At 41.4% G+C, this 144,179-nt stretch overlaps 1 protein-coding gene across 1 annotated transcript; it reads right to left on the bottom strand.

The window, feature by feature from the left end:
- Positions 1-34,695: 34,695 nt before the first annotated feature.
- Tet2 (tet methylcytosine dioxygenase 2) lies at positions 34,696-117,219 on the bottom strand. Its single transcript, XM_041650368.1, has 11 exons — positions 117,112-117,219; positions 89,531-89,675; positions 60,036-63,334; positions 58,036-58,126; positions 56,741-56,834; positions 55,748-55,956; positions 52,099-52,249; positions 49,298-49,387; positions 47,475-47,612; positions 40,626-40,977; positions 34,696-39,251 (listed from the first exon to the last, which is right to left on the bottom strand). Exons 3-11 carry the CDS (start codon positions 63,286-63,288, stop codon positions 37,792-37,794), a joined length of 5,838 nt encoding a protein of 1,945 aa, XP_041506302.1. The 5' UTR covers positions 63,289-63,334; positions 89,531-89,675; positions 117,112-117,219; the 3' UTR covers positions 34,696-37,791.
- Positions 117,220-144,179: the final 26,960 nt, after the last annotated feature.

Genomic DNA, 144,179 nt, shown 5'->3' with positions numbered 1-144,179 from the left:
ACTCAGTGAGAGAAAAATAAGGGGAAAAAATCACCCACAATAGTTTTTTTTAATATATGGAAATAAACCTAATCAAATAGGTGAGTGACCTCTACGAAAAAAAAAGCAACTTTAAGACTCTGAAGAAGATACTAGAAGATGGGAAGAACTTCAATGTTTGAGGACTGGCAGAATTAATATTGTAAATATCATTGTCTTGTCAAAAGCTTTCTAAAAATTTAAGGCCATTTTCGTCAAAATTGCAAGTACACTCATCACAGAATTAGAAAAGGCAATCCTAAAATTTACATGGAAGCACAAAAGTCCCTAAATAGCCAGTGCAATCCTAAAAAGAAAGACTGCTGGGGGATTATAATACTCTGTCTCAAACTACACTTATAGAGCCATGGTAATACAAACAGCATAACACTGGCACAAAAACAGACATATAGACCAACAGCAAAGAAAACCCAGAAGCAATCTCACAAAGCAACAGCTGCCTAAGTTTTAAAAACTAATATTTTATTGTCTGAGAATGTCACGTGGTATATTTTTATCATATAATTCTATTTTACCCAACTCCTTTCATATCCAACTTCTCTACACTTTCCTCTCCACTTGCCTGAGTTTTCTCCTTTCTGATCCCCCCCATCAAGTCCAGTTTGTTTTCCCAAACTACTCCTAGAAGTGGAGTGTGGTCAACCCACCAGGGGTCACATCATTAAAGAAAATTGACTCTCCCTATCCCAGCAGCTATCTAATCTGCTAATAGCCCCACCACTAGTGGCAGGATTTCATACCCACCTTCGCCCCTCCATGCTGGGATTTTGTCTGGTTTGAGCTTGCACAGGTCTTGCTGTTGCAAGAACTGTGAATTCATATTTGTAAATGTCCTGTCATATCTGGAAAATGTTTTCCTTGATGTTATGCATCCTTTCTGGCTCTTATAATCTTTCTTTTTCCCCTCTCAAGAAGATTCCTGAGCCATTGCTGGAGGGGCATAATTTGTACATCCTATTTAGAACTGAGCATTCTGCCATCTCCTATTGTTGCATATTAACCTAGTTGAGGGTCTCTGCGTTAATTGTTATCTACTGCAGGGAGAGGTTATCCTAATGAGAGTGGAGAGATGCACTGATACATGAGTATAGCAGGCATTTATTAACCCTAGTCTACAGATCGAATTCCAGGACAACCAAGGCTATACAGAGAACCCCTATCTTGAAACCCCAAAAAGAAAAAAAAGAGATAATTTTAATCATATATCCATTTCATCAGAATAATAGTGTTGGGTTCTATCCTAAGGCTATCTAGCCACAGGTTCTTGGCTCCATTAAGAATGCCATGATGTGGGATTCCCCTCTGTATGCTGTGAATACCATTGGTTAATAAAGAAACTCTCTTGGGCCTGGCAGGGCAGAATAGAGGTAGGCGTGGAAAACTAAACTGAATGCTGGAAAAAAGAAGACAGAGTCAGAGAGAAGCCATGGAGCCACCAGAAGGGAAAGATGTGAGCTACTAGCTGGAACCTTGCCAGTAGGCCACGAACCTCATGGTAAAACATAAAATAATAGAAACGGGTCAACCAAAGATATACGAGCTAGCTAATAAGAAGCTAGAGCTACTAGGCTAAGCAAGGATTTAATTAATACAGTTTCTGTGTGATTATTTTGGGACTGAGCAGCTGGGATTGGACAAACAAGTGGCCTCCATCAACAGTGCCAAGCATGGGTTCTATTTCATGGATTAGGCCTTGAATTTAATCAAGAAGTGATTGTTTATTCCTATAACACTGTGCCACTGCTGCCCCAATGGACATATCTTTGCAGACGATGAGAGTCATCATTACAATTTTAGGGTTTACAACTGTGTGAGATTGATGATTCCTTTTCTTCTCCAGTCAGATTCATAACACGTTTTCAGTACTGTAAATGTTAGCTGGTAGGATGCAATTTCCTCATGTTTTGTGAAACAAATACATGGTATATTCACCAATAATCATCTGTCAAATTCTTGATGGTATCCAAGAATGTTGGTAATAAAGTTTAATGCTTGAGTAATCTATGGGAATCAATTGGCCAACAACTCCAAAAAGGTAATTCATTCTTAGTACTGAGGTTTTATTTGCTAGCATGAGTTACCTAGTGTGGTGGTGTTTCCATGTAGAATGACAACTCCATTAAACACTTTTTTAAAACTGTGTGTGTGCATATACTTTAGGAAGCTTCTGTTGCAGTAGATTTACACTTGGCTTTGTCAAAAAGCTTTTAGTGTTACCCCTCCCTGCTGTTTCTTCCTCTACTTTGCTCTCCCACCCTCCACACCATAATCCATGCTGTTCTGTCATTCCCCTTATTCTTTTAAAGTAATTGTGTTTGGTTTCCTCTTCTTGAAAACCCCATTTCCTTTGGCCCCTTTCTAAATTACAGATTTCCATGAGCATTCCAGAAATACACATATCTGAAAATTTAAAGCTCACTTCCAGAAATGAGAGAAAACATGCACTTTGTCCTTATGTTTCTGGGTGGTGTTTTAAGCCTTATCCATTTACCTATTGTGTATAGTGTTTTATCATGCATTCAGTAATTGGTGGAAATCAAGGATGTTTCTACTTCCTGGCCATTGTGAATGAAGCAGCAATGAACACGGACGAGCAAGTATTTCTATGGTAAGATGTAGCGTCCTTTGGGTATGTGTTCAAGAGAGGTATAGCGGATCATGTGTTAGATCTATTTTTCCATCTTTTTGAGGAACCTTCACACAGATTTCCCTAGTACTTATTCTAGTTTGCGCTCTTACTGGCAGTAAATAAGTTAAGTGATCCCTTTTTTGCAACCTCAGGAGCATCGTCTGTCTTTTTTTTTTTTTTTTTTTTTTTTTTTTTAAATCTTGACCATTCTGGCTGGAGTAAGATGAAATCACCAAGTAGTTTCAATTTCCCTTATGACTAAAGATGTTAAATATTTTGAAAAATGTCTCTCAGTTATTTGTAGTTCATCTTTTGAGAAATCTGTTTTAGCTCCATTTTTTAGTTCTTTGTATATTCGAGATTCTAGTTCTGTTAGATGCATAGCTGGTAAAGACTTTTTCCTCCAGTTCCGTGGTCAGCCTTTTTACCCAAATGATGGTGTTCTATGCCAGACAGTAGCTTTTCAGCTTCATGAGGTCCCAGTTATTAGCTGTTGGTCTTAGTGCCTGTGCTATCAGTTCAGAAAGCCCTTTCCTGTGACAATGAGTTAATACTGTTCCTTACTTTATCTTCAGTCAGATTCAAGGAATCTGGCCTTTTGTTGAGGTTCTTGACCCATTCGTAGTTGAGTTTGAGCAGTTTAATATTCATATCTCTACATGCAGCCAATCCAGTTTGACACGTGATTTACTGAAGATGTTGTCTTTTCTCTAGTTGTATTTTTGGCTTCTTTGAAAAAAACTCAAGTGCCTGTAGGTGTGTGGCCTTATATCTATTGTATCCATGCATATACCAAATCTATGCTGATTTTATTACTATTTTTCTATAGTATTATTTAAAATCAGGTATGGTGATACTGGTAACAGTTCTTTTATTGTTTGGGCTGTCTTGGGTAGTTTGTGTTCCCAAATGAAATAATTTTTCCTTCTTTAAAAATTTGTTGCCGGGCGATGGTGGCGCACGCCTTTAATCCCAGCACTCGGGAGGCAGAGGTAGGCGGATCTCTGTGAGTTCGAGACCAGCCTGGTCTATAAAGCTAGTTCCAGGACAGGCTCCAAAGCCACAGAGAAACCCTATCTCGAAAAACCAAAAAAAAAAAAAATTGTTATTTTATGCACATGAATGATTTGCTTATATATACCACCCTTGCCTGGTGCCCACAGAAGTCAGAAGAACATCAGATCTCCCGGAACTAGAGTTATAGGTGATTGTGAGCTGCCATGTGGATTCTGAAAATTGGACCGAGGGCCTCTGAAAGAGCAATGAGTGATCTTAACTACTTGAACCATCTTTCCAGCTCTTCACTTTTTTTAAAAAAAAAATTCTCTGTAGAATTGCAAATTTGATGCGAATTGTGTTAAATTTTCAAACTGCTTTTGATTAGATGGCTAACCAAATAAATCAATAATTTGTACAATATTGTTCTATCAATCCATGAACATGAGAGATCTTTTCCATCTGCAGGTATCTCCTTCAATTTCTTCCATTAATGTCTAAGCATTTTTAATATGTAAGTCTTACTTTTTATTTATTTTCCAGTCTATTATGAATGGGATTGTTTTCCTATTTTTTCTAAACATGCTTATCATTTGTGTATTGTAAGGCTACTAATTTTTTGTGGGTTCATTTTGTGTTCTGATACTTTGCTGAATAGATCAACTGTAGGAATTTTCTGGTGGTGTCTTTAGGATCTATTATCATCTACAAATAAAGACAATTTGACTTCTTGTCCTATTTGTGTTTCCGTTACTTATCTTATTGCCTTAGCACTCTATTATATTTAAGAGGAATGGAGGGAGTAAACATCCTTGTCTTGTTCCTTTTAGATATATTAATTCCATTTGATTTATGATGTCATTTAGCTCTGAAGTTTCTCTGTTCAATTTTTGTCTGGATGACCTGTCTATTGGTGAGAGTTGAGTATTGAAGTCACGCACTCATACTTGTATTGGGGCGAATCTATGATTCTATATTTATTTCAAGACAGAGTCACATCATGTATCCCTGGCTGCTCTGGAACTCACCATCTAGAACAGGCTGACTTTGAACTCACAAATATCCACCTGGTTCTGCCTCTCAAGTGCTGGTATTAAAGGCATGCATTACAGCTAACTCAATATATGACTTTGGATCCAATAATGTTTATTTTATGAAAATGGGTGCCCCCCTGCGTAGGTGTGTAAATATTAATGTAATATCCACTCAATGGATTTTCCCTTTAATGAACATGAAATGTCTGTCCTTCCCTTTCTCTTCTGACTAGTTTTGGTCTATTGTGCCAGATATTAGAATAGCTACACATACTTTATTTCTCTCTCATTTCCTTGTATCTTATGATTACTATTACTGTGATCAAATACTATGACCAGGGCAACCTTTATAAAGAAAGCATTTAGTAGAAGACTTACTCACAGTTTCGGAAGGTTAGTCAGTGATCAACATGGCAGGAAGCAAGGCAGCATGGAAGCAGGCGCTGATGCTGGAGAAGAAGCTGAGAGCTTTACATTCTGATCCACAGGCAGCAGAGAGAGTGACAGTGGGCTTGGTGTGGAGTTTTGAAATCTCAGAACACGCTGGTTAACACATCTCCAACAAGGCTACACCTCCTAGTCCTTTCCAAAAAAATTCATCAACTGGAGACAAAGCATGCAGGTATGAGTCTAGGAGGGTCATTTTCATGCAAGCCACCATGCCTTGGAATACCTTTTTCCGTCCTCTTACTCTAAGGTGATGCCTATTATTTATGGTGAGGAAGCAGCATAATGATGAAATCTGTTTTCTAAACCAGCCTGGTAGTTTGTATCTTTTAACTGGGGGAAATGAGGCCAGTAATTTTAATATTGAGAGTTACAATTGAGTATTATTTATTCCTGCTATTTTGTGGTTGTGGTGGTGTTTCTTTGACTTCTTTTTACCTGTTCTGAGACTATATATTCCTGAGTTCTCTTGGATAAGTTTAATGTTCTCTGTAGACCTAATTTTTTTTCTTTTAATATCCTCCTTGGAACTGGATATTTTAGACATTAATTCCTTAAATCTATTTTGATTATGAGTAGTTTCTCTTTCTCCTTTAATTATAACATAGTTTTATTGGGTATAGTAGTTTGAGCTGGCATCTGTGGTCTATCAGAACTTGTAAAACATCATCCTGTTCAGCTTCCAAAATTTCCATTAAAAGTTAGGTGTTATTCTGATGAGCCTGTTTTTGTGTGTGACTTGGTCTTTCTCACTGTCAACGTCCTTTCAAAAACTAAAAATAGAACTGTCATATGATCCAGGTATACCACTCCTCAGTACATAACACAAGGATTCCATCTCAACACAGAGATAGATACGTGTATATCCATGTTTACTAAGGCACTCAGTAGCTTAGTGATTCATAATAACTAAGAAATAGAACCATCTTCATGCCCATAAAAAGATGAATGGGGAAATAAAATTCAGTACATATACACAAAGATATTTTCTTCCATCATAAAGAAAAATGAAACCATGAGATTCTTCAGGACAATAGATGGAACTGGGATTGTTATGTTAGATGAAATAAGTCAAACTCAGAAAAATACTCAATATTTCTTCTCATTCATACAATCTCTCTCTCTCTCTCTCTCTCTCTCTCTCTCTCTCTCTCTCTCTCTGTGTGTGTGTGTGTGTGTGTGTGTGTGTAGAAAGGGGAGCATGAGGCTATGAAGGGATCTTAAAGGAGGATGGAGGACAATAAAGATAAAGTAATGGGATTCGTGTGACATGAGGGTGAGGGGATACTGCCTAGGAGAAAAAAGGAGACCAGCCAGAGGGGGAATGGAGGTGGGTGAGAGCAGTGAGTGAGAAATCAAGACAAAAATAAAACGACTCACAGGACTGAAAATGTTGAAATGAGACTCATTACTTTGTATACTAGCTTATTTAAAGAATTAGATGAAAGTTTCCCATGACCCTGCAACCAACATCAAATACACATGGGACCTGTCCTTTAAGATTATTCCGTATTTTTACATTAAAGCAAACCATCACAGAATTTCCTAAGCGCATAAGCAAAACAATATACCCTGAAAGGAAAGTGGTACATGAAAGAAAGCTATGAAGTTATTTATTTTATAAGTTATTTATTTTATATCAGAAGTTTTCCTTTTTTTTTTTTTTTAGCAATATTGTAGAACATAGTTTGGGGAGAAAGTCAGTTATCTTAAAAGTAGGGAAACCTTTGACCTGTAGTAGCTGTGACAGGTTTCAGTGATGACTGGTTCCAATACTGTTGGCTTTGTTTCCTCTAAGAATTGCCAGTCCACAGCATGGATGATAAAATTATTGGTTATGTGTCTCAATAAGCCAAATTATTAGCTGTGTTTCTGGAAGGTGAAAGCCCAATGAATAAGAGCAAGTTTCAGATACACATTTCCAAGACAGAATTGTTAGCAAACCTTTAACATCTGTTAAAGAATCATGAACTGCTATTTTACTGCTGACCTGTAGAATTTACTGTGTCTGTCTCCATTGCCATTCGAATTGATGAGAAGCCCTCCACCCACACTTAAATGTGTATTTGTGGATAAATGTTCTATGTGTGATGGCTGCAAAGATAAGATGCACAGAGGTAACCAACCAGAGAGCACAGGGTAGAAAGAGCCCTCTTTGATCCCTTAATGAAGGCTTCAATTCAAAAGAAAAGGAAGCCAGGGCAGTGGGAGGTAAGACAGAGGGCAAAAAGCAAGGCTGACATGGCTAGAGGCCTGTGTTTAATAACATGGCTGGTGACAGGTTTGCACTAAGTCAATTTTTCACCCTGAGTCATGCATGTTGTTAGATGCTGTGTGTGTGTGTGTGTGTGTGTGTGTGTGTATGTGTGTGTGTGCATGCATGTGTGTTAAAAGAGGGAGATTAGACGTGTCTATGCTGACTCCAATTTAACTGGCAGTGTGTTCTTGAGGGAAGAAATTAGCCTCAAAAAGCAAAGAGGGAAATAGAAAAAACCACCTTGTGTTCACCTATTTAACAAGAGTTTTTGGATCCATATTTGAGAACAGCACTGCTACCATGAGACACATCAGACGTCATTACCGAAAGCACCTAAATCCCCTCCCAATTATTGAGATGCTCACACCATATGCTTTTTTTTCCTTGAGATCAAGATGTTACACTTCAACTTCCTTGGGATCTCTGGGGCATCTGTATAAATTAATTGTCTCTTCTGATTGGATCCTTTGAGTTTGTCATTGTGGTTTTGGAAGGCAGACACAACAGTGAGTCTCAATTAAGGATATATTTGCTGCCAATGCATAGATAGCTTCAGGGTTATCTGTTTGTTCTTTGGGAAGACAAATCCAGCTAGAGTCTTGGGTTTTGCTCTGATCAACTCATTATAGATTGTAGATATTGTAAGAAAGTGCATTTTATTTTAGCAACATACTGTACTCCAGAATGTCACCTACTTTGTCATCATCAAAAACTGAACTCCTGAGCACCTTGAGAGAATATTGTGTCACAGATTGCAAGCCTGGGAAAGTTAAAAGTTTTATTTTTAACTGAAATCTTATCACTTAGCATCTCTGTGAATAGCTGAATACTTGTAAAGTCATGATGCATTAGGTTGTTTTCTATACTAGAAAATGTCTCACACAGTGTTAATGGCTTACTGAGATTTGCAAGACAAGCAAATATGAGCCAGACAGTGGTGATGAAAGCCTTTAATTCCAGCCCTCAGGAGGCAGAAACAGGCAGATCTCTGAGTTTAGAGTCAGCCTGGTCTACAGAGTTGATGTTGGATTCCATGAACACCATTGGTTAGTAAACAAGCTGCATTGGGCCTATTGCAGCACAAAATTGGGGCAAGACAGGAATTCCAAGCAGATAGAGAAGGGGAGAATAGGTAGAGTCATAGAGAAGCTATGTAGCTGCTGCAGGAGACAAATGCTGAATGTTGGACAGAACCTTACTGGTAGGCTACAACCATGTAGTGATACACAGATTAATAGAAATGTATTAATTTAAGATATAAGAGCTAGCCAATAAGAAGCATGAGCTAATAGGCTAAGCAATGCTGTAATAATACAGTTTCTGTGTGATTATTTCAGATCTGGGCTGCCAGGAAAATGAATGAGCAGCCTCTGTCAACATAGAGTGAGTTCTAGGACAAATAGGGCTACACCAAGGGACCTGGATTAAGATCCAAGAGCTTCTGGAAATGGGGCCCTAAAAGTTTTTTTATTTTTACTCTGAATGCTTACAATTTGTAGGAAAATTTTAACCCGAACTATGATCTAGAGAACAGTTACTACCTTTTTTCACGGGCCTTTCTCTCTAGTCCCGACTTAGCACTGATCATATGGTTTCTCTTATTATCCATGCATTTAATATTTTATATACCATCTACCCATATCTTATATGCATGCATCCTGTATATGATGTAATGGTATGCAAAATAAATATTTGCTTGGACATTGTAGTTCTGTCAGGGTTTAGAGAAGAAAACTGGGTAGGTTGTAATGAGCTGTAACTACCATGAGGTGAAGGCCAATGCAAACAGAAAGAGGACTTCTGTCCTACTAGAAGTTACAAAATCATCAATACTTCCCTAAATTTATTACAACTGGCCTTCAGACTAAAGGATAAAGTATTGCGTGAATTTGATCCTGTGCATATATCTTAAGCAGAGAAGAAATTCAAACAAGAATACGGAATATAATATCCTTCTTGACACTATACATTGTCTTTTCTAGTTGTGTTTTATATTATTCTAAGTTAAAAAATAAACACTTTAAATCATGAGCATGAACTGAAACGTTCACCTTGTGCTGTGCTCTGACTCACAAGCAGTAGCAGTTGAATTACTCACTTTGAATGTTGTGGCCCATCCCTTTCAACAAGGGCCTCCCACCAGCCAGAAAACATCATAGGATGGTTAGAAGAGACAGATACCATCTCTGTGAGCATCTAGGCATAATGACATGGGGCCTCGGAGAGACAGATGCAAACTCCGTGTACTTATACTGAGAGTGTTTGGAGGAGAATATAGACCTTCACAGGCTGTGTCCAGGCTGCCACACAGGGAAGGTTCTGCTTTACACCAGTAGCCGAGATGCTGAATTGTGACTATGCTGGGAGTCAGATCTGGGGAAATCAAACCAGGCAGGTCTCGTTCCCATGGGATATTGTCCTATCTCAATAGACAGGAGAAACCAGGAATCTTTAAGACTCTACTTTATAGGGAGAAATGATGCCTAAATCAGAAATAGTGTTTCCCCCCCCGAAGGTGAGCACAAATGTCCCCACACAAATAAACTGAAAATGTCTGTGCCTTTCTCTATTGTGCTTGTCTAGGTGACATGGCAAGAGGAGAGAGCTTGGTGACTCTCAGACCACTTGTTGAAAATTGCAGGAAACTGGACAGGTGGTTCCTTTTATCCCAGTATTTAGAGGCCAAGGAAGAAGGCTCACCCGTGATTCAAGGTCAGCTTTGCTTACAGCTACACAGATACATAGTGAATTCAAGGCTGTCCTACACTATGGAACAGTCTCTGTCTAACAAAACTAAAAAAGTTCCAGGAGACTAGGAGTTCAGTTATGAGGTGTTCAAATCAATGTGTGTTTTCAGCCACCTCTTCCTTTTTCCCTTGTCGTAAATTATTTTCCTAATATGGAAAAACAGAAATGAGAACTCAAACATTTCAAACTATGAGTTGCTCTTGTCTAGACTAAAGCTTTGGTTTGGTTTTGGTTGTTCTTTTGTGGGGGAGGATATGGGACAGGAAGGCATAGGAGGTTTTACTTGTCCTTGGAAAAGAAATATTCTTATACTTCCTTCAGGTTTGTGTGTCATTCGATCCTGCTAATTTACCTGTAGGAGTGTCTTTATTACTGTGCCCCCCACCCCAGGGCAGAATATTGGAGTTAAGGACACTCAGATTATACCCTGACAGAGGCAGTTTGAGTCAGGTCTGCCTGTCTGCCAAGCTTCTGGTATCCTTGAAGGAAAGGATCTTGTTTCTTGTAGCAGGCTCTAGCTTTCCTCACTGGTCGTGGATCCACACTCAACGATACCTAAAGCAGTGGCTGTCAGCTTTCCCAATGCTGTGAATCTTTACTACAGTATCTCGCGCTGTGCTGACCTCGACCATAAAATTCTTTTCTTTGCCACTTCATAACTGTAACTTTGCTACTGTTCTGAATCATTGTGTAAATATCTGATAGGTTGACTATCTGATATGTGACCCACAAGTTGAGAACCACTGGCCTAAAGAGATGATTTACGCAACAGCCTGGCCACACCAGGTGTAGAAACATCTTCTACCAGTGAAGCAAGTATAAAAGAGAATACTCCTGGATAGAAGTGGGAGGACCTTGGACTTCTTGCAGGGCAGGGAATCTGGACTGCTCTTCATTCTTGAGAGGGAGGGGGAATAGAGTGGGGGGAAGGGGAGAGGGGTAGGGGAGGGGGGGAAGGGGCGTTGTGTGCGAGGAGGGGGAGGGAAATGGGAACGGGGAGGAGGCGGAATTTTTTTTTTTTTTTTGCAACAACTAAAAAAAAAAGAGAGAGAGAGAACAGAAGAGGAAGGGGACTAGAAATGACTGTCTTTCCTGTGGGGGAATCCAGGAAGTTAAAAGTTTCTTAGGTTGGGGAAGGAACTGCTGCCCTCATCTTGGCCCCTTAATTGGTACTTTGAACCCAGATGAGTGAGAAAGAAGAGGCAGAAGACAGCCCGCTTGGATTTGCTCTGCCTCGGTTTCTTATGCAGTTCTGTGCATGTTGGGTTGGGAAGGATGGTTCCTTAATTCTAGAATGAATCTCTTGAAATTCAAAGGCAGAAGGAACCCTGCCGTTCTGACTGCAGTCCTCTGAGAATGCTGGTAGTATCCCTGAGTAACTGTATCTAAGTTCGTCTTAGATGAGAGGTGCTTCTACTGTTCACTTCTTCCTTGCCCAGGCCCCCCCTGCTCCTAGTAATGAACCCATTTCCAGGATCAACCATGCTCTCTTGAGTCATTTTTTCTGTTCCGTGTGGCTAACTTAGTGACTCAGAAAAGCTGAAGAGCTCTCTTTTCTCTGAATGATCTCAAGCTGATTTTACGAAGGGCTTCTTCCTGCCCCTTTATTGGAGAGTCATTTTGGGTAGCCCTGGGTTTTCCCCCTCTTCTTGAATTCTGGTTATGAATGGTTGCCGTGAGAGCAAGTGATTTGACGGTCTCATGTATTGAGCTATGGGCAAGAAGTCATGCAGACATCAGCTGCTGCCCGATGCTTGGAACCATACACACACACACACACACACACACACACACACACACACTCCTCCTCCACCTCCACCCTTTTGCTTCTGTCATCTGTAGCATCATGGTGCAATTTTTCCACCTATGCTTTTCAGAGTCAGAGAAGCACAATTAGGGCCTTATTGATTCATGTGACACACACTCACCATCTCAGTGTCGCTGGAGCCGAGTTCATTTTAAAACACCTTTTTTTTGTGTTTGATTGACAGTTTCATACATTTATATAAGCAATGTTCCTCTCTCTCATCCCCCTCCCTCTCCCATGGGTATCCTTCTGACCAAGTCTCCCTCCTACTTTTCACATCTTCCTTTTGTGTGTGGAACACTGAGTTTGGTAAGAGTTCCTTTCCTGAGCATGGTGAAGAATTATTTAGTAAGAAGGTCAATTTATTAGTGACTATACCATTAGAGAAAGCGCCACCCCCCATGAGTTCTATTTTGGGCTTCCCTTCTTCCTAAGGCCTTATCTCTGACTCAGAACATTTTGTCAGGGGACAGAGAAATAGTGGGTAGCAAATCTTAGCTGGGTCACACATCGACCCTGAACCTGACCCACAGGACTGTGATGATGGGGTTAGATGAGAAGACTATGCACACAGCCACTAAAGGTCATTGCAAGAAATGGACAGCTAAAGGCTGGGCTGTAGCTCAGGAGTAGAGCTCGTGTGTGAGAGGTGCTGGATGCAGTCTCTAGACCGAGAAAGAAACAAAAACTAGCTGAACAGAAAACTCTTCTTCTGGGCTCTCTCTAAAAAGAAAGGAAAAGAAACTCCTGACTCCCTTAATTTCTGCCAGGTTTTGAAGTCACTTGTTATTAGTTCTTTGAGCTTTAGAAACTTATTTAAATTCCATACCTTAGTATTTTTTACGGCTATAAATTGGAGACAATAATAATAATGATTCCCCTTACTGGTAGTTAGGGAAAATTGAGAAGGTTAACACACAAACAAACACTTAGATCAGTGATTATTCCACAGTAAAACCTCTATAAATGATAGTGATTCGTAATGCCTTGACTAAACTTCTAGGTGAGACATTGATGAAATGCAGATGAACAGGTACTATCATAGCCTACCTGGGAAATGAAAACATAGCCCTGGGAAAGCCCTATGAACAGGTCAGCACTGGGCATCATGAAAACAACTATCACGAATCACCCAAACACTGCTCCACTATAATGTTCTAGAGTCATAGATGCTCCTGAAAGGACGTTTGTAGGTCTGGGATATCATCATCCTTTCTTTGGGGCCTATTTTATTCTATTACAATGTGAGTCATGGTGTAGATGCTTGATGGAGTTGGCATTGACGGTCTTCCTTTTGAATCTTTACTAAGAAAATGCCACATCAAGGGGCTGGAGAGATGGCTCAGTGGTTAAGAGCACTGACTGCTTTTACAGAGGACCCGGGTTCAATTCCTAGCACCCACATGGCAGCTCACAACTGTCTAAAGATCCAGTTGCAGGGGATCTGACACCTTCACACCAATGCACATAAAATTAAAAAAAAAGTTAAATAAACCTTTAAAAAATGCCACATCAATTTTTGAGAGGGTCTCGCTTTCTAAACTGTCCTAACTTCAAATTTATGATCTTCCTGCCTCTACTCCTAGAGTGTTGAGGTAACAGGTTTGTGCCAGCACATCTGGTTCTGGAAATGATGCTTTCTTTTGGCCATGCAGACGTGGTTTCTGTGTAGCATGGTGAGAACTTATTTCAGATATCCATAGTTCTAGTATCTCCATGCTTACCGTGATCCAAATGTCCTAGCAGGAATGAGGATTTTCATGTTTAAAGTATTTCTATTTACTGATGATGTGTGATTATTCCTGACAAGATACAGATAAACGTGTACTCACCCCAGACAGGGTAACAATGACAGACCAAAGCAATGATTCCACCATGCCAGGGGCAGGAAACATGCACTCTGGCACCTGGAAAGTTAAATGGTTTTTTTGTCATTAGTCTGTTGGTGTTATATATTATCTTTGCTGACTCTTTAGAGGTTGAATTATCCTTAGATTCTACAATTCAACCATGCTTAGTGAAGATGCATCACTGTTTTTATATGATGTTGTATTGGTTTGATAGACTCTTTGTAGAAATAGGAGCGGCGGGGCTGCATCCCCAGCACCCTGGCTGCCTGCTAGCTTATGCCCGAAATAATAGCACACAAACTGTATTCATTTAAACACTGCTTGGCCCTTTTCTATCTAGCCTCATCTAGGCTAATTCTCACATATTAATTTAGCCCATTTCTAATCATCTGTGTTGCACCCCAAGGTGCGCTTACCGGGAAGAGTCTAGCCTACGTCCATCCTGGGTCGGAGCTGAATCTTGGCTCTGCCTCAGAGCGCAGAACTATCTGCGTCTACCCGGGAGAGGGGAGCATGGTGTCTCTGTCTGAGGTGTCTTACCTCACTTCCTCTTCCTCCCAGCATTCTGTTCTGTTTACTCCACCCACCTATGTTCTAAGTTATGAGCCCAAGCAGTTTGTTTATTACTTAAGCAATGAAATCAACAGATTGATATGACACTCCCACATCAACTCTTTCTGAGGAGTTTTGCAACTACGGAATGACTGCTTTGGTGTCAGGGTAATTAATGTTGAGCACAGAGTGAGTTATATATATATTTTGAAGAATGTGAGATAAGTTGATAGCAATCTTCCAAATGTTTGGTGAAACTCTTCTTTGAAGCGATCTGATCGAAGATGTTTTTTACTTGGGGGAAGCTTTTATACTGACTCAATTTTGCTGATCCAATCTAGATAGATTGCATGTGCCTGAAAATTTATCAATCTTGTTGAATTTGCTGACATACATTTGTATAATAATACTTTCTTGTTTTTTTAAATAGACATTTTGAAGAAGACTTAGATTCACAGGAAATTTTAGTTAAATGAGACTTGGGTTTCCTGTGTGTGGTCTGCCCTCAGCCATGCATACACAGCTTTCCCTATTCCTCAAACCCCTCGGCTGTTGAAGTCCACTCATTAGGAGAACACACCTCCTAATGCTGGCTTACAGCCTTGAGTTATGGACCCAGAAGTGGATGTGCTTTCTCATTGGGAAGGACTTTTGCCTTGTGGGTATTTATCACTATTGTCAACACATTTTGTCCCCATTTCCTTCCATCAATGACTTCCTTTGTGTTTAGTAGACATTTTTTGATGAATTTTGACTCTCTTCTCATTTCCTTGTGTGTGTATTTATTTATAGTCAATTTCTTGCATTTATCTGCTTATCTGTGTTTGTGTTTGTGTATGTGTGTGGGTATGTGTACCCACAGCACACTTGTAGAAGTCAGTTCTCTTCTACCATGTAGATTCCCAGGCTCAAACTCATTTTATCAGGTTTGGTGGCAAGTACCTTTCCCCACTGAGCATCTCACCACTCCATCTGTGACTATAGTTTCTTTGTTTTTGCTGTGGATATTTCAGATAGCATAGATTCTGTTAGTCACTGTTCTATTGCTATGAAAGAGACACCGTAACTACGGCAACTCTTATAAAAGAAAGCACTTAACTGGGGCTGGCTTATAGTTTCAAAGGCTTAGCCAATTTTCATGGTTTGGAGGATGGCAGCACATAGTGCTGGAGAAGTAGCTGAGAGTTCTACATCCAGATCCAAAGCAGTAGGAGGAGAGAAAGCCATCCGGCCTGACTTGGACTTTTGAAACCTCAAAGCTAACCTGCAGTGACACACTTCTTTCAGTAAGGCCACTCCTATGCCAATAAGGCCACACTCCTAATCTCTCTCAAGTAATTGCTACTCCCTAATGATCAAGCATTCAAATATATGAGTCTATGCGGGGGTCATTCTTATTCAAACCACCAGAGCATCTTACAACTACAATGATCTATTCTAGGGTGACATCAACTCCATTTCAATCACCACTCCACTCCTATGTTGTTCTGCCCCCCTCCACTATGTTAGTATCACAGATTATCCGGCTGTGTATTATATACCTATTATTGTGAATTTATAATTAGTATCATTCCCTATTAACACATGTAAAAATTAAAAGTAAAATTACAAACTCAGATTTGCAAATACCAAGGCACTTGTTCAACTATGTTCATTGCAACTGTATTTATAATAGTCAGAATCTGGAAAAAACCTAGATGCCCTGTAACTGAAGAACAGATAAAGAAAATGTGGTACCTATACACAATGGAATATTATTCAACAATGACATCAGGAAATTTGAAAGCAAATAAATGTATGGAACTAGAAAAAAGTCATCCTTAGGGAGGTAACCCAGACCCAGAAAGGCACTCATGTATGCACTCATAAGCGGATATTAACTGTAAAATAAAGAATGCTACAATCCACAGCCCTAAAGAGGTTTAGTCAAGGCACACAGGGTATGTATGCTGTTTATTCATTTTAATTCACTTCTAGGAAGTCTTTAATTTCTTTCTTATTTCTATCTTGACCACTTTTTTCATTCAGTAGTGAGTTGTGTAGTTTCCTAGAGTTTGTAAACTTTTTACTGTTTTTGTTGCTGATGATATCCAGCTTTAATCCATGGTAGTGAGATACAATGCAGGGATTTATCTCAATAGCCTCATATTTGTTGAGACTTGCTTTTGTCCAAGTATGTAGTGGAATTCAAAGAAATTTCTATGAGGTTTAGAGAAGAAGGTATATTCTTCTGTGTTTTAGTGAAATGTTATGTGTTTTTGTGGGTGAAGTTTAGCATTCTTTGTACCTTCTGTAGAATTGGACTTGTAGATAGATATTCTTCAAATTTGACTTTGTCATGAAATAATCTTATTTTTTCCATCTATGGTTATTGAAGTTTTGCTGAATATAGTAGTCTGGGCTTGTATCTGTGGTCTATTAGAGTCTGAAAGACATTTGTTCACCCCCTTCTTGCTTTTAAAGCCTCCATTGAGAAGTCATGTATAATTCTAATAGGTCTACTTTCATATATTACTCGGATTTTCCCCTTGCAACTTTTAATATATTCTATTACTATCAGTGTGTGAGGGTCAATATGTGACTTAAACTTTTTTTAATGAGCTTTGGTGCCTTGTGCTTGGGGCCAGATGATAAGAACTACCATGTCCTCTTGGAGGATGTTTCCTTTGAGTATGTAATATCCTTTCATGTTTAGTTTTTGTTTGTAATCTATTTTTGCTAAATATTAAAATATCTACATGAGCTTTTCTTCTTTGGTTAATTTGCTTGTACTATCTTTCCCCCATCCTTTTACTCGAAGGTAAGGTCTATCTTCGATTTGTTTCTTGAATGTAGCAGAAAGATGGATCCTATTTTCCCATCCATTTTGTTAATCTATTTATTTTTACTGGGGAACTGAGACCATTGATATTGAGAGATAATCATTATCTTTCTGCTTCTATGATTCATCTCATTAAACTTACTAATTCCATCCTGCCATTATGTAAATCTATTAGTGAACCCGCATAGTTAATTCAATTCAATTGTCAATTTTTTTTCCTCTAGAATTTCTGTTTGGTACTTTTTTTTACATAATTTTCTTTCATATTCTTATTTTGTTCATATATCATTGTTCTGATTTTCTTTATTTCTTTGTCCATCTTTTGCTACCTCTTTGAACAAATTTAAGATATTTGTGTTTACTGTGGTAAAATTTGTATCACATACAACATCTATCTTTGTGTTTATGGTCCCAGAGAGATGAGGGGCCATCCTATCCTAGAGGCATGGCAGCAGCTGGCATAGTGGCTGGAACAGTAAGCTGAGAGCTCATGTTTTCATTGGCAAGCATAGAGCAGAAAGAATAGGAATGGCAGCAATCTTTAAATACCCAAAGCCTAACTGCAGCGACACACTTTCTCCAATAAGACCACATCTCCTAAACCTGCACAAGGAGTGCCACCAACTGAGAACCAAGTATTCAAATACCTGAACCCATGGGGTTATACTCACTCAAGTCACTATAGTCTGTTGTTGGCGTAGGCTGCCCAGACCCGAAATAACCACATAGAAACTACATTATTTGCAATACTTTTTGGCCAATAGCTTAAGCATATTTCTGGCTCACTCTTACATTTTAAATTAACCCATTTCTATTCATCTGTGTACCGCCATGTGGCTGTGGCTTACTGGGCAAAGTTCCCTCCAGCATCTGTCTCCAGTGGGGCTACATGGCTTCTTGTTGACTCTGCCTACTCTTTCCTCCTCTATCTGCTTGGAACTCCCATCTTGCCCTATTCTGCTAAGCCACTGGCCAAAACAGATTTATTCATTAACCAATAAAACAACACATAGACAGAAGGACTTCCCACACCACTCTGGATTTGTCTATCCCTATTGCCTTCTATAAGTGGATTCGGCTTTGGCGTGTTCTCATTCTCTCCTTCTCCCTCTCTGTCTGTGCTTCAGATTGAAGCTAAAGCCTAGTGCATGAGAGACAGGCACCCCACCACTAAACTATATCACCAGTGTTTGTCTTAATCCACTTAGGATAATATAACCAAGGCTTATCCACGTTGCAGTCAGCAATTCCTTCCTTTGGAAGCTGGATAATATTTATTATATGCATGCACAGTGGTTGGCCTATTCTTGTACATTTGGATTATGTCCACCTATTGTGAATAAATCTGCTACACATGCTCATGCATTTTCCTTGGAGTCTTTAAAAGAATACTATCTTGGAATATATGCCCCAAAGTAGATCCCATGGTAATTCTATGCTGTTGCTTTGTTTGAAGAGCTGCTCTGCTGTGCCAATTTGCAACTCTTCCAAGATGTCCAGAAGATTTCGACTTCTCCATATTCTCAACAATACACCATATTCTGGATTTTGTTTGTTGTCTGCTTATTTCGATCCTAATGGATAAAAACCACATCTAATTGTGGTTTTGCATTTCCTTAATGACTAGTAATGTTGAGCACTACTCACATACTGATTAAACATATTTGTGTATTGCCTTGGAATCCTCTGCTCATTTTTTTTTTTTTTTTTGGTCTTTCGAGACAGTTTTTTTGTAACTTTGGAACCTGTCCTGGAATTTGCTTTGTAGTCCAGGCTGACCTTGAACTCACAGAGATCCACCTTCCTCTGCCTCCTGAGTGTGAGTGCTGGGATTCAAGGCGTGCGCCACCACCGCCCACCATTCTCTGCTCATTTCTAATTGGACTGGTAGTTGAACCAGAGAATTGTTTCACACTCTGGCTCATAATGCTAATACCTGTTCTGTTTTTGTGTGTTTGTGGGATTACTGCGGACATTTTTCTTTTTTTTAAGGATACATGTATGCTGTCTTGTTCATTTGTATGAATTATGAATACCTGTTAAAATTTGGGCATATGAAAAAATAATCATTTCTCAGGTTTGACAGGCTGGTTTTGGGCTAGGAGTTTTTAAGTCTTTTCTAGGCCCGTGTGTGGCATTTAGAATATGATATTTGTATTAAGTATTAGAGAATTTCATTCATGCATACAAAGTATGTTTTACTATATTCACCCACACTTACCCCAGCTTTTCTCAGATACACTGCTTCCACCCCTTCTAAGCTTTATGTCATTTTTTTTTTATAACCCAATGAGCCTAATTTGTGCTGCCCATATATCTATGGGTATGGGGCCATAGGGTCATGGCCAACCTACCAGGGACCCCCACCTTTAAAGAAAATCAACTCTCTCTCCCTGAGAGCCATCCCTGCCAATCATTCCCCAGCTGTGGGTAGGGGCTTATGGTCCCCTCTCCCTCCATGCTAGAAGATGGATGGACTTGCTCTATTGCAGGTCTGGGTTAGCAGCCATGGCTACCATGAGTTGATGATTGCAGCAGTCCTAACATGTCCTCAGCACATTGTCCCAGTCCTCCCCAATAATATCCAGGCCCCTTTTCTATCATGTTCCCTGAGCCTTGCAAGGAAGCAGTGTGGTATAGAATGGGCATTTAGGAATATGTGCACTACAGAATTTTTTTCTGTGCCCTTTAAGCACTGTTCACTGCTGAAAGCAACTTCTCTGACAAGGCCCCAAAGCTGGTCACAGTGATATGGACTGAGAGAACAGTTTGATTAGCAAAATAACAGTAGTATGTCACCCTGGGGCCTATGAACTTCATAGCCATGGGTGCTTGGCCAGATTTACAGTATCAGACATTCATTTTTTTTTCCTGCAGAGTAGTAAGAATACAGATGTTTACCCACATAGTCATGCCATGAATACACTCATGAACAATTTTTTTTCTAAAATTGATGTTTATGCATATGAATACTTTGCCTATATGCATGGAAGTACACTAGCTGTGCTGGTGCCTGCAGAGGCTGGAAAGGAGAGCTAAAGTCCCCTGAGTTTGATCTTAGAATTGTAAGGTACCATGTGGGTGCTGAAAACTGAACCTGGGTCCTCTGCAGGGCCAGTAAATGCTCTTAACTACTGAGCCATCTCTCCAATACTATTGTTTCATCCTCTGATTTGTGTTTTTTACTTACTTTTAAAATTTAACTTATGTGTATTGGTGTTTTGCCTGCGTGTATGTCTGTGTATGATGTGCATGTCATGGGCGTATCTTCCCAAGCCAGCCATTAGTATAGTTCAAAGGGTGCACAGCTGGGTTGATGAGTTTTCATCATCAGCAACCTGCATAGCCCCTTTGTGTACTATAAAACCTAGCCAACAAGGAGGAAGTGTTGTAGGCATTCCATCAATGCTCTGAGAACTTGATATGTTTAGCCAATGACAACTGGGGTGACTAGCCCTATGGGTGTGGCTTTCTCTGGATGTGTGACCAGATAACTGAGGAGGGGGTAAGTGCCCTCTTTCTTGGGTGGTCGGAGCAGGAGCAAGCCTTGCAGCTGGTCTTCATTGCCCTTGGGCAGAATGGCAGGACAGTAGCAGCTGGATCTGTAGCTGCGTCTACCTTGTCTTGTATTCGTGAGTCTGTTTTTCCATTGCATCCCTTAATAAGTTATTGACCATACTCTGGTATATACCAATAGTACCAGGTTGACTTCTCCATGTCCTGTGACCAAAGTAATGTCTTTCAATAGAGTCTTACCATCAAGTTGGTGGTAACCAACAGCAACGACAATAATTTGTATTGTTTGCGGGATATGGGGACACCCCTGACCAAAAACTTGGGGCGGGGGGAGTATACTACACTCAACACTGAGGTTTTTACTTGGCCACCTAGGTTTCTGGGGGAGACATAATCCTCTGTGTAAGATAAATACAATTAAACTCTTTTTATGAATGTGAACATACATGCATACGTACATGGAATTTATGAAATCGGTTTCTGTGTGTTTTTTTTCCCAACATCCTTGGCGATAGTTTTCCCATATAAGATCACCCACAGGCACAGATGCACACATATACACATGAGAGAGAGAGACAGGGAAAGAGGTTGTTGAACATTTCACCTGCTCTGAAGAATCTAATCGCAGTTTCCCAGAGCCTTAACAAGCCTATTATACATTCTCCCCATCATGTCTTGCTCCAAGTTACTGTTGGTGTCACTTTTCTCTTTAACTGTCATCGATAGGACACTGCTGCTCACTCTAAGGTCTAAGTTAGGAAGAACTAAAAGCAAACCTTCAGGGCTCCTTACTGTCAGCTAGAGTGTTGCAGTCAGTAAGGCCTTCTCTCTGAGTAGGTGGGAGATGACTCAAACATTGAAATTCCCTACCATTTTGGATGTGGATTTTTCTTGATGGTGCATTTGACGAATTGCTGTTTTCCCTTGACTGGTTTTCTAGAACAAGCATAAAGTTATTTTAGGCACTCTGTTGTTGCTATTGTTTTGTGTTTCCATGGGGATGTGAGGGCTTGAAGTTTTTTTCATCTTCTATTTGTTCATCTCACTCATCAGTTCAGGTTTCAGTCCGGGGAACTTAATGGAAACTGATTTTTTATTTTATTTATTTATTTTTTTTTTTAAAAATCGCACTCTCTACTGACTTTTTAAAAAAAAGATTTATTTTGGGATTTCTGAAGTTTGAAATCATGAAAATAACAGGAAACTCTCCCTGGAAAGCAAAGAGAACTTGGATAGTTATATTTGGAATTAGGGGAAAAAAAATCATTCTTCTGTCTCCTACAAGAACATTACTCAATGGATCAATGTGTGGTCAATGAGATCCCATGGGAGTTTTTTTCCTGACAGAGTTGATCATCCATAAATACACTCTGAGAGGAAGGACATGTATCAAGCCCATTTGCTTCATGAGACAATAAATCTTAATAGATAAAAGTCTAGCTAGCATTCTTCTTCCTACTGGACCATGCCATAGCACAGCTTTTGTCCTCACTGGATATGGAAGGTGCTTTTGAAATGCAAAGCATGATTTCTTTCTTGTTTGCTACCCAGCCCTATGCTGCTAGAATACTTCCTAAACGTGGTGGGTGTTCAGTAATAGCCATAGAATGGATGGAGGAGGCTGTTGCCTATAACATGAGGTGAAAAATTCTAACAGAGTCCACAGAGTAGATTTGCTCTATCTTGATCAAAGGTCAGGGAGTTCAGACCTATTCTTGCCCCTTCAAGGTTGCAACAGGAGATTTGACACAGGGTGAGGCTACCTACAGGTTGCTTGGCCTAGGGTGCGGTTGTTTCATGTCCTACCTAAACAATAGAATATTTAACTCAGGATGTTTCAGATATTGAAGAGGTAATTGCTCTGTTTGCCCTTCATATCTTGGTAAAGCAGTCCTATGCCTCACCCATTCCCCCTTTGGAATGGGGTATATGAAACATACAGAAAATAAAGTGCAGGCGAATTCAGTATTCACTGGGTTGCCCTCCCGAGTCTATTCTGTGTCTCTGTCTTTTTCTTTTGTATCTCTGTTTTTTTTTTCTGCCTAGTATTTCTAATCCACACATTCGTTCTCTGGAATGTACAAACCCGTCAAGGCTGGACCCCGGCAAAAATGAGGACTTTGTCTTTTAAAACTCCTCAGCGAACTTTATAATGAAACACAATATGCATGAGTAAAGGAAGCTAATCATAATTATAGGTCTGCGAGTTTTGATCAAGTAAGAGTACCTATGTAACAGGATTCTACAGGCGGATGCGAGATTTTCAGGATTCTGGAAGCAGAAATCTCATTTCATGCCTTTTCAATCACTACTCACTACCAAACCTCATCCTTCCCTATAAAGGGTGAAAGGTAGCCACTGGCATGACTTCCCAAGTCTCTGGTTTTGTCTATTTCAAATTCCCCATGAGTTAAATAATACAATTTTTACTCTTATTTGTCCTTCCTGCTCAACATTTTGTGAGAAATATTCGTAAGTGGAGTTTTAAAATAAAAAAAAAATTCTCCTGACTTTAATCAATGCCTTGTAAAACTCTACATTTTAGGAATACAGCCTCCAACATATGCCATGTGTTCAGCTCCCAGTGGCAGCCATGACCCCGAGAACACAGAAGATACTTCCTCCTTTCACCGCTTTCTCGAGGAGTAGATGCTGTTGTTTCTACTTTAATTATAAACAAAAAGTACCTTGCTAATAAATAACAACTTTGAATTAATACAAAGCTCACTGGAACCCACATCCCTCTAAATAACCACTCGAATCTGCTGGCCCGTGGAGGACTCCTTTATTCTATTCTGAGTGGCCATGCATATAGATGATACAGTGAAAAGGAGGGACCCATTTAGAGATGGATATCCTGTGATCATCTGTACCGCAGGATGAGAAAGTTTCCCAGAGCTTCTTTGCTGTCTGAAGTGCATGCATAAAGACATCTCTGGACCCATTGCTCGAGGCTCCTTCAGGGCTTCTGATCCTAGGAAGAGAGGACTTGGCCTGGCTGCTGAATCGCAGATGTGGGTCTTGGGGTAAATTCAGGAAGGGCTGGCTCCAGCCATAACCTGTTTTCTCTGTGAGCGCTGACCATTCTAGGGCACAGGCCCAGCTCGGGGTCAGCTTCGCAGCAGCTGTTCTCAATTTCTTCCCTGGAGGTGGCGACCTTGCTTTGAATCACCCCCAGTTGAGGATGGATTCCTCTGGCAGACTGTGAGTTCAGTCTGTGGAAACTTTTCTCCAGAGGAGAAACTCCCAGCCTGGGATTTACTGTTCCTGGCTGTTCTTCACACACCATTTAGAGGGAAGAGGGGTTTTTATTTATACAGCTTTCTTGGAGCAGTTTTTGGGCTCCTTCACTTTTGTAGGTTTTACATATTCAAGGCTTGCATTGATTTACTCTCTCTTCCAGTTTTTACAAGAGTTACATGAGTAAGGACAGAAGCAGAGACTCCACACCAGGAACCGCTGGTCTCCCAGGAACCGCTGGTCTCCCATTGTTCCTCCCTACTCTGTAGTAGTTTTCTCTTCCCCTTAGGTCTTTCTCTTTTCTCTCTTGTTGCTGTTCTCTGAGAATGATTTTGGCTTGTTTTGGTTCAAATTCAGCCTTCTGGTACCTGGAAGAGGCAAGTTCCTTTTGTCCTGGGCTGCCTGCAGGCAGGAAATGAAGACATTGTGTCGCAGTGTATATAGCCAGGTGTGGTATATTATTCCAACTGTTCGGGAGGCTGAGTCAGAAGGATTGTGAGTTTAACTTGGGTTACAGGGTGAGAACAGGGCTAGCCTGAGCAACTTAGCAACTTAGCCTTTTCAATGTAGTCTGTATCGTGAATTCTGATTGGTCTTAATAATAGGAACCCAGAGTCAGATATTAGGGGATGAAAGCTGAAAGATCAGGGGAGCTGAGCAGCCACTTACTAGTCCTTACTAGTATGAAATCCCCAGAGCGAATGTGGTGTCCTGTCTTTACCAGCACTCAGACGGAATGCCTTGAGCTCCTGTCTCTTCCCGCCTTATGTTCCTCTCTCTGCCCAGCTATATCCCTTCCTGTCTCCACCTCCCTAGTGTTGGGATTAAAGCCGTGTGACTCCCAGATACTGGGATTAAAAATGTGAGCCACCACCACCTGGCTCTGTTTCCCTTTGAGGCTGGGTCAAACTAGTACAACCCAGGGTGATCTTGAACTCACAGGTATCTGCCTCTGCCTCCTGAGGGTGAGAATTAAGTGTGTGCCACCACTGCCTGGCCTCTATGGTTAACTAGCGACTTGCTCCACACTCTGATCCTTAGGCAAGCTTTATTTTTATAGCACAAACTAAATATCAACCACAATAGTTTTTGAAGTTTTAACCAGAGCAATAAGACAATGGAAGGAGATCAAGGGGATACAAATTGTAAAGGCAGAAATCAAAATGTAGCTATTTGCAAATGATAAGATAGTAACCATGAGTGACTCCCAAAATTCCATCAGGGAATTCCTACAGCTGATAAACACCTGTAGTCAAGTGACTAGATACAATATTAACTAAAAATATAAGCAGCCTTCTTATATACAAATGATAAAAGGACTGAGAAAGAAATCAGGGAAACAACACCCTTCATAATCATCTCAAATAATATAAAACATCTTGTTATAACTCTAACCGAGCAAGTGAAAGACCTGTATAACAAGAACGTCAATTCTTTGAAAAAAGAAACTAGAGGAGGTATCAGAAGATGGAAAGAATAGAGTTAACGCTCATGGAACGATAGAGTTAACAAAGAATGGCTCTCCTACCTAAAGCGATCCACAGATTCAATGCAGTCCCTATTAAAATCCCAGCACAAAGTAAGAAAGGCTATCCTACCTAAAGTGATCTACAGATTCAATGAAATCCATATTAAAATCCCAACACAATTCTTTACAGACCTTGAAACAACAATACTCAATTTCATGTGGAAAACCAAAACAAAACAACAACAACAACAACAACAAAAAAAAAAACCCTCAGGATAGCTAAAACAATCCTGTACAATAAGAGGTATCAGCATCCCTGATTTCAAGCTCTACTACAGACTATAGTAAGAAATAAAAACTGCATGGTATTGGCATAAGAACAGACAGGTGGATCAATGGAATCAAATCAAAGACCCAGATATAAATCCATACACTTAAGAACACCCGATTTTTAAAAAAGAAATCATAATAATACAATGGAAAAAAGAAAGCATCTTCAACAAATGGTGCTGGCATAACTAGATGTTGCCATGTAGAATGCAAATAGATCATTACCTATCACCCTGCATAAAACTCAAATACAAATGAACAGAATACCTCAACACAATCCAGTTTCACTGAACCTGACAGAAGAGCAAGTGGGGAATAGCCTTGAACACATTGGCACAGGTGGCCACTCCTGAGTAAATACAAGTAGCAGAGACACTAAGATTGACAATTAATAAACGGGACCTCATGAAACTGAAAAGCTTCTGTAAGCCAAAGGCACTGTCAAATAGGACAAAATGGCAGACAAAAGAATAGGAACAGATCTTCACCAACATCTTCACATCTGACAGAAGGCTGACCTCCAAGGTATATAAAGACCTCAAGAGGCTAGACATAAACAACAACAACAACAAATAATCCAATTAAAAATGGGGTACAGATCTAAACAGAGAATTCTCAACAGAGGAATATCAAATGGAGAGAAACACTTAAAGAAATGTCCAACATCTTTTGCCATCAGGGAAATGCAAATCAAAGTGTTTCTGAGATTCTATCTTACATCTGTCATAATGGCTAAGACCAAAACCACAAGCGACTGTTCATGCTGGAAAGTATGTGGAGCAAAGGGAACACTCCTCCACTGCTGGAGGAGTATGTCCAATTTGGAAATCCATATGGCAGTTTCTCAGAAAATTAGGTATTGATCTACCCAAAGACCCAGTTATTCAATCCCTGGCTATATACTAAAAGGATGCTCAATCATATCACAAGGACACTTGCTCAATTATGTTCATAGGAGTTCTATATGTAATAGCCAGAACCTGGAAACAACCTAGGTGCCCCTCAACCAACGAATGGCTAAAAAATGTGGTACATTTACACAATGGACTATTACTCAGATATTAAAAACAATGACATCTTGAAATTTGAAGGTAAAGGGATGGAACTAGAAAAAAAATCATCCTGATTTTTTAAATTCCCTTTTAGCTTACTTATTTTTTTGTTTTTGAGTGTATGTGTGCCATGTGCATTCATGATATTTGTGGAAGGTAGAAGAGGATGATGGATCACCTTGAGCTAGAGTTATAAATTCTTGTGAGCTGATATCTAAGTATTGAGGACCAAACTTGGGTCCTCTGTAAGAGCAGCAAGCACTCCTAACCTTTAATGCATCTCTCCAGCCCCAGCTCTGATTTTTAAACTCATTTATTTCTTCATTTGTTAATTTCTTATAACAGGTGTTGGGAACTAAACTACCAGAGCAGCAAGTATGGCCATCTCTCCACCCCTCCCCCTTTTAAATACTCACTCACTGATAGAAATTTTCTTTTTAGAAGTGTCTTAATGTATGCCGAAGGTTTTAGTAAATAATGTTCATTTCATTTAATTCTGATTCTGGGAGTTTAAAATTTCCCTCCCTGACCTATTCAGTGATATACTTATCATTCAAGAATTATTGTTCAGTTTCTAAGCATCTGTGTAGTTTCTTTCACTATCGATGTCTGGTTTTAGTCCACTGTGAGCTCATAAGATGTGAGTTTTTATTCCAACCCTTTGGTATTGAGTAAAGTTGTGTTCTGGCCTTAAATATTTCAAAAGAAGTTCCATGGGCTGCTGAGAGGCTGTGTCTCCCTGGGGTGCTGGAAGTACCACAGCATCAGTATGATCTACCCATGGGGATGATCTGTTTCCATAGCTTCACATCCCGCTAAGGGCTGATAGTAAGGCTGTCCTGGCTTCTTACTTGCACATCTGTGGACACCAAGGTCCACGAAGGTGTGAGGGTTCTCAGACTCCATAGCAAAGAATAGCAGTTCTATGGCTGCTTCAGCTGATCCACCTGCTCACCTCAGGTCACCAGACTCCAGTCACTCACGGTTGACGAAACTGGCTTCTGGTCCAAGTTCAGGGCTGCCTTTTTCTGTGTACTTCACTGTCTGGGCTGAGTCTCGTATCTGCTGTATGACTCAGCTTGTCTGTGACGAGCTCCCTGCTCTCCACAGTTGCCTCCCAGGGCTGTGCCACACCCAGGGCTACAGCAAGCAAGCTCCCTGGTTTTCCCTGTTCTCAGACCCCCAAACTAGCTCAGTTTTATATAGTAGGTCCCCCATCAGTGTAGGCACGAATAATTGCTCTCTGAGTCATACAGAATGATTCTGTCTCTCAAGAGTCATTGTCTCACAATTGGATGTGAGTGTAGCGAAGCATTATAGGTTTGTTTTGGGGGCAAAGGTGACATGTCTTTACACCAGGGCATCTGGCTTTCAACCTGGCTTTTCTTTCCTGTCCCCTGCTGGAAAGCCATGCGGCTGGAGCTGGGTTAAGCTTGCTTTGTTTTGGTGTGTCACCTCTTCTCCCCTGGACTTTCAGCTGCCTGGCCTTTGCTGCTTTGAGTTTTTATGAGTTCTAGAAGCTCTTCTTTTCCTGTTTGGAATAGTCTCTCTTATTTTCCTGTTTTCCTTCCTACAGTCACTCGGACCATGCAGTAGCTTTCAGTGTGCCATTTTACCTGGCCCCAGTTTGAACTCTATTCAAATGTAAGTCATCTGTTTCTGAATCTTCATGTATATTCGTGATAATTGCATTTCCTTTCTCGAGGGAGGGCTATCTCTGCATCTTTGTAAAACTTCCTGGTTATCATGAATTCCTTCATTTTGTTTCATGTTGTAAGGTCATTGTTTCCTCCTCATTTCTCAAGATTTACCTAGTTATAGTATTTATGGTTGTGGGTAATTTCCTACCAGGACCTAGAATGTATCATAGCATTGTGCCCTAGCTTGCAGGACTTCCTGGGTAAATCTGTAGTTGATTTAATATGAGAAACAATTAAATGTGATAGTGATTTTCTCTTGCATATTTTATTTTCTTTCTCTGGCTTGTGCTCTAGTCATTTGGGTATAATACACTTGCTAAGCATGTTTTCTGCTTACTTCTGTTTAGAGGACTCTAAGCTTTCCATGCGCATATATCTGTAGTTCCCCCAAACTTAGCACCTTTATGGTATTTTATTGAATACATACATACATTTTACATGTCCTTAAACATTTCTTGACTTTAGATCTTAAAATTTTTTTCTATTTATTTTTCATTTATGTTTCCACAAATATCTTGAATTCAATCTTCTTTCCCTTTCTTCTTCTTTTCTTGTTTTTCATATGTGTTTCTGGTTGGGCTATTTCATATGGCCTGTCTTCAAATTCTGTTTGCATGATTTAGTCTGCTATCATGACTTGTTTATTCATTTGTTACTCCCCCATCCCCTCCCCCCACCTCTGTTCATCAGGAGAGAGTTCCATGCATGCCCAACTGCCCATATAAAAGTCAGAGGACAACCTTGGGTCAGGCTCTTTACCTTCTTGCTGTGGAATATTCCTCTTGTACACTGTAAAGATTTGTCACTCAAGTTGGTTTAATAAAACATTGATTGTCTGGTAGTCAGGCAAGAAGTATAGATGGGAAGAGAAAGGGTGGAGTCAGGAGATGCTAGCCAGACCCAGAGAGAGCAAGACGGGCATGCTGTACTGAGAAAAGGTACTGCCTCATGGCAGAGCATAAATAAGGAATATGGTTAATTTAAAATGGAAAGACTAGTTAATAATAAGCCTGAGATATTGGTCAAGATTTTACAAGTAATGTTAAGCCTCTGCATGCTAATTTGGGAAGTGGCTGCTGGGTATTTGGGACCAAGTGACTCCAAGACAGTAAACTTCCAGCTAGACCTTCAACCTGTTTTTCATACAGGGTCTTTCTTGTAAATTGCTATGAAATCCCGGCTAGCTGGTCCACTAGTCTCTGCTTCCCATATCCCACGGTAGACACAAGGATTCCAGATGCTTGCATTATTGGATATGTCTTTTACCTGGGTTCTGGTGATATGAAGTCAGGTTTCTAGACTTGCATGGCAAGCAATATTACCCCCTACTTAACCACATCCTCATTCCTCCACCTTATTATTTGATTTATTGAGCTCTTTATTTCTGTTGTTTTTTCAAAATGTCCGTTTCTTTGCTGAATTTCACATTCATATCTTCCTTTGTCTTCCTAACTTATGGAAGTGTTTATCTATATTCTCTTAGATTGCATCGGAATGTTTTATAACAGTTCCTTTAAAGAAATCATTATACTTGTGCGCATGTGTGCATCTACACATATTATGGCTTGAATTTAAAGGCTAGTTCTATTCTTTCACCACAGGTTGCAGAGATTAAATTCATGGTGTATGACAAGAATTTCTACTTGCAGGCTCTTCCTAAAAATTTTTTACCAGTATTTTGTCCATTTTTTTTGTCATCCAATGCTAGATAGTTGCAGTCTTCTTCCTCTTCCTCCTCCTCCTCCTCCTTCTTCTTTTTCTTCCTCTTCTTTCTCCTCCTCCTCTTTTCCTTCTCTTCTTCTTCTTCTTCTTCTTCTTCTTCTTCTTCTTCTTCTTCTTCTTCTTCCCCTCCTCCTCCTCCTCCTCCTCCTCCTCCTCCTCCTCCTCCTCTTTTTCTTCTTCTTATCCTTCTTCTTCTTGTTTTTTTGGGACAGAGTTTTTCTATGTAGGATTGGCTATCTGGAACTCTCTCCAGGCTGGCCTTGAACTCAGAAATCTGCCTGTCTTTGCCTCCAGAGTGCTGAGGTTAAAGGCATAAGCCACCCCACCACCCAGCTGACAGCTATATCCTTAAGAAATCATATTAACTTGTTTTGCATATTTATTTTTTGCCTATGCAGATTTTTATACTTGATAGATTAGATGTTTCTATCAATTTTATCAGTTGCCTTCTTAGTTTTGGAACTTTTCACTGAAGCTGTACCTTGGCACATCACCCTCTTAGACAATATTGGCTTTGATTCTCACCAGACATATGCACTTGTCCTTTCTTTGGCTTTGAATAGTGGCTTCACAATGTTAAGCAGCATGGTAGCATAGAAGAGGACCCCTGCCTTTGCGTGATTTACAAGAGAGGAAACACTAGCAGTGCAGGCAGGTATGGCATGAACAACAGTGTGTGAGTGCACAGCATGACTACTCCCACAACGGGTGTGCTGACCTCTGTTAATGTTGGGGTTTTCCCTAGGCTCCGTTGATGGTACATCTGCTACTATCAAGGTCGTGGGTAGCAGCCTGAAGTGCCGTGTGGTTTGAAATGCTTGTTTTCTGGCCAGCCACTTATGTTACAAGAGGAGTGACTGTGGCAGGAGGGATAGCCCCCTCTGTGGCTCTCATTCTTGCTTCTGCAACAGGTGCATTCAAAACATGGGTAGGGAGGGGGTAGCAGAAACTAAGAGAGGTGGTAACAGGAACCACAGTATTTCTCACTATATTTTATTGACAATGGCCTCCTGGAAGTGGGACCATGTAGTTGCTTGTTTGTTTCCTGACTGTCCAGACTCATTTCCTGGCCATCCAGACTCCCGAAATAATCACACAGAAACTATATTATTTGCAATACTGTTTGGCCAATAGCTTAAGGGTATCATTAGCTAGCTCTTACATCTAGAATTTACCCATTTCCATTATTTTATATTTTACCCTGAGGATAGTGACCTACCAGCAAGGTTCTGGCTAGTGGCTAGCATCTATCTCCTGTGGCAACTCCATGGCTTCTCCTTGACTCTGCCTTCTTTCTCCCAACATTTAGTTTAGTTTTCCCAGGCTAGCTCTGTTCTGCCCTGCTATAGGCTCAAAGTAGTTTCTTTATTAATTAACCAATAAAAGCAACACATATACAGAAAAACTTCCCATATCAGGACCATGGCCAGAATCATACAAAGATGCCCTTCTTTGGCCATGCAAGACTCTAAAGCCTCCCCCACATAGCCCCATCTATTGGAGACCAATGGGTCAAACACAAGAACCTGTGGTGGCCACTTGTCCTTGTCACTCAAAGCACAATACTCAAGAAGGGAGTTAGGATCCTGTCCACTGGGGCATCTACTAGTGGAGCTCTGAAGCTCATCACTGAAAAGAATATTCTGGCATGAGAAAAAGGAGATGTTGACGTGCAGTATCTCCTTAAGGCTTACAAATATTCTACTTAATGTTCATATTCCTACCCGATCCTCACCATAGCTGTGATGGGTGCATTGTGCTGATCTTCTAGACATGGTTCAATGACACTATCAAGTTAACTTCAAAGCCAGACACTGTCTCCAGCATTACACTTCTTAAAGCTGCAGTCAAGAGCCCACTGTGGGTCTGAGAAGGTGTCTCGGTGGAGAAAGGCATTTGCTTCTTGCAGATGACCGCAGTTCTGTTCCACAACAGAACATCACATAGACAACTGTAAATCCAGTGCTGAGGATGACACCCTCTTCCGCCCTCTGTAGGCACCAGGCACACACCTGGCCCACACACATGCATGTAGGCGAAACATTTATACACATAAAATGTGTTTTTTAAGGAGGTTGGGCATGGTGGTATACACCTTTAATCCCAGCACCTGGGAGGCAGAGGTACGAGGATCTCTGAGATTGAGGCTAACCTGGTCTACATAGTGATCTCCAAGACATCCAGGACTACATAGATCCTGTCTCAAAGAACAGCAAATGATGACTCTGACGTGGGTTAAGGCAGTGCTTCTCAAACTTTCTAATGCTTCATCCCTTTAATATGTTCCTCATGTTATAGTGACCCCAACCATAAAATTATTTTTGTTGCTGCTTCGTAACTATAATTTTGCTGTTGTTATGAATTGTAATGTAAATATTTTTTGGAGATAGAGGTTTGCCAGCAGGGTTGTGAGCCACACATGGAGAACTACTGGATTATAACATCACATTAACACGCATTTCTCCTAAGCAAGGGATAAAAGCAAGGGGTTTTGCCTATGAATCCTCAATCCTGTGAATTCAACCCATCTCTGGATTTGCGCAGAGAGGGGAGAGGCAGCAAAGCGCTTTTCTGTAATTAGTAATTCACTCACTACCTAAGTAGAACTCTTATTTCAGCTTGAATGAAGAATTGATTAGAGAGTGAAGTGTCAAATTGAGTAGATTAAGCATCATTGAAGTCGCAGAAAAGAGAAGCTGCCAAGGGCATGTTCGTCGCCTGTGTCTGTTAGGAACAGCGGCCCCTTTAAAGAAAAAGCCTGTTGCAGACAAGCAGAGAAATCTGTGAAAAATTACCTGGTAAAGAAGGATATTTAGACAGGTGGCCTCAAATGTATCAGAACAAAAGAACCTTTGTTCTGAAGCACACTGCTAAAACCGGAATAATGTAAATTACAGTTAATTCCTTTCTAAGTATTCTTTGTGTTCACTTTCTCCTGGAGGGAGTGAGGGAGGGATGTAAGCAGAAAGAACATGCCCCCCCCTGCCCTCCCCCCCCCCCCCCCCGGCCCGATGAGTGATAAAGTCAAGAAGCAAGTGTTTCTTGGAACAGGGTCAGCCCTCTTCTTAGTTCTGGAAAGAAATGTTCCCGCACCATCCTGTTCTGACAGAATGCTCACCTCCAGATGGCTTTTAACCCAAAGCACCAAATTAGAGCTCTCGGGGACATGAGGGGCATGCGTCTTGCTGAAGCAAGTCACTTCACCTGCAGCATGATTCCCCTGAGCAGATTAGGCAGGAGTTGAAGCTAATGGAGAATAATCCAGTGTGGGAACTGTTGTGTTTTAAAGCAACTCAAGGCTCGGGGAGGCAGCAGGTTATACTCTTAAGGGCTGCAGCTTTGCACAGGTTTGTTCTTGCCCGTTCTGGGGGAGGGAATAGGGCCCATAAAGCTCGATGGTGAATGATGCCTCATCTGTCATATCCAGCTGTCTATCCATTCAAGTCCCCTGCAAGCTCAGCTGCTGGCCTGCCTGCAGCTCCTTTCCAGTGTGCTGACAGCATGCCCAGCTTTTGAAGGTTGGTGGGTTGAAGGTGCGAGGGAGCAAGCAGAAAAAGCCTTTGGGGTTTGGACTGTGTGATTGCTCCATGACCTTGCAAAGGTGGACAGTGGGAATTTGTGGAGGTTCAGGTAGATGATGGGCCACGAAAGGACTTAAGATAGAGTGTGCCTAGCGGACTGAACTTGTGAACATTGATGGGCTGTTCTTCATGGCACGCTGACTTGGGGCAGTCCTGGAGGCAGCTGTCAGTGACCTAAAAGTTACCAGGGGCCAAAGTTTGCACCATTTGCATCAAATTTGTCCCTAGGCCCATAAGAAAAAAATCTGGAAGAGGAAATTTCTTTATTATAGGCATGATGAGAATGATTACCCTCTAATTTGGGAAAAGGTAGACTACAAGACCCTTATAACTGCTAACCATGACCTGTGGATCTGGGAAGCATTGCAGCCAGAGTGCAGTGGGGTTGCAAAAGGGTCTGGTTCACATGCAGAGGACAGATGTGGCTGAGGGCAGTGTTGCTTCAAGCTTCCCAAAGCCACATGGGACAGGCCCATCTGGTACGGATCAAGCAACTTTTCCTGCAGCAGACCCTTGGAGGCCTTGATAGGCAGGAAATGAAAATGTAAGAGTGGCCATGAATAAATTGAGATTAGACTCAGACCAGGGCTTATGCTTGGGAATATGGATCAGCTGATGCCGTGAGCTAAAATGTCAACCTAGGATCAGCTGCTGGGATCATTCCATTCCTGGCTACCTGTCTATATTTGCAGAGGAAAGAGACTGAAAGTGAGTAGAAAAGGGGGTGATGGGCAGATAGCCTAACTTAAGAGCCAGCTTTGGGGTATTCATTTCGTTTTAGTTTAACATGTACTAGAACTGTGTGAAAAGTGTGAAAAGTGTCTGGAAGATGACAAAACCCAGTTCTTCCCATTTTACCTCATTCTGAACAAATGAACGAAAACTTCTGCAACAGGGTACTTCGAGTGCATTAAATAAATATAAATTTTATTAAAAACACTCACATAGCATTATCAGGAATGATATAATAATAAACAGCTTTCAAATGGCCTGCATAATATTACAATACTTACAGTATTTATAACCACCCTCAGATTTTATAAACAAACCCAACTTCTCATGAATGAAACTAAGTTAAAAAAATAAACCATAGAAAAATGCACACAGAAGATCATTATCTTAGTGTCAAACTGCAAAAGATTTTCCTAACAAGTTAACAACTACCTTGTAAAGTGAACTAGACATCACTGTGCGTCAATCAAGATGAAAAATTCATTCAAGTAATGTTGACACCATGCAGAAGCACTTTCAAGTATGGCCCTGTAGTCAGCCCATTCCTATAGAAGCAAATCTCTGATCTGCTTTCCATTTGATTTAACTGAGAGGTTGGATGTCATTTAATTGCCTCTCTTCCTACATGACCTATCCCCTCACAACCACACTTCCTGCTCCTGTTGGCCAGCAGTTTGACAAATTACAGTGGGTGACATGTAAAGCAAACATTCCTTATGGATGACTGGCTCAAGATGGCCAAACGCACCTACAAGTAGCCGATGTCGTGGATTCAACATCATGGTGTGGAAAACCATTAACTTTGTGGTTTTGTGTGCAAAGCAGACGTTCTGAAAGTTTTAATGACAAAATGTGACTAGTAAATTACAAAGGTCTCCTCCACTGATCATGGAGCCCTTTATTTGAAAAGCTGGTAAGCAACACTCTTTTTAGGCCACCGTGTAACAGAGTCCTATTGCACAGCACACCACCAGATTCCAGGACTGTTTCGAGACACTCATGGATATGAACCTGTAGTCATTACTAGATCAAAAACCTTTGAGGATTTGGCCAACAGTCATGTGATGACCTTTGACTTCACAAGTTTCCCTTTATCAGGTCAGTGCATTCTATTTTAAGCTTTTTACTTTGTTAAAAATCATCAAAACTCTCCAGACCGTTAAAAAAATGCTTTTCTTTATAATTAAAAGTTGACAAATTTACAAAATTAGTTTCAGTTATCAGTACATGTACAACCAAAATAGGAGGGATTCAAAATAAAAGAGTTAAATCCCTGAAAAAAAATATATTAACTGACAACTTTACATAAACACAGATGGCATGTTGGCATAAGGAGAACAAGCTGAAATATCCCTGAATTTTTAGAACAAAAGGTTTGAAATTCAAGTTATACTTGCTAAGAAATCAAGTATTGAAAACGGTATGTTTTAATAATAATAAAAAAAAGACTTTTAAAAAATGGTGGTATACAATGCTATAAGCTTTCGCTTAGTTTAATATCCCATTGCCAAACTAGTGTTGAGGTATATGACAAGTAGGAACATCACCCAAACTTTTAATCAATTCTTAGCTCACATTAGCATCGTTGTGTAGCAGTCTGAGTAGCACCATCGTGATGTGAATTTTGCTTCAATTTCAAATATATATATATAATATATATATATACACATATGTATATATTTAATTTTTTTACAGTACTAAAATACTAAAGCATTGCATTAAAAAAAGTTTTGTTTTACAATTTAATTTACTATACAACTCTTTCGTCTTTTTATACAAATTTATGATTTAAAATCACCACAGCAAACCAGCTGCCTATTTTGTTTAGGGTTTTTGCTTTGTTTTGTAGCCAACCGTTTCACATGGACCTAACCCTGTCTGCTCATCTTACCCAGGCATCAGTCCAATCCAGCTTCCTGGTAAGGAGGACACTTAAGCAAAGAGATGACATCGCAATGCACGAGGAACACGAAGGCAGCCTGCTGTCCTGGAGCGCCTACAGCTCCACGAGACAGCGTGGGCTGCAGTGGACAGCTCTGCTGGGTCTGTAGCATGCAGCTAGTTATTGCCTGCAGCCAACAGAGAATCAAGCAGCACACACAGAAGCCACGAGCTTGTCACACCGTTACTATAGCCAGTAAGATGAGCACCAGAAAGCACATGTTCTGTGGACTAACACATCCACTCAGCTCCGGTTTGGACTTCACAGGCCGTGTCAGCAACGAGTACTGCTCATCAGCAGATACATGGCTAAAAGCAAATGTTTTAAAAGCTTTCCTTTAAAAAAAATAAACTTTTAATCCTAAGTGAAAGTAAACTTTTTTTTTTTTTAAACGTCTCAGTACCTTAGCATTGTTCAAGTTGCCAAAGCTTAGGTAGGCAAAGTGCTTCTAAAACACCACTTAAAATATTTCAATATACATGTATTTGCACATATAAAAATGTGTGTATGTACACATTATGTTTATTGTCCTACAAGGACATCACTGGATGAGCACAATCCAGAGGCCTTTAAAATGTCCATGTTTAAAAAACTAAGCTGTATAAGAATAAGTAAGTAAGACAGAAATGTAAATGAAAGGTACCCCGGTTCTTCAAGGGCACCAGACTGCACTGACAGCATGGGAAAAAGGCATTTACTTTTCGGCTATTAAAGACACCATTTTTGTAGCACCATTTCATGTAACACCCAAACAAATTCAGTGTTTTGCCATTATTCACGTAAGCTTCCTGTAGCTTCTCTGATAAATAAGTTAATATTAAGATTACAGTAAAAAACTGCGTGTTCAAAAGCCATAATTCCAGTATTCAGCACACCTTAGATCAGCACCAGGTGATTCCTGCAACTGTCCTACTACAGTACTGTGTCCCGTGACTATGCAAACTTGGTATTAGACGTGGTCACGTGTGTGGAGTGCTGGGGAAGCACGTCTCACGCACACGACCTCAGCCAATCAGAGAACCAGTGGTTTCGAAACTATGAACTGTGGCGCACTCTCTTCCCACCTTCCCTTTGCATAGGATGCTTTGGTCTTTCTCCTGAATGCCACCAGGGACCGCTTGGGAAGTCAGTAGAGATTAAGTGCAATGGTAAAAATAATCCCTGTTTTGCTGGTGAGCTGACATCCCTCCCCCCAACAAACACACACAAACACACACACACACACACACTGCATTTGTCATGGATGCTATGACCTGTCCCTGTTGCCCGTGCCGCGAGAGCTATACCACTGACAGGTTGTTCTTGGTGTTCCGGCGTAAGGGACCGCATCATACATATCTGCTGTAAGGCCCCGTGACCTGAGTGAAGGCATATGGAGATGTAGTCACCGTAGAGTCTGTGGTCAGGGACCCTGTCTTCTCAACAAGAGACTGGATGAAGCGCAGGTAACTGGGCTCAGAAGGTTCCTGCAGCTCCATGGGCTCACGTTTTACCCTTTTGCCATGGCTTTTCTGAGACACGTGCTCTGGTCCATACTTTTCACACTCTTCCTCTTTCTCTCGGGCCTTTTCAGCCATTTTGGCTTCCCAGAGAGCCAAGCCATGCTTTGGCTCGTTCAGGTTCTTATGCTGGTAAAATACAAGGGAGATCCTGGTGGGATTGACCCGATCGGGAGTATTTATCCGTGTTGTGGCATGAAGCTCTCGCTTCGCACACTCGATGAGAAGTGAGCCATGAGTTGGAGCCACAGCCACCCCTCCAATGTCAGGGTCAAGAAAGCTGTGCTCACTGTCTGACCAGACCTCGTCATTGTCCTCCACAGAAGAAGCCACACCCTGGCCTGCTGCCCCAGGTTGTTTCTCCTGACTGCTGTCAGGCAGATGGTGTAATAGACCTGGGGTGGAAGCAGTACTCTCATGATTCAGCCCTGGAAGCACCCTTGATAGCCCATTGGCTGTGTGGGAGAGCATGTCATTCTCCTTGCTGTGGAAGGCGTGATTGGAGCTGTTCGTCATACCCGAAGCCGCTGCTGTGTAGCTGTGGATGGTCTGAGGAGGTGGATGGCGCTCGCTGTTTCCGTAGTCTGTGTGTGGATTGCTCATACTGTACGGTAATCTGGAGGCAGCTCCCATGAAACGGGCATCTATCTCGGGGGCGGGATAAGGAGAGAAGGTTGCGAGGTGATGTACATTTGGTTTTATGGTACAGTTGCTGAAGGCCTCTCTCTGCATGTTTTGGTTTCCATAACTTAAGTACTTAGAGGGACCGTCTCCAAACCTCTGTTGGTAAAATGTGTGGATGGGTGGTAGGTTCAGCTTGGTCAGATGCTCCTGGCTTGCATATCTGTACAGATCCCTGGGCTGAGACTGGGGGGAGTAAGAGCCTAAGTAAGGAGAGCAGTTGTCCACGGACACATTCCCATTGCACTGATACGCTCCGTATTGGTTATTCTGATTGAAAAGCCCAGGGTAAGGGTTCATGGGGTCAGAAGGACTCAAATACGATGCTGCAGTTTGAGATGAGGTGGGGTAACAGTTCATGTGGTTGGTATCTCCATAAATATCCGAAGTGTGTGAAGAGCCTGGATAAGGGCTAAGTGGATTGGGCCGTCTCATGTATGGGTTGGTGGGGTAAGAGCCGATGGACTCAGACTGAGAGTTACTTTGCAGGATCTGTTGCTGTGGCTGAGGTGGCTGTGCCTGTGGCTGATGTGGCCGCTGCGCTTGCTGAAGGTGCCTCTGGAGTGGCTGGGGCTGCTGGATGACAGATCCCGAAAGTCGCAGTTGTTCTAAGGAGATAGCAGGAACACTGGCTGTTATTCTAAGAACTCTAGTGGAGATTCTTAAATATATGCAACAGCATAGACAGTCTCCACGAGCAAGGGTGAAGGAAAGCCGGGGCTCTGAACATTGTCAAGCAGAACTTTTTGTGTCTGAAGTATTAGCATAAACACGCTGAGCTTTTAAAGCTACATTTTGTAAGAAAGAAAAACGTGTGTCCACCAGAGTCATTCAAAATGCCTCTGCTCACTCTACCTATCTCCCAGCCCTTCCTCAATTTAGCCCATGTCCTCACCATCTATGCAAACACAGTCTGAAAGGGAGTGACGGTACTATAATAGTGCCCCCCTTACCTCTATTGTTCCTGGAGGAGGAAATATGTTTTATTTTATTTCTCAATTGTCTGGCATGTGACAGGACTTGTTATATAATTAGAATGACAAGAAGAATTGCATTTATCAATACCTAGAAAGGATCTTATACACTTGGTGAATCCTACTTCATAAGAACATTTCCCAGAAGGAAATTTACACAACTGAAGAGAGCACCTTGTAGAAATGTTTGCCTTGTAGGCTACAAACTGTTAAATGGACCCACTGTGGTGCTATTGGGACATGAACAGTTTTCCATCACAGAAACCAGGAAGAAGGGAATTTTCATCTCTCAAAGCCAAGAGGCAGTAAGCGGAATGGCAAGAACATTCTTGTCATTGGTGGTGGAGTCAATATACATCCTAAAACCTGGATTTCTTTTTAGTAGCTCCAACTGTAGATAAGGCAAGGGGCTCTGAGGCCATTCTCTATGAGGACGACCACAGCCAGAAGCTCTTTTGATGAGTGTGCAACTTTAGCTAAACCGGACCAAACCTGTCTATGGAAAAATGTACTCAACTCACCCTCTATCCTGTAAACTGCATTTTCAACTCATTTCAATATAGGACTCTTTAATTAGCTAGGCCTAAAGGCTTGGAGCAGTCCAGTTTTCTCCCTTCCCATCTATTCTTTTGCCAGTGTGATCTGTTTTGTATTCTCAGAGGCTTTCCTTGCAGTTTCTTACATATTTAACTCAAGGTCTTGTGCTCCCCTCCTGCCCCATTGTAGGTCCTAATGCTCCCTCCTTAAACTTGGTGAAATGTCCCTGCATGATTCACATGACTTCTGACATATAAATGACCTGTTTATAAGTTTTGTTATTTATTACATTTAGGACAACTCAATGTCCCTCTAGTCAGATGTATGGTACACCAACTCTAACAATGCCAGTGAAGCCTGGACCTGGTCACTTGCGGAAGATCGTGCTATAGACTCAGACCACGACTGTTAACACTCCCCCACCCCCGTGTCACCCAGCGCCCAAGGCCACAAGGGTCACGCGGAGTTTACCTGGCAGCTGTTTCATCTGGTTTGCACTTTCCATCTGCTTTGTGCGCGAGGAAGACTTCTCCTTTTCGTTCTTAGTTGAGCCGTTCTCCAGGGAAGACAGCTTTTCAGCTGCAGCTTTCTTGGCCTCTAGTTTTCTTTGTCGGCAACTCTTGACCGGCTCTGCCAGCATCCTCACCTTCCTCCGGAAAGAGTTCAGCACCTGAATGGACCCCTTCCGAATCTTCTCCTCCTGACCTTCGGTGCTCCCAAACTCATCCACAGGAGAGATTTTGTACATAGGTAATACATGGAGCTGCTCGTCCTTAGGCTGTCCTCCAATCTCTCGATTGTCTTCTCTAGTGAGGGTGCACACCTGATGGGGAGGGGAAATGGTCCAGGCTCAGTTGCAGGTTCAAAAGCAAGTGTATACAGGCTAAAGTTTCTCCCTCCCAGTATCCACATGTGTGTTGAAACAGGGACATGCGTGGTATCAAAACCAGATCTGCCTGTTATTAATGAAGACATTGTACAGATTGAAGACAGGAAGAAAAGACAAGCTCCCTTTTATACTTTTTCAAGTCTATCAGGAAGACTGTCATGCACATCTAGCTAGATCTCAAGGAAGAAGACATACTTCTTCCAGATGAAATGATGACATCTCCTGCTTTCCACATATTAAACACACACGACAGATCATTTCCGTCAAGAAGCTATAGCATGCTTCTGACCACGTGACCATTATGCGCATGGGTGGGGAAGGGGAATACAGCTCGGCTGCCCTCAGACCTGACTCCTAACTATCCATGTTTAAAAAGTGTGCTGGAGAGATGGCTCAGTGGTTAAGAGTACTGTATATTCTTCCAGAGGACCTGGGTTCAATTCCCAGCACCCACATGACAGTTCACACCTGTCTGTAACGCCAGTTCCAGGGGAACAAGCATCCTCATATAAACATACGTGCAGGCAAAGCATCAGTGCACATACAAAAATAAGCAAATGGTTTAAAAAAATTTGCTATGTTCAAGAAAATTTACAGCTGGGTGGGTAGTGGTGGTACACTACTTTAATCCCAGAACTCAGGAGGCAGGTGGATCTTTGTGAGTTGAGACCAGCCTAATCTTCAGAGCAAGTACTAATACTGGAAAGTCTACACAGAGAAACGAAACCCTAACTTGAAGCCCTCTCCCACCACAAAAAAAAAAAAAAGGAAAAAATTAACAAGACACCAATTAAAATAAAAATGATCTGGTCACAGATACAACTCATGTATAGTTTCACATGTCCTCTTTTCCTTTAATAGTTTAAAGGTAATTTTCTCTCCTTAACTACAATTGTCATTTTGATAAAAAACTTTAATATTTACTTGATAAATGGAGAAAATAAGACCTAAAGGACAAGTAGATATAAAAATGAGTGGGAGATATTCCCTAAAAGGAATATGATCTTTCCAAATGACTAAGGAATTATGAAGAATGTTTCCCGAATTTATGTCTCTGAATACATTTCTCTTACATATTTATCACTGCTCAGTTCTCATCCAGAGTGCCTTTCCATCTTGCCCTGTAGAACCTGTGATCATTCCAAGGCAGGTACTCTCAGTTCCCACTCCATAAAGAAGCTGCTTTGGGCCTCTAGCTGGGGAGAATAGAGCAAGGTGGGAGTTCCAAGCAAAGGCAGAGGAGAAAGTAGACAGAGTCAGTGAGACGCCATGTAGCCACCAGCAAAGGAGACAGATGCCTGGGACCTTTGCTTGTTAACCACGAGCCTCATGGTGATGTACAGATGAACAGAAATCGGTTAACTTAAGGTATAAGAGCTAGTTAGAAAGACGCTTAAACTCTGGGAAAAGCAGTGATTTAATTAATAGAGTTTCTGTGCAATTATTTCGGTCCGGGCGGCCGGGAATGAGCGAGCAGTCTCCGCCAACATAATCACTTCGCAAGAATAAAGAACTGACTACATTACTAAGCTACTACGTTTTTTCCATGTTCCAGACTATAGCACGGCCACCAATAGTCAGGGCTGGCAGGGTTATGAGCAGTTTCTTTTCTTTGATCTAACTTCAACTAGGGCTGATAGCTCTGAATCAGAGCCTGTGTTATAACCAAGGATGTGTTAAACCATTGTGTCCACTGTGATATGTAGGCATAATGAGCTCCTTTGGACTCAATGTGCGTGTGTCATGAACATGACACTGGGTGTCAATTACTTCCCACCTTAGCTTTGGGGGACAGAGTCTCAAGTACACTGTTTGGCTGGGTGATTGGATAGCAAGCCTTAGCGATCCTTCTGTCTCCACTTCCCCTATGCTGGAATTAAAGATGCCTGCTATAGTACTGGCTTTTACATAGGTAGAGGGGATTCAATTCAGTTCTTCAAGCTGGAGGCAAGTACTTTCCTGGTTGAACCACTTCCTCAGCTGCTGAATGATCAAATTCTGCACATTACAAACTGTGACAGTGATAACATGTTTTTCATTTCTATTTCTCTACAAGGAGAATCAGAACCTTGTCTTGGAAATGGTAGTGTGTGTGTATGCATGTGTTTTCTTTTCCAAGCTGTGAGGTTATAATTCACTACATACCTAAAGCTGAAGTTTGATTTTTTTTTACGAGAAGATTTTCGATTGTATGTATGTATGTGTTGTTTATGAGCACATGAGTTAGCATGACTATAGAAACCAGACCAGAATAATGTACCAAATCCCTTAGACCTGGAGTTACAGGTGGTTGTCATGATATGTCATTTGTATTTTAATAAATAAAGCTTGACTGAAGACCAGAATACAAAATAGTCACAATAGTTAGTCATAGAGGCCAGGCAGTGGTGGCACACACTTTTAATCCCAGCAGCAACAGTAGTTAGCCATAGAGGTTGGGCAGTGGTGGTGCATGCCTTTAATCCCAGCATTAGAGAGGAATATAAGGTGGGATGAGACAGGAACTCATTCTCTTTCATTCTGAAGATTTAATAGATGCAAGAGCTCAATAGTGACTTGGCTGCTTTGATTTTCTAATCTTCAGGTTGAACCCTAATATCTGTCTCTGGGTTTTTATTATTCATGCTACATTTGATGCCAAATGTGGGCTTGAACCCATGACCCTGCGACTAAGAGTCCCATGCTCTACCGACTGAGGATGAAATCTGGCAGATGGATGTGTTCTATTGTGTAGAATTTAGAAAACTAAAATATGTACACCACACCATTCATACTCATTTAGGTTTTCAATGGGAAACTGCTTTGAGTTTGGAAAAGGCTGATTCAGTAATAACACATTTGATGGAGGTTATGGCAATCACGGGTATACTTGTACAAATAAAGACACACAATGCTCCAGCATATGTCTCTAAGAAAATGAAACAGTTTTTGCTTATTTTAATATAAAGCATATTACAAGTGTTCCACACTATCCTACAGGCCAGGCAGTTATAAAAAGATCAAATCAAACTCTAAAGGATAAATAAACAGAAAGGGATGATAAATACCCCCCAAAATTGATTGTATCATGCTTTATTGACTTTGAATTTTCTAAATGCTAATGAGAAAGAAACAACAGCTGTGGAGAGACATTAGATAGTAGAAAAAACTACAGAATGAAATCAGTGAATACACTTTAAAGATGTACTGACCTCAGAATGGAAAGGAGGATATGTGTTACATTAGGGAAGGGGGTGTTGCTTTTATTTCCATAGGAGAAGAAAAGCTATAGATACCATCAAATTGATAAAGATTTGATTTGAACAAAAGACAACCTCTTAATTAGAAGAGATGATAGTTCATCAAACACCATGACCATTTAATATAAACTATCCTATAAAACTATCAAATGCTTTTACTTCATCAGCTACAACTTTCCATAAGAGAATCTCCCCAAAATTCAAGTTGGGGAAGGATTTTCCATTTAATATAAACTATCATATAAAACTAACAAATGCTTTTACTTCATCAGTTATAACTTTCCATAAGAGAATCTCCCAAAAATTCGAGTTGTTTTGTTTTTTCAGGAGAATGAAGACATCCAGCTAAGAACTGGACCACTGGACAAATGAGACATCTAAAGAAAAAGTACAAATCATCTAGGAAAAATGTCTCAAGAAAAAGTAAGTTGGCCTTTTGGTATATAACATTTCTAATGTGATAAAATTTCATAAATCTTTCCAAATGCTAGTTTCTGCTGTTCTCTACAGATACATAATGCAAATGGTCTTTTTGTAGTCTCGGTGCAATTAAAAATCAAAGCTGGCTTTGGAGTTGGAGTGTGGCTCTCTCATTTTCTGAACACATGTATGTTTATTAAAGTGAAATCCAAAATTTGTCTCATGTCAGAAGAGCCACCTGATATGGGACAGAAGAAAAACAAATATTTAAAGACTATTATATTGCTACCAATCTCATGATCCTTTGGTTTATATTGACTATTTAATAACTTTTCTTGATATACAAGATTAATCTAGATATTATAAGTATATATTATATAAATATATATTAAACTTTTTGTCATGATATTAATGGTTATATAGAGTATTAACTAATTCTAGGAAAAGGTTCTACCTTCCTGTACATGATTTTGGGTTTGAGTCTCTATCAGTTTTCTGCAGTGAACCCTGGGCACACCTAACAGTAATCTTTGAAGTCTTCATAAGGATCATGGGGCCCAACAATGATGATTCCTTCATGAATATGATAACACCACCAAGTTAAAAAATATCCCCTAAAGATTGGCTTTGGACTACAAACTGCTCAGAACAATTTCAAGGTGGCTAGCTGAGATGATCCAGCCTCACAGACTGCTCTAGCCAGGACTTGAAATAAGTCCTGCACTTTCCCATTACACAGAGACTGGACAACAAATGATACAGCTACATTTCCCTGGACTTGACAATTAACCTAAAATTTTCTTTTCAGGATTCCCTAAAGATACCATCACCCCCAGAGAGCAGGAAGCACATTTAAGAATATGACTTTCACTTTCCCAAGAGGTGGGGTGGGTGGCTTTTGGTCTTTCATTGTTTAGGGAGATTGGTTACAAGCTGTTAACGGTAATGGTCAGGAAAAAAGCTAAACAAAGGAAATGAAATTCAAGGTTCTTGTTTTGAATAGAAAAAGGGGATACAGATATAATAGGATAAAATGGTAAATTATTAAATCTACTCTGAAAAAAAGAAGATATAGATATGATAATATAAAAGGTAGATTATTGAATCTACTTTTAAAAAGAAATTACTAGTTTTAAATGTTCTACATTGGATTGGACTTTTGTATATTGTATACAAATTTTATATATTGATACAAATTTGAGATTAATTGTGTTACAACATACTGTACATACATTTCTTCTTGTTTAAGGTATTGTACCTATACAATTCATTTAATGATGTAAAGCAAATTCCTAGTCCTTGAAAATTATTATTACAAAATATTTAGGATAATAAGAAATTGCAGGTTTGTAATTAGTCACCTATTATAACTGAACTTGTAGTCACATTAGGTATGGTTTCAATGTCAAACAAAGATATATTTTAGATAGATAGGTCATCTTCAAACACTTCAGAGATTTACAGAATATAGCATTTAAAGTGTCCTAGTAACATAGTTTTTTTTAAAAAAAATGACAATGAGATATTTCTGCTACTGGCAGCACTAATCTCCTTCAGAGAAGATAATGGGCATCTAAGAAACTCCACATAGAGTTTACTTTCTTTGTGGCAAAAGTAAGCCACTGGGTAAGAAAATGCCCTTGTTTCGACTGCTGACAGTACGCTGTTCTAATTGGGCAAGCAGGACACAGAAGAAAGTGACTGCCAAACATTGTTAAGACAAGAAGGGACAGCCCTTCAGAATAACCTGCTTCACAGAAAAACCTGTCAGATATGCTAGGTCTGTAGACCAGACCAAAGACGGTTGCCCCAATGTTGCAGGGGAACTTTGGGTGATTTTCCAGGTAGCCAGATGTTTCTGTCATTGCTTACATTTTTTAGAAGTCATTTGCTTACACTTCCTGCTTACTCAATTAATATTATTTCCTTCTTGTGTTTCTGAGAAAGTTGAAGATTAGATAGTTATAGTTTTCATTGTTTATCAGATGCAGAAAGCAAGTTATTATAAAAAGCAAATTAGGTACAAGATTTTGACTCATCAAGATAGGATAGAAATGGAGTTTTTCCTCTGAATTTGTCAAATGCAAATGAACTAGACATTGCTGATGCATTTATTGCTTTTATATATTGTATATAGTTATTGTACTTTTTGTATATAGTTTTTCTTATATGAGGTATAACCCTCTTTTTTATTTTAGACAAAAAGGGGAAATTTTAGTGATATTTCATTTGTATTTTAATAAATAAATCTTACCTGAAGACCAGAACACAAAACAGCCATACCAGTCAGCCATACAAGCCAGGCAGTGGTAGCATACACACCTTTTAAACTCAGCAGCTACACTAGTTAGCCATAGAGGTTGGGTGGTGGTGGTGCATGCCTTTAATTGCAGCACTATAGAGGACTACTTAAGGTAGGATGGGACAGAAACTTGCTTCTCTTTCAGTCTAAAGATTTAATAGAGGTAAGAGCTCTTTAGTAGCTTGGTTGCTTAGATTTTCTGATCTTCAGGTTGAATGGTAATACCTGTCTTTGGGTTTTTATTATTTGTGCTACAGGTGGTTGTGAGCAATGATTAAGATTAGTACTAAGAATGCCCAAATTCTCATGTGGTTTTCAACCTTTCTACTAATATGCCTCTCTGTTATAAGAGTGTTTGCCATGCCCAGGAAGGTTACTTTGGAACACAATTGACATCTGTTCTGAGCCAGCAGCATACATCCTTTGCTTTTCACTGGCAGATGCTGCTAGGATCACTTTTTGCCACTTACCAATGTGCTGCCATTTGGCATGTTGTGCAGGTCCCTGTGGGCATGAGCACAGAAGTCCACACATGCAGTGACCCCTGAGAATGGTCGGCCTTCCTTCAGACCCAAACGGCACTCTGGAGCTCTGTGTTCATATTCAATCTGAGGAAAACACATGTGTGAGTGGGGAGGTACTTCAGAATAGTTTTGAGACTATTTTGCACATATTTTGCACTTTATATCTATAAAATAATGGAATGACAAAAAAAATAGAGCACACGCTTAACATAGAAAAGTTTCATTTGACAATACTATTGAGGAAAATTTCATGTGCGTGTGTGATGCCAAGGGTCCCACTCAGGGCTTCACACATTGAAGTGGCACTCCACTCCTGACTTACCATGCCAGGTCCCAGATTTCTCCTTTCCCTCCAAATCCTCTTCGCTCTTTCAAATTCACTCTCTTGTTTCCCACTAATTGTTAGTGAAATATATACATATATGCACACAATAACTGTTATTGTAGCATATATTCCTAAATGGAACCTGCCCATGAACTTGTTAGGTGGCATTTACAGAAGGCAGTCTAACTTTGATCTATGTGTACCCACATAACCACTGCTATAAACAAAGCATCTTCATTCCTTGAAGTTTCTGCCAGTCTCCTGGGTTTTCCTACCACACGGAAAAGTGAGGTCTGCACCACATTTAAAGTCTTTTACATAGTCAAGGGAATAACCCATATTAAAAAAAAATGTGTGAGATGGAAGAAAATCTGTGCAGAAGATACTTCTGATTATAGTTACCACCCAAAATGTCTAAGATTTAATGAAAAAATGAAAATGAAAATTCAGTCACTTCATCCTTTCCTACTTCCAGTGCAAACTTGGTATATGAATGACTCCCTGTGGGCTGATACCACATCTTTATCTTGTACCAGATACTCAGGGACAAACAGCTTTTCCTCTGTGTACATCTCTTTCTAGTTTTTATTACATGACAGTTACTTTAGAATTTATTTCTAAACACATAGAAACCACAGTGCTCTCTTCATGCCTCTGTGTGGCTATAAACAGGTCTTCATTTGAGTTCATTGGATGATTCTGTTATGGGACTAAATCTGGAGAAATTTCTGAACTCATCGCTTAGCTAACTAAGGAGCCTAGTACTTGCAAAATAAGTAAACACAGAATGACTTTGTCTTTGACTTTCTTCATGGAGACAAAGTCTAACAAAACTGGACCCATGTATAATAAATGTAATAAGCAATGTATTAATTAATAAATGTATAATAAATGTAATAATCCTGTGAAAATATACTGTACAGTCAGGGTCACATGATTTAAATATATTCAACAAAATCTTCACATGAAGATAAATTAGTAGACAAAACCTAAGTTAAGACTAAAAAAATTGTTTTTAAGGCTGAAAACACCAAGAGTATGCCTTTTAAATGTCAAAACCCATACACTAGGAACAATTCTTCCAATAGTTTTAACAATTAAGAGAGAAAGGGAGGCTGTAGGGAAAACTCAGCAGTGAAGAACACTCATTGTTCTTGCAGAGACCCAGCACCCACATAGTGGCTTACAACTGTCTATGACTCTGTTCCAGGGAAGCCAAAGCCATATGTGTGTTTATTATATATACATACATACATACGTATACATATATATATACACACACATATATTATATACATACACACATACATGCAGGGTACCACTCATATACATGAAGAAAAGAAAAAATGAAACTTAAAAAAGAAGGTTAAAAAGATACTTCAGGAGTGGATAAGTTACAAATAATGAACAAATAGTTTGAAACATCAATAATCACTTAAACTTACCTGATTATTGTATGCATCAGGTGCAAATTTCTTGTATATTGGAGCAATTAGAGTAGACAAGTTTTGCAAATGAGATTCTAGTTTCTCTTCCTGTACAAAAAATGATCCAACAAATTCTAAATTAAAGATGAATATATAAGCCTGTGTATGCATTTTTAAAAGAGGCAGTCAGTTGTATTATTCCCAAGTGTATAGAGTTTTTCTTTATATATATTCTAAAATATGACTAGTTCTAGAATGAACATGGCACAATCAGGAAGCTAGTTACTTGGGCTTGGGTAAGATGGACCGAATCTCTCCCCTCTGCTGGGGGTGTGGTGCTGAGTAAGCCAGATGGGTCCCAGGAACACATTTTCTTTCATTATGCAAATGTTCATTAAGGAAGATGAACACCTATATTTTTCTAAAGACTGAGCAGTTTACTTGAAAGGGAAACATTGTTATATTCTCAATACCCTATGCTCACACAGAAAAGATTTTCAGAGAGGCTTCTAAAGTGGCATGTGGTAGTAATTTGCTTGTAAATTTCCGCGGGCATATTCTCAGGAGACAGGATATCTCTGTATAACTCTGGCTGTCCTGCCACTTACTCTGTAGGCCAGGCTGGCCTTGAATTCATAGAGATCTTTCTGCCTCTGGGGTGCTGGGATTAAAGGGGTGTACTACCACTCTCAGCCAACACATTCCCATTTTAAAATTATACTGTTAAGCGATTTTGAGGGCTGAAGCGATAATCTCAGCAGTTAAGACACTTGCTGCTCTTCTAGAGGGCCCAACTTGGTTCCTTTCCCTTATGTCAGGGCAGCTCATAGCCACCACTTATACCTCAGTTCTAGGTGATCACATGCCTTCTTCTAGCCTCTAGGGGCGCCTTCATGTATGTGGTGCACATACAAACACTCAGGCACATGCATACACATGAATAATTATGCTGCCTGCCTCATACCATGTGTGCACACACAAATGCAAGACACACACATCAGGAGATGCAAACGTAGGTAAACAGATCGCTGTGCCATATTCCTGCCTGAGAAAATATCCTTCGAGAATATTTAAATCACTGATTTTTATTTAATAGTATAGTCGCAGATAACAGTATCCTTTTAGAGGAATATATTTAAGTTAATAACTGTGTGTGTACTTTAACTACACTCAAGATTCAATGGCTAGAGTGTAGGGAGTGAGACAGTACACAAGTGCAAAGTACATTGAGGTTTTGGTCATTTGGCAAACTTCCAAGCAGACTCAAATGCTCCTCCGTCCCACAATTTACAAATATGTTTTTCAAAGAATCTGTATTTTAAGAGACAAAAAATTTGATGGCTTCAGTGAGAAATTAACGCTCATTTTACTTGAATGGGACACATACACTAAAATTGACCTGTTTTCATTGCTCAAGTACATTCAGTCCAGTAACTTAAATCTTGTGACTGACTAGAAATAGGATAAGCATGACTTTCATAATCCAGACTTGGATGAGAATGACATCAGACATCCTAATTTAGTTTTCTTTAAAATAAGTCTTTTTTTTGTTTTAAAAATAATATTTACACATTATCTACAAATCCACAATATTTTTGTCCTTGGTCGCAACATGATTCACATTGCCACAGTAAACCCCAATATCACAGACCTTCAAGCACGACCAGCTTTAGTATGCAAATAATTTTTTAGAGGGATAAGCGCAGCCCCTTAGGGGGCGTGTCCGCCTTGGGCGAATGTTTACTTATAAATCGGGTGAGCCGGAGCCCACGGGCCCCTTCTGCTTTCCTGGTCTCTGCATGAACGGTGGTTCTGTAAGTCTATTTCCCCATTAAAGCTGTATATATTTTTACAATCTGTCTGCATTCATTTACGCCGTTACAATTTTTACCTGGTCTAAGATATTATAGACTTGTTTTTGCCCAAACACTCCATGAAAAATTAATGTTAAATGTAAAATTACACTGAGAAATCAGAATGTTATTAACATTGAGTCTATTGTCTGCCAGGTGATGGTGGTGCACACCTTTAATCCCAACACTCAGGAGGCTGAAGCAGATAGATCTCTGTGAATCTGAGGTCAGCCTGGTTTAGAGTGAGTTCAAGGACAGCCAGGGATACACAGAAAAACCTGTTGCCTGTATTACCGACTTCTCTTTACACAGCCAACTCAACTCTTTAGTCCAGGCTAGCCTAACCTAATTTAGTTTTCCCATGGGTATTCTGTAAAGGCCCATGTGCTGGCTAGCTTTTGTCAACTTGACACAACGTAGAGCCATTCTGGACGAGGAACTTCAATTAAGAAAATTCCCCTATGGGCAAGCCTGTGGTGCATATTCTTGATTGATGATTGACAGGCGAGGGTCTAGCTCAATGTGGGCAATGCCATCTCTGGGCTGGTGCTCCAGGGTGCTATAAAGAAACTGACCCAATCAAGTCATAGGGAGCAATCAAAGAGCACTCATCCATGGCCTCTGCAATAGCTCTGTGCCTCCAGATTCCTGCTCTGGTCTCCTTAGTTGATGAATTACATTACAAGCTTTAAGGTGGAATAATTCTTTCATCCCCAAAGAGACATTGGTCATGGTGTTTTTAATCACAGCAGTAGAAACCTTGGCTAAGACAGCCCACAGGGAGGAATCATGTATGCTGCTATACATAATCATGTTAAATTTATAAACTACTTTGTGCTTATGATTTAGTCAGAATTTGTAGGTTCATCTGAGATGAAATTCCTTCTGTTAATGAGAGTATGACAGGTCATCCATGCTCACTAATTCTATATGAAAAATAGGTTATATATTAGGAAACAAACCAACCTCTTTTGGATCATCTCCAAGTAGCTTAAATTTCCTTGGGATCTTGCTTCTGGCATACTTACATCCATTATAGTACATGCTCCAAGAACAACCAAAAGAAAAGGAGGCACCACAGGTTTCTGGATCCAAGCCCTGACAAGCACAGGTTCTCCTGAGATCAAAGGACAAAATGCAACATTATAGATATTACACTGTCTCCTCAGTGGGGGCATCTCCTAGCACCTTAGTCTCTGACAAACTCCACCATCTCACCTTTTGTGTGACTGAGCCTTTCTCATGTTTTAAAGAGACAGATTATTTCTACCTCTAAATTTGTTTGAGTATTCTTAGATTTCATGTAATTGTATAATGTTTGTCAAAGGTAATTGTTTCCATATATTGTTTGTGACAACTTTGGTTACTTCAATTTTCTCATTTTTGTGTTCTAAACATGTTTTTTATTATTATTTGTCATGTTCAATTAAAATGCACTTGGTGCACTGTTTATAAATGTATTTTTATATACACAAATTTTGATAAGGAAGGGGAAGAAATATTACCAAATTCATCCTGCAATTTACCCTGACACCAAAAGTCAATAAAGACTCAATAAAACTATTGACCTAATTTCCCTGATGAACACAGATGGACAAATTTTGCAAAGCATATTTAAGAACACAGTAAGATCATACACCTTGGTAGAGTTGGCTTCATGGCAACAATGCATTGGTTCAACATACAAATAAATACAGATATCACATGATCTTATCAACAGACATACAAAAAGCTTTTGACAAAGTTCAACGTTCCTTCATGAGAAGTTCTTAAAAAAAAAACAAAACAGGGATAACAGGAATCTATGCCAAACACAATAAAGGGTACATGGTAAAGCCAGAGTCAACATATACTATTTTAGGATCATTTCCTCTCAAATCAGGAACCAGGCAAGATTATTCATTATCACTGCTCTTTTTTAGTTCAACGCTCTGTCTTTTCAGGAATGTAGAGAATACAAAAAACATATTAAAAAAATCAGTAAATTTTGCAAATAGCATGTACAGATTTAGTTCCTAGAATCCACATTGGGTAGCTCACTACTGCCTATAACTTTAGCTCCAACCCCTCTGGCCTCTGTGGGTTCTAGGATTTACATGAACACACCCCACAGATAATCATAATAAATAAATCAATAAATAAATGGTAGGAAAGAAATTTCCCCAGCTTTTCTATATGCCAATAATGAACTTGACAAGAAAGAAAGAAAGAAAGAAAGACTCCTATTCCAAGTTTCAAATAAAGTAAAATACAAGTGAATAAAATTAACCAAAGAGGTGAAACAAATCTATATTGAAAAGTTCAAGACAAGCAAGAAATTGGAGATATACTCATGGATTGGCATAATCAGTATTGTAAAATGATTGTATAAATGAAAATGACAATAGAGTCAAAGCTATCACCAAATCTCCAATTACATTCTTCACACCCTTAGAAAAATGATTCCCAAATCCATAGAGAAGAATGAAGTCCCAAATAGCCAAAATAATCCTAAACAGAAGAAAGCCATGCTGTAGGTATCATAATACTGGATCTCAAACTATACTACAGAGCCACAGCAACAAACTAGCATGGTACTCATAGAAAAAAAGACATTTAGACCAATGGAATAAGAAGAGAGGACCCAGAAAAGAGCTACAGCCACCTGATTTTTTTTTTTTGATAAAGGTATCAAAGTTCCAATTTGAGAAATACTGCCTGAATAAATGGTGCTGGGAAATGAATATCCACACAGTGTAGAACAAAATTCCTTTGAGTCTGGATAAAAGTTGGGCAGTGGAGAAGGAAAAATGCACCTGCAGATCATTTTCTCAGTTTTAGGGTTGGGCCCCAGCCAGGAAGGGTGTTGCCCACATTAGAATGGGTCCACCTACCTCAGTTAACCTATCTACAGAAAATCCCTCAGAACCAAGCCCAGAAACGTCTCCAAGGTGATTCCAGATCCTGTCAAACTGACAATCAATAAACCACCACCTGAGGTAATCTTAATGACAGTGAGATTATGTGGCTCAATAAAGTTTTGTGGGGCAAAAATCTTTACCAAATAAACTGATGGGGATCAAATGCAGGATATTTAAAGAACTGCAAAAATTAAATACTAAAACCAAACTCTCCAGTCAATAAGCAGACTAGTGAACTGAAGAGACAGAAATATAAATGGCCAACAAATACTGGAACCTATTAAAACACCAGGGAAATGCACGCTAAAGCTGCTCTGAGATTGTATGTCTCTCGAGGTTTTCAAGGAAACAACGTGAAACAAATGCTGACAATGTGGGAAGGTAAGAATGTGAACTTTTGTCCAAAAAGAAAAAGCAGAGCTATCATGTCATGACCATGCCTCTCTTGGTATGATGTTTTAGATTGTGGCTTAGTTTGCTTAACACAATCATCTTTAGTTCCATTCATTTTCTTGAAGATAATTTTTTCTCTATGGTTAGAAATCTATTATGTGCACGCATTACATTTTTGTTTAACCCTTTGTCAGTAGGCGGGTATCTGTGTTAGTTGTATTTCCTGGCTATTAGGCAGAAAGCAACAATAAGTGTGGATACACAAGTATCCTTCCCTAAGTCATTTCACCAAGTTCTTCAGCAATTTAAACTCTGAAGCCACTGTTCTGTTGTAAGAACAGTAGTTCCTCAGCAAAAGTGTGCCCAATGTGACTTCTCTCTTATTTATGATTAAATGTATATACACATATTTTTTTCTAAGAATGAACAAAATAATTTGATAGACAGACTGGAAAGTATTTTTCATCTAGAGCAGTTTAACAGAAATTTACAAGTCATGTGCTAGGCAGTGAACCTTTTGAGCAATCTCTAGCAAACTGAGGGCAGTCAAACAAAGACCATGAGATGTATTTTGATCAAACCTCTCAAAATCAACTCTGTTTCAAATGGGAGGAGTAACTTTCTTAAATCAGTTATGAATCAATGTATAATACAACCAAGACTGAGCAACCATAATAAACAATTTGATTAGCAATGGGATTGGTAAAACATGGGCATGTCTTTCTGCAATCCCAAATTATTTTGTGTTAGAATTGTGTGGATTTTTTTAAAGTGTAAAATTTAAATTATTTTTCAACCAACAGTGAGAAAATGTAGCAGGAGAGCCTTTCTGTATTTTAGCATCATGCAGAAATCCACAGTAGAGAAACAGAGAACACCTCTGAGTGAGTGCACTGGCTTCATGCAGCGTGGACAAGGCTAAACCAGAAGAGAGTAACAACAGAGACACAGCAGTAACGTCTGGAGCAGCACTGGGAAGGGAAGCACATTTGTGCTACAGAAGTAATGAACTAGATTAAATGGGAAAATGATTTCAATTTCTACAGGACTTTATCTTTGCTTGCTAAAGTGGTAGCCATATTGACAAGGTGTGTCAAATTATGGCATGAGAAGTAAAATAGAAATTATGGTAGAACTGAAGCCATGTGGGTGCAGATACCGAAATATTACTAGAAACTGCTGCTGAGCAATGACTTACGGTCTAAGTGGACAGGATATTCCTAAAAAGCCCCATAAATTATTCATTTTAGAAAACTATTCCCAGTCCTGCTTGAAACGAAACTATACCCCTGGAGGGTAGAAAGGGCCATAGCTCCACTTACTCTTCATTCAGGGCACAACGACGATTAGTGTGGGCACCGTATTTACTCAGGGTCTCTTTAAGATCCGAGTAGAGCTGGTCAGCCAGAGTCCTTGGGATTCCTTCCCAGATCATGATGAGAATCACAATCACCGCAACATCACAGCTGTGGCCAGCTCGCTCTCGAACCAAACACAGTAGCTTCTCCTCAAGGTTCTCTCTTCGAATCACCTGTGGGAATCAATAGCCCACCCAAACAGCCCCGCCCCACCCCAAACAGAACAAAGGTCAATTGGGTCCAGAAAATATCCACTTGCAAATGCATACTTTTTCATGTCTGGATCAAAATTATCATCGCCTGACCAGGTATACAGCAAGAACCTAATCAACTATCACAAAAGGAAATGGTGCAAAATGGCCAGCCTGGCACAGTGGGGCAGTTAAATTCTACTATTGTAGTAAGAACTACAGAAAAGACATGGAAGGTCTTGGTTGAGGTTTTCATTAAGTGGTATTATAATTAACTCGGTGCTTAAAGGGTTAAGGACTATTTCTTCACCATCTAAGGACTATGCTTTAGACCAGTGGTTCTCAATCTTCCTAAGGCTGTGTCCCTTTAATACAGTCCCTCATGTTATGATGATCCTCTCCCAATCCTAAAATTATTTTTGTTGCTACTTCATAACTGTAATTTTGCTCGTTATGAATCATACTGTAATATCTATGTTTCCCATTGGTCTTAGGTGACCCCTGTGAAAGGGTTGTTTGACCCCACCAGGGCTCTCGACCTACAAGCTGAGAACCTCTGCTCTAGACCTCTCCTACTAAACTATTTCAATTTAATGGTTTGTCCATGATTTTAGAACTACTCCACCTTCAGAATACAAGATGACACATAGGATACGTTCATTTCAACTCCCAATGCTCTGTGGCTAAAGCAAACCCATTCTTGTGGTGATGAATGAATCAAAACGATCAAGAGAGAAGATCAGGGGCACCAACAAGTCACACTTACCCACTTAGCAATAGGACATCCCTGAGAACTTTTGCCTTCTTTACCAGTATAGATGACTTTTTCAATCCTAATAGCTTTACCCTTCTCTCCAAACCTTAAAGAAACACACACACACACACAATTAGTAGACTACTTCAAGAAGCAATCAAATATTTGGACATGTAAGTGAAGTTTTGTTCTATAACCACATCTTAAGAAATTAAAGGTTTAATTTATTCTTTATAAATTGGTGTAAGCCAAGTATAATGGGTAAGTCTTATCTTTTCTTAAGCATGCAAATATACCAAGAGTTATAATGAATTATTCTGTAGTTATATGTTAAATGAGAAATACTAGGAAAGCTATCTTTATGTACAAAGTACAAAATAAGTTAGTTTGCTAAATTCATATTTTGAAACCATATACTATTTGATTATTGTCCTGTACTAAATTTATCTTCCAACTTGGAGAATTGTAAGTTTTTAGAAATCCTGGGTTTCTAAAGAAATCTGGCAAAAAGTTACTATCCAGCTATTTCGAAAAAGTCAGAACTCTAGAAATAGATTATATTCCCTGCACGCCAAATGCTGTGCACTGTGAACAAAAGAAAGTGCTTAGAGAAATTCACAGCCTCTGCCAGGGTGGGGGACAACGTGGTGAATTTCTACATAATAGATTAGAAGGTCATAATCCACAAATAAAGCGAGAATGACACCCTGCCCATATGTATGCAAATACATTTTTATGACATGGCATACAATAGCTCAGAGCTTTATCGATAGGGAAGGCCTCTGAGTCTTCAACATAAGGGAACTGAGGGTAGACACCTTGGACAGACAGTTTTGGAAAGTAAATGGAGTCTTTTAGCTAACCTTTCGCACTTGCTTTGTTCTGTAAGAGAAAGGATTCATTTGCAAAGCTAAGATCGTAAATCAATGATCTTCACTTGCACTGCTTAGCCCTTGTTATTTCTTTGACACATCACCAAACAGGAGAGAGCCAGACTGAGGCCCCTTGGCCGCCTGTGCCAGCACTCGCGTGCCCAGCAGGTTGGCTGGATGATTTTTGTTTGTGCCCGGGGTTTTCAAGCATCCATTTCCAAGTGGGCAGCCTGTGCCAACTAAGCAACTATTTGTCCTGTCAAATATTGTGACTCTGTAGTGAATAGCAGTGTGCTGGGCTGGCAACCCCGGAATAGCTAAGCCTACTGATAATTACTTGATTTACAATTGTTTACTGCTCTGTGTGGGGGAACTGGAAACACTGCTGTATACAAAGGATAATGTTAATCTGCCCTGTGCCTTTGAGTTAATTACCTTTCTTCCATGATTGTTCTAATAGCTGCCACATTAGGACCAGCTCCTAGATGGGTATAAAAAGGACCTTCATCTTTTTCAATAACTTGTTCTGTTGAGATAATAGAAGATTATTATTTTAGACCTCAATTATACTAAGAATTAAGACTATATCCAAAGATTATCCCCAGCTGCACATTAATGGCCCTAAGTAACTTCCATTCTTTATTTTTTTTTTCCCTTTAGAGTACATTGGTGGCCTCATCTATTAGAAAAAATGTGCCAAGTAATACACACACACACAATGGCTACTGGCAAATTATCACTACATTTCAGATATAGCGTAAGACATTATTTTAAATCAAGTATTATTTTAAATCAAATAAAAATGAAGGGATTAAAATGTATGTAATAAACTACAACACAGTTTTCTAAATAGAAAAAAAAATCCAACAGAATCATGCTTGTCATTTGAAACTTACGAAGTTTAAAGATTAATCTTGTCCTATTCCACTCCAGATAATTTGACTTGTGGAGTCCATTTATTCTGCTTCTATTTTCCCTTAACATTTGGTAAGAACTATTTTCACTGCACGTTGGAGTTAACTTGTGAGAGAATGCTACAAAGTCCAGGAAAGGGCCAGTTTTAGGAGTACAGGTGAGAACTTGGTGCTATCCATGATACTGGCTACACATTAGCTCTGTGCGGCATCTTGTGAGCCACACACGGAAGAAGGACCTCCTCCCACCAACCTACCAAGTGGATGACACAATGCAGTGAGCACCACCATGGGATGGGTGGGACATTAGACAGTAAGGTACCCTGTTCTCCTAATGTCTTCTGCTATACTTGTGGGGGGCAGCTACTATTGGTATCTTCCAGCTGCACATCTATTATATAACATGAGCTTAACAAAAGGCATTGATTTAAGAAATACATTTTTTTTTTTTTGGTTTTTTCGAGACAGGGTTTCTCTGTGGCTTTGGAGCCTGTCCTGGAACTAGCTCTGTAGACCAGGCTGGTCTCGAACTCACAGAGATCCGCCTGCCTCTGCCTCCCGAGTGCTGGGATTAAAGGCGTGTGCTACCATCGCCCGGCTAAGAATTAAAAAAAGGAAAACAAAAAGGAACACAAACCAATACAGAGTATCAAGTGGGAAAGGACGTACTCTCTAAGTGCTCCTAAGGGAGTTTTCGCAAGTACTCTAAGGGCTATGTTTGTAAGTACTCGGAACCTTGGAACTAAGTACTCAGTACCTTGGTCCTGCAATTTTCCAACTTGAGATTAAAGATAGGAACTCCCTCAGTTCCCAGAAATCTTCTGATCTTTAACCCCAAACTTTAAACCTGGTTTTATGACACTGTTTTGTTTAAAAAGCTACATGGAGTTGGAGGAAGTAGTTATTTTTTCACGGTAACTAATTTTCCTGCCTATATGCCTCCTCTAAGAGATAAGAGTTAAAATAAATAGATCCAGGCTGGGCATGGTGATGCACGCCTTTAATCCCAGCACTTGAGAGGCAGAGGCAGGGCAGTCCGATCTACATAGTGAGGGACAAGATGGACAGGGCTGGGAGACTCTGTCTCAAAAACCAAACCAAAGATGTAGGGCTGGAGAGATGGATCAAGCAGTTAGAAATCCCAGTACTCCCAGGGTGGCTCACAACCGTAGACCTTTGGGAGCCAATGCCTTCTTCTGGCGCGCAGACATACATGTAGACAAAATTCCAATATGTACAAGCAAAACATTAAAAATGTTATAAAATACGTTTATACTTCAAGATCTGATTAGATGGGAAAAAAAGAACACATTCAGTTGGTTTGGGGGGTGGACAGATGCAAACATAGTTTTTGCTTTTCATGGCATGAGTGTCTGTAATTTAAAGAGAAAAGCAAGTTTTTATGAGCTTTCATAGTGAGCTCCCAGACTCCAGCTTTAAGAAGGAAGAAACTCTCCAATACAAAAACAATGAGCTAATTCTGGAAAGCACCATGGGCTTCAGGATGTTCCTGGCACTCACCTACACATCTGCACGATGGGAAATCATATTGAGTCTTGATAGGAGTATCCAATAAATTTCTTACAGGAAGATTTAGTAATTTGGAAGGTGAGTCTAAAAAATTGTTGAGTGCAGAGCCAGCTGTTCTTTTGGTTGGTGTCTTTTCTGCAGCTGGGGTGTGGCTCTCCGACTCTGCACCATGGGTCTTTGTAGACACCACTGTGACAGGGCCGGATGTCTCCACTCTCATTTGCTTCTGTGACTTGGGAGTCAGAGTCAGGGACTTTTGGTTAAAGAATGAGTTGAGCTGAAACTGCTTCAGATGCTGCTCCATGGTCTCAATGATGCTCTTAGGTTGCCCATCTTCACAGCTTAGTGGGGGAATCTCTTGCTTTATCTTTTTGGCCATTTTTTCTTGGGGTGCCAACATGGAGCGTTTACAGGAAGAGGGTTTGGATCCAGGCTCTGTCTTGACTGGCCTGTGTGTCTGATTATGACAAGAGTCAGCCTGGGATTGCTGTGTTTGCTGCTGCTCTTGCTTTTGTAGGAGGAGCCACCTTAGGGCAGCATGCTTCTGAATGTCCCTCTGAGGAGGGGTCTGTGTTTGAGTTCCTCCCGGCTTGGGCACAGGGAGTGCCTTTGCCTGATTATGCACCAAGTACCTTTGCTGAGCTACTTCAGCTAGTTTTGCTGTCTGCTGCCCAGAAAATGCATCCTGGCTGCTGCTTGTGAATCCCTGCAGAGCCGGAGCTGGTTGAGGCTTCTGTTCATGTTCTGGAAAGCACCTATGATGGATGTCCTGATTTGGGGTCACATCATTTGGGAAATATTGCATGTTTTGCAGGTGTGGGGTCTTATTTCCTGCGAAGAGTTCAGGGTGTAGAGTTTGTTCTCGATTCTCGGGAATGGGGTGTGTATCATCTGAACCGGGAACCTGTAATTTGCTTGTGTTTGATTTTAACATCTTACTACTCATGTTCTGTACTTGCTCCAACCCCCCCTGGGTATTGTGAGTTTGGAAACTGCTTGATTTTGAATACTGGTTTTCACCACTATAGCATTCTTCTACCTTAATCTGGCCAGAGCAGGACCCTTCCCTCAGCTTATCATGGCTGCCTTGGAGATGAGAGAAAGTCTGAGGCATTTGTTCCTTATTTGTCCTCTGGGATTGCTGCTGCTGGCAGTTTTGAGGGAAACTTGAGTCCTGGGATGCTCGTATTTGTGCTCCCTGCTTATGAGGCTTATGCTGTAAAAACTTTGAAAACGGTTCAGTCTCTGTGGCCTGTTGATTCAAGTGCTTATTAGTGGGGGGATCCACTGTCTGCTGGAAATGAAAAAGAGGAGCACTTGGAACGTGAGCACCAGGAGCGGTGTCTGCCTTGGAGAGGCACTCCTTGTATGAAGTTTGCTGGAACTGTAGATGTTGGTCCCTCATACCAGGAGAGGGTCCTTGATTCGTCTCCGCTTGGTACATTTGTGACTTCTGCTCCAGCTGAGCTGTTTTCTGGATGTAGGGTAGCCTTTGGAATCCTCCCGGCATGTTCGTATTTCCAGTGCACTGTGTGTGGGGCATCTGATTGGAAGGGCCGCCCTGATAGCGAAGGACCGACTGAAACATCGCATCCTTACATCTTGGCTGATGCTGCGCTTCCCGGAAATGAGAGGTCTTCAGTTCAATCCATCCAGGTTTCAGATAGTGCTGGGCCGCCAGCATTGAGTCTTGTGTTTGTTCCCTGTTTTCATCCTTCATCTCTTGTTCTCTGTGTCCCATCAGATGCAGGCTGTGCACTTGTAAATCTCCACCGCAGCCATGATTTGGTGGGTAATACTTGAGATATTCTGACATGGTTCTGGTTTGTTCAGAGCGCACAGAGACGCAGTTATTCTGATGCCCTTCCGGAAGCATCAGCGAGGGGTTGGATGTATGGACAGATGGATTCAGACTCTGGCCAGATGATGCCGCCTTAGGTTGATTTTCTATTTTGCCTTCCCCTAAGAGAGATGTGTTACCTAAGTGCTGGTGTTCTTCCAAAGCCCCATCACCCAGAGTGCCTTTTTCTTCTGAGGAAGGCTGAATAACAGGAGGGGGAGAAAGAAGCAATTGTGATGGTGGAGTCATGGTAGTGGCAGAAATGGAATCTTTAGTGAACACTGAGCTTTGCCTGAAGTAAGCACCATTGATTTCCTTCTGCTTTGAATACTGTTCAGAGCTGCCATGAGAACCTTGTATGTCGCTGCTGGAACCAGAACAGGATTCTTCAGCAAAGAGCTTCACGTTTCTCCGCGGGTTTACGTTTTCTGCAGGAGATGGGCATATCTCCGAAACTGATTTTTGTTGGTGTTTCTGGAAAGGACAGGTACCTAGCACTCCAGCTGGTTTGCTGGCATTATCGGCATCACAGGCCTCAGGCACCATGGCAGCTAGCTCGGGAGGCAGCCGGGAGCTTGAGGTCTGTGGGGAACTGATCTGCTCTGAGGTATGCGATGGTTGAGTGATCTCACAAGACAACTCATTAGTAGCCCGACTGTTCAGGTCGTTCACATGAGATGTGGTATTCTGCACTGCCATGGGAACGCGATCTGGGCAGTACAGAGATGGCGTGTTTTCCAGGAGTTCACCATGCGCGTTTTCCACGGAAGGGGCAGAAACTGTAGCACCATTAGGCATTAGCACAGCCTTGTTCGTAAGTAGTAAAACGTTCCTGCCATTTTCCCCTTCCTGCTCCTTGAGAGCCCGAAACTCTCTGTTGTCCACTCCATTGCAGTTATGAGTTGGGAAACCATCAATGGCTGCACCTGCTCTATCCTGGGTCAGAGAGGACACAGCCTCTCTGTTCTCACTCCGACTGGAGACACTTGGCTGATGGCTGCTTTCACCTGGGTGTCCTTCTCGGCTTTCCCCGAAGCAATTACCTTCTCCCTCAGCTTTTTGGTCTAGTTTCGATTTCTTGTTCAGATGGAGCCCAGAGAGAGATGGTTCACTGACTGTACGTTTTATCCCTCCGTTTTGCAAGCACCCGGAATACCCTCTGCCTTCGTGTATAAAGTCTGGACTCTCATGACTGCTCTGGCTGCCTTTCCTGTGGGGTATTCCATAATAGCTTTCCAAAGACTGCCACTTGGTGTCTCCATTGACCCCTTCTGGATGAAGTCTCTCTGCTAATGGGCTTCCATTCTGGAGCTGAGGTTCTGTCGGGCAGATGGGAGAAGGCGGCGGTATCAGGAATGGACTCAGTGTGCTGCCCTCAGGATGGGTGGTTCTGTCCTGTTCCATCAGGCTTGCTTCGGGGCCATCCACGAGGCTGCCCTTTGAATGAATCCTAAAGAACACAGAAACACAAATTTTTATCGAAGCAACACTAATACCTAGGTATAGCAATCAGACACTCATTTTCATCTTTGGGCCAACAGCTACTCTTGTCTTCCTAGCATGGCGAAAAGGAACAATGGAATCCCAGCTGCTCTGAGAAGTTCATACCTCACCATCGAGTAGTAGCAGAGAAAAATCGCATTTTCTCCAGCACTTATCTGTCTAATCGCTTACCCAACTGCCATCGCCGCTTCCTGTGCACTCCTTAAATTATCCCCATTACGATTCATTCCATTCTACTTTGTCTCACAGCCCCTGTCACAGCTCTTTGACACTGGGTCCTCCCTCAAGTTCTTCAAGGCTGCCTCCAATTTGTTATCAAAGGACCCAAAAGAATGTTCTAAAATCTGATCCTGGTACCTTTCCTCCTTATCATACCTGATTAGTCCCGCCTGGCCTGTGTCAGTGGTTTTCAAACTCTTTCATTTAACAGGGACCTCACATTGTGTTTCACCGTCATCGGTACACCACGCGGTGACGTGCCAGAAGGTGAGGTTTTAAAATACCCATTTGGCTCGGGGCTCAAGTCAGCGCAAGGTGGCATGTAAAGCTTGCAGAACACTCTCCCAGGCTCGATACTCAGGTGAAACAGAAAAATACACACACAACCACTTCCAAACACGTACCACCTCCAAGCATGCTGCTTTTAGGTGATTTTTCAACAAGGGATGGATGCCCGCTTTGATGAAGATTTCCTGTCTAGGGCAGGTGAAATGACTCAGCAGGTTAAGGGCACTTGCCACCAAGCTGATGGCCAGAGTTTAATTCCCAGCACCCAGGTGAGAGGTGTGAAGGCCTACAAATTGTCCCCTGACTTCTTCCACCTGTTATGGCACATGCATACATAGACAATACATATACAGAATCACATGTAAATAAATACAGTTTTAAAAATCATAAAACAGGATCTCCTCAGTAAACTGTGAGTGTGGGGGTCACGGGAGAGGGCAGAAGGGGCGGGGAAAGAAGGGGAGTAAAGAAAAATGCATAACTCAATAAAAACAATAAAAAATGTAAATCGTGATAATTGGTGCTAATAGCTATCTTTCCTGTTCCTCGTGGCTTATAGTCTAGCAATGACAACTTTATAAAAACCAACAGTAAGTAAGCACTTTCGGCTCGAAGGGCTTTTGCTGGTGTGTGAAAGCAGCCCTCTACATCTACGCCAGCATCACCTTCTTCCCCTTCAGCTCCTTCTCCATCCTGAAGTCACCACTTTAGCTATAGTTGGCCTACTGTCTCTGTCTGCCTTATGTACCGCTTAGATATAACTTCTAACTCATTTTTGTGCTGAATCTAATTCATTTTTGTACTCATCCAGTAAACTTCACTGAGACGATTCAAATCCTAACTTCTTACCATTATCATTGATTCAAACATTTTCCAGATTTGTATAAACATTCAAAGCCCGAAGAAGAGAAAAGGGGAAGGGGAGGTGGGCATGTAAAAACCCATCTTTTCTTTTTCTTTTTTAATTGTATAAACTTTATTATTTAAAAAAACTTGCAAATGAAAGCATCAGACACCAAAATTAGCAAAAACCAATATATGAACTAGTACAGTAAAATGTTGCCTATGCATGGATCCTGGGTGGAGGTTAACAGTAGAAAACGTCTAAGACGTCTAAGGGATGGAGGACAGGGCTCAGTAGTTAAGACCTGTGTTTGGTTCCCAACTCCAGTGTTGATGGCTAATCTGGTTTTCACCTCTGAATTCAGGCTCCTGCAACACATGTATGTACACACAGACACATACACACACATATATGTATATATATATATATGTTACATTTTTTTAAAAAAATGTAAACACTTCTCTGTTCATTTAATTATCCTTTTCTATCCTCTGCATCTTTCTCATGTTTTGAAGGCTAACAGCGGAGGGGGTACTCTTTTCTGTCTGTACTAAAGCAGTATTGTATTCGATTAGTACTTATTTTTCAGACAAGACAAATGGGACAGAGGATGAAATAAGATAGAAATGTTAAATGCAGCACTAAAGTTATCATTGGACCTAGAAGGACATAGCTGTTCACACCTTTAATCCTGCATGGGTAGAGGAACGAATTTACAGGAGTTCCAGGACAGCCAGGGCTGTATACAAGACCCAGTGTCAGAAAGATAATAACACTGTAAACTCATCAGTGAAGAGAGCCAGCTAAAATGCTGCCATCATTCCTAAAGATTTAGTAAAGTAGCCCCCAAAATGCAAGTATGGCCTCAAACCATAAAAGTAATCAGAAGTTTTATGGCAATGAAATATTGCCATTGTAACAGAAGAAGTAAACTCAAAAGTTCTATGTATATGCAATGAGATTGCTACAGGGGAGAGTTGAGGAATGAAAGCCAGGTAGGGAACACAACACGCAGATAGTTGTTGTGAGAAAGGATGGCAGCCAGCCTGGCGGGCAGCGCTTCCATTTTAGGATTGATCCACGGTTTTCTCTAGTGTTCACCTGAACCCCCATCTGCAGACACAGGAAGATGCCGTATCATCTCAGCATTTATCTGGTAGGCCTCCGTGGCTGGCCCGACAACCGACATATCTTTTATTGGTGAACTTTATATGGTTTCTAACCTTGTGCTGAGAAAGAAAAACAGAATGTCCAAGCCCAGACAAAACCTGAGTCACAAACACAGAAACTGACGGAAAAGCAGCTGAAGAATAGCCATGGGAAGGGGATTCCTTTTAATTGTCTTTTTATACTTTTAAATTTGTCTTACTTATTAAAATTAAAATTGAAAAGATTCTTCTCACTGAACAAAGAAAAATGATCTTTTTTTGTGTGTCTTCAATGACAGGCAAGATTGATATCACCTGACATAGATAGGAATACATGGTCACGTTCAACTACTGCACCCTTGCAGTACGCCTACTCTAAGTTGATATGTGCTACAGGAATGGAAAGAAGCACCGGAGTTCAGGCCTGTATGAAAAGTAATGTAAAATCTCATGTTTTGAAAACATCCCTTATGGGCTAGGATTTAGCTCATCTGGTAGAGTGCTTGTCTGGCTGGCTCCAGTCCCCAGCACCACGGCACCCCGGCAGAGGGCATGTGCAAGGGAAGATGAGGGCAGGAGAATCAAGGCCAAAGTTCTTCAGTTATATAGTGAATTTAAAACCAAAATGTCTCAAAAGATAAAATAATAACTTATTCTGGGTGATAGTAAGCAAAAACATTTAATTTTCACTTTTGGGGAAATTTAAAATTCTATATCATGTATTGCATCATATTTCTTTTGGGTTGTTCTGTTTTTTTTTTCCTGGGAGGGAGGAAAGGAGGGGGAAGGGGAAGAAAAAGATGTACTCTTGGCAACTGTACAACCAATCTACACATACAACAATCAAGGGTTACTTACAGCTACATACATGTGTACATTTCTGATGTTAAGAAATTTCAGGCTCTGTATGCAGTGTTGTGCTACCAATTTTGAGTTATAACATATTATAAGCATTTTAAACACTCAACACATTATGACCCATTCCGTGTAATTTGAGGTAATTCTTTAAAATGTCAAGCTAAAAATTATAATAGATGAAGCTCAAATACCTTTTAAACATAATAGTAGCTCGTAAGAATTAGGGTAACAAAATAGAATTGATATTAATATGGAGGTTTAAAGACAATAGAACTTTTAAGCCCCAATTTAAACAGAAGTATTCTGTGGCAAGATTTCACTTCCTGGGTAAAGTCAGTAGCCGTAAAAAGGTAATAGTTCAGGGAATTTAAACACTGTCTCTCTTGAAAACAACCTCCCCTGTCAGAGGGTAAAAAAAGGAAATATTGCCCTCAGCTTTAGTACGTCCTAAGCCACATTTCTTGTAGGAGTACGCAGAATATTAGAGTCCTGTACCCATTTGTACAGTACTTTCAGTTATCCAGGTTTTGGCATTATTCACTTAGAGAGAAGGAAGAAGCTTCAGTGCTGTAAGTTTTTATTTGTTTGTTTGTTTTAAGCTGAAAAAGTCATGGTTAAAGACAGAAAGAATCTTTGGGTTGTATTTGAGATGTTTACCTAATAATCAGTTAAGACATTAGGCTTTTATTTTCAAAGTTAAATGACTGTAAAACAAGGAACCATTTTCAAAAAACTATATACTTTTGCTGGAGTTATTTTTGCATGGTTTTCCTCAGTCCACTTCCTATTTCTAATAGCTTGGGGTTGGGCAGGCTGGAGGCTTATTTTGGCTCTTCATTCTCAAGTGGAACAGCCTTCCTGCTGTTCTTGTCTGGAGCTGGTGCAGGGTATCATGGCCAAGGATACTGTGTGCTGGTCTTGCCTTCTTCATTTTAAAGGCCCTGTCCCAAAAGACCTGGGCTGGACCCTAAAGCTCACACAGTAGGCGAGAAAAAAAAAAACCCTGCCAGTTGTCATTTGACCCCCACACTCACACCATGGGACCCCACTCCATGATCCCAATTTTAATCACCTCTGAATATTCTACTTCTAAATGTACTACCTCTAAAGTTTACCCTCTCAGTTACCCAGTGAGGGTTAAATTTCAGCCATGCTTTACAGGAAAAATCATAGCATTTCCTTTCTCCATTGAAAGCAATAAGAAATACAGACTTTTTATTATCTGTTCTTATAAGTGAATGACTAGAAATAGATTTGTTTTTTAATTTATGAGATTAGATACTTCTAAAGTAATGCATTTTCTGGAAATTTATAGATGACAGTCATTTATTTATATTATACTAGTTTGCTACATGAAGAAAATTTTCATTTAGACTGAGAAGCAACACCATCATAACCATCATCCCCATTATTTTGGGACAGGGTCTCACTCTAGAGCCCATGCTGACAATCATACCCAGCCTGATCAGCAACTTTCTAAAGAGGCATTATCCAATGTCACTCAGGAGGACTTTGGCCAATCAAAATTAGGGTGCTATTTTTCAAAAGCCATGATGAAGTTTATATAAGAACATAGACCAAATATCCTTCAGGAAACCTACAAACCTGACTGGCTAAACTTCCCAGGGATGCTTTACAGGACAACTCAGCTTACACACTGTAACAGTTACACTTAAAAACACAAACCCGAATAACCAACATCCTCTGAGTTGTATTGAAGAGATAATTGCAAGCTATTGAAACCCATCACCAATTTCTGTTAGGAATTAATATCTAGGGCTTCTGAAAAATGATCAACTATACATTATTTGGAAATCAAATGCAAGTTCCCTGAGCCCAGCATAAACTTGGGTAGCCATTCTGGTTTTCAGAATTATGTTAACAGGGAACTCAGAATCACAGAATGGTGGCATTTCACCTTTGAAAGAATAACAAGACTTTAAATGACATTCAAATAGGAGGCTGGGCGCATGGTGTTAATAGTCCAAATGATTTATCAAGCATTTCAGGGTATCAGAAAGGGCTTCACTGGTTCCCCATTTACAGATGTAAATACTGAGAAGCTGCCTGGAAATAGTGACTCCTGGTGGGGCCATGCGGTAGTCCACCAGCTCTCTGAAGCCCTTCCCATCACATAACACAAACGAAAACGCATGATTTAGGGAGACTTTATTTTGGACTTAATTTGTATCTTGCTCGTATTTGAGCTTGTTTGCAGCTTAGTATTAACACTCTAAAAGACAGTTTGCTACATGTCTATAGACATGTAGTTATTAACAGAATTATGGGCATTTACTTATATTTAATAAGGGCCTCATTTCCCTATATGGCTTGAAATAAATAAAATGTAAACACTTAAAATATGAACTGTGAGAGGTTCTTGTAGTGTTTTCCTGATATTCTGTTGAACTCAAGATCCTGCTGTCTCACTGAGTGCTAGGATTACAGGTGTATCACTGCAGTGACTACTGATTCCCTAAAATATGATGGCTCAGTGGTTAAGAGCACCAATTGCTCTTCTAGAGGTCCTGGGTTCAATTCCCAGTACACTCACAACATACCGTAACACAAGTTTCAGTGGGTGCGACTCCCTCACACAGACACATATGCAGGCTAAACACAGTGTACAATGTGTGTATGTAACATCCCTCACAATGTCTGGCTGTCCGGGGAACCAAAAATAGTGGTTATATCAACTATAAATACAATAAACGCCTTTTTGTTGCTGAAAGTTTAAGGGTAAAATTATAATAACTTAACCTAAATAGGAATGTGCAATCATTTTATAGCCTTCCCATCCCCATTCATGACATTAGCTATTGGCACAGTTTGACCATTGCTGACTGTGTCAGAGGCACAGGTTTACAAAGCCTGTTTATGCTGGGCGTGGTGGCATGCCTTTAATCCTGCCATTACGTAGTGAGCTCCAGGACAGCCAGAATATGCAGAGAGACGCTTGTCTCATAAAAACAAAACAAAACAAAACAAAAACATTTCTCTCCCCTTAAAATACTGCTCTTTTGAGGAGTAGCTAGCATTTCAGTTTCTTTAAGACAAGGCAGGTTTCAGCCATTGCAGTTTTCCTACGAGCATTATTTTGTCCTTTCTCCTGCCTGTGACAATAATTAATTAAAAATTCAAGTCACATCGACAGCATCTGTGAAACAATTACTGCACGGAGGGCTGACTCTGCAGTCTAATCCATCATAATTATGACAGTCCTCTTTCAAGACACTATGATGCATGACTTAAAAATAGCACATTAGTGTGCAAATGGATCAGCATCTCATTGCACCGATGTGCATTTAGCGTTGTAATGTAGCTCAGCACCATTTGACTCTTTCTGAATCACTCAGAGGGTAGCCATATCTCTCACCAGAGAACACCGCAGATGATGCTCAAAATTTGGAGGGTTTTTTTTGTTTTTCTTTTTGGCTTTCTGGTTTTGTTGGCAATATGGATTTTCCAACTCTAAAAGTAAAAATACATTTATACAATAATGCAGTAATTTTTTCCCTACAAGTACTCCTTTCACTCGTTGCCCTATTATTGTAAACACATACACGCACGTATACGCACGCGCACACACACACACACACACAATGCCATAAACTGGTGAATCGTGTGTGTATGTGTGTGTGCGAGTTTGTGAATCTATTCAGATGAGTGGAGGTAAATACGTACGGCTGGTTATGAGCAGGGAATGCAAGTCCATGTTCTAGCCTCAGTCTTGGGGATCCCTGTTGGTCACCCTGTCACTTCCACTTCTAAACTCATTTACTAAACTCATTGTTAGGAATGATTTCTTGGCAAGGACAAACCCGAGAAAGTGATACATTTGATTATATTTCCCACATACATGGGAATAATTTCCACAACGTTATATTCTGATCATCAAAGTGGAACACAATTTAGGTTAACCACAGGTTAATTTCAAGATATGTTCAGGGAGCCCTTGTGGTGGTAAATAACCATCATCCCAGACCTTTAGACTGAGAGATAAAAAGTTCAAGGACAACCTGGATTACTTACTAAGCCCATCTCAAAGTGTACAGGACAGGACAGTGGACATCACCATGCATGTCTAGTTAGTATCCTTGAGGACCCAAATGCTGCTTTGAAACTTCATCTTATTAATCTGCCAGTTCTTTCAATTTAATTTTCTTGCTTCCCTTTTTAAAAAGATTTTTATTTATTTGTATCTCTACTTATTTATTTACTTAGTGTGTGTGTGTGTGTGTGTGTGTGTGTGTGTGTGTGTGTGGTGTATGTGTGTTGTGTGATATGTGTGTGGGGAGGGAGAACTGACACATTTTTTTATTAATAAAACTTTTCTTCTAGAGGCCAGCGATGGCTTAGTAGTTAACAGCACTTGCTGCTCCTCCCTAGGACTTGGGTGAGGTTCCCAAGACCCATATCAGACAGCTTACAACCATCTAGACTTCAAGTTCCAGAGACTCTAGTGCTTATTCCTGTCCGTCCAAGGTCTCCTTCATGCTCACGGTGTATATACATATACTCAGGCACATAGACATAAAACTTCCAGTAAATCTATGGAATTCCAGTGTAATCGCAAGGTCTCTCGCTGAAGTGTGTTTAGTTATGGAAGATAGCAGATGCACAAGAAGAGATAGTCAGAGTGAGAACTCCTCTGGCTCTACATGTGGAGTTACAACAGACCATAGAACATTCCCCATCTTCATTAAAAAAAAAAAATCAGCAATTTAGGGCCTGGAGCAACAGCACAGTGTTCAGTGGTTAAGAACCCTGGCTGCTCTTTCAAAGGAGCCAGGTCTGATTCCCAGAACCCACATGGTGGCTCACAACTGTCTGTAATTCCTGTCCCAGTATCCCCCTTCTTCTAGTCCCTAAGGGCACCACACCCAAGTGATACAGAGCTATACATTCAGGAAAAACATCCATCCATACAATAAAACAAGTGTGGGAATTAAAAATTTAAATATGATAGTTCTCTGAAATTGGTAGTGTAATTTATGTGCTGGGGAGTCACTGAAACACAGGCCATCACAGAGTGGTGACGCCCATGTCTGAAAGTAGAACTCTGCCTCATTTTGAAATGTGTGGGTTGGAATAGCTGACAAAAGAAGAGGGTGACCTCAGATGATCGGTTCAGATGATCAATTTGCTGTCCTTACTTATACTCTCCTAGGGGAAGAAATGGAATCGACCAGAGAGTGCAATCCCTAGGCAAACAGATTCTACCATGAAGCAAGGAAGTTTGCAGCCGTGTCGCTGACAGCCAATCAACTCTTCCCCAAAATTCTACCTCCCAGAAACACTGAATTCCCTTAATGTAAGTACAAGGGAAAATTAAAAAATGATATTAATGCCTTCACTAGCTGTTAAATACTTCCATTGAGTTTGATTAAAACAATTAATTTCCCTCAATCCAGACCATAATGGGATATCTGATTCTCTGGAACAGGAGTTACAGATTATAGCCACCACATGTCTTAAGAAGCAGCCAGTGAGCATTCTGAAGCATCTCTCACAGGTGGGCATCCTTTATAGAACAGTCTGCAAAACCAACATCCCATGGAACAGCATACATTATAACCCTAATTTAGATGAATAATTTATGTGGTTTTAATTAAATGCGTTTTGTGTGTGGTGATGTGTATGTGTGTGGAGTGGCAGTAGGACAGTTTCACTGTGTAGCCCTGCCTGATGTGGAATTTTCTTTCTAGACCAGATTGGCCTCAAACTAGAGACCTGCTTGCCTCAGGTCTGCTGGGATTAAAGGTTGATTCACCATAGCTCAGGATGGTTTGGAAGTCACTATATAGCCTATGCTAGCCTTGAACTGGCAAGAATTCTGCCTTAGCCTGACTGAGATGGACAGGAGCCACCATGCCTAGTTTAAATATATCACTCCTGAGGTGCTGAGAATCTATGGGCCCGAGGAACTGGTACCATGTCAAACTTAGATAGAGCGTTAATGTCACACATATGGTAGAAAGTTTGTCATGCATTTCGTTTATACTAGTGTTCTAATTTATTCAATTGTTTTGCCTTTAACTTGGAATTTCTATCTTGGTGGGATAGAAATTGGTCACAAATTTTTACACGTAAATAACTTTTGAAATAGTAACTTTTGACATAGGGCTATGTAGAAAGAGTGGTCTCTGAAAAGGCCACCACACATGAAAGTACATTTTAAGGTAATTTACTTTTAGGTTTTATTTTTTCTTTAATTTTGTTGTTGTTGTTTGAGACAGGGTTTCTCTGTATAGCCCTAGCTGTCCTTAGAAGTTCCTGTGTAGATGAGGTTGGCCTTGACCTCAGAGATCTACCAGCCTTTGCCTATACCACCAACGCGGCTTCAGCATTTTTTTTCTTCAGTAACATTAGTATAGCAGATATTTAGTTAAATGTTACTGTGATTTATCAAAAATACCTATTTGAATTTTAAAAATAAATGAGAATTTATCACTAATTTTATATACCCCAGGTTCACCGATCTAGGTGGTACTGTCCATAGTGGGTCGTCCTTCATCATTAATAAGTAAGAAAATGCCCCCATAGACTTGTCCACACATCAATCTGATGGTCTTAATTTTTCAACCTGGGTGAATCTAGCTTGTGTCAATTTGATAACACACACACACATACACACCATGACTCTAACTTCAGGTGACTGCCACATAACTACCAATTTTATAAACATTTAAAAGTACCACCACCCAGGTAATTTAAATTTTAAGTAATAGAAATTGCAATCCACTGAATTAAGAATTTGAGCTTTTCGGTAATAAACACTGGCCAAGTATCACGGTTTAAAAAGCTCTTCCATTAGTTTTCTAACATGGGCTGGCAAGTCATCAGAAAACTGTAGAGAAATGGTACCCATTTGAGGAGAGTCAGACAGCACCATGTCTCGTGGCATGCTTCATGAGCAGCAAGCATAGTATCCCATGCATCACTACACAAGGCAGATTATGGTGTATTTGACACATAGCCTCACTGGTTCAAGTTAATTGCTTATTGAACTGTTAAGTACTGTGAAAAACAGTGTGTAGCTGGGTGGTGGTGATGCATGACTTTAATCCTAGCACCTGGGAGGCAAAGGCAGATGGATCACTGAGTTTGTTCCAGGACAGCCAGGGCTACACAGAAAAATCCTGTCTCAGAAAAAAAAAAAACAAAACAAAACAAACAAAACAAAACCCCCAAATAAAAACAAAACCAAACAAACCACACCAGTGTGGACTGCTGGTGTGCACCCCCCGAGCTTTCTCCTAGCTAGAAGTAGAATTGTCGACCATGGTTAGTCATGACAACAGACCCAAACAAAAATGGGCCCACGAAGATTCACAGTAGTTATCAAGTTTCTTGGCAAGTGTTACTAGTGAATAGACAAGGAAATCATTTCAACATCTGCAATTAGCAAAAACTATTGTTCTAGCAGTTGTATTTTGCAAATAAATGTAATTTCACTAGTTTAGCATGTTTCAATGAGCAGTACACTGATATAAAGATATAGTGCAAAGATAGTTCAAAGCAAACCAAGATGAGAAGACAGTTTTCATCACGCTTATTCCAAGCATCTGTCTAGACCAGTGGTTCTCATCCTTCCTAATGCTGAGACCCTTTAATACAGTCCCTTAGGCTGCGCTGAAATTACATTGTTGCTTTAATTTTGCTACTATGATGAATCATAAATCTGATGATATGCAAAATATCTGTTGTGACCCCTGTGACAGGATCATTTGATCCTGGGGGTTGCAGCCCACAGGTCAAGGACCACTGCACTAGGGTTTCCCCTATCACTGATTCTGTTCTGTGTTGAGAAGAGCCTCCCCTGCTAGAGGCCTCAGGGTTCTGTCTTAGACCCTTTGATGGAGGAAGGTCATTGGTTAAATAAAAAGAAACTGCTTGGCCCTCATTGGTTAGAAGATAGGTGGGAGGAGTAAACAGAACAGAACGCTGGGAGGAAGAGGAAGTGAGCTCAGACTCCACAGCTCTCCTCTCGGGAGCAGACGCCTCAGAGAGATGCCATGCTCCCAGCTCCCAGGCAGACGCACGCGATGGAGCTCCGACCCAGGATGGACATAGGCTAGAATCTTCCCGGTAAGTGCACCTAGGGGCGCTACACAGATGATTAGAAATGGGCTAAATTAATATGTGAGAATTAGCCTAGAAGAGGTTAGATAGAAATGGGCCAAGCAGTGATTAAATGAATACAGTTTGTGTGTTGTTATTTCGGGCATAAGCTAGCCAGGCAGCCGGGTGCTGGGGACGCATCCCCGCCACCCATATTACTACAACCCTCACAATTGTTTCACAAAATAGGACAAAAGTAGCATTGTCCAGTTGGTTTTTATGAAGTCATGTGTTACCTTGGCACTCAAATTACATAAAGCCCAAGGAAAGAAAGAGTTAGACAGTCTTCCTCTGTGAACATGAATATTCTACTCTGTGAATATTTTACTCTTGCAGAGGAAACAACACAGAGAGAGAGACAACTGATACAAAACTTCTTAAGAAAATATTTGCAAATGGGTCCTGGTAGTGTTGGGCACATGGTTAATCCCAGCACTTGAGAGGCAGAGGCAAGTGGATCTCAGTGAGTTCAAGGCCAGACTGGTCAGCAGAGTGAGTTCTAGGACAGCCAGGGTAACACACAGAAATTCTGTCTCAAAACAATACAAAACAAAAACAAAAAGAACAACAAAGAAAGAAAGAAAAGAAAAAACTCAAGAATACAAAAGAAAAATCATCTACCATAATCAAGTAGGTGATTCAACATATATAAATTGATAAATGTAATCCACTGTATAAATAAACCTCATTGGATGCTGAAAAGGCCTTTGACATAAACCAACACTCCTATATGATAGAAGTCCTGGAGAGATTAGGGATACAAGAGACCCACCTCCATATTATAAAGGTGGTTTATAGAAAGCCCACAGTCAACAACTTAAATCAAGAGAAACTCATAGCAATTCTAAAAACCGAGAGCCCTTTTTTCATACCTATTCAACATAGTACTTGAAGTCTTATCTAGAGCAATAAGACAACTGAAGAAGATCAAGGGGATCCAATTTGGAAAGGAGAAGTCAAAGTATATTTATTTAAATGCAGATGATGAAAATATATGTAAGTAATAAAATTTTCACCCAGGGAACTCATTCCAATTGACAAATGGACCAAGAAAGAAATCAGGGAAATACCTTTCATAATAGCCTCAAATAAAATCTTGGGTCAACTCTAATCAAGAAACTGAAAGACTAGTATGATAAAAAAAAGACTTCAACTTTTTTAAGAAATTGAAGAAGATATCAGAAGATGGAAGGATCTCTGTGCTAATGGATCAGTAGAATATAATATAATAAAAATGGTCATCCTACCAAAAACAATCTACAGATTCCATGCAATCACCATCAAAATTACAACACAATTCTTCACAGATACTGAAAGGACAAATCAGCTCTATATGAAAGCACGCATGTGTGCACACATGCGCGCGCGCACGCACGCACATACACACACCAAGATAGCCTAAAAAATCCTGAATAATAAAAGAACTGATGGAAATATTACAGTGAACAGAAAGACTATATTCAAAGAATAAATATAAATTACTAAAAAACAAAACAGAAAACACAAACTACAGGGTATTTTTTTATTCTGAATTTTCTTTTTTTAATTTCATTTTACATTCCAACTACAGTTCTCCCTCCCACCCTTTCTCCTGCTCCACATTGTTTCCCCCCAGCCCATCCCCCATTTATTTCTTCCAAAAGGTAAGGCCTCCCATTGGGAGTTAGCAAAGCCTAGCACATTCAGTTTAGGCAGGACCAAGCCCCCCAGCCCTGCATCAAGGCATCCAACCTTCGGGACTGGGTTCCAAAAATGCACCAGGGATAGATGCTGGTCCCACTACCAGGGGCCCCTCAGATAGACCAAGCTATATCTACCGCATGCAGAGGGCCTAGTTTGGTCCCATGCAGGCTTCACAGCTGTTGGTTTAGAGTTCATGAGTTCCCATGAACTTGGTTCAGCTGTCTCTATAGATCTCCCTGTCATGATCTTGACCTCCCTTGCTTGTATATTCTCTCCTCCCTCCCTCTCTTCTACTGGATTTCTGGATCTTGACCTGATGCTCGGATGTGGGTCTCTACTTCTGGTTCCAACAGTTACTGGATGAAGGCTCTATGATGACAGTTGGGGTATTCACTAATCTGATTACAGGGAAAGATGGGTTTGGGCTCCCTCTTCAATATTGCTAAGAGTCTTAGTTGGAGTCATCCTTGTGGATTCCTAGCACCAGGTTTCTCCCTAACCCCTCCATCAAGGTATCTCCTTCATTGCTCTCCCACTCCATCCCTCCCCCAACTCTACCATCCCATCCCCTCATTTCTCATCCGCCATCCCTTCTCCTCTACTGCCCCCACCAGCACCCCCAGTTTACCCAGAAGATCTCACGTAATTACCCTTTTCAGGATAATCCTTGCAGCCCTTTTAGGGTCTTCCTTGTTACCTAGCTTCTCTGGAGCTGTAGATTGTAGACGGGATATACTTTACATCTAATATCCATTTATGAGTTAAGTACATACTATATTTGTTTTTCTGAGTTTGAGTTACCTCAGGATGATTTTTCTAGTTCCATCTATTTGCCTGTATATTTCATGATATCATTGTTTTTTTTATAGCTGAGTAATAATACTCCATTGTATAAATGGACTACATTTTCTTTATCCATTATTTTTTTGGTTGAGGGGCATCTAGGTTGCTTCCAGGTTCGGGCTGTTACAAAGAATGCTGCTATGAACATTGTTGAGCAAATGTCCTTGTGATATGATTGAGCATCCTTTGCATATATGCTCAAGAGTAGTATCACTGGGTCTTGAAGTAGATTGATTTCCAATTCTCTGAGAAGTTGGCATACTGATTTACAAGTTTGCACTCCCACCAGCAGTGGAGGAGTGTTCCCCTTACTTCACATCCTCTCCAACATAAACTGTCTTTAGTATTTTTGATCTAAGTCATTCTGATAGGCTACAATGTAAGAAGATTTGCATTTCTCTGATCATTAAGGATGCTGAGTATTTCCTTAAATGTCTGTTGGTCATTTGAGATTCTTCTGTTGAGAATTCTCTGTTTAGATCTGTATTCCATTTTACAATTGGAATATTTGGTATTTTGATGTCTAGCTTCTTGAATTCCTTGAATATTTTTATTTTTAGATCAGCTCTCTGTCAGATTTGGGGTTGGTGAAGATATTTTACCATTCTGTAGGCTATTGTTTTGTCTTGTTTACCAGGTCCTTTACCTTATCAAAACTTCTCAGTTTCAGGAGGTCCCATTTATTGATTGTTGTTCTCAGTGTCTGTAATACTGGGGTTATCGTTAGGAAATGGTTTCTTGTGCCAATGCATTCAAGGGAACTTCCCATTATCTCTTCTATGAGGTTCAGTGTACCTGGGGTTATGTTGAGGTCTTTGATCCACTTGGACTTGAGTTTTGTGCAGGGCGATAGATATGGATCTATTTTCATTCTTTTACATGTTGACATCCAGCACCTTTTCCCCATTGTACAGTTTTGGCTTCTTTCTCAAAAATAAGGCGTTCATAGTTGTGTAGATTAATATCAGGCTCTTCAATTCAATTCCACTGTTCCACATGTCTATTTTTATGCCAATACCAAGCTGTTTTTTATTACTATAGCCCTATAGCGGAGTTTGAAGTCAGGGATTGTGATGCCTCCGGAAGTCCACTGTGAGAACATTTGATGGGAGGGTTCTCTCATCAAAGGTCCTAATTTAGAACAATACATACAATTGTTGGAAATGACTCACATTAGCTGCAATCCAATTCATAGGGAGCAAGTATTTAGTTCGCTTGGTCTTACCATCTATCCAGCTGACTATTGGGTGCAAAGGACCAGAGACAGTGAGGACTCTGTACATTTACTTGAGTATCTCAGCCTGTCTAAAGCAAGAAACTTCCCATTTCCTTCCTGTCCACAGAATACAGGACCCTGACATTACTCTGAACAAATTCAAACTTCAACTATTGTGAATCTAAATAAATCCTGATTGTGTAACTCATATCTGAAACAAACAACCATGGTGAACTCAAAGACTTCAGACTTCACCCAAACAAGCACACTATATATGAACCATCTATTTTTATTTATTATGTGCACGTTGTGACTTCTTAAAAACAAAATTCAGAGCCAGGGGTGGTGGTGGCAAATGCCTTTAATCCCAGCATTTAGGAGGCAGCGATAGGCATCTGTTGTCTGAGTTGGTCTGAGTTGTGACCAGCAAATCTCAGGACAGCAACACAGAGAAACCTTGTTTTAAAAAAAGAAAAAACAGAACTTTGAGCTGGCACACACTTTTTTTTCCCCTAGCAGATGCTAAAATTTAACGGCTTTGTCCATTATTTCCTTCTTGATTCTAAACACTTGAATTTCAGAGTGGATTTGATAACAGTTTAGTTTTCGGTAGCTTTTGTTTTAATTGGTATCAAGTGTCCTGATGTCTTTCCTTATGGCAGGTCACCATGTCAAAAATTCAGAGCAACACCAAAGAAGAAAACTCATGCTGTGTTACCCTCCATCTTCAGGATTCATTGGAAACATTACTTGCCTGCTTGGGCCCTGGGTTCTGCCCACTGCCTCTTCACTGTTTATCTCTGCCAGGAAGAGACAGGGTATGCTCGGACACTAAGACTACAAGATGCATGCAACAAGGTGGCCAAATAAAAACACCTTAGCTTTTAAAGACTTATTTCATGGTAAAAATCAGCCTACTCTTTGTACCCTTTGTGCCTAAAGGCAAGAAAAATAACTAGAAAATTAAAAATAAGTGTGAGGAAAATCCCAGACACTCCCAATGAGTTGTTACGGAGAATTCTAACTAATGCTGTTTGCTTGAACGTCTGCTAAGGATGTTTTCCGCCACTTGCCCACATTTTCTACCATTCCTATCACAGTAATAATAATGATGCCTTTAAGAATACTACATTGAGCCTATAGTTCATGATCCTAAAGAAGCTAAGTAATAAGGTGAACCCAGCGAAAAACATATGTAGACCCACCTGGAAATTGGAAACAGACAAGACTGCCTGACAAAATTGGGAGTATGAGGGTGGGAGGTAGAAGGAAGGGAAGAAGGGGAATAGGAGGGGAGAAGGGAAGGGTTGAGGAGAACATATGGGAATGGGATAGTTGAGATGGAGGAAGAACAGATTTGAGAGCAAGGAAAGAGATATCTTGATTGTGGGAGCCCTTATGGGGTTAGCAAGAAACCTGGCTCTAGAAAAATTCCCAGGATTCCACAAGGATGACCCCAGCTAAGACCCTAAGCAATAGAGGAGAGGAGGTCCAAAATGGCCCTGCCCTGGAGTCAGACTGATGATTATCTTAAACAGCACCATAGAACCTTTGTCCAACAACAGATAGAAACAGAGGTAGAGAACCACATCGGAGTACTAGACCAAGCTCCCAAGGTCCAGTTGAAGAGTGGAAGGAATGAGAGAATATGAGCAAAGAGGTCAAGACCATGAAGGGTTCATCCGCTGAAACAGTTGACCTGAGCTAATGGGAGCTCACCAACTCCAGCTGAATTGGGAAGGAACAAGCATAGGACCAAACTAGTCCCTCTGAATATGGTTGACAGTTGTATGGCTGGGGAAGACTGAGGGGTCACTGGCAGTGGCACTGGGATTTATCTCTACTGCATGTACTGACTTTTTGGGACCCTCTTCTCTTTGAATGTATACCTTGCACAGCCTAGATATAGTAGGGAGGACCTTGGACCTTTCACAAAGCAAAGTGCCTTACCATCTCTGAGGATTAGAGGGGGTGGGAGGGCATGTGGAAAGAATGGGAGGAGGGGAGAAAGTGGGAATTTGGATTCTTATTTTTTTAATCTAATAAATAAATAAATAAATAGAATACTACTACAAGACAGACCGAGTGACTTCCCCAGAAGAAAGAAAACAGCTGGACTCTTCCAGCTGTGGAGGCACACCAGGCCTGAAGGATAAAGCCACCACCAAGGGCAGTCATTTCAGTTCCTTTGACCCCTATCCATAAAACTATTTCACTGCTATTTTATAAGTGTAATTTTGCAGCTGTTACAAATTACAAATACCTGATATGCAGGATAAGATACGCGAGCCCTGGGAAAAGGCCGCTTGACACAAAGGGGCCAAGACCTACAGTTTGAAAACCATCATATTAATGCCTAAAACCCCTTATGGTTTAGTTTTCAACTCTGCAACTCTACCTTATGAACTCAAATTGAAGCCGGGTGTGGTGGCGCGCGACTTTAATCCCTTGCTGGCCTAGAACTCATTATGTAGACCAGGCTGTCTCTAAACTCAAATCTGCCTGCCTTTCTTCTACTTAAGCAGCTGAGATTAAAGGCCAGGAGTGCTGAGATTAAGGTGTGCACCTTCCACCCCCTTAGTCCCTTACCTTGAAAGTCTGCTTTCTATTTTAAGTTTCTTTGAAGCCAGTATCCAACAATAGAACCCTTTCATGAGTTCGTTTCTACACTCATGGATAAAATTAAAGCACAGAGAAGTAGAAATAGTATAAGCAGATCCCTTAAAATGATTGAAGAAAAACAAAAATTCATAAATATGTTAGTATTAATATATTCAGTACTAGGTGATAGTAGGAGTTCAGATTCAAAGTTTTGAGAATTTTTAGAAAAATGCAGATGAATCCACACTGTTCAGAGTCCAGTCATGAGCTCTCTCCTAAACCTCTAAAGGGAAAGCTACAGAAAATAAAGCTGTGCTGTCTACTCCTTACTTGGATAACTTTTCAGTTGGAGTTTAAAAAAAAAAACCATGCCAACAGACTGTGCAGTGAAAAGCCTCCTCAGTCCCTGCACAGCAGCTGAGCGGAGCACGCAGATGCCATGTGCCAACCCTGCGTCACAGTCACATGCGGAATGCTAACCCAGACAGAGAGCGACGCTCTTTTCCCAACAAGAGGCTCAGCAGTCTACAGCAAGCAATAAAGTAAGGGATGGGGCAAGCTGGAGAAACCAATGCCTTCAAGTCCAAGTAGCCAAAGGCAGCAAGTGTCCCATCTGTCCACAACACGGCTGGAGCTACTCTGAGCGCAGTGAAAGGACTCATGGTCACACGAGTGTGCATTGTTTATACTGCTCAGGCTCACAGAAAGGGGGACCAGTGTGATGGGTCTTCCTCAGCTTGGTGGGCTGAAGGGCCAAGGGAATACCATACATAACCTGGACTAGAAACCAGGACAAGCGAAAAGGACCCAAAGTAAAGTGTGGACAGGCAGGAAACAACTCCCAAAGCGTCTTAATGAAGATTTCTAAATGCCCCCCTTTAAGTGACTCTCTCAGCTACCTAGAGTCTACTACATACAGGACAGGTAAATCCTTCTTCCTTTAGAATAAATGAAATTTTCTCCCCCTAGAAGAAAATCCAAAATACCTGTGCTGCAAAAATGGAGTCCAACTGCCTGCTTCTCCCTTGCTCTCATACCACAGCCGACACAGAAAACTTACGTGAGCCACACGGTGTGTATCTCTTCCCACTAACAAGCAACTCGGGAGGGTAGCAACTAAAAAGGGTAGTGCAACATGCCCTTTTATTTTCTTTTTGGATAGACTAGCTTTCTATGTAGAGCTCACTGGCCCAGAAAGAAGATTTGAGTTTAAGGCTTGGGCTCAAAAGCAGAGAGGGCTGGGAGTGATAACAGACAGGCAGGGAAAGGCAGAGGGGTATGAATGAATGAATGAATGAATGAATGAGCGAACAAATGACTCTCCCCAGTGCTGGGATTATAGGTATGTGCAACTACACAGCCAGCTATGCAATTTCTATTTCAAAAGAATGTGTAATGTGTCAGGTGGGCATGGTGCTGCGTGAATTTAATCTGAGAGGCGAAAGTAGGCAAATCTCTGAGTTTGAAGCCAGCCAGTGTTACATAGTAAGACCTTGTCACAAGAGAGAGAGAGAGAGAGAGAGAGAGAGAGAGAGAGAGAGAGAACAAACCAGTAAACTATCTTCATTTCTATCAGCACTAATAATTCCTGATTGGCCAATTGGCATAACTACACTCCTGTCCCTACTTGAGATTCAGAGCTACAGACATGGCTGGCATTCTCTAGAACTTGGACATGTTTTCAAAGGCTTGAATCTGTATTCCCAGATCCTGTTTAGTCCCAAGCAACTTTAATCTTTGTTTTTTTTTTTCTAAATTGACTTTATTCTAGGTCAACAACGTTAAGGAGATTTCTGTTTCCTTTTCTGAGCAACTCTTTAGTCAAAGAAGAAAGTAAAATGTTGAAATAAATACCAGAAAATGGTAATGAGCATAGCACATCTCAAAATGCATACAAAGGATGGGCTGTAGTGAGTTATAACTTGAGTCTAAAAATCCTTTGTTTCCAGAGGAACAAAAAGAAAATGTTGGTATCCAATTCAATAGTTTAAGAGAGAACTAGATGTGGTAACAAAGAACCCTGTGATCTTATCTCGTGGGAGGTACAGGCCAGGGAATCAGGAGTTGAGATATATCTTCAGAAAGAAAGGAAAGGAAATTGTGAAATTTGTGTGGACCTAGAGAGGATCACATTGAGTGAGATACACCAGATCTGGGAGCAGAAAGACAACTGTCACATGCTGTCTCTCTTAGTTCCAAATCTTCAGAGTTGAGTACATAGCCTGGAACAACTGCAGAACCCAGGAAAGCAGGAAGGAACCATCGCTGGAGTAGGGGAGCAATGGCAGGACACATGTGATCTAATCAAGGAAATGTAATCTAATTAGGGAGCTCTAATTAGAGAGGGGAAAGAGATAGATACAGAAGGCAAGAGGAAGACAAAATAACAGCAAGGATGTCTTAAAGCCTTAAGCCCTTAAGACTCATACCATCAACTATCTATTGTAGATAAATCTGCTATAAACTGAGGCTGGAGAGATGGCTAAACGTGTAAGAGCACCTTCTGCTTTTGCAGAGTACCTGGTCCAGTTTCCAGCACCCACATGGCAGCTCACAACAGTCTGTCACTCCTGTTCTAGGGGACCCAGTACTCTCTCTGCCCTTTGTAAGCATCAGGGATGCTTATGGTGCACATATGTACATGAGGGTCAAATGTTCACACATAAAAAACTGCCATAAACGTTTGTGCAGATTTTTATGTGGATACAAAAATCTTTAGTTCACTTGGGTAAATACTCAAGATAAATTCCAAGTTGTTGTTGTGTTTAAATTTAAACCCTCACCAAGATTTAAGGACAGTGCATTCTTTGGTCAAAAGTTACAAAAGTCTTAAACAAATAAAACATTCACTACAGGATCAGAAATTCTACAAGAAGAATATTATTGGCCTGATGTTAATATTAAAAAAAACTAAGATGACATTCAGCATCTTCATATTTTGATAAGGAATCTGGTAAGTTAATACCTGAAATGATGATAAACATTTCTAGAACCCTTCGCTGTTACTGTGACTTTCATTTAGACTATGAAGTACTTTCACCAAGACTCTCATTTCTGCTTAAAATATCTCATGAGATCAATAGGAGCAACTGATACTTCACTGGAAGAGGAAACTGAAACACAAGAGTGGTGAAAATGTCTTTCTCGGGGCCGCTCTATTTCAGTACAGTCTACTTGTTCTAAATGCAAAGGACACGTCACATGTGGATACGTAGTTACGCAAAACTGCTGCCCAGCTATTTATGAATTTAAGGATGGCCAAAGTCCTCAGCTGAATCCTATGGCAATGTCCATGCTCTCTCACTCAGTTCCCTATGTTTTAGTCGATCTATAACAGGGTTTTTGCTTTCACATAATTCAGCCAGTGCTCAGATCATTCTGTGACAAGGTAGAGAGAAGAAAGAAATGATACAGAGCTCTTGAAAACAGACAATCAAGTCTTCCTAATATACCTCTGCTGTTCATTTACTAAACAATTATATTCTACTTTTAAAAAATGAACTAAAAACACAGGGTCAGCAAGACAACCCAGCAGGTAAAGAAAAGCAGTTGAATTTGATAGTTCCATCCTCACCACAAACCTGGTAGACGGAGAGGTCCCACTTCAAAGGGTAGTGTACCATGGCACACTCACTCATACACACACATGCACACACACACACACATAATAAGTGCAATAAAACTTTCAAAAATTGTACAAATGGTTAAAAATAATTTGAGGACTAGAGAAGACTGTATGAGATGATCTCTTCAGTCCATTTTTTTTTTAAATCCTACAGTAGCCAAGTATGATAGTGACCTATAGTCAGGCTACCTGGGAATCTAAAGCAGGAGGATTACTTAGGTCAGACCAGGCAACATAGTATGACCTCATGTCAGTAACAGACACATAACAAACTATCCCAAGATTCGAAGGACAAACGGATGAGGTTTGTTAGACAAATGCCTACAGACTTCAGTTCACAGGGCTGAACTGGTTTGTAAGGAAGAAACCCTGAAATCTTCATTTGAACTGTAGGTGAAGATTGAAAACTGCGGAGTAGGAAGAACTGTGTCAAGAACATCAGATAGAGTTGTCTGTTTCTAGAGGGACAATGAGAAATAGGCCATTAAGAGAGCCATGCACTCCCCTAAAAACTAAACAGAAAATGAACACATCATCAAAAACAACCATTTCAGGTGGCCGTGGTGGTGCATGCCTTTAATCCCAACACTCAGGGAGGCAGAGGCAGGCGGGTCTCTTGAGTCTGAGGCAAGCCTGGACTACAAAGAGAGCTAAGGTAACACAGAGAAACCCTGTCTTGAAAATCAAATCAAAACCAACCAAATTAATAAAGCAGGAAAGATGATTTATTTAAACAAGGAAACTTTGGTAAGTGTAGATAGAGGGAAAAAACCTAGAACTTGGGTATATATTCCTGCACACAACTTTTGTACTATGCTAGCATTTACCTAAATTTTAATATATGGTTAAGAGACTTTTAGAAACTTATTTGGCTCATGTCAACTCTTATATGAACTTTGACTTCAAATATGCCCCCAATTTTTCCTTTGAAAACAATAGGGGGAAATTTTAAACTAGTCTCCTTCATCTCCTGTGTGCAACTAGTATCTGAATTTTCTTGATTATTCTCTAAATATATCAGGTCTCTTTGTCCATTTCATTCCTATCTCTTGGCATAATTCAGGTCTTCAAGGTCACCCTGAATTCCATATCTCCCCAAAAATTGCATTACTGGGGATGAGATCACTTTGCTATCCACTGTGGCATTTAAAACCAGTATTTGCAGGACAGGGTGCAGTAGTCTTTAGGTTGATCGGATCCATTCTCTCAACACCTGCCCACAGGAGCTCTATAGGGAGTGGCATCCTCATCCAACCTCAGGGCCCATGTCATCAATATTCTACACCATAGATTTTGCCCTCCACTTCTCCACTAGGATGCCACTCCTGTTACCTCCCATCCTGCAAGATCCAGAGCCTGCCCCTGACTTTCCCAGGTCCTCATCCATTGCCACTTACCTGAGGATATGGGCAAATATTTACTGATGGAACACCTGTAAGCTGTAGCACTCTGGTTCTCCTTGGCTTCCTCTGAAACTATTTTCTGAATCTTTGTGACTTTTTTCTGTTACATAGAACATTTTGCCCTAATTTAATGCCTTTATCTAATATTCTCAACATGTCTTCTCTGACTGCTGGCTCTCCAATTAACTATCTCATAATCATTCCCGATTTCCTCTTTCTTGTGTATATATCTGTGTGTTTGTTTAAGACATCGGGTCTTGCAAGAATGCCCAGGCTCTGAACCCTGGGCCCGGACAGTCCTTCCTGCCTCAGCCTCCCAAGAAACTGAAAAAGCAGGCATATAATATCACGTCCAACTTTGTTCTTTACTTTATGCTTAATAGCTCTTGCTATACAGCATACTGCCTTCTTAAAACTACCATGGTTTTCCTTTGTCTCCTTCAGACTCCTAAGGTCACCAAAGACAGAGATTTCTGTCTGTTTCCTAGTATTTGATAGGCATCCAAGAAAAACTTCACAAAAAAAAAAAAAAAAAGAAAACTTCACAACAAATTCCTATCTTAAAAGGTACAAGGGGAGATAAGTATATATAGCTTTGGTGCAAAGCCCACGCCTACCATGATCAAGGCTCTGGGTTCCATCCCCAGGACTGCATATAGTTAGAAACACTCAAGTGTGGGGCTGGAGAGATGGCTCTGCAGTCAAGCACACAGACTGCTCTTCCAGAGGACTCAGTTCCTTTCCCAGCACTCACAGCTGCTCACAGCTGTCTGTAGCTCCAACACCCTCTTTTAGTCTCCGAGGGCACCGGGCATACATGTGGTGCACAGACATGCATGCAAAACACTCGTTCGCATCGAGCATTAATTAAAGAAACACTGGAATGAAGCAAAATAGAAACCGAAGGAGCCATTAAGATCGGTGATAAATATTAAAACCGTTAACAGTGATAACAGCGAAAGACATGGTAGAATAGAACTAGGAACTCACATTGTGCCTGACCCAACACATCGTATCTTTAAATCAATGCTATTGTCATCGTCTGTTCTAGCCTAACTGCCAAGTAAAGCAGGCTTTAAACAGACCCTTCATAAAAGAACTCCAACGCGCCCTAGACTTATGCAGCATGAAAGTGAAGGCCTAGGCTGAGTTGATCCGACAGTGAGTGTGAGTGTTAACTAAGGTTGGAGGGTGTGGTTAAGGGGAAGCGCTCTGCAGACAGCCACTTCTCAAACCGTGAACATTTTCATTTCTAATCCTCTTCCGTCATTTCTCCTGCACTTTCCCATCAACTTGCACACTCCCTTCCTCACCCACCCCCCCACCTCCAAGAAGAGAATCTCTGAGTAATGCTGTGACCTCGCTAAAGAGATAAAAATTCCATCTTAAAATATATGTTCTCAGTTCTCACGTAAAGGACGAGAGAAGAATGAGTGGCCACAGTTGGCATCCACGGCGTGAAGTGAGCAACCATTCAGTGAGGAGAAAAAAAAAAATACGTCAAGAATGCTTTGTTCATAATTACCCAAGATTTTCCAACATGAGCAGAGAAAGAGGAAGTCTAAGAATATGAAGAACCAAGAGGAAAATCTTCATTCTGAGAGTTCCCTTTCAGTGACCTGAAACCCCCTGGGTAAAGAGGTAATCTAGGCAGAGATGCTAGCCTCCGAAGCCACAGGGCTTTAACTGAGGACACCGAGAAGGATTTCTCAGCATCAGATCAGCATCTCAGAAGTACCAAGCGGCAGCGTGAACGCCTACATCCTCAGGCCCAGAGAATGGGTGTGGAGATTATAGCTACCCAGCTTTCTGGGGAACTCATCACGCTGAATATACAACGACACACTGAAGCTGAACTACTGCTAAGAGTTACAGGGGAAACTGCCTAGATCTTCTTCTCACTCTGACCTTCGGGGCTCGCCCACGACAGTCACCCCTAAAACTCAGCTGCCTTCTAATACAGGCAAGCCCGTAAGCAGAATGCATTCTTGTTTTCTGTGGGGGGAAAATCCATTTGTTTGCTACTTCTATACATGCATATAAGTAAATGAACTGGTTTGATAAAGAATTCTTACTTTAGGACAAGAGAGATGGCTGACTCAGTAGGTCAATGTTGCTTCTGGCAACCCTGACAACCTGAATTCCATCCCCAAGACCCACATGGTAGAAGGAGAGAATACACACACACAGTAAATAAATTAAAATTAAAAACAAAAACAAAAGAGTAAAACTAAACTTAGTTTAGGGCTAGCAAGAAAGATAAGGATGTTGGCTGCCAGGGGTCACAACCTGGGTTCTGTCCTCAGAACCCACATGTAGAAGGACAGAACCCTCAACTTCAAGTTATCCTCTGAACTACACACACACATTAACACACACATGCACACATACACTCATACACTCACACACACATTCATTCAAACACAATATGAAATGTCTCCTTTTGAGTAAATAAATGTAACAAAATTTTACCTTTTTTTAAGAACCTTTAGTTTGGGAAACTTACTAAGAGTTTGGTGCATTAAAAGCAAATTGGTCTTTATCAAGATCAACTTTAAAGACACAAGGAATTGGGCTGGAGAGATGGCTCAGTGGTTAAGAGCATTGCCTGCTCTTCCAAATGTCCTGAGTTCAATTTCCAGCAACCACATGGTGGCTCACAACCATCTGTAATGAGGTCTGGTGCCCTCTTCTGGCCTGCAGACATACACACAGACAGAATATTGTATACACAATAAATAAATATTAAAAAAAAAGACACAAGGAATTATTTGGGTTTTCCTCCACCCACGGCCTGTGTTTTTGTACTTTCAAAGCTGTATGGGTGCCCTCTCTGATCTGCTGTGCACACCTTAGTTCTCTGCTTGTGCTCAGATGCCAACTGCTAAAGCTACCTGCTTCCCCCTGGGAGTGTTCACTTGACAGACCGATAACCAAATGCAAATATCACTGACTTAGTCTTCACAAGACAGGAATGTAGCCACAAGTGAGTAGCAAACAGAGGAGAGGGATACTGTGTCAATAATAATAATAACAAGTATTTCTCTATGCTTAGTTACATGCGAAGGCTAATTCTTTTTTAGTAACAATCAGACATTAAGAATCTGGAAGGAATTCTATAAAAATAACAACAATCCCCCAAAATACAGATAGGCATAAAAATCATACAATGTTAGAGATTGATTTTAAAATCTAATCCTTGTGTCTTAGGGAGTTAATCATCCTAATTCACAGTGTGACCTGGAGTTGCTTGGCATGTGAGTCAAACATCCACTGTGCCCCATGCCTTACCAGCAGCGCTGTCCCTCACTGCTCCTCCTGGATCATGTCCTGTTGACCGTGTGTGAGCCCATCTCCTGCTTCCAAGCACCGCAGCGGAACAGGAACAAGGGACATGGAGAGTCTTGGGAGGGTAAGCTGCTGAACGTTTACCAGCCTAGAGAAGACAAAGTTCATTTATTCTTCGTTTGCCAATACCACAAGGCATCTACGCCTATTACTAAGGTGTGATATGCTTTTTTAAAAGGTCTCAGATGCCTAGGACTGTTGTCTCAATTACACTGATTACTTATAAAAAATTAGGATTAAAAGATTTTTATCAAAGCAGTGACACTTTTAAATATCCCAACAAAATGCCCATCTGGGTAGAGCTTTGAAACTCCCAAACATCCTGGTCCTCAATCCTTGCAATGGTCAACTAGGTTTCCTGACCACTGCCTTACATTACTTCATCTGTCAGGCTCAGTGCCCCTCAGCCTGGCTGTAAAAACAGCATCTGAGTGTAAGGCTGAGCCTTCCACCTGAGAGTCTGACCTACTGGATTATGGAAGAACTTTGTCCCCAGGTAATTCTATGGGAGCCAGCTTCAGGGATCATCCATCAAAGTCCCCGCACTTACTGAGATGAAGCACTAACTCAACTTGTAGTATTTATTCTGTATACATCGTGTGAAAGAAGCTCACGCTGGGTGCTGCGGAAAGGGGAAGGCATTACAACAGGTGGTCTCTATAGTCTGGAACTTTCATTTCCTGATATGAATTTTAAAAAATGTTTCCTGAGAAGAAAAATGCTTTGAAAACATAACCTGATCCACCAGTCAAAGATACAGTAAAAGTCTTGAGTGCTACAGAACACAGAAAACTTAGAGTCCTAAGGGTAGGGTGGAGTTAACTGAGTGAAAATGGAGAGGGGCGAAGAGGAGGAGCAAGACTATATGAAACTGGCTGGGGATGGAGGTTACCCGAACAGAGCACTGGAAGAATGAAAGAAAAAATGCAAAGCAGAAGCTAAGAGTTTCAACAAAACAGCTAATGTACCACTATCCTGCACGCTGGAAATGGCCCTGGAACATCCGCAGACAGTACCCAGAGGAGCGCCAGCTGCTGACACCATGTTCCAGGGGTAACAGTGGGGTCACTGGGCACTTAGGAACTCTTGGGTCAATAGGCAGTGTCACTGCTTTGAGCAAGCTCGTTGAATCATTTCTGTTGTTCTTTAAACAGGAAATACTAAACTATCTTGCCACTGGCTGCCACCTTTTAGAGTCTCAAAAGGATGTCTGGGTGGTTCCCACTTTCCTACGACTGTAGCAACACTTATTGTTGTATGCCCTTTTATTTATATTTATCTCCATGAGTGGTAAGCGGTAGAAGGTTTAGGTGCTATAAATAAGCGTAGGTAAGATATTTAGTTCTTTAGCTATACCTGAAGTGACTGAGTCTGAAAGAAGAGCGTGGCAGAGGAAATGACCAGCCGGGAAGACACTATAAGTAAATAAACACGAAATTCAGTGACAGTCTAGATATGCAGAGGAAAAAGAACGGTGCGGTTACAGTCACAAAGCACTGGGTTTGATGGACTGTATCAATGATGATATCAACCAGATAAATGTTTCATTCCTGGAAGGAACGCTGAGATGAAACATAAATTCTTTGCGTTAAAGCACATGAGGAAATCTAGGCATTTCAAATAAAGATGAAATTTAGGGATTCTCTGTCCTTTCCTCCTCTCTCTACTTACACCCCATCCTCCCTCCATCTCTCCACGAGGAACTACTGGTTGTGTTACAAGAAGGTTGTGGCCACTGCCTGGCACACATACTTGAGGGTCCTTCAGCTGGGTTCAGCCACATAGAAACAGAACACTAAAGAAGGCAAAGGGGTTTCTGCCTTCCTGTTTTCTGTTTAAAATTTAAATTAGTAAAACAATACTAAATAGTATCCGGATCTCAGCTGCTAGCCTCTGCGATGGAATACTTTGTCTCCTCCACTCTCAGACGGGCATGAGTGTACTCAGAGAGACTTCCCTCCACAGCCTGGCATAGGTTCGGGACTCCTAGAGGACTACAATTGTGTTGCTACGGTGAGTTATCTGGGATTCCAGCTGGCAGACTGTCAAAAAGAACCCCAAGGTTCCAGTTTCCTAGGCCCCAAACAACCTCTCAGCAAAAACCCTACTACTGACAAACGATACAGACTCTATAAAAGTGTAATCTTTCTGAAATTATGTAGCTCCTAAATCAAAATCTACTCTAATTTTATCCTTATTAGTTATTCAGTGTTTTAAAATAGATTTTCTGCTATATTTTCTAGAAGGTAAAAAAAGCTATGCTCTATTAAAGGCATTTGGGTTCTTTTAGTTTTTAACATAGTGTCTACTGTATGTAGATGACAGATTCCCAGAGCCTGGACTCAACCAATCAGGCTTCAGAGTCTCAGTGGACTCAGAGAAGGCTCAAGGTAAAGACAGCTCATTTCGATAAAAGCTAACAATTCCTTGTTTAAATCATAGAAGCACACTTCCTTTCCTTCTTTCCTTTCTTTTCTTTTCTATGTATGGGAGGTATGTGTTCGCGTGTGTGTGCACATACGTGCGTGCATGCACATAGCACATTTGTGCACATGTGTGTACATACATATGTGCATGCATGCATGTGTGTTTCTGTGTGTGAATATGCAGACGTGCATGCATGTGTGGGTGTGCACATGCATACGTGCGTGCGTGCGCGTGTGTGCTGTACGTGTGTGAACATCAACCTCCATTGCTCTCCATTTAGTGGGGCAGGCGGGTGTCTCTCACTGAACCAGGAGCTCTTCTGGCTAGTCTAACTGACCAGCTTGCCTCTGATGCTGGGATTCCAGCCAGTTCCCAGGCATGCTTTTCTGTAGATTTTGGAATTCTCACACTTGTGCAGTAAGCATTTCATCCACTAAGTCACATCCTTAGTCAAAGCAGTCCTTTAACAGAAGAAAAAGAAATCTCTAAAAGCCAGTCACTCAAACCACAAATGTGCACATACATACATACAAGCTACGTAAACTGCGAAGAAGCTTTCTCTTGTCTTTTCCTTTCTTTCTTCTCTCTCTCTCTCTCTCTCTCTCTCATATTCTCTCTCTCCTTTTCTTTGGTTTTTGTTTCTTTTTTCTTTCTCTCTCTCCCTATCTCTCTCTCTCTTTCCTTTTTCCTTTCTTTCCGTTCTTTGGTTATTTTTTGTTTCTTTTCTTTTTTTAAGGCATTCTCTCATTCTATATCTCAGGCTGGACTGGAATATACTATGTATATCAGGTTTGCCCTGATCCTCCTGCCTTAGCCTCCTGAGTTCTGGGATCTCTGTCATGAGCCATCATACCTGGTATCTCAAAAGTCATTCTTTTTCAATAGTTAGGTCTTTCATTGACCAAATGCCACCAAATGCTCCATGTTTATCATATTGTGTCTGGCCCTTCTTTTCCCTTTTGTGCCCCTAGTACCCTCGATGCCTGGTCTTTGTAAATTCCTTGCAATAGCTGCTTCCTTCTTGTGGAAATACTGTCTTTGCCTGTGGTCCTCCAGGCACTAAGTGGGGTCAAAGTAGACTGCACTGCACAGCAGGTTACTGACCTCAGCAGGGTGTATCCACAAATGGATCTCCCCTTACACACACACCCAGAGCTAGGCAATGACCTCAGCTCTGCAGTCCTCAAAGGAAAAGATTATTTCAGAATAATAATCTGAACTTGGCAGCAATGGCCCTTTCCTTATTCATGTTTTAAAAAGTATTATACTGGAAACAATTGCTTTAAAGAAAAGCTATGAGAAGAAAATTAGAGATGACCTCATGGCCCTGCTCTTGTCCCTCCCAACTTATACAAAGTGTGATTCTGAAGGAAGAATTCTGCAGGAATCCGCAGGACAAACTCCAGCAAAATGAAGACAAACACACTCCACATCAGCTGTTTCTACACAAAACTTTAGAGACCAGAAACCTCAAACAAACCTAGACTCTTACCCAGAAGTTAGGAGCTCTTAATGGCAGTGCTTGCACCACGCCACGAGATTACCCACGAGCCAAGCAGAATATAAGAGCTACACATAAATTCCACACGATGAGCAGATTCTAGAGGTCGATTTACATGCGTGACAGAATCAGAAGAACGCTGTGAGGAAGGAGGAGCTACAGTGGGCATGTTTGAAAGCAAAGTCGGGACACTCACATTAGAAGAACAGGAGCGAAAATACAGGAGAAAGCCAGGTGGTGCAAGATTGTTATCTCAGCACAGGCGAAGCTGAGGCAAGAATGGTGTTTACCCCTCTCAGAAAGAGTCAACCAGACAAAACAAAAGCATCCTGACTTTGAGTATAAACGTTTCTGACACTCTGACACTTGCTGATACTTGACCTCTTTGATGGGAGTCCGGGCCAATGGCAGGTGTATCTCAAACCTTAACTCTTTCAATCCACTAAAAATAGGAAATAAAGATTCTGGCAATAGCCCTGCCATTCCAGACATCTGGGCATCTTGAGGATTCTCTCTAGAATCCCATGTAAAGAGAAGGGGATGAGAAGGAAAAGGACACACAGTTTACATGGGTTTAATGGTTCACTTGTCATTTTCTTTTTCTTCATACAAAGAGCTCTAGGCATGATGGCTGTGGTTGTTTACATGAGAACCCCCCCCCTTAGACTCAGGCACTTAAACACTCAGCCATCCAACACCCCCCCCCCCCCACCTCAGTTTGTGGTACTACTTGGAGGATGTTTAGGAGATGCAGCCTTGCTGGAGGAAGTATGTTCCTGTGGGCTTTGAAAATTGAAAACCATTTCTGGTTCACTCTGCTCTGTGAACTGTCAGTTTCCCCAACCTGCCACCAAGCTGCTGCTTGCTGCCATGCTTCCCGCCACGCCTCCTGCCATGATGGACTCTCATCCTTCTGAAACCACAAGACAAATAAACTCTTCCATACATTGCTGTTGGTCACAGCATTTGATCACAGCAACAAAAAGCAACTAATACAGTGGATGTTAATACACTTGAACATAGGGCAATAACTCTACTGGGAAGCAATTTTCTTCAGGGGGTAGGGGCTATCAGGATAAGATTTCTCTGTGTAGCCCTAGCTAAACTCTGGAACTCACTCGGTAGACCAGGCTGGCCCCAAACTCAGAGAGCATTCTGACACTGCCTCCCAGGCACTGGGAATAAAAGCATGTGCCAATTTTGAGCTGAAGCTCAGCTCAGGACCGCTGTACAACTCTAAGCTCAGAAGCAAACTAGGGAGAAAGGGTCCAGAAGGGCTGTCATATGTCTCACTTCCTAACTCCAACTCTGCTCCTCTACAACCTTATGATATCCAGCTGAGCTTTTAAGGAAACAGAGGACTAGAGACGCCTATCAGCCATTCCACTGTACTATCATGGCTCTAGCCCAGCTCTAACGCAGTGCGAGCTTATGGCTTAGAGCAGTGGTCCTCAACTTCACTAATGCTATGATGCTTTAATACACTTCCTCGTGTTGTGGTGGCCCCCAACCATAACATAATTTTTTGTTGTTACTTCATAGCTATAAGTTTGCAGTTGTTATGAATCATAATGTACATATTTGTGTAGGTGACCCCTGTGAAAGGGTCATTCAACTCCCAAATTGGTCATGACCCACAAGTTGAGGCCCACTGGCTTAGATGCTATCCAATTTGATCCTGGTGGAACAAATACATATATCAAATAAACAGTCAGATGTGGTGGTATATACCTATAATCCCAGCACTCAAGAAACAGAGGCAGGAGTATAGCCACAAGTTCAAATCCAGGCTGAGCTACATGGCAAGTTATAGGCAACCCAGTGTTATATAATGAGACCATATCTCAAAGTTGAAGCAAGAGCGGGTAATATAGAAATATCATATACATTACACGGATAGAAATATCCCGGCTTATTCCCAATTACACGACACTAAAGGAAAATGATTGTTGAGACAGAGTCTTGTGCATCCCAAGCTGGCCTTGCACTTGTTACAGAGCCAAGGCTGACCTTAAACTATGGATCCTCCTGTCCCTGCTTCTTGAGCGTTGGAATTACAGGTATTTCCCACCAAGCCTAGCTTATGTAGTACAGATGCACCAAACCCAGGGTTTTTTGTTTGTTTGTTTGCATGCTGGGCACCAGGACAGCACTAGTGGAGCTACATCTCTAGCCTTGAATGATACTGTTTTGTTTTTGTTTTTGTTTTTTAAACAAAGACTACTCCCTGAGCTGAAACGTGTAACCCCAGCTCACAGTCACAATGCTCATCACTAAGGACAAGGACATTTCATAACATAGGCTCTATTCCATGTCATAAAGTGCTGTAGGGGATCCCTGGGAGAAAAGAATCTATTACCAAGGTTCAACGAGACTGCAGCATCCATAGTGGCCACCCATTAAGGATCAATTAGTAGACCACAAGTGCTTTTGATAGCTGCCTCAAATCTGTAACGCAACCCTAGCTATTAAAAATAGTTGACTTTCCCAAAGGAAAAGTGTGAGGTTTGTATTAGCCCTCCCTTCGAGTTTCTTCAAGACAGATGAGAGGATGAATGTTAAACTACTAGTTGTCATAAACAGCTCATAGTCCAGCCTTCAAGCGTCTTCTGCTCACCGAGGGAAGAGTTAAAGTCACTGCAGAAACAGCCACAGTCCCAGCATCAATCATCAATTATTCGAACTCTAACAAGTGGTGAGATGCAGGCTTATATACGAAGGGGAATTTCCCACTCTACTACCATCCTGGAAAGCTTTGACTTGTCACCGTTTTTTTTTTTTTTTAAATAGCATTCTATGGCTGGAGAGGTGGCTTGGCAATTCAGACCACGTGCTGCTCCTGCAAAACAAGCTCATTCAATTCCTAGCACAGAGGTCAGGCAGCTGTCAACCACCTGTCACTCCAGCTCTGATGAATCCAGTGCCTGTGGGCTCCCTGAGCACCTGTACGCGCATACTACACATCCCTGTGCAGCACGTAATTAAAAACAAAAATTAAAAAAAAATTAAATAGTATCACTTCAAGAAACAACATTGTTGAATTTCAAACAAGCGGGTCTTATCAGTTCCTTCTGGTTGTTTTGAGACAGGCCCTGGCTCTGTATCCCAGGCTGCCCTCAGGCTTTCTGTAGCCCTCCTGATTTAAACCCTTGACCCTCCTTCAGCATTCCTACAATTCAGATCACAACCATGCAATACACACCTAGGTTGATGTCATTGAACCTCATTTCTGACAAAAGAGCAAACGAACGGGAGTGATAAAGACACCAAATCACACAAGAAAACTCCAGAGTTATATTTATCTGTGTTGCGAAAACAAATTTATGCATTTTGCAAACTAGAAACTTCATTTAAGATGAAATAAGAATAATTTTATCACAGTCCTGCCACGGTGGCTCATACCTGTCAGCCCAGAATTTAGGAGGTAGAGGCAGAAGGAACAGGATGTAGAAATTCAAAATTAACCCTTTGTGTGTGTATGTACACACTTCGCATTCACTGATGTATGATACAGCTCTCAAACAAAAAACAATGAAAAACTTTGATTAAAATGTAGTACTACTATTACTATCATTATTATTATTATTATTTAGACAGAGTGTCACTACATAGCCGTGGCTGGCCTGGAACTTACTATATACACCAGACTGGCTTCAGACTCACACAGATACATCTATGCCTGAATCCAAAGTGCTGGGACTAAAGGTGTATGCCGCCCACACCTAAGACAAGATTTTATAAAAAGCACTGAAGGCTCGGGGGTTTTAGGCCAGCATGGGTGGGCTATATACAAGAAAAAAAGAAAAGGAGGTGAAGTAAAGCACTCATGAACTTAAATAAACAATGTCTCTCTTGTCAGACACCAGTGATAAGCAAAATGTTTAACATCCGCATGCCAAAGCATGGGTCAAAAGATGGAGGGGGGTCCCAGCGGCCATCTACAGCCCCCTATAAGCCAGGTGTTATTGTTGCAGGGCAGCAGAGAGGCTCAGAAGTGGCAAGGACGGAGACACAGTGGCTGAGGCAGAGCACGGGCAGCCCCCTTGGAAGAACTTCAATGACCAGTGCACAGCCGTCCTCATGCACCTGCTGCACACGGGATCTGCTTCTTCACACGGATCTTAAGGGATAAAAAAAGACCGACGGTCGTTAAGTCTCTTTGAATCTAACATTTGCCGGGGGAATATACCGCTTTTCATTTCAGTGATAACTGGAGAGCAAGATGAAGAGGAGGAAACCTTAGAAGAATAACCAAATATTTAAATCTAGCAAACGATAAAAAGTACTTTCAAAATTATACAGAAGACTATATTGTCATGCTTCAGTGAAAATGGAAGCATAAGGCTAAATTTTCACATTGTGGTCAACTTGTGTGAATTTAAATGTATTTCCCTCTAAGTAAAGATGGCACATAGTACGCAGAGGAATAAACTTAGCCTGTCAAAATGGTCCACATCTGTAATCTCAACACATAATTACAAATTTGAGCACAGGCTGGATACATAGTGAGACCCTGTCTGAAAAGCAAGCAAAATAAAACAAAAAAGTCAAGAACATAAGCTCATGTCATACTTAGGGTTTGATAATCATATAAATGGATGAGAAATTCAAATGTCTATCTAATAAATTTATGACCTGTTTTAATGAAAGTAAATATTATTGTGCTATGCAAAGGTGGTATAACTATTACTACATACAAATTAAATTGTTACAAACAATTAAGAAACAGTAGCACAAATGAAAAAAAAACAAAAAAAATTGGAGGGTAATGCAGATCATAGGACATGGTCTCACAGAACTGCACTGTGAACTGAAAAAGAAGTGGGTGTATTTTATGTGTATGGTATGTGTTCCGCATGTGTGCCTGGTGCCTGTGGAGGTCAGGAAAATGGTGTTGGATCCCTGGAACCCATGTAGAGGTGGAAGGAGAAAATGGATTGCACAGAGCTGTCCTCTGATCTCTTTACACATACCATGATATACACATATTCCCAACAATCATTTTTAAATGCTCTAAATCAATTTTTATTTGCTAAATCTTCCAAGTCAGATATCAAAAACTGAAGAGACAAAGAATTCCTGGTCATTGATTGTCCTTTGTTAAAAAAGTTCAAGTCACCTGTAACTTGTATGGTGTAGAAACCATTGTAAGAGTTGTTGTCTGCAACCATGCTACAATGAAGGGCAGAGCAGGGCAGGGAAGGGGGTGGCAGGGCAAAATGAGATCTACCAGGACATTCTCAGGAGAAGAAAGTCCTCTTGAAGAATATTAATTTGATCAAATGGAGCATTTGTGAACCTCATAAAGACTGATAGGCACACACATAGTTTCTCCTAAATGCAAATAACAAAAATGTGGGCAAAGGCTAAAGATTCATGCGGCTTCTGGGCCTTTAACTAAGATCACGTGCTGAGACCATCTTAAGAGAGTGTTGCTGAGAAGCTGGGCACGGGCTGGCCTCTAATACCAACACCTGAGAAGCTGAGGCAGGAGGATTTGTACTAGTTTAATGTCAATGAAAGACACAAATCAAAACAACAAAAATGAGAAAGCAAATGGAAGGAAACTCTCCTTACTCATAGGTGAGAGTCCAGCAAACTGACTGATTCTCACCGGGAAGACTCCTGCTTTCAGGCCTCACGGCAGACAGCCTTGCAACGGAAGGTCGATCTTCCAGCAACAAGCACCGATGAAGTTACTGAGGCACTCGGTGTGTGCCAGGTCAGGGTGCACAAGTCACCTCCTCCCACTGCCATGGATGAGGTCATGTGTTATAGGGAATGCAGGTCAGAGGTGGCGTAAATCACCCACGAGTCACAGCTGTCGACAGATAACTTTCTATTACAAGAACTCACTTTCAAATGAAGAGGAGGAACGAGGCAAGGAGGAAAGCAAAGGCCAAACAGGGTGTTTTCATCATGACTATGAACTGTGCAATTAGCAGCTATGCTAATTTGCTTTGTAGCCATTGTACTGGTGCACTGAAGAAGGTAACCGAAGGACGTCCACCGTCTTTGGTAGACCCTCGCTGTCACTGCTTTTAACAAAAGATCAGTGCTAATTATTCATCATGAACAATACTATGACTCAATTAAGAAGGCCATTAGGTTACTTGCTTTAACCACAGTTGGAGATGAGGGTCTAGTGAGGTTAAGGGAGGGATGTTACCCCTCTTGGTGTTCGGTAGCTGCCTGGATCCATAATCATGTATTTGACATTAATTTAAGATTTCCCAGGTACTACTACATTTTTTCTTTCTTGGATTCCCACTTTCCAATATGAGCTTTGGAGCTGTTCTGCAGCTCTCCCATGGTCTGTTCCCACTTGCTATCCCCAGTCCTTTTTCTGTTTCAGTTTTTGAATTTTCCATTCTCGTATCTTTAAGATCAGATGTGTCCAGCTTCCTAATGAGGCCATCGAAGGCATTTTTCATCACTCCTGTTGCAGCAGGCTTGCCCTCTGACAGGTCTCTGGTTCTCCCTGAAAATGTCTATCTGTATGCTGACAATACCCACCTGGTGTTCTCACATCTGTCCACTGTTTGCGCATATCCATTGTCATATTAATCATCATTAGGAAAAAAATTCCTGGGGCCAGTGAGATGATTCAGCTGGTACAGGGCACTTCCCATTAAAACTGACACCAGGGTTTACCCCTAGACTTGTGGTGAAAGGAGAACTGACTCACACAGGCTGACACATGACCTCTAGGGCATGTGCATGCACATTCACACACAATGATTAAACACAAACGTAATAAAAGTCTTCATCCCCACATCGGTACTGTATTTGATTCTGTTTTGAATACTGGCTTCTTCAAGTTTTATGGTATACCCTGTATTTTGTGTTGAATGACACACACGCACACACACACACACAAATATTCTCAGTAAAAAGAACTGTTCTCAACAGAACTTTGATAATGCTCAACACAGACATTTTCAGAAATCTCTGCAGCAACAGGAGTGCAAGGCTCTGCCCTCCTCTGACCAGTTGGTCCTTTCGTGGGCCTGTACCTTGTAGTGTGAACCTCACCGTGTTGTTCGTGTTACCTCCTCTGCTGGGTGGGATTGGTTGTCTTGAGTGATCTGCAGTTGGGTAGCTCTTTTCTCCAGGTTAAGGTTACCTTAGAATCTTATAAAATTATAGAAATTGCTCAGGTGGTGACACCTTTAATCCCAGCACTAGACAGGGTGGAAGGGCTGCATCTTTGTGAGTTCAAGTCCAGTCCAGGACTACACAGTGGCGCCTAGCCTCAAAAAGAAAAAAAATCCAGATATTTAGGCTTTGTTAAATAGTTTCTTGAAGTCAGGCCTTGAAAACCTAGTGAAATTCTCTGGCATATTTCAAAATGACCTCTTACCCCTCCCGTAGCGATGTACAACACCATCCAGTTGGAGGGGCCGGGAGAGCTGGTGCCACAGGAGGCACAAAGGGGGTCTCCCACCAACTGGATGATCTAAGAGTCTGCATTCCTTAGCAACACTAAGCCTCCAGCAAGTCAATAACTGCCCAATTCTGACAATAGTTCCAGAGAGTTCTTCCTGTGGATTGCCCAGACAAGCTCCACTTCTCTGTATCTGCCTGCCTCTCCTGAGTACTGAGGCTATGGTTTCCTCTGATCTCCTTTCCACAGAACTGAGAACTGTTGGTTTTCATCTTATTCAATGTTTTACTTGTCATTGGGGTGGAGTAGTGACTTCTCCATTTCCTACACGACAGACTGCAAGCAGGCAGTCTTAGTCATTTTTAAAAACTAAAAAACCAAAACACCAACCCCTCCCCAACTTTGTAACTACAAATAATCATAGGGATATATAAAGTCAAGTTTTTACTGATTTTAGATTATTTTTATCTTTTAAAAATTATTTTCTCTTCCTCTCCCTAAAACTGTAGTTTCATGCCCTGGTTGACTAGAATTCTCTGTATAGACCAGGCTGGCCTGGAACTCACAGAGATCTACCCACTCTGCCTTTGTAATACTGACATTATCACCCATGGCAAAAAAAAAAAAAAGTATTTTGAATGATGTTAAAAAATGGCACACACCTTTAGTCTCACCACTAGGGAGGCAGAAGCAGGTGGATCTCTCTATGTTTGAGCACAGACTGGTCTACACAGTGAGTTCCAGGACAGCCAGGGCTATGTAGACAAAAATATGTCACACAAAATCAAACCAAACAGTATTCTGTGGCACTTTAAGAGATGTTTCAGCAATTATGAGCATTGGCTCTCATTCCTGAGTTTAATTCCCAGCACCTATATGACTACTTACAACTGTCTGTAACTCCATTTCTAAGAGATCCAGTCTCTCTTCTGGCCTCTGCTAGCCCCAGGCAGACATGTGTTGCACCTATATACATGTAGGAAAATACTCATACACGTGAGATAAAGTAATAATAAATAAGAAGAAAATATCTAAAACAAAATAAAAGGATTTTTTAGATTTATTTATTTTATTTAATATGTATGAGTGTTTTATCTTCATCAATATCTATGAGCTACGTGTGTGTGTACCCTTGGAGGCCAGAAAAATACATCTGACCCACTAGAACTGACGTTATAGATGGTTGTAAGCTGCCATGTGCCATGTGGATTCTGGGAACTGAAGCCGGGTCCTATGGAAAAGCAAATGTGCTCTTAACAGTCTCCAGATCCAGTGACTCAGTGACTGCCTCACTGGAGACAGGGGTCACACTATGTATTTCTGGCTATCCTGCAACTCACTATGAAGATCAGGCTGACCTAAAACTCAGAGATACACCTGCCTCCGCCTCCCAAGTGCTGGGATTAAAGGTGTGCACCACCACATCCAGTAAGGACTGCTTGCTAATGACAAGGACAAGCTAGCTGAAAGATACATATCTTGTCTATGAGTGGATGCCAAGAGATACCAGAGGCTGCCATCTCTCCTAGCCCCAAAATTAGCAGACACAGCCTTGGAAGGCAGGAATCAACTGGTGATCTCAGCAGTGTTCATTTTGCAAGAGACCTGACCTCCCCTCTGCTTATATAAAACTCAAACATGTGATGTTGTAAATCAGATGTATATTTTGAAGCCACTGCTAAGACCTTTTTAAGCATATGATGGAATACTGTAACAGTCTAAGGGCATCTTAAAAGAATACAGTTGCCATTGTGAAGAGTACTTTAGATACAAATGTCTCCTTTGCTCGAGCCCCTCCTGGGAAATTGTGTTGTACTGCATCCATCTGTAAACCCAATCTCACGTGCATAAGCTGCATGGATACTTTTGAAATCAGTGTACAGTGTGAAAACTTTAACAAACAGGAAGATTCAACTCGGGGGTAGGGGGTGGGGTGTTAATGCACAATTAGTAGAAGTTACAGGAAGATAAGAAAAATAGATAGGTAAAGAAAGTGATAACAGAAGAAAAATTTCTTGAAATGAGTGAAAGTTCCTGTTTTAAGATTATATAGAGCCGGGGTAATCCCAACATTTGTGGAGAGGCACAGAAAGGCAAATCTCTGTAAACTACACAGTGAGACCCTGCCTGGAAAAACAACAAGAAGACTGTACATGATCACAGCGTAAAGAGTATTTTAAGTTAGGCGTTGTCATGAGATTCTGGAGTTAAAGAGTTAAGTTTCGTAAGATGCAGTTGGATGTTTAAAATGTTGACATCAGAGATTGCATAAGCAATACCAGATGGTTAGTAGTCTACCCATGTCTCCTAAATTTGCAGTGGAAATGGTTCCAAACTTCCAGGTGTGGTAGTGCATGTCTCCAGTCCCTATTTGGCAGTCTAAGGCAGGAGGATCTCAACTGTGAGAGCAGCTTGCACTACACAGTAAGACTCTGTCTCTAAAAAATAAAATTTTAACCTACTCCAAATGAGTTTTTAAAACATGCAGGGAAATGCAAAGCACTGTCAACAGCCTATGCACTCCCAGGATCTCTTGAGCTCCCACAAGACTTAGAGGTGTAAACTAGTGTGAAAAAGTGAATATGAGAGTGAACTGTGAGTGAGCCTAAGGAGGACAATGCTGAACAGAAACTGTGTGTTACAAGAGAAGATGAGACCTATGAAAATGCACTTCCTATCTATCCAAAGCCTCTGACCCCCACGAGCACTCCAATGCGTAGACCCCCACACAGACACACACTCATAGAGACAATTATTTCAAAAAGAAGAAAAAGGCAACTAGAATTTTCAAGAAAAGAAATGAACGTTAATAGGAAAATTTGAGAAGTTTAAGGAACTTAAAGAATATAAGAAAACAAAATTTACTTAAATTGAGCTTAACACATTACACCCGAAGCAAGCGGAATTCCGTGTCAGGATTGCTTTTTCCTGCTGTGCACATTTACCACACTGTGCGCTGAGTTCTGCACATCACAACCATGGCACTAAGGGGTGTACTATTTTCAGATCGTAATGAGAAACAAACCACAAGAAAACTGGCTATAAATGCACACTGCAATATCGGTTTTTCTTCTGTGTTTCTTGGGTCAAATTGAAGCAAGTCTTGCTTATTATGCTTGCAGGTGTATGAGCTATGTCCGCCGCCCTGAAAATATAGAAGTCATGAATTTACAATAAGGAAAAATAGCTTAGAAAACAGCTGGTGACATCCTTTCCCTTACACGTTATGTAAACAAATACAGAAAGTTTTTATGGTAGAAGGGAGGGAAGAAAATAAACGGATATGAGAAATACCTAGGTTTCACATCTTACTTACTGGGGCAGGATCAGGGAGGTCAATATGGCATTGTTTAATTTTAAAAATTCAATGTTCTATGGTAAGGAAGAAGAATAAAAGTCATACTTTTTTTTTTTTCAAGATGGCTTTTTCTGCTTAGTTCTGGCTGTCCTGGAACTTGCTCTGTAGACCGGGCTGACCTCGAATTCACAGAGATCCTCCTGCCTCTGCCTCTCCAAGTGGCTAGGATTAAAGGCATGTGCCATTACCATCCAGCAAAAACATACTTCTACACTTGAAATTAAGAGTATCAGAGGTTCAAAGTCCCCCTCCAATCTCTAGCAAGTTTTAGGGTAGCCTGGGCCACATAACAAACAACAACAAACCCAGATGCTTGGTGTGTTGGTACATACCCTTAATCCTAGCACCCGAAGGACAGAGGCTGGCCTCAAATCCTCCATCAAATGACCTTGACTTTCTTGTAAATCTTCCTGACTGTACCTACCAAGTGCTGGAATACAGGTGTGAGTCGCCACCCACCCCACACACTCCTTAATGATACTGGTTTTCTCGCTATGCATGCTATCATTTAATATTTCTAAAGACAAGCTTATTTCCATGTAACCAATAAGAATAGTAGATGTCACTCACAAACAGGTAACAGTAGGAGCTAGTGTATCTGATTGCAACAGTCCTAGGGTGGAAATGGTTCTCCATCTCTTCAGACACCACTGTGTGCCTCACTGTGCATTCTTGCTCAGGTTGAATACTGAGAACGTTATGTCAAGTTCAGTTCTAAGGACCACTCAGGCAATAGAGGAATCACCCTTCTAGATAATGATTGGAAAACAGGCCAGGAAAGTCCGCGGATGCCTAGTCTATGAATCTCAATTGCTATCCAGTAACTAAGCGAGGATTCAAAACACCGATTCTTGCCCACTCCACAGAAGCAAAGAGGAAGGTCATTTTCTTCCTGATACAGATGAATGTTTCACACACACTTGAAGGGTAAAACAACATCCATTCAACCACTGAAACTTTACAAAGTAAAGTGTGGGCCGGTTCATTTGCTATCCCATCAGCTCCTCTTAGCAGCATTATTAGAATGTTAAGCTGTTCCCATCCTGCAGATGGTGAAGCAGGTCTAGAAAGGATGAAGCAGCCTGGCAAAGGCATACGTACCTGGGGACAAGGGAAGCTAGGACTTGAGATTTTTTCCTATGGCATGAGATAACTTAAATATGGAATCTGAGAAAATAGAAATCACCAGAATAGAAAATGGGTAACATGGCCTGCATTTGAAATAAATATCGCCTCTGAAGCAACTTCAGGGAAGAGACTTTCCCTTAAGTTCTTCCCCTTCCTCAGATCAATGCGACCAACAGCTTAGTGTCTCTAAAGCCTTCCCTATCTGATCACAGTGCTCAGTGCTGTATATGATATGAACTATGTTGTTCCAAATCTAATACATGATTTAAAATTAAATTGAGGTGGTTAAAGCCCAAGAGACAATTATATAAGTACTTGGAAAGACATTGAATGTACACAGTTGCACATGAACTATGAAACTGTATTTAGAACATAGGATGGGGCTCAGAGGTAAGGTGCTAGCCCTACACCTACAAAACAGTCACAACAAAAGCAAGGAAAAGCAAATCCCAAACAAACCCATGAAATTAAACCTTTTGTTTAGAAGAATTATTAAAAGTGCAAAGAAAGGAAGAAGAAAGAGTCTTTGGCGATTTTTTACAAGCAGGAATCAGTTTACAGACAATCTTGAGTTCTCATAGCGTGTGACTGTGTTTATTATTCAATGAAAACTATTAGTGTCGTTATTTCTGCATGTTTGCCTCTCACCCGGCTAAGCGCTTTCCCGTGTTCAACACTTGCTGGCATCCAGTTGAATACACACAAGCGCTTCGTTATTAAACTGCATGCAAAATTATCTCTCACTTTGCTCTCTCTCCTGTCATGAATGTAGCAGATGATTTAGGCTGGCACGGTGGCCCGTGCCTGTTATTCCAGCATGATGGAAGGTGAGGCAGGGGAACTGCCACAAGTTTGAGGCCAGCCTAATGTGTCAGATAAGAAGGGGTTTTCTCATTGTATTCATCCCACTGCTAAGCAATGCTTCCCTGTACAAATGCATTCAGTACTTCTGAGAAATATCCATGCACACACTAGGAACTGCTTATGTCGAACAGCAAGCAGAAAGATTGGGGTGAGAAATACTTTTCAAATGAGAGACAATGCAGCCCTAACTCCAAGGCAGTTTCCTTCCACTACTGCAGACAATAGTTAACTTTGTCAACTTACCTATTAAAGAGTTAACTGGCTTTAGGACTACCTCCTCTCCAGTGTTTGCATACAAAAATCCTTGTCAGAGTTAAAAGTTGCCACTATTTTTCAAATTTTTTTTCCAAAGATTTCCTTTCAGGTGGTAAGTCTATTCTAAAATAAACAAAGGGGTGAAGCTCCTTCAGGAATCTACCTCACTTCTCTTACAGCCAAGTTTACTACACATGCAGGCCTTTCTTATTTTGTACCAATTTATTCCAGGAGATTGTTAAATAAATAGTTTGTGAGGTGTAGCCATACCCCCATCATAATGCTAGTCTTCTAGCTAATTCTGGAACAGTCTATGAACATTAAATCCATGTGTGTTTGACCACATGGGATGGAGTGAGAAGAACCTAGAGCTGTCTGGATCCAGGCATCACTCTTAACACCACAGGCCTTTGCACGTGTGTGTGTGTGTTTCACATAGTGAGTTCCAGGACAACCTGAGCTACATTGTGAAAGGGTGTCTCAGAAAGCAAGCAGTCATTCAAACCTGCTGCATCTAAGCTGTTAACACAACTTCCACTTTCAGAGGATGTGACAGCAGGGAAACCAGGGATGAATAAAATATAAACACAACTGGCAACTTGCTCCCAATTTACATAGCAGAACCAGCCTGCCTACAACTATAACACAATCAAACACACACAAGAGCAGACATTTAAATTCACGATGTTTAGTTTAACTCGAGACTCTATGGATAATACAAATGTACATCCACAGAAATCAACTAGGGAAAGGAGGAACTAAGTACCCAGTGAAAGCTTAATTCCTGTTGTGTTAACCCCTGGGCGAGGAGGATGCTGGGATGTGGCAGTCATAAGGGTGGATTTCAGATCCGGGTGCCGGGGTGGGAAACATCAACTTTCTCTGGCCACACTTCCTACTTTGAGGAGTTAGATCACGGATTCACTCCTCAAGATCTCAAGTTGAATATAAACTTTTTCTAAATGATTTTTTCTTTTCTTATTTTTTAAAACTGAAAATAATTTTTTCCATACAATATATTCTGATTATGATTTCCCTTTCCTCAGCTCCTCTTAGAAACTTATTTTTTTATCATTGTTGATTATCATTTTAGAGGTATTTGGAAGAGTGGATCAAACTTTCATGCATTGGGAACTGTAAATGACAGAACCAAGGCATTGTCTAGCAAAACAAACAAACAAAAAGGCTAGCATGACCTGCTCGCTCTGGCAAGCGACCAGAGACAAAAAATGATTAACCTAACCCTGTTCACAGGCTGGGCCTGGCTCTGCTTAAGTAGACTTTGCATTGGGCAGGCCGTAGGGAAACACCTTGATCTAGGGGTCATGACCAGGTCAGAACCAGACAGGGGATTTGTGACTATTAATTAAGGGGTGGGTACTTGGCTCCAGACATACAAAGGGTCCTCCCTCCCAAGGTTGCCAAAGTGTTTGCAAATAGAGCTACCCAGAGTGCCAGACAGTCGGGCTGCTGCATGTGGAAGTGTCAGGGTCCTGTGGGAAAAATCACTTGAATGTTTCAGTTGTGCACAGAAACTTTGTCAGCCCTAAAACATGCATGTGGATGACAAGGAATCTCTCTAACAAGCATTTGGTTTAACTTTACTCTTTCCTGTGTGTTTGAATTCACTTCCAAATGAAATGATGGCTCAGCAGTGAAGAGCACTGACTGCTCTTCCAGAGGATTGGGGTTCAACCCCGCATCCACATGTCACCTCATGATTATCTGTAACTCAATTTCTAGTGGGTCTGACACCCTCTCTTGGCACCAGGCTTGCACAGGGTGCACATATATTCATGCAGGATAAACCCTGAAAACATAAAATAAAAACAAATCTTAAATTTTAATATTGGTTGTGAGCCTAACCTAATGGCCATTTCTCTAGTTCAAGTCTTAAATTTTAAAAATGATATGTCCTATCTCTCTTAACACTAGAAATATATGCCCTTTGGTAGGTTGATCTGAAATTTTATGTGGGAAAAAAAATCTAATGCAAATATTATTTTCACTTGAGAAAAGAATGGTTTAAGAAGAGAAAGAGATGACTTTGAGTTGCAGGAAGTTTAGTTCCCAAAGCTAAGGATCAATTTTCAGTAGTAATCAAACCCAAGCCACTACCACTGATTGCTAAGGGGCATCACCTGTCACGCCATTGGTAAGGGGAGCCATACACAGAAATGTTTACTGGCTTTGCTTTCTGCAAGTGTTTCCCCATGAATTAGAGATTTCTAAATTAAATAGTCTTCCTTGAATGTCAACCTAAACACAATGTAATGTCACAAGACAAAACTAACCATTTAGATGTCGAGCAGAATTTGGGCTGGAAGTTGTCTCAGTGGTTAAGGGTCTTTCTTGTTGCTGTCAAAGACCTGGGTTTGATTCCCAGCAGCCACATGGAGGTTAACTGTCTCCTCGGGCACCAAGTACACTTATGGTGCACAGATGCAGACACATGAAATAATAAAAAGAAATCTTTAGAAAATAAACTTAAAAGACAAGCAGAACTTTTTTCCTAGGCTATATACCTGTCTAAGCTTTTACTAAAAGAAAAAAATTATGTGTTACTGTTTTTTAAGTTGAGGGATTTTTTTTTCCCTCATATCTGAAAGGTATTTACTCATGGTGTTTTTCCTTTCATCAATTTTTTTTAAATAAATGAGTCACGTGCATGTTTTTTAATAGCTTATTTTATTTGCACTGGTGTTTTGCCTGCTTGTATGTGCGAGGGTGTCGTATCATGGAGTTACAGTCATGTGGGTGCTGGGAATTGAACCTAGGTCCTCTGGAAGAGCAGTCAGTGCTCTTAACTTCTGAGCCATCTCTCCAACCATCCTTTCATCAATTTTAAAATAGCAATATAAGTGACTTAACACTCACTTTAAGATTCTTACCTGAACCTGACAGGTGATTGGCCACTTTATTTGCAGAAACGGTTTCTCGTTCTAACATATGCAATAAGGCAAACAAAAGGCCAACATCCTGTACTAGTTACAGGTCAGTGAAAAGGGAGCCTTTTTAATGAAAAAGTCATGAAAGGCACAAGGAATTTGAGGTCATGCTCCAGCCATTATGAAGATTCTGAAACTTCAGGGACTTTGTGCAACAGTGGAGACATGCAGAAAGAACATACGGATGAAAAGCAAACGGGCAGGAGCAGGCCAGTGTGCAGAGGACAGAGTGCATCTATGGTGGGAATGGGGCTGAAGCAGGCCAGTGCGCTGAGGACAGAACCCAGCTGTGGCTGGCATCACTGTCTACCTTAGAGGCCTAAGGTCTTGTTCTACTGGACGACCTAATTACGGCCAGGGAAGAAAGAGAGAAGAGTAACTCAGATATCATTTCACACCCACTGGTTTCCATTATCATTAGTTAAGTCACTGTTTTTTTGTTTTGTTTTTTAGGACAAAACACAAATTTCAGGAGAAAAATACTAAAATTAAAAAAATCATTTGAGAGTTCCATGGATGGTTTCCATCCAAGTGTAGTATTTTGTAATAAAAGCAGGTGCTTTGATAAAGCATATTTTAGCAATGCCCATGAAGCCATGACAATGAGGATTCCTGTGGCTGAGGTACCCACAGAACAAACTGTGGTACCCCAGGACAGTCACAGTAGCACAATCCAATGCACTGCCTGGGATACCTCCACCTGCGCTTGGCCACAGCAGTGTTCTCTGGAGAGACTAGTACATCAGCAAAAATCATGGTGCATTGTTTTCTTTTGAATAGGTATTGTTTTTCACAGAAATGATTTATAAAAGTAAGTTTAAAATATCAACAACAGGGGCCGAAGAAATGGCTCATCAGTTAAGAACCCTTGCTTCTCTTGTAGAGGACATAGGTTCAGTACACAGCACCCACATGGTGCCTCCCAATTGTCTGGTACTCTAGTTCCAGGAGATCTGATGCCCTCTTCTGACCTCCACAGACCTCAGACACACATGGTCCTCAGACATACATGCAGGCAAAACACTCATACACATAAAATTTATCTTTTTGAAAAATCAACAACAGATGTAGTCAATCTGACAGTCAGAGTTCAAGGTGAAATAGGGCATATTGGTACATGCTTATGATCCTAGCACTTGGGCAGCTGAGGCAGGAACTTTTATTTCCAGGCTAGCATAAGTAGACACTGTCTCAAGGTGGGGGAAGAGAGAGGAATGCCAAGGCCACCTTGTGCTACGTCAAGTTTTAGGTCAACCTGGACTACACAGTAAGAAACAAAAACAACAAATCAAAAATAGTCCTACTTTGCATGGGAGAACAATAAATTTTTTGAAGTTCATAAAAGTAAAAATAGAGTAATAAAAAGTGGTGAATAGCTAAAAACTAAAATGATTGAACTATAAAAATCTACTGTCAGTAAAGTGATTCTCAAAGTCCTAAGAGAAACCGGGAGCTGGGTGCAGTGGCAATCCCTTGACTGTGCTCTAGCTCCTGAGAGGCAGAGGCATCTCAGACTCAGGATCTCTCTGAGTCTGAAGCCAGCATGGCCTACATGGTGAGATCCTGTCTTGAAAAAAAAAATCAGTCTTTAGAAACTGACTATGGTCTCTAATGTCCTTCTGTTTTCGGGTACATAAGACACAAAAATTGTCGAGCAATTTGTTACTAAAATATTCAATATAGAAATTTCATTTGGCATCTCACTATACATTCAGCGTTCATCTGTTTAAACACTGATGGCCATGTTTACACATAGTCCTTTCACTATTTCTTAGGTTCCATCTCCTTAACTAACTACAAAAGGCTATGTAACTGGATGTATTTTGCTAAACTATTGCGGTACAACACATGCACAATGCAGCAGCATGCCTAGCTTCTCTGGGCTCAGGATTATGTGATAAAATAGCATAGAACTAAGTATACACAGGGATGAATGAGGAAAACCAAACTGGAGAAAGTCAAGTAAGACAGGCAGACAAGCAGACATGCATTGCAGCACACAGCTGTAACCAAATCACACAGAAGACTGAAGTAGAAGAGAACCAAGTTCTAAGCCATTCTGGACTACTTAGTAGGACCCTGTCTCAAAAACAAACAAACAAAAAAGACAGACTTGAATGTGATAGATTATGCCTGCAATCTCAGCACTGCATAGGCTAAGGCAGGGGGATCGCCATGAGTTTGATGCCAGGTTGGGGTACGGCCCATGGCTCGATCTGGAAATCACAACAAAGCCCAAACAAGCAAACCACTATCTCTCAGTGGGAAAATGGTTACTTTGCTTGTTTGAGACCCTGAGTTTGACCCTCAAGACACACACACACACACACACACACACACACACACCCCACAACACAAGCTAGAGCTGAATCAAAACTGGCTTCCTATACAAAAGTTGTGCAAAATGTTACCACCAGAGGAGACCAGGGGGTGCGCACAGGCTCTGTCTACATAATTTCATATAACTACATCGATTGATTCCACAACTATTTGCATAAAAGTTTCAATTAAAATATGTAATTCCAGTATACATGTACTAAAAGCCACTAGATCCCATTCTGAAGATGGGTGACTTTGACAGGAGCCATTTCCATTTCCTGTAAAAATGACACTGAGGAACAATAGCATCACTAGCAACCACCATGCCCATCACCAAGGTCTCTTACATTATTTTCCTATTGTGCTTTGACTACAGGTGACACATGTTCTAGTTTTTAAAAAAATTGTTTTTACTAGCTTCTACTAGTGGATAAAAATACAGAAATCAGCAAGTTCTCAACAGACAAAAAGAAATCTAATTTAAAAGAAACATTTGCAGTATTTTTGGTACAACAACAAATTTATGCCCTAAATTATCCCTCAAAAATGCTTCAGCCCAGTTTAGTTATCTCTAATTTTAATTCTCAGACTATTTAGAGTGTGATTTCACATCGGTTTTGAGCAACAATCTTTAGTGAGCACAAAGCGCCATGTTCTAGGTTTTTAGGCATGATACGGCACCGTGTAACCTCAGCAATCAGAGACAGAGTCAAGAGTACTGCAGCAAGTCTGGGCCAGCCTGGAGTTACACAGTAATCACCAGGCCATTCAAGGCTCCATAGCAAGACCTGTCTCAAACCAGAGCCTAAGAGATGGTCCAGAAGTTAAGAGCACTGCTCTTCCAGGACCTGGACACAGTTTCCAGCATTGACTTACTGGATTAAGGACCAGTTCCAAGGGATTTGCCGATGCCCTCTTCTGGCCCCCTTCTGGCACTGCAGGGACATAGTGCAATATATGTAGACAAATACATATAAAAAATAAACAAAATAAAGGTGTGCACAACCATGTCCAATTTTACTTATTTTTTATGTGTGTGTCCAAGTGTCTGCAGAGGTTGAAGTAGGGTGTTTGAATCCTTGGGTCTGTAGGTAAAGGCGTTTGTAAGCCACCCAACATGGGGACTAAGATTCAAACTCCAGTCCTCATGATTGAGCAAAGAGTTCTCAACTGCTGAGCTATCTTTCCAACCCCTTAAATATCTTCTACAGGAAATAGGAGAAAGTCAGAAGTGAGAATTCACTACATTGGAAAGGACAATTTAGACTCATACTTTTTTTTTTTTATTTTCTTAAGCCTGGAATTTTCTGCAATGGCCATTCTATAGTCAGAATACGGTTGGGAATGAGCAAGTGTACAGTGCACACATTTCTTCCTGCTTGTGGTCATCATGATACACATGCTCTGATTGTACCTCCTCCCCTGCTAGCTCCCTACATACGCCAACAGATGTACTGCATAGCCTCATTCAATAATGTCACCATATTCACTGGGTTTGGCAGTGAAGTGTAATAGAAACCAGAGCACTAGACCCATGGAAATACTGTGTGTTTGGCAACAGACACTGTGGTTGTGTTCTTTAGCACAGTTTCCAGGATAACCACCAGCTCTGCTTGGCAACTGGACTCTCCCACAACGAAGGCTCCAACTGTAAAGTTGGCTTAGGAAACATTTCCTGCTGCTGAGTTTGGTACTGTTGCTGCCCCCAGGAATTACTAGTCAGTGGTGGCATAAGCCTCAAAAAAGTATGTTTTTAATGAATCAATGCTATCCCATTCAAGAAAACAATTTTATCGTGTCTTCTAGCACTAAGCTATATAAGATTATGAAATTTGGAGATGGAGAGATGGCTCAGTAGTTAAGAACACTCACTGTTCTTGGCAGAGGATCTGGGTTCCAAACAGCACCCACATAGCAGCTCACAACTACCTAACCCCAGAAGCCGGGAATTCGATATCCTCTTCTGGTGCCCAAAGGTACCAAGCCTACACACAGGGCACATGCATACATGCAAGGAAACACTCATACCCCCAAAACAGTAATTGCTAAAATTGAAAAGTTAGAAGCAATTATAGCATTGCTGTAATCAGATCTAATATAAAACACCAGATATTCTAAAATATTGATATTTCATATCAAATATTATCACCTTTTTTTGGAGATGTTTCATTCTATAGCCTAAACTGGTTCAAAATTTTTAGCAATCTTCCTGTTTCAGCCTGCCAAATGCTAAGATTACAGACTTGACACACCATACTCAGCTCAAACATTTTCTAAGGCTCTTTATTTGATGATTTCATAAAAGTTGACTAATTTGCTTAGGTAATGATGGAAAATGGACTTTCTTTCAGATGTGTCTATGATTCATGAGAAGGGTTTCCAAATGAAGCTGGCAAACAAAAAAATAGAGGCACTTGGCTTACAGCAGGGTCTGGGTAGAGCTCAGAGTAATTGATAGGGAATTTCTAGCTTAGACAAGTGAAACCAAGATGAAACACACATACAGCAGCCAATCAGGGCGTGGAAGTCATCATAAGAAACCCAAAGCAGGTGTGCACACTTGCTCTGGAAGTGATGGCAATGCCAGGATGCAGGGCCATATGCTGCCACCTGGAAACCATACCATCCCCCGATTCCTGGCACAGACCGAAACAACAATAAATCTATTGAAAGCCTTAAAACTATTTGACAAAGAAGTGAATTTAAGCACAGCAAAGTCTCGTTCCAAGTTATCCATTAGTTCTATATACAAATAGACAAAACAATGTATTTTGTAAAATCTACCAATCTTGTTGTTGTTTAATTTTTTTTTTCTAAAGTAAAATTAACTAAGACAACTGGCTCTTAAGACCTTTTAGAATACCTAGGTGGTACCACACATAATGTATGAAAGGTTATTGGAGACTCTTCATCCTGTGTTGGCTTGAATAGTTTCTCTAAGAAATGAGAAAGTGTTATTTTTATACAGCGCTCAATAATATACAGATTTCCACTTTTAAAATAACAATAATTAAGCAACTCTTTTCAGCATCAAACCAAGTGCACAAAATAACAAGATGCTAAATTTCATAACAGGAAAGAGAAGGCCTCTATGACAACAACAACGAAAAAGTAAGCCAACTAAAATATTTTTATTTATTAGGATGGCAAATACTCTTAAGTAGTTTGAGGACACAAAAGATCACAAATCTGAAAATTTGCCCCCAAAGAAGTCACAACACACTAGTCTACTAGTCAAACAAATTACTCTTTTGGAATTCTAGATTGCTGGCATAATTAATTGGACATAGTTTTCTCAACCAACAATAAGACAAAAAAAAAAACTCTGTGTTTTCTTTATTACTTTAGGGCAAATCAGAACCAATGAAGTGTTTCTGTTCGGGGATGAGTAATGTCTCTTCCTTCTGGTCATGTGGATGAGCCCCTAGGAGCAAGCTTAAAGCAAGCTTAGCCATGTTACTGAAAACCAAAACAGAAAGACTTGTGAAGTGAATTACTCAGGGTGAGCAGGTTTGGAGATTTGATTGGTGCAGAGAAGTGCCTTTCCCTTTCCCTTGCGGTTAAATCTATCCCCCCATCTTAAGTTTAACCCCCATCCTTTAGAAACACTCTACTGCCTAATAACATTTTTTAAAAATTAATATTTGTGTTGTAATTTGTACTGTATTCAAAATGCATTATGGCACACACAGAGAAACAGATGAATTTAATTCCCTTTCAGTATTTCAACTTACCATTAAAATGCAAATGCAACGATTTCATTAGCCAGGCAACAATACCCACAGACTTAAATCAAACCAATATATTTTCCCCATGAATCCCAACTTTCCCTAACATACAGTCTTATTCTTATGAGTATTTCTGTGTATGAATTTTGTCAGTATAATCCTTAATTAGAGCAAAAGTACTGTGTGTGACTTGTGATTGTTTTGTAAGTCCACGGAAGTATTCTGCTCCCTCTGATAGGCAAACACCAACCAAAACATTTCCCTAAATTTTAAGCAAACAACTTGGGAAAAACAAAACAAAATCCCAAACCAACCGATTTCAATTCCAAATCATTAAACGGGAGAAAGAAAAATTTCTCAAAGCACTCAAAAGTCTATCATGAAGGCATTAACCCGCTAGTAGCCTGTCTTTTTAACTCGACCTTCCCAGGAGTCTGCCCAGGCCACACTTGGTCTGGCCATAGTAGAAAACTCTCCATAGAAACCCCATTAGCTTTCTAACCGTAAGCAAGCAGTTCTGGTGGAGAGAATCAGGATGTGAGTGAGGCGTGTGGGGAGGGGAGGTGGTGAAAGACCACGAGAAAAGAGCGAGGGCCAGAGTTAAGACAATTTGGGATGGGACTGTTAGAGATCCTCGCCGGGATTGGGTTTCATTTCTTTGGGCGCCCCTGACCTTGCCTTCTCCAACTCGGAACGCTTCTCCCGCCCCCTCCCTCGGCCTGCGCCTGCCTTTGTGTGTGCCTGTCACTTACCGGGGAACAGAACGAAGCTGATTCGGGGGCAGCACAAAGCCAACACACAGATTTGCACAGATTCTCTTACACACATTTCTTAAACTGGGAGGTACAGCCCACGCAGGGCTTGTGAACCTTGAGAAAAGTGGGTTCTGGTCTTCTTTGGGGGCGCGGAGAAACTATTCTTTCCTCTCTCACTCAGCGCCACTAACAAAACGCGCGGACTCAGGAGGGGGAAAAAAAGAAAGGAAAAGAAAAAGAAAAAAAAACTCCACGTAGTGGATCCCGAATCCACTCACGGTGACATTTGTCTAGTGTAGTCGTCCACGGGGGGACAAACGTGCTGGAAACCGGAGATACAAACCCAGAACAGGACCCAAACAAACACTACCGGAGAGAAAAGAGTCAAAAACACCGGGTCAGTGTTCTTTCCGGGGTGTCTGAGGGTAAACGAGGGACTCGACTGACTTATACTAAGGTCAGGGGGGACGAGGATCAAAAAGAAAAGTGGTGATCCCCAAAGATGAGCTCTTTCAAAAAGGCAGCCCCAAGAAAATACTCACTTTCCTGAGACTCAAAGGCCGGCGGCTGGGTAAGGAGGGGGGCACACATTAGTAGGAAGAAGGGACCCCAGAAGTGCAGGTTGCAGGAGAGAGGGGGGTGCTAAATTAAAACTATATTTGTCAGCCATGTTGAAGAAGCTCCAGTAATTTGTGAGGCTTCCCTCTTCCCTCTTGGTATTTGTGGGTGACATGACAGTCCCCGCAAGGCCGAGAGAAAGCGAGGAAGGTTGGAAAGGGACAGTTCCGCTGCCGAAAAGAGCGAGGAGAGAAAGAGAGCGAGAGAGAGACAGGCGCGGCCAGCAGCGCTCTGACCTGGTTCTGGTCCCTCAGCCTCGCAGTCCGCCGCCGTCGCAGCCGGGTCTCCTTTCTAACAAATCCTACAGGGCAGCCATCTTGCTTCCTTCTGCTCCTCTACGAAAGCAGCCTCGCCTCCGCATCAATATTCATAAGGCAGTTTGACGTCTGTTCTCCCGGCTCGCCGGGGCCGGCTCTCGGGCAGCCGCCGAGGGGGCGGACGTGACTGGCATGCGAGCGGCGCGGGCGCGGGCGCGGGCTGTGCGCTCGCTCGTTCGCGGGGGCGGGCGCGGCAGGGTCCGGGCTGTGCGCTCGCTCGTTCGCGGGGACGCGGGACCGGGGCTAGACGCTCGCTCCCTCCCGGGGGCTCGGGGCCTCCTCTTTTCCGCTCCGCCCCCGGGCTCCCCGCGGCCCCCAGCTCGCTGGCTGCACACCCGCGCCTCTGTCCCCGGCGCCCCTGTCCCCCGCGCCCCTGTCCCCCGCGGGCCCGGTGCGCACTTGGAAACTCTTGCTCTCTCCCGCGCGCTCCGGGGAGGCCCCTGACCCCGGGCTCTCGCTCCCAGCACGGCACCGGACCGCTTCCCACTCTCCCCCACGCCCTGCCACCCTCCCTTCCCTGTCGCCCAGCCAAGCCGCTCCCCATTTCTCCAAGACCATGCCCAGAAAGCTCGAGGGGCCCGTGCTTTAAAGACTCCAAAGGCTGCAAATCGGCGGCGCAGGGGTTCTCCCCGCCCAGGCCCACCTTCTGTTTACTTTGGCCACGTGGGCCGTGCAGAGGGGGCAGTCTTGCCGAGCCAAGAGGAGTTGTGTCTCTGAGCCCCTACTTGTCACTCAAATGAAATTAGCCTGCAGTTTCTCATGCTCAAGTCGCCCCTGTAAGTTCCTCTATTTTGCACAAATTTCCACTCGTAGAGTTAAGTCATGAAGAAACCGCCTGTGGGAAGCTGAATTCCGAACACGCAGTGCTCAGTTTTCCCTGAAGTTCTAGGCTTGTGCACCCTAGCTCTTCTCTGGACAGTTTTCTCTTCTCTTGCTGAGTCCTTTTACTTACCTTTTAAATACTCCTTTGGGTAACCATTAACTTTTGAAGGTGAGCGCAAGACAAATTCATAAAAGTCATGAGACAGTAGTTTAGAGAACACACACACACACACACCCTCACATCTATTAAGTTTTCACATCACTGAAATTAAAGTTTTAAGTAGATAATTTGGAAACATTTTCTATAGGAACAGTTGCGATCACAACAATCTTAAGTCAACCTTAACATCATTATATTGCCCATAGTGTGTGTGTGTGTGTTTGTGTGTGATTTCTTCAGAAAAGAGCCTACCTGTAGTCACAGTTACTCCTGAGGCTGATGAGAGTAGAATCATTTGAGCCAGGGAGTCCTGGGTCAGCCTTGGCACACAGTCAGTCAGTCAACTCAAAAGGAAGAGTAATGGGAACTTACCTACAGGGCAAAGGCGCTTGCATTGCAGGCCTATAGACATTAGCTGAATTCCCACGACCTGTGTAAAGGTAACAGAAATTACAAAATGTAGTCCTCTGACCTACCAAAACACAGGTGCTGTGGTGGTGTGCACCCATAAATACACAACTCTCTCTCTCTCTCTCTCTCTCTCTCTCTCTCTCTCTCTCTCTCTCTCACACACACACACACACACACACACACACACACACACATTTTGAAAAGAAAACGATCAGACCTGTACTCATAGCCCTTGGAAGTCTGGGGCTATAAGATGGCTGGGACTTTGAATCCAGTTAGGCCTTGTAGTGAGGCTGTCTCAAAAAAAATAAGAAAAAGCTGTGACTCCTTCCCTAAACTTTATTGAACTAGAAACACTTCCTCTTTGTAAAATGGCCTCACATATGTGTACACACACAGTCAAAGCCGGGAACTCCATGCGTCACATTGTTACCCAGAAGAATGCTAAAGTAAGTTCTAAGGAAACAATATTTCTGCCATTTAGAAACAATCTCCAAGTCATGGATCTCACAAGTTAGTAATCAGCATTTAGCTGGGTTCCATCTTATTTCTAAATTTATTATTATTACTATTTATTATTGTGGTTATTGTTATTGTTATTATTGTTGTTGTTGTTGTTGTCTGGGCCTCATTGTGTAGTTCTGTCTCATTTGGAACTATCTATGTAAAACAGGCTGGCTTAGAACTCATAGATATCAGATGCTTGCCTCTGTCTCCCAATTGCTAGGGTTAAAGGTATGTACCAGTCATGCCCCACCTCCCAAACAGGTTTTCTCTGTGTAGTTCTGGCTCTCCTGGAACTCCCTATGCAGACCAGGTTGACCTCGAACTCTGAGACCCTCCTGCTTCTGCCTCCAGAGTAAGTTTTATTTATTTGTATGAGTGTTTTGCTGGCATGTAAGTCTCTGCAACATGTATGTGCCTGGTGCCCCAAGAAGAGGGGGGCCAGATCCCAAGGAAATGGAGTTACAGATGGTTATGAGCTGCCATGTCACTGCTGGGAACTGAGCCTAGGTCCTCTATAAGAAGAAGTACTCTTAAACACTGAGCCATCTCTCCAGACCCCTTTCTTGTTTATTTGTTTACCAAGAGTTTGTTGTATCAATGTGGAAATCCAAAACATCCTACTAGTGACCAGGACTGAAATAGCCTAGCTATTCCCGTAGACACTCCCTCCAAACCAGAGTCTTTCTCAGATCTAAGGTTTGGCCTCAGAAACCTTGGTGGGTGTCTACAGTGCCCTTGGGAGCCAGTTTTGGAACCTGCTGTTCTGTCTGGACCTTTCCTGTATTCTGCCTTCTCTGCTCAGAGAAGTTCAAGCCTGGGTGTGAGGACACTCCTGTGATGTAGCATCCAGAAGCTGGGGACCAAAAAATGATTTGCCCAAGTCACACTTGCCTGGTTATACTGAATTCTGGGCCAGTATGGGATACATGAGACACTATCTCAAAACAAAACCCTGAGTCAGAAACCTGAAATTCCCATTGCAGTTCAGGGAGTCTTGTCCAGCATTTAATGTCTAATGCTCCGACAGTAAGAGCACACTCAGGACTACCCCAGGAGCAGGATGGAATAGCATCTCCCTAAGGCCACAGCCTGGCCCATATAGGAGAGGGCAGTAGATACCGTAACTCATATTTCTGGCCTTCACCTTGAATTATTTTCAAGGCCAAGCTCTCCGGGAGTTTTTGGAAGGCTGGCAGGAGGTGTTAGAAATCATGTAAAGGTATTTGTCACGCAAGTTGTACAACCTGGGTTCGATTTCCAGAGCCCTTATTGAGGTAGAGGGCGAGAACTGACTTACTAAGTTGTCATATGACCTCTTCAGTTGCACGCATGCACATATGCATGCACACACACACACACACACACACACACACATAAGAAACCTTATTTTAAAAATATTGCATGTAGGTATCTGAGTGTTGAGGTTACACACACATGTGCCAGAAAGCATGGACTTCCCTACCCTCACTTCCTACTTCCTATTCATGTTCCTGTACCTCATCTTAGTTCAGTCATTACTAGCCCTTGGTGCTGGGGGTGGCCTCCAGTTAGTCTTTTTTTTTTTTTTAACAGGGTTTCTCTGTGTAACAGCCCTGGCTGTCTTGGAACTAGCTCTCATACACCAGGCTGGCCTTGAACTCACAGAGATCCACCTATCTCTGTCTCCCAAGTGCTGGGATTAAAGGCATGCTTTTCACAGACAGTCATCCATTCCATTTCTCAGTGGGAACCTGGCTTTTAGCAGGACGAGCTGCACAGTGGCATTGCATTTTAAGGGGCAGAAAACTATGAATGGTGCCCATAATAATTACTTAATTTAGTCAGAAGAAAGGAAAGAAGAGAAAAAAAAACCCAATCATGTTTCTGACTTTGTATTGACAAAGCAAAATTGTTTGTGTTCTTCTAGGCATGTCGTGTAGATTAAATTTCTATCTTTTCTGTCTGTCCACAAGTGTGTCCTTGGAATCTTCACAATTATCAATGAATTTTAAAACCCAGGAAGATTCCCTGTAATTTGTTTTCGTCTTGTTGTGGAGGTGAAGTTCTACACTGACCATGTCATACATTTATGTAGTGCCTAGTATTACAGAGCGGCTGGGAGTGTGGTCTTCGGAGTTGGGCAGATTTGAGGCAGTTCTGTCTGGATGTCTTGTTGTATGAACCCAGATATGTTCCTTAACTCTGTGAATTAGATTTTTTTCAGCCCTTAGGCAGCATAAAGCAGAGCACGGTTATAGAGATTAACTAAGACTCCAAGTATGTGTGTGGGTACTTATTACTCTTATCAGGAGTAAGCCATCTCCTTCCACAGGTGTTTCTTGACTAACTGTAGGAATATATACATAATTATATATCTTTCTATGCTTAATAATAGATGGGAAATCTAATGCTGACGTGTCCTTTTTTATGTGTATGTGTGTGGGCCAGAGTGTATATGTCTACCTATGTACATGCAGGTACTTTCAGAGTCCACAAGTGGCATCAGATCCCCTGAAACTGGAGTCACAGGTTGTTGAGGGCTGGTCACTGTGGGTGCTAGCTAGAAGAACTCAGGTCCTGTTCAAGAGGAGGAACAGCAAATGTTCTTAACTTCCTGGCCATCTCTTCAGCACCCTCCCCTAAGATATTCAAATACCCCAACCTCCCTTTTCCTAGACTCCAGAGTTTCACTGTATGAACTTGGCTAGGCTGGAACTCACCATGTAGACCTGGCTGGCCTCAAAGATGTGCTTGTTCTGCTTCTAAAGTGCTGGGATTAAAAACAAGGTATATATTGGATATGTCTGTAAGTTCCTTTATTTATATTAAAATTGATAGAAACAACTTTCAGGCCATCTCCCTGGTTCATCTTTTAGACCCTCTCTGTTATAGCAGGTGGTTCTTGTCTATCTGGAAGTATGTTTGGGTTGCAGTTGCTTTTGCAAGAGGCTCTGCACATTTTCGTGCCAAGTTCTTTCTCTGCGTCCGCACCCACCCTTAACCACCATGACATTTGTTAATTTCAAAGAAAATATATTATTCCTATTGGCTACTGTGACATTTCACCAGCAAAAGAAAGGAAAACTATGAAAGTCTGTAGGTCTGCAGTTTTGCTTTTTCAGTTTTTGTTTTTGTTGATTTAAAGAAAGCCTCCTTCCCTAGCTTTTTCTGGGAGAGGAAGGCTCTAGTGTGCATAATCCCTTGTTTCTTGGCATCAGGGTCCATCTGCGGGAGTAATTCAGAGCCTGCTTTTATGAATACAATGCATTCTTGAGATTCCCCCCCATAGGTGTGGCTAATCTGGTTTTTAGAAGATAATTTACTATTTTAACAACAGCTGATTGTAATCAAATCCTTTGCTGTTTCTCTAAAGCTAGAAACCAAGACTGCTTGCTTCTACCACACCACCAACTCCTTGCTTCCTGATGGGAGAAGGGGTAGAGACTGCCAATAGAACACGCTCCATGCCATGCTGTTCCGTGTCAGAGTTGACTTGATTGGCCTGAATATCCGCTGTCTCAGTCAGTTTTGCCATCCCTAAGCCTCCTGGAGATGAGGCCATTTCCTGTCTGCTTCTGTCCACCAAAGAACTGTCTCAGAGTGCAGTGGGTTTTCATATTGACAACACATCAACCAAAGCTAGGTTTCCTCTTGGCGTTCTCCCTGCCTGCAGTGTAGGACATTTTTTTTTTTTTTACAGACTTGATATTTTTTTCTCTTTAAAGATTGTGCTTCCTACAGCTTTGAAAGAATTACAGAGATGTCACGGTAACATTAAATCTTCCCGTCATTTCCTATCTCTGAAACATTTTCTAAAGGATAACATGGTGGAGATTTTCTGCATTCTTAAAAGACAATTGACCTTCAGAGGGCACAGCACTGTTGCTAGGAAGAAGCTTTGCTGTCCTTCCCATCATAAGGGGTACCTAATCAAATCAACACAGATAGAATGCTAACTAGAAGATATTGTCAATAGATAAAACATTTGTGCATTGCCCCTTAGCGCAGAAATATGTATTATATGATAAAACTATTGTTTTCTAAAGCCAGAGATCATAATGTTATAAGGCCTAGATAGTTTATTTTCTTACTGTGACTAGGATTTATTTTTTCCCAACCTTGTTTGACATGGTTTATATCTGCAGCAGTGAGTTATTCCCCTACCCCAATTCTATTAAAATACCACCAGGGGTATTATAAAGAGACTATTAAGGTTATTATAGGGATAAATATCATGGGAATTTTTCAGAAATATTGTAAATATGTTGCTAATATCAATCTCTCATAATTTTCAGAACTTAAAAAAATGATTCTATATAACCCAAATGGCTTTGGACTTTCCATGTAGCCCTGGCTGGCTTCAAACTTCTGAGTCCTTCTTCTTCCTCCCAAGTGCTGAGATTACAGTCACGTGTTTTTATTTGTTTTTGTTTTTGAGACAGGGTTTCTCTATGTAGCTCTGGCTGTCCTGAAGCTCTCTCTATAGGTCTATAGGCTGTCCTCAAACTCCTCAAACTCACAGAGATCATCTGTTTCTGCCTCCCAGGTTTTGGGATCAAGGGCATGTGTCATTACACCCAGCTTTGCTTTCTTTTGGGATAAGGTGCCACCATGCAGCCCAGGTTGACTCTGAACTTACTATGTAGACCAGGCTGGGGTTAACTTTGTGAATCTGTGGCTATTCTTCTGCCTCTGCCCCCTGAGTACTGGGGTAAAGCTATGCATCCCCACATTTGGAAGTACAAGTAAAATCTAAGACATGTTTTTAGTGTCGTTGGTAATAGAATTACAGCTTTACCCTCCTTCATGCTAGCAATTTTTAATGCAGTGTTGTATGTAAGATCACTCCTTCATCGTCTTGATTGTATCTTCTATGTATTTGTTTGTTTCCAGTTCTACTTCACAGAATTTGGGCTTTTTGGTCAAGTATCTTCATAGAGCCTTTGTCCATATCCATCCTAGTGAAAAACACCTTGCAGAGAGGAATGCCGGTGTAGATACGTGAACCACCAGCCTTTCCTGCAGTTTCTATGACGTGTAAGCCTGGACCACTTACTGCTCTTCAGAATCCCCCACCCCATACACTGTAAGCCTCTGCAGCCTAATTATTCATTCATTCATTCATTCATTCATCCACTCATTTATTTTGCTTTATCTTGTCTTTTTCTCTGCTTTGTTTTGCTTGGTTTGAGGGAGGATCCCAGATAGGAGTTCCCTCGGGTACCCAATCTGCTCTTGAACTTGTGATCTTCTTGTTTCAGCCTGCCACATGCTAGAGTAAATGACATGTACCATCATGTCCCGCTTCTCACCTCTTCTCATGAGCCACATCTCGCCACAGATCATAGAGTACTGTACTTTGGTCTTGGTTCTTTGGGAAGAGGGGAACAGATTGGAATGCCTTTTGTGGGGCAAGAGAGATGCCTGCATGTTTAGAGTCTTCCCGGTCTTTTAGAAGACCAGAGTTCAATTCCCAGGCAATCCTCCTCCTCTGCCCCCAACCCCTGAACCTCCCCTCCACCCCGCTTCCCGCCACACAGTATACACACAGAAAGGAAAAATAAAGTCTTTATTAAAACAAGAGTAATATATTTTATGAGTTTTGCTTTGGTTAGAGTCACAAAAGGATTGGCTTCATTGATGACCAAAAAAGGCAGAATTGCACCTTTGACACGCTCCTGGTGCTCCCGAGTTACCTACCCCTAGCCATTCGGTGAAGCAAGGTGGAAAGAGCGCCCTCTGCTGAACTTGCTAGCGCAGCTTGGGTCCTTGGAGATACTATACTCAGAATGATGTCGGTTGGAAAAACAATCAGAACCACCCCGGAGCTTGGGGAAGAAATATGAGCGACCAGATTCCACTCCTCCAGTTCTGGAGGTCCCGAGGAGAAATGGAGGCTCTGGGGTGAAGTCTGCCATAACCAGACCTTTCAACATTTTTACAGGAGTCAGATACATAATCACTTGAAAACTACAGGGTTCACCCATCTGCGAAACTGTAATAAATAAAGGCATTGAAAAGCTAGTCACGATGGCTTCCCTCTCTAGTTTCAGAATACAGAAACTGAAGGAAGAGGATTTTGAATTTGAGCACAGGTCAGTCTGGAGGATCAGTCTCTAAAAGGAAACCAAGCAACAGCTAAACAAAACGAATTTTAGGCCCCTCCTTGTGAAATTATTTCCTTTGCTACAGATACTCCGAATGGAAGAGAAATAAAAATCAAAAGGCAAGATATCATTATTTGATGTCCAGTTTTCTTCCTATCTTCTGCACTGTCTGTATGTTTTCTAGATGAGGGTGCAGAAAAGCTAATGAGGGCTGACTCACTGCCAACTCAGAGCCCATGGTGTTTGAGTTTCCTCCAAGTCTGTGCACTACTGATCTCAGCTAAGTTTGTTCCGTGTGTGTGTGTGTGTGTGTGTGTGTGTGTGTGTGCGTGTGTGTGTTGAGATAGGGTTTCCAAACAATGGTGGTGCACACCCTTAATCTTAGTATTCAGGAGACAGAAGCAGGCAGATCTCTTCGAGTCTGAATCTGGCCTACAGAGTGAGATAGGGCCTCTCTATGTATCCCTGGCTGTCCTGGAACTCACTGTGTATATACACCAGGCTGGCCTCGAACTCAGAGATCTGCCTTTTGCCTTCTATGTGCTGGGATTAAAGGTGTGTGCCACCATGATGCCTCGTTTCTTATTTTATACCTTATGTCATAATATTCTTACTATTTTGCAGGAACCATTTTGATCTATCAGTAAGTAAGCATGCCTCTTCATGGATCATGATGGATAGTCTGTGGTCTTGCTTTTTACAATAGTTGATATCACCCAAAGAATGGATTAATTTCCAACCATTGATCACCAGCCAGAGACCCCTAACAGAAAGTCTGTGGAAGATGTGAATAAACACACTCCTCTGTTACAGTAGGGTGTCCCAAATAACACTGAGCGTGTTCTGTGTCCCTAAGTTTCACTTCTCCTGAAGGTCTCAGTCTGTGGTCTGACTTAGACTGGGCAGGGAGATGTAAGAAAGGAACCAATACAGGAGGCTGCTTCCATGGGTTGATGTCACCAGGTACACACAGATCTCTTGGTGCTGATGTATTGAGTTTGCTTGAGTTGACATGCTTCTGTGGTGCTGAGTTAGGTTGGTGCTACAATCCCAGCCAGGAAATACATACTTTAGACGCTGTCATAGTTCCTGTTCTTGTCTGTGTGATATCTCTATGCAGACGGTGAAGGTGATTGCTAACACATGTGTGGAGGTCAGAGGACAACTTCTGGAGTCAGTTCTTTCTGCATTCTGGGGATCAAACTCAGGTAACGAGGTTTTCTTGGCAGGCACTTCACCAATGAAACTGTCTGGCCAGGCCTACATGGTGATTTTTTAACAGACAGTAGATTTTAATGAAGAAAACTTTCCAGAACCACTTACATCAGAGAATACCGGAAGCCACTGTGTTCTAGAAAGCAAGAACTAGAAGAATCTATCTAGACTGAAAGTCTGGAAAAATGTAAAGTTAGAAATTTTTTTTGTGTGTGTGGGGGGGGTGAGGTTGACTAAAAAGGTAGAAGCAAAATGAACTTTTAAAAACTAGATATTTAAGAGTCATATGAAGTAGTACATACCTGTAGTTCCAGAAGTCGGGAGGTTGAGGGCAGAGCACTCTGAGTTTAAGGCCAGATCGAGCTGCATAGTAAGTTCCAGGCCAGCCTGAGTTGTTAATACCTGGCCTTAAAAAATGTCAGAAAATGGTATTGCACACTTGCCATCCAGCATGTAGGAGACTGCGCAAGAAGAATTGCTGCAAACTCAGGGCTGGGTGAACGAGACATTATGTTTGAGGGCAGCCTGACCTACAGAGTGCGAGACCCTGTTGCTTAAAGCCAGCAGGGCCAGCAAGATGGCTCTGGATAAAAGCACGGAAGAAGGAAGGAAGAGAGGGAGGGAGAGAGGGAGGGAGAGAGGGAGGGAAAAAAGGAAGGAAAGGATTCCCACACATTGTCCCTGACTCCACTCACGCATCATAGCATGTATAGCACTCCCTTCACTACGAAATAAATAAAATGTAATAAATAATAAAACCTAACAACAAAAACAGTGTTTTTATTGGCCACACATTTACTAAAATCAGAATATTGAAGAGATGATCACTTTTGTGCAGGGATCAACTATAAGCTTCCAAAGCTTTCCTGGTTTTACTAAAATACTGTGTGTCTATATGACATGGAGATGAGCTTGCAGGTACAGAGGTCAGAAGACAACTTTGTGGAGTTGGTCCCCTTCTTCCACCTTTATGTTAGACAGAGAGATACAATTCAGATTAAGCAGGCTTGGGTGGGAAGCACCTTTGCCTGCTAAGACATCTTGTTGCCCTGCATTTTATTTTATTTTGTAAAGATACTGAAAAAATTTTAAAGAGCAACTGAGGGCTGGTGAGATGGCTCTGCAGGCGAAAGTGCCTGCTGCCAAGACTAATGACAAGAGTTTGATCCTTGAGACCCAAGTAGTAGAAAGAAGAGGATCAACTCCCACAAGTTACCCTCAGACCTCCACAAGTATGCCATGGAATGCCCTAGGGTGTATACACACACACACACACACACACACACACACACACACACACACACTTACGTAACTATTTTCAAAGAGAGAGAACTGGTAAAAGCACACTTTTTTGAAGAGTCAAGTTCAGTCTGCTGCAGATCAGTGACAAGATGCAGGACTGTAGTCTAGTCTCCACTACTGACAAAGTGCCGTACCGGTGTCACTTAGCTGTTTCTCTTTCAGTGAGCTGGCCAAGTGCACAAGTGCTCTACTACTGAGCTATGCTGCTTACTTCTGCGATAACCATTGAAGTAAGACCGCGTTCATCCCTGTCTTACTGAATTTTGTTCTTCAGCACGAGGAAGCATGTATTTAATGCAAGCAGGGATGTATCAGGAAGATTAAGGAACTTGTTTCAGGTTAAACAGCAGGCAATGCCGTGTTCGGATTTGGTCATCAGTATTCTTTCATGCACAGATTCCCCGCTTCAGGTATGTTATGGTGAATAAGATGTATTCCTCTGGCTGAAGAGATATTAGCAGGATTAGCTGTGTGAGGGAGGATGTGCTGGTGTGCCACAGCTCAGATGCCTCAGCCTCACAGAAAACTCCCTACGGCAGGGATGTCTAAACAGCCCTCAGGGACAAGGGAAGAGGCCAAACGCGATATGAGAGAACACTTCATGGAGAGAAGGGTGTGGATAATTCGGTCATGAGACAGTGGGATGTTCTTGGAAAATAAATTCCAAAGGGAAATTCCCTGAAAGCAGGGAAAGGGATGGGGGTAAGGTTGAGATGAAGCTGGTCTGGACTATAAAGTGAGTTCAAGACCAGCCTATGATACGTACAAAACCCTGTGTGAAAAATAAAAACAAGACAGGCCCAGCATGGGGGTGCACACCTTTAATCATGGTACCCAAGAGGCAGATGCAGGTGGATCTCTGAGTTTGAGGTCGGTGTGCTCTACATAATGAGTTCTAGGCCATCCCGTGCTACAAAGTGAGACCTTGTCTGCCCTCCAACCTCCCGAGTCCAAAAGGAGGCCAGACGTGGTGAGTCAGGCCTTCAGTCCCAACACGAAAGAGGAAGAGGTGGGTAGTTCTCTATGAGCTCAAGGTTAGCCTAGTCTATACAGTGAATTCTGGACTAGACGGAGCTACACAGTGAAACCTTAAGACAAAAAGTTTTGGCAAAGGTTGGGGAGATGGCTCAGAGATGAAAACAATCGGCTCCCATGTAAGCAAGAAGACCAGAGTTCAGATTCCCAGAACCCACATAGGACCAGATAAGCTAACAGCTCAACTGTAATTCCAGCCCCAGAAGGTGGGGACAAGATATCCCCCACAGCAAGCTGGCTAGAGATTAAGGTAGAAGAGCAACTGAGGACCATCAAATGTTGGCCTCCATATGAATGCTGAGGTGCATATGCAGGTATGCCCCATACACATAAACATATACACACATAGGAAAATAAAACGGTGGGGGGAGGGGCAAAACAGTAAGAACAAGAATAGATTTTAGAGAAGATGCAAATGATCATATTGGTAGATTTGAAATATGGAAATACCTCTGCAGTTCCAGTGAGATGTAATAAGAATTTTTGAAAATCCCTGCTGGCAGGGTGGGAGTGGGGCGGGGGTTCTCAGCCAATGCAATAAGCTGAATCTAGTCGAACTAATAAGACCAGATTTTAATAAACAGAGCAAAGCAACTCCTGGGTGACTCTCAGAAAGGCAAGAGAGAAATCAAACAGCAGGTCTAAAATCCAGGTCTTAAATACCCTGTAGGTGTGTAGGTATAGTCTTGAGCATCTTAGGGGGAGGGTCACCCCTTGGGCCACTTTCTGAAGCATGCGCCTTGGAGAGGGAGAAGGGGGGCTGAGGTGGAGCTTCCACCTAAACATGGGGGTGTGGAGAATAGATTGAGAAGACGAGAGAAAAGAAAGGAAGGTCCAGTGGGTAGAACTGTCAGCTGTGCAAGCTCAGCCACCCAAGTTCCCATGTAAATAGCCAATGCAGCCACGCCCATCTGCAGGCCTAGTATTCCTTGGAGACGAGAGAGCTGTCTGAAGTTCATGGCCAGCTAGCCTGGAGTAACAGATGCTACAATGGAAACAAGAAAGACACTGTTTCAGCAAGGTAACAAGTGTACATCATCAAGACACTTAGTATTGGTCCTCAACTGGAAGGATCTAGAATCATCAGGGTGGTAAACCTCTGGGCAGGGCCTGGGAAGGAGTTTCTAAATTGGGTTAACTGGGGTGGGAAGATTCACTCCAAATATGGCTAGTCACATCCCCTGTGTTAGGGTCCTGATCTGAGTAAACAGAAGGAAGAGAGTTGAGTACCAGCATCCGTCTTTCTCTTCTTCCTGACTTCTGATGCACTGGGACCAGCTCCCTTGGTTTCAAGCTGCCAAGCCTTCCCCATCATGCTGGATGGGACCCTTGGGCTATGGAACAGAGAGGATACCTTCCTTTCTTAAGCTGCCTTTGCCAGGTGTTTAGCACTGAGAAAAGTGACTCATCACTTACATAAAACCCAGAGTGGTCTGGATTAGACATTAGGCCACTGGAAGGAGAAGAATGGGTCAAGTCAGAGGTGTTCCAGAAATAGAAGATGTGGACAGGAAGTCAAGGGGGCGTGAGGAGAGCAGGATGTAGCACTTTGCTCTGAGGGTTGATGTGAGCCACGGCAAAGGGCTGTCAGCAGTGTGTGACTCGGCACAGGCGAGCCTCCCACCCACAGCTCCCACTTGGTCCATGGGATGTTTGGTGATTGTCTCCAGAGCTAAACACACCAAGTAGGGGTGTTCTTGACCGTGAGAGGGAGGAAAATCTCAGCAGGGAACAAGTTATTCTGAGGCACCTGGGAGGCAACCATGTGGACAAGCCCAGGGGTGGGTGTCTATCTGAGCCAGGCACTCAGAAGGAAGACTCAGAGGTTTGCATATGGGAACCACCTGGATAAAGACAGCACTTAATGAAGCTGTAGCCCTGAGGAGGGGGTGAGAAAGAAAAATGAGGAAAAATTCATCCTTGTAAGGAGCCCTGGGGTGGGATGGGAGGGTCCTTGGTGCCAAGGGAGCTGGGTTAAGGAGTAACTTAAAAGCTTCCTGAGGGAATGTATGACCTAGTCCGCGGGGCCACCAATCATCAAGCTGTCACAAGACACAGGTGACGAGAACTGTCCTCGGATGCACAGTGGGACAGTCCAGTCCTGTGATCTTTAGCCAAGTGAATTTCAGAAGACGAGCCTTGATCCCAGAAGCCAGATTGCCTGAGGTTGAAGGCTGAACAGGAAGTAAGGCTGTGGAGACAACTATTTAAAGAAGGGTTACTGTGGCAGGGAGGAAGGAGATAGAGTAGCTAAGAGGGATGTGGGGTGAAAGGGGGATTTATTTTTAAGATAAGAAAGACCTGAACATGGTTTAATGCCCATACGAGAGAAAGCAAACTAAGGTAGGTGGTTGAAGGGAAGAAAAGATAACTTATTGACATTGTCCCCTTTGGAAAGGTGCAGCCTGTGGGTGCAGGTGAAGGGCAGAAAACTTGTGAAGCACAGTACAGGCCCTCAGTTCTGTTCCTCAGTACAACTGGGGAAAATCACTCTCCTGACAAGCAGCATGAACAGCAAAGAAGATGGGCCACTTGGTTCAGTGTGAAGGTTTCTTTACAGCTTTAAGGCTCAGGTAATTTTATGGAGTTCATTCGAAGAGCACAGGGTCCCTGGCTAGTGTAGACCACATGGTTTCTGACACAGTCCCTCCACCACACATCCCTCCTCTCCACCTGCTTCTTTCCTTGTGTCAAAGGTAGGCTGTCCAGGGGATGTGCAGGGTGGCTATGATTTCTTCCAGGCTTTCCACAGTGGTGACAATTTTGTGATATAAGAATAATCATCAGAATATTGCTTGCAAAAAAAAAAAAAAAGAATGTTGTTTGCCTGATCTGTTCTGGGAGCAAAGCGCTCATTATTTTTATGCCGTCACAAGGCCCCCATCAGATTTTCATTATTATCTTCAGTGGCAAGGTAAGTGAAGACTCGGAAAGAATAACTAAACTCTTGCAATCATAGAGCCTGGGGATGCTGAACCAACACGACATCTAGGTTTGTGTGTGGTATGAGCACTTTGCACTGAATACCTTGATAGAGCCTTCAGAGATAGCAAGCTGAAGGCAAGGATGGTAGAGCTCTGTCCTGTAATCCCAAAGCTTTGAGGTCTAGACAAGGGGATGAGGCCCTGTCTCAAAAACCCAAACAAGTAGCTAACTGAGAGATTGTACTCTCGCAAAATGTCCTTACAGCCATTTTGTTTCAGAACTAAAATATCCTCTTTGTTGACTTTATCGAAGAACCGACATAGAGAAAAACTGATATTGATGTGTAAGGGAGGAAGCTGAAAGGAAGCGAGAACAGGTGGGCAGGAAGCAGGGGGAGCATGATGGTGTCCTTCGACTTGCCAATCTGGTGAAGAATTGCATCCATTTAACTGACAAAAAATTTTAATTTCTACAATTATTCTGTTCCCCTAGAATTAAAGGAAAACACTCATTTAAACTTAATTATGATTATGTTAAAAGCTGCAAAGGGGATGTTTAGTGGCCGTTGGGGAATGGGAAGAGAAGGATGTAACTTGATTTATGAGTCAACTTAAGATATCCTTGAGAAAATTAAGATTTGAGCTGTCCTTAGAAAAAACAAGTAGAAGTGGTCCAGTTGAATAGGACACAAAGGGAAGTCACCTTGTTCTCAGAGCAGAAACTGTCATATGGAAAGTCCAAAAGCGAAAAGGGATGTGACGTAAGACCAGCATGTCTGAAGGTCAAAGGTAAGTAGGCAGTCCAATCAAATGAGGTCAAAGCAGGAACCACACCACGCGGGACAAAGTGAGTACTGGATCCTCCTTTGCTAGGTGGTTACATAGTAACATATAGGTAAAGTGAAGATGTTTGAACCACAGGGCAGAGGTGGACTGTTCTACCTGCAGCACAAAGGTGGCAGGAACTGATCCAGTGCTGGCCAATCAGGAAATGACAGTTCCATCCTCTCCTCCCTCAAGTCTCCGCATTTTATTTAATTTTTGAAATAGGGTCTCTGTGCCCCAGGCTGATCAGAAATCACTATGAAGATCAGAATAAGTTTGAATTTCTAATCCTTCTGCTTCTACTTGAGTGCAGGATTACAGGGGTGCATTACTGGTCTAGTTTTATGGGGTGCTGAGGGTCACATGCACACTAAGCAAGCATTCATCCCTGGCATTCTACAGGAATTTTATTTCTTTTTTTACTTATTTATTTACTTATTTGTTTGTTTATTTGTGTGTGTGTACATGTGCCATGACATCTGTATTGAAATTAGAGAACAAGTTTTAGGAATTGGATCTTTCTGTTCACTATGAGGATGCTGGGGACCCAACACAGGTTGTCAGACTTTCTATGTTAAACCATCTCTCTGGCTTCCCCGCCATGGGAATTCTTTGTTTCATTTGATTTGGTTCTTTGAGATAGGGTCACTTTGTGTAGCCATGGCTGTCCTGAAACTTGCTGCATGGACCAAGCTACCCTGGAACTCACAGAGATCTGTCTGCCTCTGCCTCTTGGATGCTGGGATTAAAGGAATGTGCCACTATGCTTGACACTACAGAAATTATTAAGACAGGGAAGCTACTGGTCAAGCTAAGGCCACATATAAAAATGAAGTTAACTCTGTTCCTTGTGTTAAGGAGAAACATCTTTTTTGTTGGGTTACTCACATTTCAAGATAACAGCTTAACAGGGCTTATCAGGACTCACAGAGACTCAAGTGACAATCAGGGAACTGATGGGTGTGAGCTAGGTCCTCCGCATATACATTATGGTTATGTAGCTTGCTGTTCTTGTCAGACTCCTAACAGTGGGAGTGGTGGTATTTCTGACTCTTTGGCCTGCTCTTGGGTCCCTTTTTTGCCCTACTGGGTTGCCTCGCCTAATTGATCTGAAGGGTTTTGTTTAGCCTTTTTGTAAGTTGTTAATGCTATGTTTGGTTGATATTCCTGGGAGGACTGCATTCTTTTTTAAGGAAACAAAGGAGGAATGGATCTAGAAGAGAGGGAAGATGGGAGTAAGGACTGGGAGGAGGGGAGGAAGTGGAAACTGTCGTCAAGATGTAATGTGTGAGAGAATGTATTAGAAAAAAAAAATCTACTGGCAATCAGATGCGGGACACTCTGCCTCTGTTCCTGTGTATCTAATACAGAGGAAAACAGCAAAAGTTGGGGAAGAGTGTCCAAAGTGCAGATCTGGCCAGTTCTTCATCTTTTTAGTTTTGAGAACCACTAAATTTCTCTGATGATGAGACAGCAAGATGAATATTGTTATCTTCTCAGTTAAGGCCTTGAATCTGAGGAAGGTCCAGGCTTGCCTCACATGTAGCTGAGACCGGTCTTGAACTCCTAACCCCAAGCTTTGAGATCACAGAAAGGAACCACTAAGTCCAGTTGATATTGGCTTTAAATGTCTTTCATGAAAAAGAGGATCCAATGTGGCTATCACACAATGGCATTCAAAAAGGAAGAAGTGAAACTAGTCATTCATGATCTATGTGTCAATGCTCCACCACTTGCTTTAATCGGCAGTCAGAAATGTTCTCTTTTTTTTCAGTATTTTCATACCAGAGGAAGGGAGTGATTTTACGCCGTGGTACTGACACTACTCTATCATACATGAACATCTGCATTGCTGAACACCTGCAGGCATCTGAGTGTCATGTGCAAAGAGGAAGCATGGTGCCCCCACACCCCTATCCCATCCTGCGGGTTTGTGCCTCTTCATCCACATCCTTAGTCACTCCTTCTGTAATAAACAGGCCCTTCTGAATCACCGCTTCCCAGAGTTCTGTGAGACACTTTGGCAGGGTGATCAGAGCAGATGAAGGGGTTGTGGAATCTCTCCTTTCGATCAGTAGTTCAGAAGCCCAGGTAACACACACCCTGGGGCTTGTGACTGGCAGCTGAAGGTGTGCATCTGTGGGATTGTGGCTTCCTGGATTGACTTAGAGGACATCAAGCTGTCCTCTAAGTGAATTAAAGGTGTGTGCTACCACTGCCCCGCTAGTATCCTTATCTCTTTTGAGGCTCCCCAAAGCATCTGATCATTGTGAGAAAGTAGATGGGGAAGCAGTTACTTTTTTCTAAAGGATTTGATATCCATTAAGTGGAATTTTTTGTAAGAGTCCTGGCTCATGGATGGAAATGTGGTTTAGGAAGCAAGAGAATGAAAGGGTTGGAGGAGGAACATTGATTACTTGGTGATTATATGGCTGCCATGTTAGATGGAGTAGTCACTGAACTTCAACCAGTTATGAAAGGCCAAGGGGCCCATAGAATTTCTAGATGGTTCCAATTACAGGGGGTAGGGTGGGTAGGTGGGTAGGTTTAGTGGATACTAAAGGAATTTTGAGCTAATAAGAAAAAAACTTAAATCTATAACTCCTTGATTACTGTTGTCTTTTAGAACAACATTTACAAATTTATTTGTGTATGTGCACACGTGCGCGTGGTACCCATGTGATGGCATAGACATAGAGGTCAGAAGATAAGTTGAGGAGTCAGTTTTCTCCTTTTACTATGAATCTTCTATCAGGGGTAGAACTCAGGTCATTAGGTGATGTGGCCCCTGTATGCTGTGAATACCATTGGTTAATAAAGGACTGATTTGGACCTCTAGCAGGGCAGAACTTAGCTAGGTGGGAAAAACTAAACTGAATGCTGGGAGAAAGAAGGGCAGAGTCAGGGAGAAGCCATGTAGCCCCAAAGACAGACACCAGACCTTTTACCTGGTAAGCCACAAATCTGGTGATACACAGATTAATAGAAATGGGTTAAATTAAGATGTAAGAGTTAGCCAATAAGAAGCTAGAGCTAATGGGCCAAGCAGTGATAAATAATATAGTTTCTGTATGATTATTTTGGGGCTGGGCAGCCGGGAACCAGCAAGAGGTCTCCCACAACAATTAGGCTTGGCAGCAAGTGCCTTTACCAGCTCTTGTCAGCTACCTTAAAAGTCATTTTAAAAATGGACATTTATTTGTTTGTTCATATATGTGCACCACCACGTGTGCACTCAAACTTGTGTCACTGTGTGTGTAGAGGTTAGAGGGCAATTTTCTGGAGTAGTTCTCTCCTTCTATCATAGGGGTTCCATGCCTTGAACTCAGGTTGTCAGGCCTGGCAGCACATGAGCCAAACGGAACCATTTGGTCCCCTACATCTGCCTTTAACAAGTACAATGTAATAAAAGAATGGTAGATTGGGCCTTAAGGTTGAACTTAGTTCCCACGGCAGCCTGTCCAAGCTCAGGCCACTAGCCTTGAAGCTACTCACAAAGGGGAAAGTTATGTCTGAACAACACAGCTGCTGCTGATCTCTGCTCACCAAGATGGTTGTCAGAGTGAGGGGAAGGGCACAGGGTAGGGAGCGTGATGAATTGGTCCACTCTGGAACAATCACAGTAACTGTATGTGATGAAGACTGAAGAAAGCCACTGTGAGAGACACCTCCCAAGCCCTCCTGTAACTGCCTGGTGGAGTATTGTCTCAGGAAAGCAGCTGGTATGTGTTGTGCTTGCAGGCCATGGGGGATGGGCTCTCTGATGTGGCTTAGTCATGGAAACCCTGTGGTTAAGGGGGCTCCTCTCACACTTCTCTAGTCTCATTGGTGCAAGACAGGCTTCAGTCAGGGAAGCACGGCAAATTAGTTCGATCAGCTTCCCTTCAAGGGTCTTGTAGATGCCAAGGAAAGCTTTCGGCTAATTGGTAGAAGCATGGGGGAAGATGGAGGGGTGGTGTCATGACTCTTCCCAGGAAGGTGAATATTTTAAAAAGAAAACATTGATAAAGGCAATAAATCAGCTCTGAGCTGAATTGCTTGCTGAAGACTCTGCACTGTAAAAACTCATTTTTCTTATATTATATTATTTTCTTTTTTATTGGTTTTATTGAGCTATACATATTTCTCTGTTCCCTTCCCTTCATTTCCCCTCTCCTTCTACCCTCTCCCATGGTCCCTATGCTCCCAATTTACTCAGGAGATCTTGTCTTTTTCTACTTCCCATGTAGATTAGATTCATGTATGTCTCTCTTAGGGTCCTCATTGTTGTCTAGGTTCTCTAAATTGTGATTTGTAGGCTGGTTTTCTTTGATTTTTGTCTAAAAGCCCCTTATGAGTGAATACATATGATATTTGTCCTTCTGGGTCTGGGCTACCTCGCCTCACTCAATATGATGTTTTCTAGATCCATCCATTTGCCTGCAAATTTCAAGATGTCATTATTTTCTTCGGCTGTGTAGTACTCCATTGTGTAAATGTACCACATTTTTCTTAACCATTCTTCAGTCTAGGAGCATTTAGGTTGTTTCCAGGTTCTTGCTATGACAAACAAAGCTTCTATAAACATAGTTGAGCAAAGTCTGGTGTTCTAGGGCCCATAAGAAAGCAGGCTGAAGTGAGGGAGTGGTGGGTCATGCCTTTAATCCCAGTACTTGAGAGGCAGAGGAAGGTAAATCTCTGAGTTTGAGGCCAGCCTGGTCTACAGAGAGAGTTCTGGGATAGCCAGGGCTACACATAGAAACCTAGCCATGAAAAGCCAAATCGTTGTTATCATCAAATATAAATAAATAAATTAAGTAATTAAAAAAAGAATTAGAAGAAAGCAGACTGAACAAGACATGAGGATTCACGGCCTCTGTATAAGGTCCTGCCTGTTGCTGCCCTCTTTGAGCCCTTGTCCTGACTTCCTTTGATGAATAGCAACTGTGGAAGTGTAAATTGAATAAACTCTTTCCTCCCCGACTTGTTTTTTGGTCATGGTGTTTTGTCACAGTTATAGAAAGATGAACTAAGACTAATTCTGATAATTTTTTTTTTACTTTTAAAATAGGTAGCATTTTTGTTTCAAACTCAATGTTATCTATACTCTGCCACCTTCTAGATAATCTTTCAAAATTTTGTAAAAAAAGAAATCACCAAGCTATATACTATAGCCATTTACCCTTCTATAGAATTTACCCTTCTATAGAATCATTAGGAAGAAACTCATCTCAATTTATAATTTAGAAAACAAAGGAATAATTTCTATTGACTATTCCTGTTGAGGTGCATATAATATTTAGTGATCCCATGGCTGCCAATATAAAGTAAATACATATATTTCTCATACCTTTCAGTCTTAGAAACTTCTGAGCCATGAGTTCCTTCTTGGACAAAATGATCCTTTCCCTTCTTCATGCCTGATATGTGTTACTTAAGGAAACCGACCTGAAAGTCTTAGATACCGCATTTTGTAGGTGAAATTTTGCTTAATGATTGACTAAGAGATATTTACAAAATCAACTCAGAGCATTTGGGGGGGGGGGTCATTCCCGATGCTCATTCTGGAAAAACAAAGTAAATTGTAGAAGCAACGGAAGTACATTTCTTTGGAAACTGTGCAGCAATGTAAATTTGGAGCCTGTCCTGGAACTTGCTTTGCAGACCAGGTTGGCCTCGAACTCACAGAGATCCACCTGCCTCTGCCTCCCAAGTGCTGGGATTAAAAGCGTGCCCCACCAACACCCAGCAAACTAGTGCTTTCTGTTGAGCAGAAACAGGGTGATAAGTGTGAAGCCTAATTAATGCACTGTTTGCCAGAATCTGTTGCTTAGAAAAGGGCTTTCTCCACCAATCTTATGTGGCTGAGGTTTGGCATAATCCTCTTGTAGTTTTCTCATTGATTGCCCTTGAATCTGAATTTCCCTATGAAGGATGAGCAGGAGCATCACAAAACAAAACAACAACAACAGAAAAAACCCTACAGTTTAAAAAACAACTTCCCCATCTTTTTTTAACCACCATCTATGTGAGAGTTTATTCACATTGGCATTGGCTGCATCCATAATGTCACGGTGCTTGGGACAACTGCCAATGATTTCAAAACATAGAGGGCCCACGACGAATGGAGTTTAGACTTGAAAACTGATTTTGTAAGTGATCTTGTTTTCTATTGTGTTTCCTGGAATCTCGCAAATACATTTCCCAATCGGGGTTGACTGCCAGATTGATCCCCAAAGAAGACAATCATTTTCATTCATTAGAGGAGTGAAGTCCTCAACACATGGAGTCAAGGTTAGTTTGCAACCCTCTACTGCTGCTCAATTCACCATTGGTTTTCACGTCTCCCCTTGCAGGTGATGGGATTGTAGGAATACATTGCCATATAGCAAACACCTGATACTCTGTAGTTTTTTAAACCATTTGTTTACTGTTACTATTATTATTATTATTTGTTGTTGTTGTTTATGGTATTGGGACTGAATCTATGCACATGCTGGGCAAACACACTATTACTGAATCCTACTCCAGTTCTTGTTTAACTCTTCAGTTGAGACCAAATGTCACTAGATTGTCCTGACCGACCTCAAACTTGGTCTGCTTCCACCTCTTGCCTCAGCCTCCTCAGTGTCTAGGATTACAGCCTTGAGCCAGAAGGCCCAGCTGTCTGTCTAATTGTTTTCTTTTGTTTCGAGACAGTGTCACAAAGTCTAGGGTGGCTTTGAACTCACTATTTAGTTCGAGATGCCTCTGAACCCTTGGTTCTCAGCCTCCATTTCCTAACCGCTGGAATGGTAGTGATTGACTTCTTTTTCTGATTTTTCAAGTGTGACTAGTCAAGTCAGATGTGTGGCAGCGCACAGCTATTGTCCCAGCACTTAGGAGGCTGACGTAGGAAGATTGTTATTGAATTTGAGACCAGCCTGGGCTACGTAGTGAATCCCAAACCAGCTGTGGGCCTCAGAGTGAAACCCTGTCAAAAACATTCCTCAATAAATAGCTAAATAAAGTTAAATGGAATTAAGTCAGGGGTGGTGGTTCAAGATCTTAATCTCAGTGCTCAGAAGAATTACTTGTCCCAAACAAGCCTGGACTACGTGTTATATGAAAAGTAGGAGCCTATAATTCCTGAAGCTTGAGAGGCTAAGGTAAGAGGATTGCCAATTCAAACCTGCCTGAAGTACAGAGAGAGTTTGTGTCGAGCCTGGACAATTTAGTGGGGCATTACCTTAAAATAAAAAGTAAAATGGGGCCTCGGACTATAGCTCAATGTCGAAGCCTCCCCCCACCCAGTGTCTCTTTCTCTCTGTGGTCCTCCAGCCTCTGCCTCCTGAGTATGTCAGGTGTGCACCGTCACCCGCATCCCTGCCTGTGTTGTTTTGAGGACTGCGATAGATCGCTGATTATAGATCTGCAAAGCACATAAAATATCAGTTATTATAAGAGAGGACATCCAAACAGCATTTAGCTGCTTGATTATATAATCAAGGTAAGTGAAGAGTGATTGTCCTTGAGAAGTGTGAGAGAACAGGCAAGTTGGGTGTGTACGCCCATAATTCCAGTACCAGAAAGCTGAGGCAGGTGTTTCATGAGATTGAGATCAGCCTAGGCTACCTTATGAGACCCTATATGAGAGAGAGAGAGAGAGAGAGAGAGAGAGAGAGAGAGAGAGAGAGAAAGAGAAAGAGAGAGAGAACATGAGAAATTAATGGGTGTTTTCTCTTGCCAGATTTTTGAAATCCATTGATATAATGTTCTGTATTCTGTCCTCTTTCCCAGTTCCTCAATGATCCGCCTTATCTCCCTACTCACTCATATTTGTGTCTTCTCTTACTCAAGAGGAAAACAGAAAAATAAAACAGAAAATGAAAATCAAAGAAAACTAAAAATAAAATAAAGAAGACAAATAAAATACAATCGAAAGCAAAAGAAAACAAAAAGCACACACACACGCACACACACGCACACACACACACAGAGACAGAGAGAGAGAGAGAGAGAGAGAGAGAGAGAGAGAGAGAGAAGAGAACATGGAAGGAATATCAGCTTTCCATGAGATAGAATTCAATAGTAGTCATGCTGGGATTCTTGCCATGCTGTGCCAGGCCTGTGCTTTGCCCATAAACCTTGCTGCTGACTAAACTGCCACTTGGTTTGCGATATTTTATTACCTTTTGCAAAATCCTTCAGGTGATTCCATGCATCTGAAAAATAAAATCAGAACAGACAACAAGTTAATCCAATTAGTCTTTTCCTTCCAGGATTTTGGCAGGGAATTTCTGGGAGAATTTCCTAATAAGGGCAAGATCAAGATGAGCAGCTACTAAAGAAAGACAGATCTCACAGAAGAGAGACTGCATGGGCAATAGAAGAGAAAGTGACTGGCCCACAGGTCATCTGGTTAGCTAATGCTGCATAAAAAAAAACCACCCTAAAGTGTGGTGATTTAGGACAACCATTCTGCTTGCTCACGAGTCTGTGCATCAGGCATCAGGCATCAGGCACAGTTTAGCTGATGCTTCAGCTTGCCTTGGCCTTGGCTGGGGCGTCAAGTGGCACATATAGAATTTTCAAGAACTCTTTCCTCACACGTTGCATCTCTGTGCTCTCCCATGTGGAGGGTCAATACGATAGACCTGGTTTCCTCTGTGCATTCTGGGTGTACTTCTTACTGGTAGTACACTTCTCAGAAACAACATTCTGGTGAAAACAACAAAAACAAATATAAACAAACAAAAGAAAAAAAAACAGAACAGTTCACAGACCTCTGAGGTTCGACCTTAGTTGTTCCAGGTCACTTTTGCCACAATCTACCGTCTCTGATGTGGCCAGTCTACATATCTCTTGATAAAGCATGACATGACTTTGATGACACCTCAATGTTACCACGCGGTCTTCTAACTTTGCCCACAGAAGGTCCTAATGTTTGGGAGGAGGGGAGGTGCTTTCTGTGTCCTCTAGATTGTAATTGTATGATAGTCATTGTTTACCTTGGCAATGGTCATCTTAAATCATGATGAAAATACAAAAGAGATTTCTTAGATAAAAATGGCAAGAGACCTTTGCTTTGGACTAAGTTTCTGGAAACCAAGTTGGTACCATTCACGCTCAAGTTCTCTGCCCCAAAGCTGGAGTTGCACTGCTCATCTGACCTGAGAAACCAGGATTAGAGAGACAGCAGCCATATCCCAAGGAAGTCAGCTTCAGTTGACATAGTACTAAAGTTCCTCTTACTTAAAAAACAAACAACAGAAAATGAAAACAAACAAGCAAACAAGCCAAAGAACAACCACCAAACCAAGAAAAGACTGATGCAAACTAGTCTACTATTTTTTTTAGTCATTGCATTTGTTGGTTCCTTTAGAAGGAAAGTGACTTCGAAATGATGCTTAATCTTTTATATTATCTACTGAAATAACTAATTAACTTAAAATTTTTATATCATATATCATTTTGTATCTATCTATCTATCTATCATCTATCTGTCTGTCTGTCTGTCTGTCTGTCTATCTATCTATCTATCTATCATCTAGCTATTATCTATCTATCTATCTATCTATCTATCTATCTATCTATCATCTATCATTCATCTAACATCGGTCTTCTTAGTATTTATGTGTGTCTGGGCCTCTGTGCACATTCTGACATTCATCTATTGAAAGCAGAGGACAGTTAGCATCAGCTGGCTTTCTCCTTCCACCATGTGGATTTTGGAACTTGAACTCAGGTTGCCAGGATTGGTGGCAAGAACCCTTGTCTACTGAGCCATCTTCTCAACCTACTTTTTGTCCATTTGTTTTTTCTTTATTCAGCTTCTGTGGCTGTAATAACCAATCTCCTTACTTAGCCCACAGAACATTCATTTCTATTTCTGAAGAAAAGTGATTAGAGATTTATAAATAGATTAAATTGTGATTCAGTTCTTCGACAGAGTAAAATAGAACTTCAACTTTCTTTAAGGTTTTACTAGTGAGATGGCTCAGCTTGCTGTGCAAGCTTAACCCCCCAAATTCTACCCTGGAACCATGATGGAAGAGAAAACTGAATCCTGAAAGTTACCCTCTGACCTTCTCATAAACACTGTGGTATGCGTGTGCCTGCACGTGTGAACATGAATGTACACACACGCATGCACATACATCGCACATATATAACACACCCCCACACACATACAATACAAAGAGTGAATTGTGAAATTCACTATAATTGGGAAAGTTTTTTAAATGTATGTATTTGTTTTACCTATATGGGTATTTTACCTGCAGGTATGTGTGTGTACCACATGCACTCTTTGTACCTGCAGATGAAAGAAGAGGTCGTTAGATCCTCAGGGATAGGAGTTACAGATGGTTGTGAAATATCATGTGGGTGCCAGGTCTCTTGAAGAGCATCCAGTACTCTTCACCTCTGAGCCATCTCTCCAGCCCCTGTGAACAAATTTTTAAAGAAGTTGGTTATGAGCTGGAGATATGGCTCCCAGGTAAAGAACTTTACTAGTTTACCTCAGGACAGAGTTCTATCCTTAGTACCAACAAGTAAATAATAAAATAAAATCTAGAATTTGTACAGCAGAGCAAGTAAAGGGCATTTGGGTCTGTTCCTCCACCAATAATATTAAGTAAAATAGAAGGGATATGTATTCAAGAATGTGCACTGAAGGACACTTTACTGAGTCCAATTAAACAATTCAAACCTCTCAGAAATAAAAGTGTTCTTTTTCTTTTTTAAAGGAGCTGTTTTTACATTTTACAAACTAGAACTCTCCACAGAATACCCATAACACATGTCCTGGGTGCTTGGTAGAGAGAGATGGAGGTGGAAGAGGTTAGGGGTGGGAAGGCTCATGCAATGATGGGAGAGAGGTGACCTGGGAAAAGAAAGATTGTTGGTAAATGGTGAGAAGACCCAGGACCCAGGGAAGGCTGGGATGTAGCAAGTGGGAGAGAGTTGCTAAGCATGCAGAGAAACCTGGGTTTTATCCCGAGCATCACACACACACACACACACACACGCACGCACGCACGCACGCACGCACACACGGGGTGGGGGGAAGGGGGGGGGAGAGAGAGAGAGAGAGAGAGAGAGAGAGAGAGAGAGAGAGAGGCAGAGAGGCAGCCATGTTTCTCCAACAGTGATTGCCGGTCTCTTCTTACAGTTAATGAAGTAAGTGTGTCGAGAGTTCAAGACCTTTACCATTATTGGAAGCACCAATGAAAACCAAGCTAATACTCGACAGAATGAAGCTTTTAAAGACTTGAAGCTTATTAAGAACTATGCTTTGCTATGGCCCAATTTTGTAGTATTAGTTGTACATGGGTGTAAGCTACCTGAAAATAAAAATGGGCTTCCTGGGTCTGTACTGTGTCTGGCCATAGATTTGTTTATTACAAATGCTCACGGTCCATTGGTGAATAAAACCGGAGTGCCGTCTTTATATTAAAATTTTCCTGCTTGTTGCAAAGAGATTTTCTCATCCTAACTTTCTGAATGTGTTCAACTCCTTTCTTCATCTTCATGGTCATTCCTACATTAGAAAATTAAACCAATATTCCTGAAAAATTGGATTAATATTAAGGATCATGCAATTAGCTTCTCTATAAAAGCAAAAAAAAATTACTTGGGATGTCTGAAAGTCTCTTGGGGGGAAGCCCAAATTTGAATTTTGGAACTTGGGTGAGAGATGGCTGTGAACTACCATATGGGTGCTGGGGATTGAAGAAC

This window comes from Microtus oregoni, unplaced genomic scaffold (assembly GCF_018167655.1).
Source record: "Microtus oregoni isolate MIOR12 unplaced genomic scaffold, Mior012 000000F_ref0000247, whole genome shotgun sequence".
Classification (NCBI taxonomy): Eukaryota; Metazoa; Chordata; class Mammalia; order Rodentia; family Cricetidae; genus Microtus; species Microtus oregoni.
Note: the sequence above shows the minus strand (reverse complement) of the source record. Positions and strands in the feature narration are given on the sequence as shown.

What these genes read in the sequence shown, in the direction of transcription:
- Tet2 (XM_041650368.1), bottom strand. Translation starts at nt 63,288, where the DNA reads ATGGAACAGGACAGAACCACCCATCCTGAGGGCAGCACACTGAGTCCA. An exon ending in CCCATCGTGCAGATGTGTAG is followed by an intron (nt 58,127 to 60,035) that starts GTGAGTGCCAGG and finishes TTATCTCAACAG; the next exon opens with AACAAGTTATTGAAAAAGAT. An exon ending in CGTTGTGCCCTGAATGAAGA is followed by an intron (nt 52,250 to 55,747) that starts GTAAGTGGAGCT and finishes CTTTGATCTCAG; the next exon opens with GAGAACCTGTGCTTGTCAGG.